Source organism: Dromiciops gliroides, chromosome 4, assembly GCF_019393635.1.
Source record: "Dromiciops gliroides isolate mDroGli1 chromosome 4, mDroGli1.pri, whole genome shotgun sequence".
Classification (NCBI taxonomy): domain Eukaryota; kingdom Metazoa; phylum Chordata; class Mammalia; order Microbiotheria; family Microbiotheriidae; genus Dromiciops; species Dromiciops gliroides.
Window position 1 is genome coordinate 168574342 of NC_057864.1, and position 120063 is coordinate 168694404.

Genomic DNA, 120063 nt, shown 5'->3' on the forward strand with positions numbered 1-120063 from the left:
CCATTTCCAAATATATCCTTTCCCAGCAAGCTATCTTTTATATCAAAGAATAAAAAAGAAAGAGAAGAAAAAAACAGTTCAGTAAAGCTAACCATCACATCAGAAGAGTCTGACAGTGCATGTGATATCTCACATCCATAGTTTCCATCAGCTCAGCTCTGCAAATAAGGGAGGCTAGTACATTTTCTTATCTGTTCTTTTGGGTCAGACTTGGTCATTATAATCGCACAGTGCTCTGTTATATGGTTTTGTTGTTGTTGATGATGATGTTGCCCCCGCCCGCCCCCCCCCCCGCCATTTTCATTACTGTAGTAATTTTTCGAACTCTTATTTTACAGCTGTGGAAACTGAGACACACAAGTGAAGTGACTTGCTTAGGGTCACAGTACAAAGTAGCAGAGTTGGAATTTGAGTTCAGGTCTTCTAACACCTTATCTCCTGCTCTTTCCATGAAGTCTGTCAAGGTAACTTGGAGCAGGGTGAGAGGTATTGAGAAAACAGAGGGAAGAAAAGCGAGAGAGAAGAGAAAGATGAGTAAAGCTGGAGCCTCCTTTCCTCCACAGAAGTGGTGGACTTAGTTATAACCCCTCTTCCTCCAAGCCTCCAGGTGCATGAAATCCTCTCAGGAAGCTGTGTGTAATTCTAACTGAACTCTCCAGAGTAGATTTGGAAAGACTCAGTGGTGTTGAAATTACCTTTAGTGAAGGCTGTTAGCCCAAGAGACAGATGGGCTAGCATCTGTGAGGGAGGAGAAAGGGAGGAGGATTGGGTCAGCCTGGTACTGGCTAATCTCAGATCTCTCAACTGAAGCAGGGCTGCTCTGGTGGAAAATGATGCTAGAAATCCCATTATTACCACCCAGAAGTCATGTTATCCTGGGGCGGGGTGGAGAGGGAGCCGGGGTGGGGAGGGTGGGGTGGGGTGGAAGAAGTTAACTCTTCAGTAAAAGGAACCCTGATTCAGGAGTCAGAGGACCTGGGTTCAGATCCCACATTTGATTCGCCACCCACGTAACCTTGGGAAAGTTACTGAAGCTCCCTGAGACTCAGTTTCCTCGCTGGTAAATTGAGAGTTGGATTATATGGCCTCTGAAATGCCTTCCGACTCCAGATCTAAGATCATATGATTGGGAAAATATATGTGGGAGAAAGGAATGGAATGAAGGAGCTAATAATTCTGTGCCTTAGGTCTCACAGATCTGGGTCAGTTTTCCAGGCTTTTCCCTTTTCATTGTTTTGTTTTCTTTTTGATTTTTTTGGAGTCTTAGTCTTCATCTGTCTCCCCCAGGTTGGAAGTGCAGCAGCGACCCATAGCCCTGAACCCACTGCTGATTGATTTGACCTGCTCCATTTCCAACCTGGGCCAGTTTGCTCTTCCTTAGGTAGCCTGGTAGACTCCTTCTCTCTATCCTGGGGCTCACTATATTTGTGACAGTTTAGTGCAGACACCTGTTCTGTTTAGCCTGATTGCAGCTCCTGAGCTCAGGTAGTCCACCAACCTCTGCCTCTTCATGCACCACCATGTCTAGCTTCATCATTTTCTTTTTCTTTCTTTTTTTAGGTACTATTATCATCCTTATTGTATTTTTGTCATTAGTCTTTTATTTTATCCAATTACATGTAAAGATAGTTTTCAACATTGATTTTCTATAAGATCTTGAGTTTCAAATTTCTTTCCTTTCTTCCCTCCCCTCACACCTCCCCAAGATGGCAGGCAATCTGGTATAGGGAAACATATAGCTTCATTATTTTCTAAACTTCATTGCTCCCAATTACTAATGATCTATTCCATGCTCTTGTGCCAGTGCTCTCATTACTAGATAAGCTTTGCTCTCTTCCTCTTGCCCATGATCCCCTGTGTTGACATGTTCTAAATGGAAGGAGTGAAATTGCAAATTCTAGAACTCTGGATTCTGTAAGTTTATTCCAATGAAGAGCAAGTTCTGCCAAGCTAGAAAAGTTTGGTGCTGGTAACAGACTGTAGTTGCAATGCAAAGAATGCCTCACTAAATAAAGTTCAGCAATCTTTAAGATTGTTGAGGAATATTTTCTGATTAATGAACTTTAACACACACACACACACACACACACACACACACACACACACACACACATATATATATATATAGAGAGAGAGTGCTTAGCATTAAGTTCAAAGTATAATTCTTAGAGAGGGAAGATGAGGGAATTCTCTCTTCATTCTTCCATGAAAGATGACCTTTAGGTGATTCATATTTTTGGCCATGTAACCTATGAAACAGATTCTTTTTTGGCCCAGACTTGCAATTCCACTGGCTTAGGGAGGTAGCTAGTTTCTTCACCAGATGAAATATGAACTTGGAATCAGGAAGATCTGAATTCCAATTCTGCTTCAGACACCTAGTAGCTATACGATCCTGGGCAAGTCACCTAAACTCTCTGTGCCTCAGTTTTCTCATCTGTCAAATGGGGATAAAAATAGCACCTACAAGGTTGTTTGGATCAAATGAGATAATATTTGTGAACCTTAAAGCACCATACAAAGACTTGCTATTGTTATTACATCTACCACTGTGGATTCATAAGAAAGGATATATTATAGTAGATGATTACACCTGCTCCAGCCTGACTTATTTAAAGAAACTATTGAAAAAAGTTTAGGAGATGAATAGAATTTTTATAGAAGTTAGAGATGATAGACTTCTGGAGAATATTGAATGGGAACAGAAAGGAGTGTGCCTATTACTCAGCTGTTATGACACCTTCACACAACTGACCACGTTTAAGAGCATAAACACCTTACAAACTAATGCAGAAAAGCAGAAATATTAAATGCATTTTTAATGACCACAATGTAAAAAGAATTATATTCAATAAAGGGAGCATAGATTAAAAATTATTTGGAAACTAACATTTCTAAAGAATCAATAGCTCAGGGGCAGCTAGGTGTCACCGTGGATAGAGCACTGGCCCTGGAGACAGGAGGACCTGAGTTCAAATCCAGCCTCAGACACTTGACACTTACTAGCTGTGTGACCCTGGGCAAGTCACTTAACCCTCATTGCCCCACAAAAAAAAAAGAATCAATAGGTCAAAGAACAAATCATGGGAACAATAATTTCATTAAAGAGAATGACAATGAGACAATATAGCAAAATTTGTAGACTGAAGCAAAATTTAAATCTATAAATGCTTACATCAATAAAAAAGCAGACCAATGAATTGAACGTGCAACTAAAAAAATAGAAAAACTACAGATTTTAAAAAATGAACACCAAAATAGATATATTGAAAATCAAAGGCGAGATTAATAACATTGAAAGTTTAAAAATTGAACTAATAAAACTAGGAACTGGTTTTATTAAAATGACAACAACAATAAATTAGACAGACCACTGGATAATTTGATAAAAAAAAGAAAAAGTAATCACCAGTATGAAAAATGAAAAGGGTAAACAACTAATCAATATGAAATAAAAGCTATCATTAGGAGTTATTTTGTCCCACCATATGCTGATAAAATTGGCATTCTAAGTGAAATGGATGAATATTTATAAAATATAAGTTGTCCACATTGATATAAGAAGAAATAGAATAGTTAAATAGCCCTATCTCAGAAAAAGAAAATGAAAAAAGCCATAAATTAGCTTTCTCAGAGAAAAAACCACCTAGGATCAGATAGATTTACAAGCAAATTCTACCAAACATTAAAAGAACAATTAATTCCAATACTTTACAAGCCATTGGAAAATAAAACTACAACCAGGTAAATAAGGAGACCCACCAAATTTCTTCTATGACACATTTTTGGTTTTGATACCTAGAGAGAGACAAAGTAGGGAAAGAAAACTACAGACCAATTTCCCTAATGAATATTGATAAAAACATATATTTTTTTTGGGTGGGGCAATGAGGGTTAAGTGACTTGCCCAGGGTCACACAGCTATTGTCAAGTGTCTGAGGCTGGATTTGAACTCAGGTCCTCCTGAATCTGAAGCCAGTGCTTTATCCACTGCATCACCTAGCTGCCCCCAATAAAAACATTTGAAATAAAATACTAGCAAGGAGATTGCAGCAACATATCAGAAAGATCATATACTATGACAAGGCTGGATTTAATGCAGGGATAGTTCAAAATTAGGAAAATTAAAAGGATAGTTGATCATATCAATAACAAAAACAAAAATCATATGATTATTTCATTAGATGCAGAAAAGGCCTTTGACAAAATATATCACCCATTCCTATTAAAATATTAGAAAACATAGGAATAAATGGAGCTTTTCTTAAAAGTAGTATAAAAACAGTATATATCTAAAAGAAAAAACAAGCATTATCTATATTTAGGACAAACTAGAAGCCTTTCTGATAAGATCAGAGGTGAAGCAAGGATGTCCATTACTGATTGAAGCTTTTTTTTTTTTTTGGTGAGGCAATCAGACTTAAGTGACTTGCCCAGGGTCACATAGCTAGGAAGTGTCAAGTATCTGAGGCTGGATTTGAATTCAGGTACTCCTGAATCCAGAGCCAGTACTCTATCCACTGAGCCACCTAGCTGCCCCTAAGGATGTCCATTATCATCATTAGTATTCAATATTGTCCTAGAAATGGTAGCTGTAGCAACAAGAGAAGAAAAAAATATTGAAGGAATGGGTTTAGGCAATGAGGAAACAAAACTATCACCTTTTGCTGATGTTATGATAGCTTACTTAGAGAACCCTAGAGAGTTAACTGAAAAACTCATTGAAACAATGAACAACTTCAGCAGTTACAGGATATAAGACAAACCCACATAAATCACCAGTATTTCTATATATTACCAATAAAATCCATCAGGAAGATATAGAAATGCCATTTAAAATAACTTCAGACAGTAAAAAAAAATACCTGGGAGTTTATCTGCCAAGACACACATGAGAACATGAACACCATCACAAATACTCTTCAAATAAAGACAGATCTAAATAACTGGTGAAAAAAAAATAATTGGTGAAGTAAGTATTCATTGCTCATAGGCCAAGCCAATATGATAAAAAATCAATGCTATCTAAATTAGCTTACTCCTTCAGTGCCGTACCAATCAAACTACCAAATAATTCTTTCATGCAGCTGGAAAAAAATAAAATTCATCTGGAGGAACAATAGGCCAAGAATATCAAGGAAGTCAAGGAAAAAATATGAAGAAAGAGGGCCTAACAGTACCAGATTTTAAACCATACCACGAAGTTGAAATTATCAAAACAATTTGGTATTGGATAAGAAATAGAGTGGTGGATCAATGGAACCAATTACACACACGATATACAGAAGCAAATGAGTGTGTGACCCAGTGTGTGATAAGCCCAAAGATCCCAGCTATTGGGACAAGAACTCAGTATTTGGACAAAAACTGCTGGGAAAACTGGAAAGTAGTTTGGTAGAAACTAGGTGACACCAAGCTCAGATCAAAATGGGTGTATGATTCAGACATTGAAGTGGATATCATAAGCAAAATAATGAAGCATGGAAGTAATTCCCTGTCAGGTCTATAAAGAGGGAAAGAATTTATAAGCAAATAAGAGACAGAGAGGTTCACCACAAGTGAATAAATTTGATTGCATAAAATTATAAAGTTTTTGCACAAAGCCAATGAAGTCAAAATTGGAAGAAAAGCAGGAAACTGGGGGAAAAAATCTTTGCTGCAAGTTTCTCTGATAAAAGTTTGATTTCTCAAATATAAGGGGAACTGAGCCAAATTTATAAGCATAAGAGCCATTCACTAAATAAAAGATCAAAGGATATATGAACAGTCAGTTTTCAGAAGAAGAAATCAAAGCTATCAATAGTCATGACATGCAAATTGAAACAACTCTGAGGTACCACCTCACACCCATCAGGTTGGCTAACATGACAGAAAAGGAAAATGACAAGTGCTGGGGGTGGGGTGAGGAGGAATGTGGGAAAATAGGTATGCTAATGCACTTTTGGTGGATCTGTGAGCTGGTTCATTCATTCTGGAGAACAATTTGAAACCATGCACAAGAGGCTATATCACTGTGCATACCCTTTGACCCACCAATACCATTAATAGGTCTATACCCCAAAGAGATAAAAAACAGGAAAAGGACCCATATGTACAAAATATGTATAGGAGCTCTTTTTGTGGTGACAAAGAATTGGTAACTGAGGGGACGTCTATCAATTGGGAAATGACTGGGGATGTTTTTCAATTGGGGAATCATTTGGGGATTTGATATATGAATATGATGGAATACTATTGTGCTATAAGAAATAATGAAGGGGGTGCCTTCAGAAAAAATCTAGGAAGACCTAGCTGAACTGATACTGGATAAGGTAAGCAGAACCAGGAGAACACTCTACATAGCAAGGAGCAATATTGCAGGGATAATTAACTGTGAAAGGCTTAGTAACTCTTATAATAATGACCAACCACACTTCCAATGGACTCATGATAAAATGAAATATACATCTAAAGATAGACAGCTGATGGACTCAGTACAGATGGAAACATATTTTTCGTTTTTCTTTCTTTTGTCCCCCACCCCCACCCCAGAACATGGCTAATGCAGAAATACATTTTGCATGACTTCAAATGTGTATTTCTTATCTTCTCAGTGGAGGGAAGGAGAAAATTTGTTACTGAAAATAAAACAAAATTGAATTAAAAAAGCTAACTATTGACACCAAGAAATGGATAAAGAAAGATATCACCATGGACAAACACCAATTCCTAGCATAGTTTAATACATGTAAAGCAATTGCTATAGTGAGGAGACCAAATCATGTCAGCCAGCAAATACTCGATCTCCTTCACAAATGGAGACACACAGCAATAACAATTTAGACTATAGACTAATTGCCAAAATACTATAGAACAGGATAGTAGATTTTGAGTAGTAACACCTCATTATAAAACACCACTGCTTGGTGTAAGACACAATTAAGCGAGGTAGTAGTACAGTGGATAGTGTCTTGGGCTTGGAGCCAGGAAGACAACTTCAAATCTGACCTCAGGCATTTAGAAACTGTGTGACCCTGGAAAAGTCCCTTAACCTCTGCCTGCTTCAGTTTCTTCATCCATAAAACAGGTACAATAATAGCACTGACCTCCCAGGGCTATTGTGGGGATAAAATGAGATAATATTTGTAAAGCATTTAGCATAGTGTCTGGAATATAGTAGGCACTTAATAAATGCTTATTAAATTTTTTAAAAATTGAGAAAGTACTCAACTATCATGTATGCTCTTCAGTGCCAGACTTGTCAGTGCAGAGTTCAAATTCAAAAGTAATTCTCTATAGATGGTGAAGTCCTCCAGGTGTTCCTGTTTGGGGATGATGTTATATTAGTTGCATCAAGCCCTAAACACTCTAGAATATTCTTTTTTTTCTTCAGGGCAATGAGTGACTTGCCCAGGGTCACACAGCTAGTAAGCTAGTAAGTGTCAAGTGTCTGAGGCCAGATTTGAACTCAGGTCCTCCTGAATCCAGAGTTGGTGTTTTATCCACTGCTCCACCTAGCTGCCCTCTAGAAAATTCTTTGAGATAAATGCCCACTCAAAGTTTGGCCCCTGATCTTCACACAAAAAACCAAGTAGATAAACAATGCCTATTATTCGTGTTTCCTGGATTCTTTCTTCATACTTAACATATACTCTCTTATATCATCATTTTAAAATTATACTTCTAAAATGATATTATGGATAAATTAGGTCTTATCCCTGTTGTTAGATTGTAAGCACCCTGAGGGCAAGAATTGTGTCATTATCGTCTTTGTATCTTCAGTGCTGTATATATTGATGCTTACCTGTTGAAGTGAAAAATTGAGAGTTGGAAGGAGCCATTTTAGAATTCCTTTTCATCTTGACTTAAGTCTGAGGTAAAGGTAGGACTAGAACACTTGATTCCTAGCCTGCTGTATCTCAGTCTGTTCATGGGGATGTTTTGGCATATCCTGAAGGCCTGCTGTGTACTATTCTGTGGGCCTTATTTTCTTTACTCCCTTTTCTCAGTTTTGTGACCAGACAAGTTGAGGCTAGTGGAGTAGCCATGGTGGGAGAGATGGGAGAGGAAAACAGGTGTGTGTGTGTGTGTGTGTTTGTGCTTATATCTCTGTATCATTTAATTGATGGAGGCAGGAGAAAAGATGGCTAGACCAGCAATTTGGGGAATACTGGGAAGGGTCAAGTTTCCTGTTCTTTCTAGGCCTGAGAGAGTTGGTGGGCCTCATTGCTCTAGCCACAGTACTATTTTCTGGCCTTCATATGGGCAGCTTTTCCCTATTCCTGCTTGGGCTAGGTTGTGATTCTTCTGCTCTCAAGGATCTCTAAGGGGAAAGATTCTCTTCCTGTTATTCCTTTTCTTCCTTTTCTGAGTCTCATTTCCTAAAGGAACTTCTTCCTTAACTCTAATTTAAATCCTTCCCCCTATAATTTAAAATCCACTGTTCTTGTTTCTGAGGGGCCACTCACAACATGTATTAGAATCGGAGTTCAGAAGAACTGGGTTTCTATTCTACCTTCACCTATAAGCTGTGTGATCTTGGTGAAGTCACTTATTTTTTCTGAGTCTCAGTTTCCTCCCCTGTAAAATGAAGGTCATGATACTTTGCGATCTGACAGGATTGTGGTGAGTGATGAAGGAGATAATGAATGTGACTATACTTTGTAAAGTATGAAGTGCTTCTGAATGAAAACTATTGCTTACTGATAACCACAATTAGCATTCATTACACTCGTGTCAGGTTCCTGAAAATCCCCTCTCATGTTGAGTGCCCTGCCCTGTCCCCGAAAGCTGGGTGAGAGGAGGAGAACTGGGTGCAGGAGAGAGGAAGTCCAGGGTAGTCCTTGAAACCCCCCAGGCCCCAGATCTCTTCCTGCGGTGCCTAACCGTCTCAGGTCAGGCTTCCTGCCTTATTAGCTCATATTGAAAGCTGGGACCTGCTTGGCCAGGCTAAGGCATGAAGGGGCAGCCCCCCACGCTGGGGGTCCAGTTCCTCTCCACTCCCTGCTGTCCTTAGGGTATGACTAATTAGATCAATCCTACCCTCACACATTTTTTTCAGGGGGGGGAGCAGAAGGTTGAAGTCCCCGCAAAAGAACTCAGGGAGAAGGTTTTACAAGCATTTGTTAAGCACTGAGGAGGCAGTGTGGTACCATGGAAAGAACTTTGGCTCTGAAATCAGAAGACTTGGGTTCAAAACTCAGTTCTGTCATTGACTACCTGTATGCACTGAGACAAGTCACTTAATTTCCCTGGGTCTCAGTTTCCTGAGGAGATTGGACTGGGCCTCTGAGGTCCCTTCCAGATTGAGCTCTATGGTCTTACTATGTGCTAGGCTCTGGGAATGTGAGGACAGTCTTTGCTCTCAGAGAGCTTACTACACTCTTGGGTATGGGGTGGGAGGTGGCAGGCAACATGTCCACAGATGGATAGATACAAAGCAAATTAGGGATGGTGCTAGCAACTGCGGAAACTCAGTGTAGACCTTGCATAAAAGATCGTGTTTGAACTGAGCTTTGAAGGAACCTAGATTCCACCAAGCAAAGGAAGGAAGGCATTCCAGTCATTCTAGCCTGCGCAAAGATCTGAAGGTAGGAGATAGAATGTGATGTGTAAGGATCAGCTGGAATGTAGGATATGAAGGGCAGTAATGGGCAATGAGCTGGGTTGTGATGGCTGTTTCCCTGCCTGGTGCTAAGAAAGACATAGGGCTTATACTGTCTGTAGAATCACCCCATCAATTCCCCTCCTCCCTGCCCCCCAACTCCAGGGTGCATGCTCTCTTTGAGTCTTTTCTTTCCCATTCAGAGCTAACTAGAGGCTCATTCTAATCTGATTCCAACCGTAGCAAAAGGTTGTGGGGAGACCCAGTGCCTCTGTCCCTCACCCCAAACTTCACAAGGCATAGTCCTATAAGGCAACCCCATGCAAAAGGGTTGGACAGCAACCTTGTGGGGAAGAGCTGAACAGATGGAAGTAAGGGTATTGGGGCCAATCCCCAAGAGACCTAAAGCCAGGTGACATCTCCATCATCCATCCTACACCATTCTTACCAGAGGGACCAGGAAGCCATTTCTCTTGGTCCACTTTGTCTACCTGAAGGGGAGAGATACCCCATCCTCCCACTCAAGCAGGAAGCTGTCATATATAGGTTCTGTTAGATGCTCCTAAAGTGGGTCCCCTCCTGGAATGGGGATGGAGGCGACTTATGGGGGCTAAGCTAGGGAAGAAGAACAGTTGCTTCAGTTTACAGATGAGGGAACTGAGTCCTCGAGAGGTTAAGAGACTTTTACCTGGGGGTGCCTGTGCATATGAGGTTGTGGGGTTAGGTTAAACTATGGACTTTGCAAGGAGCAGGGGGACACAATTCTGGATCCCTCCTTCCTCATATCAGTGCCCAACATTTCCTTTGAAAAGCAGAACAAGCTCTTGCCCTGGGTAATAGGGTAAAAGACCCCAGAGCTGTGAGGGACCTCTGAGGCCGTTGGTTTGATCTCTTTTTGTAGTTGAGGGAAAGTGAGGTCCAGGGCTATTAAATAGCTTACTCAAGGGGCAGCTAGGTGGCACAAGTGGATAGAGCAACAGCCCTGGAGTCAGGAGGACCTGAGTTCAAATCTGGCCTCAGACACTTAACACTTACTAGCTGTGTGACCCTGGGCAAGTCACTTAACCCCAATTGCCTCACCCCCCCCCCAAAACAAAAACAAAACAAAAAAATGGCTTACTCAAAGTCATACTGCTAGTAAATGTCAAGTGAGGTTTGAACCCAATTCCTCTGACTCTAGAGCCGCCTTTTCTACCCCATGCCATGCTTTTGGGGAGGGATCCCAGGGCGCAGAGTCTCATTCTACCCTCCCCTTTGGTCTCTGCCCATCATGTTTCTACCCTCCTCACCAGGATGATCTGCTGTCCTCTCCCCAACTAAAGGGAACTCCTGGAAGACGGCGGGCGGCCATCTTGGGAGTGGAAGCCACGGGGGAGGGGCGCTCCTTTGGCTAGAGTAGTTGGGCAATGGTGACAGCGGGAAAGTGGGAGCCCTGCCTGGCTATGGAGCTTTTCATGGCACCCGCATATCTGTTGATCTGTGCCCTCTCACAATCCTACCCATATTTCATGGCTTGAGAACTTGGGCATAGAAAGGAATGGTTTTAGGGTTATTCAGGGTTGAGGAGACTGAGATGAAGCAAAAAGAGGAAGGACTTGGAGGGAGCCAGGGCCAAGGGAGTCTATGGGATTGGTGTGAATGAGACTGGCCAGCTGTCATTGTTGTTTGTCCTTCATTCTTGAAGAGGACCATGACATCGGGGTGATGTCATGACTTGCACTAAATTGGATTTAAGTGAGGGAGGGCTATGCAAGGTCACCAACCTCACGCTCTCCTCCAGAGCCATCTAGGTCCAGTGGCAAGATATACATCAGAATGACTGGAGATGGCCCCGTGTGTTTAAGACAATTGGAATTAAGTGACTTGCCCAGGGTCACACAGCTAGTATGTGTCTGAGGTGAGAATTGAATTCAAGTCCTCCCTACTTCAAGGCCAGCTTCAAGGCTCTATCCACTGTGCCACCTAGCTGTCCCTGACCAGTAAGCAGTCTGGACAAGGATAGGCAGGTGGGTAGAGTCAAGGGAGTAGGAGGAAGGTAGGAAGGAGGGACAACATAGCCTACTTGGTATAGTGGGAATACCTTTAGATCTGGAGCCAAAGGCTGTGGGTTCAAATCCTCACTACCTATGTGACCATGGGCAAGTTACTTACTTCCTTTCTCTGAGACCCAGTTTCCTCATCTGTAAACTGAGGAGGTGGGTCAAGAAGGCCTCTCAATCATAGCACTAGCAGAGGACTTGTTTTCAGGGATGGAGCTTCTCCAGTCCTTAGTGGGATTCCTGGAAATCTTATCTTTGTCCTGCTAACAGGGAAGGGTTTAGGGACAAGAACCCCCTTGGTTGGTTGAGTGAGTGGCTGAGGTCGGAATTTTTTTATTGGGAGGTGGGGAGTCACCTTCAGGTGTCCGGGGGCCCATGTAAACTGAAGCAACCATATTATCTGTGCAAGGGGATCAGGGGGAACAAGGCTCAGTTCCCCCCTCCCCCAGACCCCCCATTCTTTCAACTACCAGGACTGGTAGCCTCTAGCTGGAAAGGGGGTTCCTAGGAGGTGTCTGAGGGAGAGTCAGGAATTCCTGACTGAGGGAGTGAGTTAGGAGAAGCGAGACGTGGAACAGAGATGGGCATGTGTAAGGATACCCTGCTCAGGAAGGGGGCATGGCAGGGGGTGGTGAGGAGCCACGCCAGACTCACAGCTCTCAGAAAACAAGAAAGGTGGAACTTACAGCTCCACCCCAAGAGGAGGAGCTACATCAGACCCCACCCAGCATCTCTATCCTCACCTATCTCCTGCCTGAGGACATAAAAGCCTCTCCCAGCCTCCTGAGGGTGGAAGAGGAGGAGAGCACAAGATGAGAGGTGAGTTCTCAGGCCCCTGATCTCATTAAGGACAGGCTGAAGGAAGAAGGTCCAGAGGCAACATGTTGTAGTGGATAATGCTCTGGCTTTGACATCGGGGATTCCCTAGCTTCAAATCATACCTTAGAAGCCTTCTAGATGTGTGCCCTTGGGCAAGTCACAAACTTGGAGCCTCGATCTGCTCATCTTCAAAATGGGGATAAGAGTAGCACCCACTTCATGAAACCGTATGAACATAAAAGAGATGCAAAGTGCTTTGCAAACCTTAAAGTGGTATGTGAAGATAGGCTAAAACATAGAAAGTTTCTACCCAGTGGACTAAGGGGGTGGGGGCAGAGGGCAGGGATCTGAGCAAGGTGCAATGATAGGAGTCCTGAGTTCTAGTCTTGATTATGCTACCAACCAGTTGGGGGAAATTGGTTGTCATTTCCCCTCCCTGGGCCTCATTTTCTGACTCTGTAAAGTGGGGCCAGTATTGCGGGTCAGGAGATGGACAGAGGGTCTCTCAGATGTCTTCTAGCTCTAAAGTCTTATGATAATTCCGTGGCAATGCTTCCTTAGCTCTACGTGAGGTTTCTAACCCAGCCTATGGCGGGGTGGGATGGGGCTGTCTCTTACAGAGATGAAGCTGTTCCTGCCCCTCACAGGGTTCCTGATTGCATTGCTCCTGCCCCCATTGTTGGTGGGCACCTCCCCTGGTAACTGACAACCGAGGGGGGGGAAGGATTCAGTTTGGAGGGAGAGGGGAAGGAGGTGCCAGGCAGAGGAATCTTAAGGAGGGATGGGGGCCGGTCAGAGACCTCAAGGACTTTCCCCTTCTTCAGGGCTTTCTAGGGTGGGGAGAGGGTGATGGGGCCCCAAGCAGGAGTAGACAGCCAGCTCCCCAGACTGAGGCAGAGGAGTGGGGCGGTGGCATTTCTTGGATGAGGCTAGATATGTGACCTGATTCCCTTTTCCCCCCTGGCTATCTGGGCAGACATCCCTGAGGTGGTGGATGACTCTGTGGTGCTGAACAGCATGGAAGAGGCCAAGAAACTAGTGGACAAAGCCTACAAGGACAGGCGAGAAAGGTGGGGACTATATCGCTGGGGAGAGTGTCTTAGAGGGAGGGCCTGCTGAGGGAGGGAAGGTTCCCAGGCCAGAGTCTAGTTATGGGTTTGTTTTCTGAGTCATGTCAAGTTGGGAGCAGGGGGTGCAGGTGCATGTTCAGGGTCTCTCTTGGGTTATCTAGCCCCTGATCCAGTCCAGAATGTCCCCTAGCCTAGTTGGATGAAGGTCCAATCTTGTTTGTTTGTTTTTTTTTTAATTTTAAAAAAATTTTTGGTGAGGCAATTGGGGTTAAGTGACTTGCCCAGGGTCACACAGCCAGTAAGTGTTAAGAGTCTGAGGCCGGATTTGAACTCAGGTCCTCCTGAATCCAGGGCTGGTGCTTTATCCACTGTGTCACCTAGCTGCCCCCCCAATCTTGTTTACAAAGATCTTTGAGGAGTGTCCACCTAATGATCAAAGGACTTATTTAGGGGGAAGCAATCAGGTGCAGTGAAAAGTGTCTAATTTGGAGTCACAGTTTCTGGATTCAAATCCTACCTTTGCCATTTACTACCTGTATATTTATAGGACCTTGTGCAAGTACCTTAATCTCTCTGGGTCTGGTTCCTCAAAAAAACCCAAGAGGTTGCACTGGATGAGCCCCAAAGTCCTATCTAGCACAAACTCTATGATCCTGTCACCCCCCCCCACAGGGAGCTGGGGGGGTTCGGGAGGCCCTTCCTCCCAGTTCTTTCCTCTCCTCACCCCAGGTTCTCCCTCTTTTCCTTCTCTACCTTGAGCAGAATTAAGGAGAAGATGAGGAGTGGGACAGCGAGTGCCAGGGACCTCATGTCCTATATCAAGCAGCCAATGGCAGGGACCCGGACAGCTGCTAGAGCTGCTGACTACCTGCATGTAGCTTTGAACCTACTGGAGAAGAAGTTTCAGCCATGGCACCGGCACCGGGGACCCTTCAACATCACAGGTACTCCCCATGACCCAGCCTGACTCACCTCAGACCTCTCAGGATTTTGCTGCCTTGGGTTCTGACCCCATTCCGACATCCCACCGAGTTTTGGGAGCTGTAGAGTAAGGGTACGGGCACAGGAACAGGGCTGGGGAAGGGAGACCAGTGTCCACCCACCCCCACCCCAGGCTTTTCTCACGTCTCTGTTCCCTCTCACTTCAGACCTGTTGACCCCTCCCCAACTGGAGCTACTGTCAAAAGCCAGTGGCTGTGCCTACCAGGATGTAGGGGTAAAGTGTAAGGACAAGGACAAGTACCGTACCATCACAGGAAAATGCAATAACAGGTGGGAGACCAGAGCTTGCCAGCCAAGACCTCATGCTGCAGTGACAACCTGTCCCTTCTCTGCTCCCCTCTCCTCACAGTTGTGATTACTTGCTCTTGAGTACCACATGTCCAACCCAATGATATATAACTGGGCTGTCCTAGATTTCTCCTTCCCTAACTCCCTAAGCTGCCTCTGTTCACATTCTAGGAGGAGGCCTACCCTAGGAGCATCTAACAGGGCCTTTGTACGCTGGTTGCCCGCTGAGTATGAGGATGGTGTCTCTCTCCCCTTTGGGTGGACAGCGGGGACAAACAGAAATGGTTTTCCTGTTCCTCTGGTAAGAATTGGCTGGGTAGGAGGATGGAGATGTCATCTGGCTCTGGGGCTTTTGCAGATTGGCCCCAGTAACCTCATTTCCATAGTCCCTGAGCCCCGACTCAGACAAGCCCAGGGCCCAGGCTCTCTCTCATCCTACAGAGGGGCCCCTGTTTATACTTAGGGGACCCCCAGATCCTGGGAATGGGGAGTCCTGAGGAGCTTCCAAAGGTCAAAGGTGAGATGACTTGCATCCTTCCATTGCTTCTTCTAATTCCAAGACTCCTTTACTCTCTCAATCCCCAAGTGTCCTGACCTTTTTCCCCCACCCTGTCCTCTGCACTAATACCTTTGCCCTTTCTCTCCTTTCCATAACACCCTTATCTTTTCTCTCCTTCCCCTTCCTCCCTTTTCCTTTCATCCTCAACTCTAGGCCCGAGAAGTCTCCAATCGAATTGTGCGTTTCCCCAATGAGAAGCTGACACAAGACCAGGAAAGGGCTCTCATGTTCATGCAGTGGGGCCAATTCATAGACCATGACCTGGATTTCACCCCTGAGCCTGTCCTGACTGAGAACTGTGAGCAAAGCTGTGCACAGCAGCCTTCTTGCTTCCCCCTCAAGGTACTGGCCTGGGAAATGGGTAGCTCATAGTGTGTGAAAGGATACTAGAGACCTTCTAGAATACAACTTCTTAACTCGGGCTTCATAGGAGCACAAGGGATCTATGAACTTGAATAGGAAGAAAATTTACATCTTTATGTTCACTAACTTCTAGCTGAAATTGAGCATTTCCTTCAATTATTTGAAAACATTTTTCTGAGGAGGGGTCCCTAAGCCTCACCAGGCTGCCAGAGAGGTCCATGACACACAAAAAGGTTCAGAACCTTTAATCTAGAACAAATCCTACATTTACAGGTGAGGAAACAGAGACTTGGAGAGTCTAAGTGATTGGCCCAAGGTCACATAAATGCCTGAATCAGAAGCCTGTTCTCTTTTTTGTTTTTTGTTTTTTTGGTGGGGCAGTGAGGGTTAAGTGACTTGCTCAGGGTCACACAGCTAGTAAGTGTCAAGTGTCTGAGGCTGGATTTGAACTCAGGTACTCCTGAATCCAGGGCCAGTGCTCTATCCACTGAGCCACCTAGCTGCCCCCAAGCCTGTTCTCTTGATTCCATCTTCTTTTTCCTGGGGCCACTCAATACCCCTTTCTGTATGTCTTTTCTTCCCTCTTGGAAACAGAGACTGCCCCCTTTTTTGTTTTTTGTTTTGTTTTGTTTTGCGGGGCAACCACCTTTCTTTTCATCAGATCCCACCTAATGACCCCCGGATCAGCAACAGGAGTGACTGCATCCCCTTCTTCCGTTCCTGCCCGGCCTGTACAGAGGGCAACATCACTATCCGCAACCAGATCAATGCACTAACTTCCTTCCTGGACGCCAGCATGGTGTATGGCAGTGAGGACCCCCTTGCTCACCGCCTCCGGAACACTTCCAGGCATCTAGGACTGTTGGCTGTGAACTCTCAGTTCAAAGATAATGGGAGGGCTCTCCTGCCCTTTGACAGCCTCCATGATGACCCTTGTCTGCTGACCAATCGTTCCGCTCGCATCCGATGTTTCTTGGCAGGTCAGGAGGGTTAGGGCAAGGGTGGAGAGGGAGAGGTTGAGGATTCACTTCCCAACCGCTGTTCCTGGGGTCATTTCCATAGGATGTGTTAATCTGTGGGAACATCGATTACACGGGTTTATTTGTGTTATAGTTAATCTGTGGTTTTCTGCATTATTTGTTGTGCTTCTCCTTCATTACAAAAGAGTTGCAATCAGAGATGCCAAAGGATGGTGTCAGTCACAAAGAGGCTTCTTCATTGAAAAGTGTTTATCGAGGTGTCTGGCCCACAGTGAGCACCATGAGGCTGAGGATGGTGATGCCAATTCCTTTTCTCCACCCCCCCTCCCCCGCCCCCTCCTCTTTCCTACTATGGCCAACCAAAGAGGACAGGGGGCCTACTATGGGTGATATTATGAAGCCAAAAGGAAGTACAACGGAGTAGAGCCTGAGCAGCCCACGTAAACTTATTCAGTAGAGTCAGGGTTGCCAAAGTCATTTTCATGATTTAGTTATGGGAGGGACCTGAGAGATCTTTGAGACCAGGGATCAGAAAACGTGACCCTGGCCCACATGGACAAGCAGCCTATTTTGAATGGCCCATGAGCTAAGAATGTTTGTTTTTGGTTTTGTTTTTTTACAGTTTTAAATAAAGTTTTGTTGTGTTTTAAAATGTAAAAAAACATTCTTAGCTCAGGCTTTACAAAAATGGGCAGTAGATTTGGTCCCTGGGCAGTGCTTTACTGATCTTCCCCCTCCTCCCACCTTGTTAAACCTCCTCATTTTAGAGAAACAGGGAAGGGAAGTGGGTTTTTTTCAAGGTTACACAGATGACAAAGACAGGGGTCAAAGTCATGTCTAATGAACTCTAAATCCAGTGTGTTTTCCATGCCACCACCCTGCCTCATCATTGGGGAAGAAAAGGGAATAAGCTTTTATATAGCACCTACTTTATGCCAGGCACTGTGCTAAGCACTTTACAAATATGATCTCATCTGGGCATTTGCCCATGTCTCCTCCAGGTTGTAGACATCTACAGGGAGTCTCGTTATGTAGAATTTCCTTTCCACCTCCCAAAGCCAGGAAGCTGGCATCTGGGGATCTGTCCTATCCCACTGGAACGTTGGGTGGGGAGTCACAGCAAAGGCTTCCTTTAATCTCTTGGGGATTGTAGCATTGGGCCTATTTAGCATGGACTTAAAATGAACTGGGGAAGGAAATGGCAAACTGCTCCAATATCTTTGCCAAGAAAATCCCAGGGGGGTCACGAAGAGTCAGACAGGACTGAAATAAGTGAACAACAGCAGCGTATTTTAATCTGGTTATGGTGGCACTTGCAGGGGTTGCTGGATGCATGCGGCCAGGTTTGACACCTCTGGTGTAAAGAATACTCAATATGGAATCAGAGGACCTGGGTTCAAAACTTTGCTCTGCCTCTTGACTACTTATGGGACCATGAGCAAGTCAATTAACTTTTCTTCATCTCAGTTTCCTGTTCTGTAAAATGAAAGGTTTGGACTAGTTGACCTCTGAAGTCCCTTTCAACTCTAAGTCTATGATATGGGGTCAGAGAGTTAGATATAGAAGAAACCAGGAGTCTTGCCCCCATCCAGCTTCTTACCATGATTCTCAAAGTAGGCTGATGAATCCGAATATGGTTGTATTAATTGCTGAAAGTTAATATGAAGAGCTAACACATATTGCAGTTTCAGGTTTATAAAGAGCTTTATAGTCATGATTCTATTTGATGCTCATAATTTCTCTGTGAGGCAGGCTCTAAAATATTGCCTTCCTTTTATAGATGAGGAAACTGAGGCTCAGAGACATTTCTTGACTTGCCCATGATCATACTGCTAGTTAAGGGTCAAGGGAAATGGTTGGATCCAGGTCTTCCCTGATTCCTAGTCCAGAGTCCTTTCCCCTATTCTACCCATCCATGGAGCACTTACTCAGGGAGAAGTACTCGGCTCAGTGTTATGGGAGACCTATGAGTGAGACTCTGCTTTGACCCTTAAGTCTAATTGTGGAGATAAGACATTAAGTCATGATCAGATCCCTGAGAGTGCAAGGCAGTGAAAGAATGCCAGAGGATGGCATAGACAATAGGTACCCAGGAGCCGTGTGTTGGGATGACATGGGAGAGGTGAGGCTTCATCTGTGGGGTCTCAGAGGATGTGTAGATTTGGTACAGGGTGAGGTGGGATACTGCATCCAGGTATGAGGCCTGAGAAGAGGGAGGAAAGTAAGGTGTCTAAGGAGAAATGGATTTCTCCTTAGTTGGTAGGACTAGAGAGATGGGCAGGATCAAAGGACTTCAAGATCATCTAGTCTAACCCCTCCATTTTCTAGATGAGAAAATTGAGGTCCAGAGGGGAGACTGACTGGTCTATGGTCAGGTGGCTAGCAGCTGGGGGAGTTGGGTCCTATTAAATCATAGAATCCTTGAATGTAAAAACTAGAAGAGACCTTAGAAATCATCTAATTTAATTTCCCCATTTTACAGAGGAAGAAACTAAGATCCATGTAGGAAAAGGGTCACACAGCTAATAAACAGTAGATTTCTAGTAGTAGAGCACTGATATCCTGACTTAAATCCAGTGCCTTTTTGGTTTCACCAGGAGACAGCAGGTCCAGTGAGATGCCTGAGCTGACATCTATGCATACACTCTTCCTTCGGGAGCACAATCGGTTGGCTACACTGCTGAGGCGTATGAACCCCCGATGGGATGGAGAAAAACTGTACCAGGAAGCACGGAAAATTGTTGGGGCTCTTGTCCAGGTAGGGATTTTCTGGGACCCTCCAGAACGTAGAACAACCTTGATTCAAGCTTGGACAAACCACTCCTTAAGGCTTTCTCATTTCACATTGGAAGCCATTCCTTGACAAATTAGATCTAATTCAACAAGCATTTATTTAAGCACCTACTGTGTGTAGAGATGTATGCTAGAGACCTGGAAGATGAAAGCCGAAGTACCTGACCTACCCTGTCCTCAAGGAACTTTCTTTAGTACAACCCAAATAAAAACTCATACATGATTGGTGCATTAGAAGAGGTAGCCAAAATACTGCTGGAGGCCGTCAGGGGAAGGGTCATTAGGGGGATCAGGGAATGTTCCTCAGGGATTGTGCTACAAACATTCTCCTGATTCCTTAAACTCAGATAGAAATCATTGAGGAAGGAACTTCTATCTTGCCAAGAATTCACTGAATCTCTGAGACGCCAGGGAAGACCGAAAGATAGGAGTTGCTAAAGAAAGAGAGGTGGCAGGGTAGGAAGGGACTAAGGGAACTCCTATATGTGTGTCCTTTAGATCATCACCTATCGAGATTACCTCCCCCTGGTGCTGGGGCCTGCAGCGCTGAGGAAGTACTTGCCTACTTACCGGGGCTACAATGACTCTGTGGATCCACGAATTTCCAATGTCTTCACCAATGCCTTCCGCTATGGCCACACCCTTATCCAGCCCTTCATGTTCCGTCTGGATGCTCAGTACCGCCCCACTGGGCCCAACCCTAGGGTCCCACTCAGTCAAGTTTTCTTTGCCAGTTGGAGGGTTGTGAAGGAAGGTAAGTAGGTTTCCAGGATCCTCCACTACGGAGGGGATGGTAAAAGACAATAGTATTATGAGATCATAGATTTAGATCTTGGACGAACCTTAGAAGCCTTCTGATCACTTCCTTTCATTTTATAGATGAGGAAAATGAGACCTAGAAAAGTAAGATACCCAAGGTGGGTCACATAGGAAGTAAGCAGCAAGAGCAGCATTTGAACTCTGGTCAGAGAAGGAACTGGCAAATCACTGATATCTTTACCAGGAAAACCCTAAATGAAGTCATGAAGAGTCAAACACAACTGAAACTGAACAGCACTCCACAGATTCCAAGTTTAGTGATTCCCATTGTTGTGCTCCCCTCCTTATAGAAAAGATACTCATTTTACAGTGTAGGAGAAAAAAGAGAAAAAGATTCGGGAGGAATGAGATTGGGCTATATATCACAGAATTACACACTCAGAATTAGATAGGACCTGACAGTCCCTCTGGTCCACCTCTTCATTTTTCAGTTGTTGTTCAGTAACTTTTCAGTTGTGTCCAACTCTTCGTGACCCCATTTAGGGGTTTCTTGGCAGAGACACTGGAGCGGTTTGCCATTTCCTTCTCTAGTTCATTTTACAGATGAGGAGACTGAGGCCAACAGGGTTAAGTGACTTGCCCAGGGTCACTTAGCTAGTAAATGTCTGAGGCTAGATTTGAATTCAGGAAGCTGAGTCTTCCCCACTCCAGGCCTGTCACTGTGGCGCCACCTAGCTGCCCTTGGAGGGCCTCTAAAGTCCCCTTCAAATCTATAATTCTAATGCTATTGTTTCCTAAGCTATGTTCCATAGAGTCCTAACTTTCCATTACAGTATTAAAGGAGTTCTGGGAGAACATTTGGATGATGCTTATATTTTCTCCTCTAATAGAATATAAACGGGAAGGATCTGGCCAATAAGGGCCCAGTTCTATAAGGAGCTTTCACAGTATGCTCTATCTCATGGAGTCACCCATGTGGATGTTTGGTAAGCCTGCTACTGCAAGCATGTGGGGCAGCTAGGTGGCACAGTGGATGGAACACTGGCTCTGAAGTTGGGAGGACCTGAGGTTAAATCTCACCTCAGATATTTACTAGCTGTGTGACCCTGGACAAGTCATTTCATCCCCACTTGATTGATTTAAACATCCAGGGCCATCTCCAGTTGTCCTGATGTGTATCTTCCCACTGGACCCAGAAGACTCTGGAGAAGAGGTTGCAGGATAGATTGGTGACCTTGCACCACCCTGCTTCACTGAAATGCAATTCACAGCAAATCCTGATATCACCCTCACATCTTAGTCTTCTATGAGAATGAAGGACAAATGACAACAACAACTGGAAGAGCAGGGATAACATGGAGTGGAGGGGCCTGCTTTACAACATACACCAGTATCCTGTGGCAGTTTCTTATCTGCTTATTGCATGGTGAAGACAAGCCTTCTGATTGGCTTTTGAGCAGAAACAGAGTCTATTCAAAAGGTTAAATTGTCTTCTCTCTGGCTACATCCCAGTGAGAAGGTCAAAATGCTGTGGGCCTGTGGGGAGGAAGAGAGGCCTGAGCCCTTTATCTCCCTGCCCAGGCCTCCTCTCCACCCAAAGACTAACATTTCATCCCCCTCACTGGAATGTAGACAGGGAGAAAGAATTACCTTGTCAATCTGCTTCCAATTCAGTGGCCAATCAGAAGGTTTTTCTTGACCACACAGTAAAGCAATTGGAAACAGTCACAGAATGCCTGTGTGTGACCTGAGGTTCCTCTATTTCATGTCATCAGAAACTTCTAGAAGCAAGTGTAGGATCCATATGGGTGATTGCATGAGGCAGAGGATGGAGTATGTACTCCTGAGAACTAGGCCCTTGTTGGCCAGAATCCCATAATGATATTGAATATGAACTCATGTGTGTGTCACAAAGAGTTAGGATAACTTATTTAGAAGGGATTTGGGGGATGATTCAGTCCAACTTCTTCCAGTAGAGTCCCATGAATTCCTGATTCTGAGGCCAACTCTCTAGCCACTGTACCATGCTGCTGCTGCTGCTGCTTCTTTTTTTAACCATGATTCTTATTACTTATGAAAATCAATGTGGGGCAGCTATGTGGCACAGTGGATAGAGCACTGGCCCTGGATTCAGGAGGACCTGAGTTCAAATCCGGCCTCAGACACTTGACACATTTACTAGCTGTGTGACCCTGGGCAAGTCACTCAACCCCAATTGCCTCACACACACACACCAAAAAAAAAAAAAAAAAAAGAAAAAAGAAAATCAGTGTAACTTTCTCTATTTTGCTCCAGGGTGTGATTAAACCCAATCTAATCCAATCCAACCAATACTTATTGAGCACCCACTAATATGTAAGACACTGTGCCGTGCACCAAGCATGCAAAGACAAAAGGAAATGGGTTTCTGTCCTTGAAGAGTTTATATTCTACTGGGGGGATACAAGTGACTAGAAATTAAATACAAGATAATTTGAAGAGAGGGAGTACACTAGATGAATAGATGAGTAAAATTAGTTGTTATTGCTGTTTTCAAATTAGCCTGACAAAAGCTTCACATAGGAGGCTGTACCAGAGCTGAGCAGTCCCTTTGACCATCAATGCATGTCTAGCCCAAAAGTATTCTCTGGATGAATGATCTTGGAAACACGGCTTATAGACCTTTTCCTTCTAAAATCTCAAGAGGGTTTTCATTCAAAAGGTAGCAATGGATCTGGAGACTCAGAGACTTGAGTCTGAATCCCTTCCTCTGCCCCTTACTAGCTGTGTGATGATCCTGAGGAAATCACTTAGTTTTTCTGGGCCTCAGTTTCCTCATCTCTAAAATTAAGGAATAGGACTAGAGCAGAAGTTCTTAAATTTTTTTGTGTGTTATGGACCCCTTTGGCAATCTGCTAAAGCCTATGAATTCCTTCTCAGAAAAAAATACTTTAAATGTATAAAATATAATACATAGGATTACAAAGGAAACCAATTACATTGAAATACTTTAATATTTATTTTGATAAGTATTTTTAAAAATAAGTTCAAAGAACCCCTATACTAGAGAGTCTCTAGGGTTCTTTCTGGCTCTGAATCTATGGTTCTATGATCTTCCAATAAGCAAATATTTATTAAGGATGTGCACACACTGTGTGTGTGTGTGTGTGTGTGTGTGTGTGTGTGTGTGTGTGTGTGTACTGGGGGTAGGGGAGAGGTAGAATGTGTAAAGAAGTGTGAAGTATGAGGCATGGTGCTGGTGTTTGGTCAAGGAGCTTACGATCTAGTTGCTGAGACACTACAGACCTTGGAAAAGATAGCTGGTCCTTGTTAAATCCTAGTGAAGTGGTGCAAACAATGAGGGAAAGTCAAGGAAGCAGCAGAGGGCATGGTCACTTTGGGTTTGAGGGGCTCATGCTAGGAAAAAGAAAAAAAACTGATTATATCCCCTTAGTAGCTTCAGTGAATCTGGGATGTGGGGGGCCGCTTAGTGGGGTGTTCTCTTACTACTAGGAATTAAGGTTATATCAATCTCTTGCAATTCCTAGGTGGCATTGATCCGATTCTCCGAGGGCTCATGGCCAACTCAGCCAAACTGAACCGACAGAATCAAATTGTGGTGGATGAAATCCGGGATAGGTTGTTTAAACAGGTCATGAGAATTGGCCTGGACTTACCTGCTCTCAACATGCAGCGTAGCCGGGACCATGGCCTTCCAGGTGAGAGGGCTTGCCCAATATCATCCCTACTTCCTCTTCCATCCCCATCCCTATCCCCAACTCTATCCTCATCCCCGTCCTCATTGTATTTTCTACTCCATCCTCAATCCCTTCTTATCCCCATTCCTGTCCCCATCCTATCTCCAAAGCCATCTCTTTTCCCAAACCCATCCTTAGTCTTATCTCCATTCAAATCCTCAACTCCAACTCTATCCCCATAATCATCCTTGCTACCAATGGCACCAGGAAAAATGTTAAGAAAGGCTATAAAATGGTTAATGTAAACTTCAGGGCCCTAGGCCCTCCTTTTCCTCTCTGTTGCACATCATTCCCCTCTGCTTTTCAGGTATCTTATGCTTTTTTCCTCTCTTTCCTTATTAAAACCTGCTCATAGGAAAGGATCTGATATCAGTCTATTATACCTAAGTCTGAATAAGTTTCTATTATTGGGGTATTGACCCTTTTATTCCCTTAAAAGAATTTCAGACCTTAATCAGATACTAGGAAGACATATTAAGGAGGCAGAAAAGGCTTTCCCTATTGCTCCAAAAATTCCCCCCCATAGGTGGTTCACGTGTAAAGCCAAGTCCAAAGGCCAAACAACACTGTCTGATAATAGCTAGCATAGCACTTTAAAGTGCTTTACAACCTTTATCTCATTTATCTTCACAGTAACCCTGGGAGACAAGGTACTATGATTATAGTTGAGGAGACTAAAGCAGACAGATATTGAATGATTTGCCCAGGGTCACACACAGCTGATATGTGTGTAATGAGGCTGATATGAAAGGCCAGATTTGAACTCAGGTTTTCCTGACTCCTGGTCCAACTCTCTATCCATGTGGCATCTAGTTACTTTAAAAAGAGTATTTTGGCACTTGTTCATTCTTGGGGCTTAAGGCACAGAAACAGTGATATATTGTTGTTTAGTTGTTTCAGTCATGTTCAACTCCATTTGGGTTTTCCTTGGCAGAGATACTGTAGTGGTTTGCCATTTATCCTTCTCCAGCTCATTTTACAGATGAGGAAACGGAGGCAAACAGGATTTAAGTGACTTACCCAGGGTCACACAGCTAGGAAGTGTCTGAGGCCAGATTTGAATTCAGGAAATGGAATCTTCCTGATTCCAGGTCCGGAGTTCTATCCACTAAGCCACCTAGCTGCCCAATGATATAGCTAGATCTGTAAAGGAAGGAAAGGAAAACCCTCAAATAGAGAGGCAGCAAGTCATTTGCAGTCACTCACATGTCATGTGAAAGTGTAGTTTAGGGTGTGAGGCTAGAGCAAGGGCAAGTGGTGCCTAAATCGCCCAGCCTTTCCCCTTTCAGAAAACCCAGGTGCCCCAAGGATCACAACTGACATGAGCAGATGTAGGGCCTGGATAAAGCAGACAGTGACTTTCTCCCTAAAAGAAAAAGAGTTTGCTTTGGATGAAAAGGATCACCAAAGTCAATCCTGAAGTACAGGAAGTCCCCAAAGGGCAGTCTGAGAGAAGAGAAAAGGGAAGTCCCTTCAATTTCACCTAGAATCACGGACTGGGTTTAAAGCTAGAAGGTTCTCCGAGGTCTTCTAGATCTACTACAATCCACAAAACCAGTGGCTTTTGTTGTCAGTTTTTACAAAATTCTCCACCTCTTCATTTTGCAAATGAGGAAACCGGGGCCCAAGTAGGTCAATTGACTTGTCTGAGGCCACACATATAGTCAATCACACAGTTACAGGATTTAATTCTATGTCATCTGACTCCATGTCCAACATTTGTCCAAGTGCACATATGTGAAACTCAAGAAGTCTGGCTCGCTTTCTTTCTTTCTTTCTTTCTTTCTTTCTTTCTTTCTTTCTTTCTTTCTTTCTTTCTTTCTTTCTTTCTTTCTTTCTTTCTTCCTTTCTTTCTTCCTGCCTTCCTTCCTTTCTTTTTCACCAGTTACTTGAAGCTACCTTCTTTTTTTCTGATTCTACTGCACTCCCCACTCCTGCATCCCCCACCTCTGCTTTTCTGAGTCACTGCTCTGCTGATTGGTTCTTTCCCCTTCCTCCAGAATATAGGTTGGGGGTGTATAAAGACATGCTGTTAGTAGAGAAGAGAGGCAGTAGTCATAACAAAACTCCAGATGCTTCTCTATAAAAAGGACTTTATTCACTAATAGGCCTGTGGCCCTCAAGATGGGTCAGGGGACCATTCTCTGACCTAACTTTCACCAATCCATCTTTAGCTCTTGAAATATCTGACCTCTTCCCCCCAGCCCCCAGCTCTGTTGACCTTCTAGGGAGTGAAAGCCCATTCTTCTTTAGTGGGCTAACAGGGTTAAAAACACACAGGTCTTTACTATGCATTTAAAGAGGAAATAATGAACATTAAAGCAAAAGCCACAAAGTATATTGGAAAGAAAATTTGGAGTCTGAGGATTTGGGTTAAAATACTGACCCTTGCCATTTACTTTTTTGCATGAATTTGGGTGTCATTTCTCTAAATCTCATTTTTGTTTTATCTAATGAGATGACTGAATTTGATTATCCAAGTTGCTTTCCAACTCTCAATCCTATGAGATGCCTTTCTGAGCATAGAAGATGCCTCTCCCCCCTGTATCTTCATGACAGGCAAGTGAGGTAGAGGGATAATAAGAACATAACATACCCTATGTGTTCTTTCCTGATAGGGATTAGGGGTTGGCCTACTTAGGGGCTGAGACAGGTTCTTCTCCCAAGAACCTTTCCTTTCTATACCTCAGGTAAGGCTCTCTATGAGGACTTTGGCTACATGGCTAGGTTGCTGTCCGTGGAGCAAGGGAGACCCAAGTTCCAATCCTGCCTCAGATACTTGTTAGCTGTGTGACTCTGGACAATTCACTTACTATGTCTGAACTTAAGTTTCCACATCTGAATTAAGACTAATAATACCTTTATTCCAACCAAAAGGTTTCACAAACCTTAAAGTGCTTTACAAATGTGAGCTATTATTATGTGCTCTTGCAAAGTAAAGCCTGCTACTCCATTGGCCACCTGTTTCATTATATTCTCTGCTCTATGCCACCCCCCCACAACAGGGTACAATGCCTGGAGAAGGTTTTGTGGGCTCCCTCAACCCAAAACAGAAGGTGAACTGACTACAGTGCTGAAGAACCGAGACCTAGCCAAGAAACTGATGACTCAGTACGGTTCTCCTGACAACATTGACATCTGGATGGGGGGTGTGGCAGAACCCCTGGAGCCCAATGGCAGGGTGGGGCCCCTCCTGGCATGTCTCATTGGGACCCAATTCAGAAAACTCCGAGATGGAGACAGGTGAGGAACCCATGATGATAAAATTAAGGGGTGAAAAAAAGGATTGTATTGGAAGAAGAGGAAAGGGGAGGCAGGAAGGGGTCAATTACATCACATGAAGAGGTACAAAAGACCTATTACAGTAGAGGGAAAGAAGGGAGGGGGTGAGTATGATTTGACTCTTACTCTCATTGGATTTGGCTCAAAGAAGGAATATTAACATACACACTAATTTGAGTAAAGACATTTACCTGACCATATAGGAAAGTGGAATGGCAAGGGGGGGTACTGATAGAAGGGAGGGCGAAAGTAGGAGGGGGAAGGGGAAAGAAAAGGGAAGGGGGATTTGATAGAAGGGAAAGCTGATTGAGGGAAGTGGTAGTCAGAAGCAAAACACTGGTGAGGAGGGACAGGGTAAAAAGAAAGAGAAAAGTCTAAACAAGGGGGAAAATAGGAAAGAGGGAAATACATGGTTAGTAATCATAACTGTGAATGTGAATGGAATTAACTCTCCCATAAAATGGAAGTGGATAGCAGAGTGGATTAAAAAACAGAATCCTAGAATATGTTGCTTACAAGAAACACATCTGAAGCAGGGAGATACACATATTTGAAGATACAGATACAGAGAGCTTTGAAGCAGAGAGTAAAGCAAAAGGCTGAAGCAGAATATGTTATGCTTCAGCTGAAGTAAAAAAAGTAGTAGTAGCAATACTTATCTCAGATAAAACAAAAGCAAAAATAGATCTAATTAAAAGAGATAAAGATGGAAATTACATCTTGCTAAAAGGTATCACAGACAATAAAGTAATGTCAATACCAAACATATATACACCAAGTGGTATAGCATCCAAATTCTTAGAGGAGAAATTAATTGAGTTATAGGAGGAAATAATCAACAAAACTATATTAGTGGGGGACCTCATCCTCTGTCTCTCAGAACTAGATGGATCTAGTCACAAAATAGACAAGAAAGAAGTGAAGGAGGTTAATAGAATTTTAGGAAATTTAGATATGATAGACCTCTGGAGAAAATTGAATGGGGATAGGCACTTACACAAAAATTGATAATGTGTTAAGGCATAAAAATCTCACAGCCAAATGCAGAAAAGCAGAAGTAGTAAATGCATCCTTTTCAGATCATGATGCAATAAAAATTATGTGTAATAAAGATAGAATACAAATTAATTAGAAACCAAATAATCTCATTCTAAAGAATGAATGGGTCAAGCAACAAATCATTGAAACAATCAATAACTTCATGCAAGAGAATGACAATGAGACAACATACCAAAATTTATGGGATGCAGCCAAAGCAGTTCTTAGAGGAAACTTTATATTTTTAAATGCTTACATGAATAAAATATAGAAAGAGGATATCAATGAATTGGGCATACAACTAAAAAGCTAGAAAAAGAACAAATTGAGTCAGCTAGGTGGCATAGGGTATAAAACACAGGCCCTGGATTCAGGAGGACCTGAGTTCAAATCAGATCTCAGACACTTGGCACTTACTAGCTGTGTGGCCTTGGGCAAGTCACTTAACCCTCATTTCCCTGCCCCCCAAAAGAACAAATTAAAAATCCTTAATTAAATACCAAATTAGAAATTCTGAAAATCAAAGCAGAGATTGATAAAATTGAAAGTAAGAAAACTATTGAATTAATAAATAAAACTAAGAGCTGGTTTTATGAAAAAAAATACAATAAAATAGATGTCTTTGGTTAATTTGATTAAAAAAACAAGAAGAAAACAAAATTACCAGTATCAAATATGAAAAGGGTGAATTAACCACCAATGAAGAAGAAATTAAAACAATAATCAAGAGCTATTTTGCCCAACTGTGTCAATAAATTTGACAATCCAAATGAAATGGATGAGTATTTACAAAAATATAAATTGCCCAGATTGACAGAAGAGGAAATAAAATACTTGAATAACCCCATTTTAGAAAAAGAAATTGAACAAGCCATCAATGAATTCCCTAAGAAAAAACAATTTCCAGGACCAGATGGATTTACAAGTGAATTCTACAAAACATTTAAAGAGCAATTAATTCAACACTTTATAAACCATTTGGAAAAATAGGCAAAGAAGGAGTTCTACCAAATTCCTTTTGTAACACGAATATGGTGCTGATACTTAAACCAGGAAGAGCCAAAACAGAGGGAAAAAATTGTAGACCAATTTCCCTAATGAGTATTGATTTGAAAAATTAAATATATTAGCAAAGAGATTATAGCAATTTATCACAAGAATCAAACACTATGACCAGGTGGGATTTATAGCAGGAATGCAGGACTGGTTCAATTTTAGGAAAACTTATCAACATAATAAAACTCATGAAGGTGCTGAGGCAAAATGGAGATAAAAGACCTGGGCTTAAATCTGGGCTTAAGTGCTATGTGATTGTGTCCAAGTCACTGAATCACTCTGATCCTCAGTAATCCTTTATCTGCAAGATAGGGAAAGTCATCCTATCTCTAATTACTCAGCCTGGTGTTGAGGTTGGTAACTTCACAAGGAGGGAAAAGTTGAGCTCCTCATAAATCAACGATTCTTTATTCCTGACTTTTAAAGTCAGATTTTGGTGTGGAACAGAGTGAAGTACTTGAAAACAGACTGAGGTAGTGAATAAGATTCCTCCTTAAGAGTCAGAAAGACCTGGGTTCAAATTCTGCCTCAGGATTTGATACTTACTAGCTGTGTAACCCTGTGCTAGTCACTTCACCTCTGTCTGTTTCCTCATCTATAAAATGAGGGGATTGGACTTACTGGCTTTCCACTCCAACTCTAAATATATGATCTGATGACTTGTATGTGGGGATGCTATAGAGATGGGAATGAGGGAAGCTACTTTCACTTCTGATAAGAGGTGAGAGACTCTTCTGGGCAGCATGTCAGGCCCTGGCATAGATAGTGTTTTATAGATCCAGGCTCTCACATATTTTTGGTTCAACTCTTGTCTACTGTGACTCAGAGCTCAAGCTTGCTCTGATTTGTCAGCTAGGTACCCCTAGACCAGGAATGGAGGGCTGAGATAGGGTGAGCCTCTTGCTTGGGGTAGAGTAGGGTAGGGTAGAATGAAGGCTCTGGTTAGAGTTCCAGGATCCTCTGGTACAATGGTGCTTTCATCTTATTCTGGTACAGGTTTTATTGGGAGAGTGCTAATGAATTTAGCCGACAGCAGCGAAGAGCATTGGCCGGTATTAGCTTATCCCGTATCATCTGTGACAACACGGGCATCACCTTGGTGCCTAGGAATATCTTCAAGGCCAACAAATTTCCCAAAGATTTTGTCAACTGCAGCACAATACCTCAGATGGACCTGTCAGCATGGAGAAACAAGATTGAGTGATTGGGTAGGTAGATGTCTTTGTATTCGACTGATCTGGGAGGAAGGGAGAGTTTGGGCTTGGAGGAAATGCTTTCAGCACTCACCCCATGATCACCCTTTCCTCTCAGGTACAAACCTGCTCTGGCAGTATTGAACTGCTCATAGTGTTCACATGGGATTTGTGTGTATGTACACATGGGGTCTTATTATATTCTGCAATTAAATATAAATTGTTTTTGCATATACCCAATTCACCTCTGCCCTTTCCAATTGGGTGGTGTAATTATGGGCTTGAAAAACATAACCAGGGCAGCTAGGTGGTGCAGTGGATAAAGCACCAGCCCTGGATTCAGGAGGACCTGAGTTCAAATCCAGCCTCAGACACTTCACACTTACCAGCTGTGTGACCCTGGGCAAGTCACTTAACACTCATTGCCCCACAAAAAAAAGAAAAGAAAAAGAAAAACATTGTGCACAAACCAAGAGTAAACAGGCTATGAGGGAAAGTTTGAGGGCCTTGCCTCTAAGCAAAGTGCTTGATCTTTAAAGTACATGAGTTTTGCGACATCTATTTTAGCAATTCAGACATAGGTTGTGGTTTTTGGTTTTTGCTTCTAGTCTACTTAGGCATGGTAGATTCAGGGATGTACTCTGACAAGATACGGTGAATAACTTTCTGAGTGGAGTTGGTTGGATAGGCCCAGGTTTCTAGGCTCACTGGCTGCTTTCTCACCCGATTATTTTAAAAATTTTATTTTTTAAAATATGAACCGAACAATTGTCAACAAACACAAACATCTCAATGTATAAAGAACAACAACAACAACAAAAAGAGGACTGTATATGAAACCATGTGCTTCTGTTCAGTTGAGGTTTTTTTTTTTTTTAAGTTGTAAGACTTTACCCAGGTCTGATATTTGTTTTTTTTTTTCCATAGAAATCTGTCCTGAGCCCTACTCCCCTTAGGGACCAAGGAAATGTAAGAGGGGAGTCTCCATCCTTACCTGAAATTGTCAGACATCTGCTCCCAATCAGGCTAAGGCCCCAGGATCTCAGGCCAGAGAAGGCTTTGGCAGTGGTTTCCCTGGACATTGGGAAGGGAAGGTTGTTCTCCTGTCACCTCGAATGGCCAGGCCGAATTGTCCCAGGCCTGCAGTTGCCCAGGGGGTAATTCCTTTTCTTGGACCAGGAAACAAGGGTCCCTGTCAGGGAGGGGAACCTGGGCCAGCATGACTGAGAGACACCATCTGCTTCTGCTGTCAATAAAGTATTACTGAGAGCAAGGCTGGGTTGTCCTTATCTGTTAGAAGGGCTACTGGAGATAGGGCTGGAGTCTCTGAAAGCAAAGGCTTCTGACTTTAGGAAAACCACAATCGGCTCTTCACAATCTCTGAAGCATCCGAATGAGAGAGGAGCATCAATAGGCCCTAGCTGGGGGAAATTCCAAGAGGAAGAAAGGTTGACTTGGCAGCCTACATGAAACTTGTTTGTAGAAGTCCTGGAGCCAATTCAGGTAAAGATGAACTTCTCTGTCACATCTCATCATTACCAAGTAGCATGGTACAGTAAAGAACACCGGACTAGGGACAAGAAAACCCAGCTTCCATTCCTGCCTCTGACACTTTACTTCTTTATGGCCCACTTTACTCACCAAATACCAAATTCTATTATAAAGCAGAAATCAGCAAGCCTATCTGGCACTGGTTAGAAAAGTAGATCGGAGCAGCTAGGTGGAGCAGTGGATAGAGCACCAGCCCTGGATTCAGGAGGACCTGAGTTCAAATCTGGCCTCAGACACTTGACACTTACTAGCTGTGTGACTCTGAGCAAGTCACTTAACCCCCATTGCCCTGCCAAAAAAAAAAAAGAAAGAAAAGTAGATCAATGGGATAAACTAGGGAACCAGATGCAGAAACAATCAAACCCAGATCTGATAAACTTCAGAGCACAAATCACTGGGAGAAGTACCTGCTGGGAAAAATCATTTGTAAAAACTAGATGTAGACTAGCATTTTATAGCACTCACAGCATTAAGTTCCAAATGGATATGTGGTCTAAATCAATTAACAAATAAACATTTATTAAACATTGTGATGGGGGCACCGACCCCCTAACTGCTTCAATACTTCCCATAATATTTGGGCTCTAGTTCAATAGCTTATATGTATAAGTATATGGTTTTGGTTTTTAGAATTTTATAACTGCAAGGGCTACCCTTCCTCACTCTGAAGAATGTAAATGAATCAACATTGCTTGATAGAAATGGCATATATGCACGTACATATTTAGGTATAGCAATATTCCTAGGTTAGGATCTTTTTGTATACAAGCTTATTCCTCCTCCCCTATGGAATCTGAGTCAGCATTTCATATTTAGAATCTCAAGAGTGCAGGGAAAAAGCATAAGGACCCCCATAAGGCCTTTGATTCCTCACTTGAGAGAATAACCTGAGGCCATGCTCTTAGCACTTATTAGATAATTGGATAATGTATCCTGTGTTATTTATTCTTTGCTTTTTGCTTTCACCCCTATACCTAGCCAAGAAAGTTTCTCCTATTCTTTTCAATAACTTTATAGATAAAGTGTCTACCTTGGCCCAATTGGTCATCATTTCACTCTTCAATTCTCATCCCTGTCAACTAGTTACTATATTTAAAAATCCCAAATCTTAGATCTGGAAGTCGAGATTACAGATAACACTCTGTTCCACCCATCACCATCTTGAAATTCCTGAAAAGGAGGGAGCATATCTTACAGACATCAGTATGAGACTTTGCCTATTTACAAATAGAAATCTCTGGAGGCATCATTGGAAATGCCATACCACCAGCTCAATTTGAATATGAATTTGGAGGACTGTGGCATCTTACTCCCATTTCCACTCCTCCTCTGGACCCTAGTTGGACACGGAATCATGTTTAGTAAATTCTTTTAGACATAAATCTTGTGTGGGGTTATTTTACCCCTTCCCTATTATAAATGCTGGGCTACTCATTTGAGGCCTCTGTCATCAGAGGAAGGAATTCAGATGGGTAAGAAAAATTGATCAAGCCTCATCTTCATTTTTAAGCTCATTGAACACAAGAAGCCATCCTTCCAATTGCTAAAGTGAGAGTTCCTAGTTTAAATGCCTATGGTATGACAAACACTGTATTATGTTCTAGGGATACACAGACAAAAGTAAAACCACTCCTCTCATTAAAGTACTTACAATCTAGCTTCGGTGGAAAATAGGTACATAACTGGTATTTACAAAAGAGATATAAGATTACCTGGGTGTGTGTGTGTGAAGGGGAAGGCACTAGTGGCTGGGGATAAGGAAAGGCTTTGTGTAGAAGGAGACTTTTGAATTGAGTGTCGAAGGAAATCTTAGACATCCTGAGGTAAGGAGGGAGTGTCATTCTAGATATAGAGGCTGGCCATCACAAAGTCATAGAGACGGGAGGTGAGGTGTTGTGCATTAGGAAAAGAAAGAAGAAAAGTTTGGTTGGACCATAGTGTCTGTGAAGGGAAGTAATGTATAATAAAATCTGGAAAGATAGGTTGGGTCCGTGATGTGAAGGAGTTTAAATGCCAGGCAGGAGTTTACATTTGATCCTAGAGGCAATAGTAAGCCACCAGAGATAATCGAGTAAGTGAATAATATAATTAGGGCAGCCTGGGTGGTGCAGTTGATAGTCTTCCTGGAGTCAGGATCTTCCTGAGTTCAAATCTGACTTACTAGCTGTGTGCTCCTGAGCAACTCACTTAATCCTGTTTACCTCAGTTTCCTCATTTGTAAAATGAGCTGGAGAAGGAAATGGCACACCACTCCAGTATCTCTGCCAAGAAAACCCCAAATGGGGTCACAAAGAGTCAGACACTATTGAAAAATGACTAAACAAAAAGAATATGGAGAGGTGGAAAAATAGGTTATGATAGGATGAAAGAATTTCACAATTCTTGATCAGAGAATTGGAACAATTGTGGGTGACAGCAAGAGTAAGAGTGATTTTCCCTTGTATGCAGCTAGGGGAGGAGGAGGAGGTCGTGGGAGTTTAGGGGATTAAAGAACTGTAAAGTTAAGGTATTTGAGGAAACATCAACACCTAAATATAAAAGGTCACATCATAAAAAACTAGAAGAACACAGAAGGAGCTACCTTTCATATCTATGGTTAGGTGAAGAATTCTTAACTAAGCAAGGAAAGAGCAGATCATATAAAACAAAACAGATGATTTAAATTACATAAAAAGACTTGGGGAGCACTCAATAACAAAATCAATGCAGCTAGATCAAGAAGAGTAACTGGCAATTGGCAAAAATATTTGCTTCAAATATCTCTGATAAAAGTCCAAGATATCCTCGGATCTATACGAAAAGAGAATGAAATATAGGTATATATGTATATACAGATAATGAAATATAAGACATATATGAATATATATGTATATTATTATAGATCTGAAGGTATATATGTATATATATCCCTTTTCTTGGTAGATTTCAGGAAGTGGGATGCTATAGGCATAGGATATTGCATATTCAGTTTTGCTTGTTTTTCTTTGTTTCAAGAGAAGGTTCAGTGGTAGGGGGAATATTTTGGGAAATGACTATTTTGTAAAAAAGAAAAGTATCTTTTAAAAAATAGTATTTTATTTTTTCCCAACTATATGTAAAGACATTTTTTAGCATTCATTTTTACAAGATTTTGAGTTCCAAATTTTTCTCCCTCCCTCCCTCCCCTCCTTTCTTCCTAAAATGGTAAGCAATTTGTTATTGGTTATATATGTGCAATCATGTAAGACATATTTCCATATTGGTCACAGTGGTGAAAGAAGAAACAGACCAAAAGGGAAAACAAACACACACACACACACACACACACACACACACACACACACACACACACACACACACACACACACAAAGGAAGTGGAAAAATTTCGCTTTGATCTGTATTCAAAGTCCACCAGTTCTTTATCTGAATGCGGATGACATTTCCCATCCCGAGTCCTTTGTAATTGTCTCAGACCATTGTATTGCTGAGAAGAGCTAAGTCATTCATAGTTGATCATCATACAATATTGCTGTTAATATGTACGACGTTTTCCTGGTTCTGCTCATTTCACTTTGCATCAATTCATACAAGTCAGAAAAGTATCTTTTTTTTTTTTTTTTTTGCTGGGCAATGGGGGTTAAGTGACTTGCCCAGGGTCACACAGCTAGTAAGTGTCAAGTGTCTGAGGCCGGATTTGAACTCAGGTACTCCTGAATCCAAGGCCGATGCTTTATCCACTGTGCCACCTAGCTGCCCCTCCCACCTAGCTGCCCCTCAGAAAAGTATCTTTTAATGGAGAAAGAAAAAAAAAAAACCAAAAGTACCCAGTCTGGCACAGAGTAAGTAAGTGCTTAATAAAAGCTCATTGACTGATTGATTTAGAGTCAAAAGACATGGATTTAATTTCTGCCTCTTAATAGTAAATAGCTACATGACCTTGAGAAAGTCACCTTGATTTTGTTCCTCAGTTTCCTTGCCTTTAAAATGAGTAATAACACAACGTTGAGAAAAGCACAGGGCATATTCAGAGTTGCCTTCCCTAAAGCACGTTCATGGTGACAGGGCAGAATGTGGACTGGACACAGGATAGGTCCCCAGGCTTTGGGAAAATGTCTAATTCCTGTGTTAGATCAGCCTTCTGGAGCTGTTCAGAGCATTTCCATGGAAGCAAAAAGCAAAAACCTCCAGCCACCAGTGAGCTGGAGTAGGTGGTGTCAGCCTCTAGCCACTGAGAGGCCTTGTAGAAGGATAGGATTGGTTAGGGATGTGACAGACCAAAGCATAAGTTTTATCTTGCTGATTCTCCCAAAGTTTGATTTCTTTCAGTCCCAGCTTTGCTTTCTAAGGCCTGGGTCTAGGCTCTAGCTTTATTTGTCTGGCTACTGGATTCCCTCCCTTGCCTTCACCTACATGAACTTCTTGGAAGGGAAATTCAGCTTCCAAAGCACCGTAGTTTTCATTTATGTAAGTATTAAATAAAGCATTTATTAAATAAGCTTTAGAGGTCTTTGGGAGAGGTAGTATAGTCCCCCATACAGGGTGAATCTAATGATCCTACCTTCCTCAAGTTCCCTCCAAAGGTTCTCACAGCCTAAGAAGGAATAATAGTTCAGACTTACCCAATTTGGTTGTTTTCCCTCTCTATTCAGTGGCATATGCTAAATGGGAAGGGAGAAAGGGGAAGCAGATGGCATTTTGGGCTGTGGAGTTGAGTTTGAACTAGGAAGGGGATTCATTCTGGCATTACAGTAGGGGTTCTTAACCTGTGGTCTACAGGTTCCCCCTACCCACATTCATAGGTCTATGAATAGATTTCAAGGGGTCTGTGAATCATAAAAAAAGTTACTTTCACTAACATTTGGTTTCTTTGGTAATCCTTCTGTCTTTCAGTCATTTCAGTCATGTCTGACTCTTTGTGATCCCATTTGAGGCTTCTTTGGCAAAAATACTGGAGTGATTTATTATTTCCTTCTCCAGCTCACTTTACAGCTGAGGAAACTGAGGCAAACAAAGTTTGACTTGCCAAGAGTCACATAGCTGTATCCACCATTTTTGTATCCTGTGTATTTTATTTTATACATAAAAACTTTATTCTGAGAAGTGGTCCATAGGCTTCACCAGATTGCGAAACAAGTCAGTCTATGATATCCCAGAGCTTAGAGCCTCTGCTCTAAGGACATCCAAAACAATTTATCTCCTAAAGAATTTCTGTACCCATTTCCCGCTACCCTAACTCCTCTCTGCTGGTAGGTAGAGCTCTGGACTTGGAATTGGGAAGGCCTGAATTCAAATTCTATCTCAAACATTTATTAGCTGGGTAGCTATGGGCAAGTCATTATCTCTCAGCCTCAGTTTCTTCATTTATAAAATTAGGAAACTAATTTTATCTTGTAGGGTTGTTGTGAGGATCCAATGAAATAATACATGCAAAGCACATTGTGAAACTCAAAGCGGTATATAAACACCAGCTGAGATTATTCCCTCTGTACCTGGGTTCTTCTTTTAAAAATAACCTTACTTAATGCCTTTTGTCTGAACACTACTGTTATTTCTTCATAACCTTATCCCTTTCCCAAGCTCCCTGAACTAAACTTTCCCTGGTTAATGGGAAAAAGAATGAGCAAAAAAAAAGTCAACCCAATGACCATTTTGGACAATGTATGTATGCAGCATCCTTTCTTGGGTTCTTCTGAACACAAAATATTCCTTGTCTGTGAGGATTTCACTCTTTATTAAGTTTATTCCAGAGACCTTTGCATCTGGTCTGTGATGCATAATTGCACTGTTGAAGTCACAGCTTCAACAAATCTATCAATCAAGAAATATTTATGGAGTGACTACTATACTAGGATGAATTTGACCCTTTTCCCTGCCCTAGAAGAGTGCCTGGTCTTTCCAGGGAGATGAGAAAAGTACAGATAGAAAGCTGCCTGAGCAAGCAAAGGAAAAGATGACTAGAGAGAGGCTTTGATCAGTGGAGGGTACAGACCATGAGTAGTGCCAGGGAGAGCTTCATGAGGAAATAGACTTGGGTTGGACTTTGAAGGACAAGCAGGATTTTTGATAGGCAGCAAAGATAGGAGGAGGCATGATGAGTACAGGCTTGGGGACGGGAAGTATTAGGCACATTCCATAAACAGGGTCAACCAGTTTAGCTGGATCAGAGGCACCATTTTGGGAATGCTGGAAAAAAAGATTGGAAAGGTAGTTTAGGACCAGACTCTGCAGGGCTTCAAATGCCACTTGAAAGAGTCAGGTTTAACTTCCCTGAAATGGTGCCCATGGACAGGGCGGGGCACCTTCTTAATGACAATTGATGAACAGGAGAAGGTTGATGTCTCATTATTGGTGATGCCTTAATCCCTCATAGAGACCCAGGGGGAAAGGTCCAGCTTCTCAATGTCTGAGCATTTCACAAAGTCCCGAGGGTATCTGTTGGCCTTGAATGCATTGATGGGGACTTCTGTGATGTGAGTGTTATCGCAGACCACAAGAGGAAAAGAGACTTTCTTCAGGGCCGCTTGCTGTTGTGGGGTGAATACTCCAGGTTTCTTCCAAAAGAACCTACAGTAGAGGAAAGAATGTTTTCAAATGGCAGTCCTCCTGATCCCTAGGACCAAGAAGAACCCACAGAGCCTCTGACCAGCCAGGGGCCTTATGGGTAGCCTAGCCCACCTAGCTCATTCCTGAACAGGAAGCCTCTCTACCATACAACTAACCAGAAGCTTTGAAGACCTTCAGAGGGGATGAACCCACTTCTTGTCAAGGGAGCCCATTTCCCTTTGAGATGTTGAACATCAAATCAATATTTATCTCTTTGTAACTTCTACCCATTTTCCCTGGTTCTCTCTTTTGGGATAAACAAAAGCAGGGTAATCTCTCTTCTTCATGACAGTCCTTCAAAGACTTGAAAGTCTTTGGCTGTCAAGATTGCCTGTTGTATATACTTATGGATAATAATTCACTCAATGTCAGAAACACCCACTTGACAGTGGACCCATGTACTTGGGTGAATGCTAGTTTGAGGGCCAGAAGGCTGTTACATAGAGGTGAGATGTTAATAATGGGCCTTAAGTGAAAGACTATGACAGACTCTTCCTTGAGAGGGGGTGATGTGTGTGTGTGTTTGTGTGTATCTTGAGGGTGGGGTAGAAAGGGACAGAGACAGCCCTTAATTTAGAAACTAGTCTGAGAGTATCTTTCCCCCCTTACTAGGTTTTCTCCTTTCTTCATCCTATGGGGTGTGAGTCTGTCACCAAGGACAATAAAAATGAATGGGAGGGAAGGACTTTTATCGCTAATCCTAGTGAGGACAAAAAAGTTCCACCCTTATTTCAAGATAGTCATAAAGTGTTGAAGCTGGAAGAAGCCTCAGAATTCAAACCCTAGAATTTACAGAAGAGGAAATTGAGACTCAGAGGAGGGAAGAGACTTATCTAAGGTGAGAGCTGGTTAGTGGAAGATCTAGAACCCAGGTCTTAAGACTTTTAGTCCTGTTTTCTTTCTGCTATTCCATGATGTCCATTGATATTGTCAGTATCCCTCCTTCTATTCCTTCCATCTCATCTTTTTAGCTTGAGGGCACTCACCGGTCTCCATCTCTGATCTTTCTAAATTGCTTCCCCAGGAGACAGGCTAGGAGAGGCCCAACTCTGCCTCCTGGCACTAAGGGCTCAGCAATGGCTCCGATCCACAGGTCAATGTTTTCTGGGGTCCCATACAGATCCATGAATTTTTTAGCCAGATTCTCATTGTTCCCCAACACGACACTCAATTCTTCTGTTGTCTTAGGCTGTGAGAGGCCACAGAAGCGCCGCCAGGAGTTGTACCCTGTGGAATCGGGTTAGGGGGAAGTTAGAGCTAGTTAATCGATCAACAAGCATTTATTAGGTTCTTACTATGGGCCAAGCACTGTGTTACACACTGGGGTTAGAAGGGCAAAAACATAATCCTGGACCTCAAAGGAGCTTACATTACAATTGGGGACACAGCATATGAACAATTATGTACATACAAGATGGAGAAAAAGTTGATGGGAGGCAATTTCAGAGGCAAGGCACGAACAGTGAGAAAGATTATGAAAAACCTCCTGCAGAAAACAGAAAGTGAGATTTGCCTTTAGTCTTGAAGGAAGCCAGCAGGCAGAAATAAGATGGGAGAGCCTTCTAGACAGGGGAAAAGGCAGTGAAAATGCCTGGATTTGGGTGATGGAGTGTCGTGCTCAAGGGACAGTAAGAAGGCAGGGATTGCTAGATCACAGGGTATGTGGAGGAAAGTACAGTGTAAGAAGATCGCAGAAGTAAGAAGGGGCCAGGTTGTGGAGGGCTTTAAGAATCCAAAATAAAAAGCACTTTATATTTGACCTTGGAGGTAAAATAGGGAGCCAGTGGAGTTGATAGAGCAGACTAGTAACTTACTTTATTTTATTTTATTTTTTAAAGTAATAAACATTTTTATTTATAGTTTTGGGTTCCAATTTTCATCCCTCCTTCCCTCCCTCCCTTCCCCCTCCCTGAGGCAGTAAGCAATCAGATATAGGTTATACATGTACGATTATGGAAAACATTACCATGTTAGTCATTTTGTATATGAAAACTTGAATAAAAGAAAAAATGATGGAAAGTGAAAAACAGCATACTTCAGTCTGTGTTTCATCAATATCAGTTCTTTCTTTGGAGGTGGATAGTATGTTTCATCATTAGTCCTTTGGGATTGTCTTGGATCATTGTATTGTTGAGAATAGTAGTAACTTACTTTCACTAATTATTTTTCTTAATTAGGCACTAAGCCCTGTTGTTTCTAGTGGCTAACAGAGGGCTATACCAGTCCCTCAGGCTCAGAGTCAGACTAGGAATCATCCTGGATTCCTCACTATTTCTCATCCACCTATATCCTATCTATTGATAAGGTCTGTTGATTTTACCTTTGTAGAATCTCTTATAAATGCCCCCTTCTCACACTTCCGACGCTGCCACCACTCTAGTGCAAGCCCTCATCATCTCACACCTGGATTACTACAATAGCCTGCTGGTAGGTGCCCAGCACAAAGTAGGTGCTTAATAAATGATTATTGATTGATTGCAAGGGCTGTCAGCTCTCTAACTTTGATACCCTGGGGGCAGAGTCTTAGTTGCCCACCCTTGTTATGGCTCTGAACACATATACTTGATTAAGGTGCTGTCCAAGAATAAGAGTGCCTTTTTGTTGTACAGTAGTTTCAGATATGTCCAATTCTTCATGACCCCATTTGCAATTTTCTTGGCAGAGATGCTGGAGTGTTTGCCATTTCCTTCTCCACCTCATTTTACAGATAAGAAACTGAGGTAGAGTTAAGTGACTTGCCCAGGGTCATACAGCTAGTAAGTACCAAGTGTTTGAGGCTGGATTTGAACCCAGGTCCTCCTGAATCCAGGGCCAGTGATTTATCCACTGTGCCACCTAGCTGCCCCCCCCCCATTCTTCTTAATCACTTTAATCACTTTTAGTTTAGTTTCTTCTTGGTACTCCCAGACAATGTTACTGTTTTTCTGTTCTTTATGGTTTTGGGTTTTTTTGTTTGTTTGTTTTTTTGTTTTTTTGCAGGGCATTGGGGGTTAAGTGACTTGCCCAGGGTCACACAGCTAGTAAGTGTCAAGTGTCTGAGTCAACTTACTAAACTCTCACATGAGGAAATTCCCTTTACCAATGCTGGTTGCACTTTCTTTGCAATTTAGAAAGTTGATTAAAACACTGGGGTGTTAAATCCTTTGAGGTCTTGATGGATCCCTGATTAGAGCTAGACACTTAAAAAAATTTATCAGTGCCCCAGAGAGGGGTGGAAGATCACAGGATCTTAGAGCTTGGAGAAAACATAGTCATCTAATCCATTCTGGCCAGCAATATTGTTTTAAGAATGACTTTGAGAGAATAAGTCATTCTGACTATTATAAATATCCAAATAATCTATAAAGGACCTATGAAGGAAGATACTATTTGCATCCAGAGAAAACTAATAAATAGAAGTATGTATAGGATAATTTTACATATGTACACAAACATACATTTCTATACATACATACATACATATATATACATATACCTATTTGTGTGAAATGATAACCATCTCTGAGGAAGAGGGGAGGGAAGAAAAAAAAGGGAAAAAAGAAAATTTCCATGATACCTTTGTTGTGTATTTAAAAGGAATATAATGAACTTGAGGTTTCATGTGCAGTCATCTTTTTTATTGTACTATGTTGTGGAAATGCTTATTTTATTCCATAAATTAAAAAAAAAACCCACAATCCAGTCTTATTTCATATATGAGGAAACTGAGATCCAGACTGATGAATGGAATTGCCCAAGATCCTCCACTTGTGAAATGGGGAAAGTGAATTTCAAGAACCAATGCTGGGGGCAGCTAGGTGGTGCAGTGGATAGAGCACCGACCCTGGAGTCAGGAGGACCTGAGTTCAAATCCGACCTTAGACACTTAACACTTACTAACTGTGTGACCCTGGGCAAGTCACTTAACCCCAATTGCCTCACTTAAAAAAAAAAGAACCAATACTGGCTGTACTCTGCAATTTTAGGACGGCCTGAATTCCCAGTGCTGAACTTGGTATAAGGAACCCATATAAAAATGAAGGGTTGCCTGGTTATAGGCTCTACGTCTCAGCCTCTCTTACCTGGCAGCCCATGGTCCCGTCCTCTCTGCATGTTGATAGAGGCCAAGTCAAATCCATGGATCTTCTGAGTTGGCTGGAAAAGCTTGTCTCGCAACTCACTGCTCATTATTTTATTCTGCTTCAACATCTTGGAGGGCTTGGCCAGCATACCACGGACAAAGGGGTCAATTCCTCCTGTAATGATGTAGCCAGAGACATGACACTCCCTGAACCCCTGAGACAGTGAAGACTCAGAGGGAAAACAAGCAGCAAAAAGGCAATCTGAGCAGGGAGAAGGGAAGTTCCTCACTTTGTCTTGGCCATATTATATTATGATCGAACATGTGTATTTTGACGTCTGTTCATTTTGACCACAGACAGTCTAAGTGCCCTCTTTCTCCATTACTAGCTGCCTTAACTGACTGCCTAGTGATTAATAATATGAGGGGAGGGAGGAGAACAATTAACTATGGTCCTGGAGAAACCTTTTGAACCCTAGGGGTGATTCTAGATTTACTACCAGAGGTAGAGTGGCCTAGTAGAGAGCATGCTAGCCTTGGAAATGGGAAGGCCTTGGTTCAAAACCTGCCCCTGATACTTATTAGCTGTGGGATAGTGAGTAAATCACTCTTTGAGCCTCAGTTACCTTATCTGTAAAATGATAGGTTTGGTTCAGAGGACCTTTAAGGTCCCTTGTTACTCTACATCTATGATCCCATGATCCCATGTCTTCATCCTGGCAATAAGGGAAGAGAGATAGCTACAGGTGGGCTGACTCTCTGTAACTGAACGACAGACACCCAGAACTCCATTCCATGCCCTCTTAAAGGTATTTCCAAATCTTAGGGTCATTATCACAGAATCATGGAATGTGAGATCCAAGATGGACCTTTTTGTTGTTGTTGTTCAGTTATTTTGGTCGTGTCTGACTCTGGTTTTTTGTGTGTGTGTTTGTGGTTTACCATTTTTTTCTCCAGCTCATTTTACAAACGAGCAAACTGAGGCAAACAGGGTTAAGTGACATGCCCGGGGTCATACAGCTAGTAAATGTCTGAGGCCAGATTTAAACTCAGGAAGATGGGTCTTCCTGGCTCTGGGACTGGCACTGTATCTACTGTGCCTCCCAGATGCCTCCATGAGGGACCTTAGTGATCCTCTAATTCAATGCCTTCATTTTACAGAAGAGGAACTTGAGAGGGAAAGTTCCTTTAAAAAGAATAAGGCAAATGACTGATTCAGTATTTCCTTAAGGTGATTTGGCCATAGAAATCTTTAGGGATTCCAATGAATGAAACCATAAGTGCTGGTCTGAGGCTAGGAGAAAGGAAGATTAGGGGAAATGGGAAGCAAAATGAATAATATTATCTTGTACAGTGCTTTAATGTTTGCACAGCACTTTATATACCTGATCACATTTGATTCCTCATCACAACCCTGCAAAAGATCTACTTTATTTGTTTTGTTTTTTGGGGTTTTTTGCAGGACAATGGGGGTTATGTGACTTGCTCAGGTCACACAGCTAGTCAGTGTCAAGTGTCTGGGGCTGGATTTGAACTCAGGTCCTCCTGAATCCAGGGCTGGTGCTTTATCCACTGTGCCACCTAGTTGCCCCCCAAAAGATCTACTTTAGATATTATTGTCCCTATTCTACAGAAGAGAAAACTGAGACTCACAACAGTAAAAGGAATTGTCTACTGATACACAGCTTGGAAATGTCAGAGGCAGTATTTCAGTCTCCAAGTTCAGTCCTCAAAACACTATACAAAGCAAACCTGATTACATACTGAAAATGTCTCAAAATTCATTCTTGCATGTGTAAATAACTTCACATTTAATACCTCAGTGGGGAAAAGCATCACTAACACTGCATTTTTATCATGGAAAGGTGTTATAGCATTTGGATTTTGTGGCATATAGTTTGTGAAGCACTGAACGAAGTCATTGCCCATGGAATTTTCCTGTATTGCTCAGGGACATGTAAATAAGGGAACAATCAAGTCGGATACCCTTTAGACCCTTCAGGCTGGGAGTGAGTGGCCAGTCTGGTGAAGGCTAGAGTAATTAGGTGAGGGAAGCAGTAGAGGTGAGGGGAATGATGGGAACAGTCATCCTGGTAGAAACTTACCATCTTTTACCACTCTCCAGGTATTGAAGAAGAGAGTGTTGAGGCGAAGCTCTGGCTCTGAGCCCCAGGGCTCATAATGTTCATCCAGTCGGTGGATAGTAGATGGAACTTCAGCATGACCGAATCTAAAGGCCAAGGTGAAGACATTGGCAATTCGGGGATCCACTGATTCATTGTAGCCTTGGTACTCAGGAATCTGCTTCTCTAGCTCCTCTCCCAGAACTAAAGGCAGGTAATGTTCAAAGGTGATGACCTGGGAGAAAAGGGCCAAGGAGAACAGTTGACAGAAGGCTGAGACTTTTAGGTTGAGGGAGGAAATCTTTGACCAAGCTGATTAATCAGTCTGTCTCTGAACAGAGATTGTGCTGTTGGTGATGGTGAATAGAGATGATCTGAGTGAGAGAGGGTAGCCACTTTCTCTTTCTATAGAAGACAAGACAAAAAGGCTGGATTTTCCATAGGATGATAGAGAGACAGCATGATGGAAGGGATAGAGAGTCAGCCTCAAAGCCAAGAAGACCATGGTTCAGGCCCTGCCTCTGACACATACTAGTTGTGTGCCCCTGAGAAACTCACTTAACCCTTTATTGCTCCAGGCAAAACTCTGAGACTATAAGTTGTAGGGAAGGTACAGGCCTGTATTGTTAGAGGGAATTTCTTAAACCAATGAAATCAGTAGCTCAGTCTCTAACTATGCCATAGTTGAAGAATATTTGAGCTGGATGAGACCTCAGATAGCAATCCAATCTGCCAAGTTGGAGAACAGCCCCTGCTCTCCCATTTGATAGGGAGGGGCAGTGGTAGTGGTGAATATACATATAAACACATAAGTACATGCACAAAAATAATTCGAGGAGGGAAAGAACCCTAATAACTAGTCCTTTCAGGAAGATTTAAGAACTCTGACCAATGCAATCGCCACCTATGATTCCAGAGAACCAGTAATGAGCCATACTACCTATCTCCTAATAACCAAGGCTTTCAGGAACAGCTTCTAGTTCAAGATGGCCTGTGAACTAGGGATATTTGTAGTACAAATATTAACACATCCATTTTGTAGAAGACAAAGCAGGTCCAGAGAGGTTAAGGGTCTTACAACTGATAAGTAGCAGAGCTGGGAAAAACTTGAGTGATAGAAGCACATGCATGATTCTGGGATGCTACAAATCCAGTGTTTTATTTGGGGCTAGAAAGCTGAATGATGAAAGAGGAGATAAAACAGAAGCAAAAGACGAAATAAAAGAAATTGGAATAAGGAAAAGTCTACAGTAGTAGATGGCACCTGAGCTATGCTTTGAGGGAAAGATAGAAAAGGAAAATGGAGGTAAAGAAAAGAGGAGAAAGGGATATGGTATTGAACTGAGAAGAGAAGTACTTGGCTAGGAAGACTAGAGCAAAGGGGAAAAGAAACACACTAATGCGTTGCTGATGGAGTTGAGGATTGATCCAGTCATTCTGAAAAGCAATTGGGAACAATGACTGAAAAGTCAACAAATCATGCATACCCAGTGATATCATTGCTAGGCCTGTACTTCAAAGAGCTCAAAAAAAGACAAAAAAGGACTGATGTATGCAAAATTATTTATAGTAACTCTTTTTTGTAATGGTGAAGAACTAGAAACTAAGGGGATGTCTATCAACTGGAAAAGGAGATGTAATTGCTATTGTGCTCTAAGAACTGACAAAAAGGATGGTTTAAGAGAGACTTTGGAAGGTTTGCAGGAACTGCTGCAGAGTAAAGTGAACAGAACCAAGAGAAAAATAGACACAATAACAATATTGTAAAGACAAACAACTTTGAAAGATTTAAGAACTGATCATCGAAATCACCAACTGTGATTCCAGAGGACCAGTAATGAACCATGCTACCCACCTCCTGACAGAGAGGCGGTGGATTCAAGATTCAGAATAAGAAGTATATCTTAAAGACATGGCCAATATAGAAACTGACTATAAATATTTGTTCCAAGGGCTTTTCTCTTCCTTCCTTCCTTCCCTCCCTCCCTCCTTCCCTTCTTTCTTTCTTTTTTTACCAATAGGGGAGCAAAATAAGAGGGAGAGAAAATAAATGTTTGTTAATTGAAAAGAAAGTTAAATTAAAATTACATTAAAAAGACTATAGGTGAGCAGATGTGAACATGAAGTCTCCTTTCCTACCTGTGTGATTGCACCCACAATTTTCCGGGTTTCCTGGTAGATTTTTTCTCCATCCCAATGGGGGTTGAGCCTCTTCAGCTCTGTAGCCAACCGGTTGTGCTCCCGTAAGAAAAGGGTGTGAAAGATTGCCAGCAAAGCATGTTCATTGGCCCGGGAGTCACCTGGGGAAACCAAAGAAGCTTTTGGATATCCCAGAGCATTCACAGGGCCCAGGGAGAAGAGAGAGGAGGCAGGAGAAACAAAGGGAATCACCTTAGGATCTAGGTTCCTTATCACAAGTGACTTGCTTTAGGTCATTCAGATTCAAATCTGTTAGATTTGTTTAATGGACTAAGTGTGCATGGCAGTGGGGAATGTGAAAACAAAAATAAAACAGCTCCGGTCTTCAAGGAAATTTCATTCTACTGGGGGTGGGGTGGGTGGATATACAACATGCATGCAACAACATGCATGCAGAAAAGTAATTAGAGAGAGAGAGAGAGAGAGAGAGAGAGAGAGAGAGAGAGAGAGAGAGAGAGAGAAACAGCAAATGACTATTGGAATAAGGAAAAGTCTGTAGTAGTAGGTGGCACCTGAGCTATGCTTTGAAGGAAGGAAGTATGCATTTATTAAATGTCTATTATGTGCCAGGCATTATTACATTTAGTTAAATTAATTGTTTAATCCTCACAACATTTCACAGTTGAGGAAACTGAGGCAGACAGTCATTAAGCAATTTGCCTGGGCTCACACAGTTAGTAAGTGTCTGAGGCCTGATTTGAACTCAGGTCTCTCTGACTCAAGGCCCGGTGCTCTCTCCTCTGGGCCACCTAGATGCCTCTAGGCAGCCTGGCATTCTAAGAGGCAGAAGTGAAGAGGGTAACCATTCTAGGTATGGGCAGCACCTATACAGATGTAATTTCCTGTATGCCTGGTGGCTAATAGGCCAATGTGAGTGGAAAGGAGAGTGCATGGGAGAGAATGCTATAAAATATGACTGACTATATTGTTGGGAGCCAGATGATGCAGGACTTGACACATCACACCAAGGAATTTGTAGTTTATTCTGGAGGAAATAGGGAGCCACCAAACATTTTTGAGCCGGGGAGTGATATGGTGATATCTACGTTTTATAAATATTACTTGGGCAGCTGTGAGAAGGGTAGATTGGAAAGGGGAGAAACTAGAAGCTTGGAGATCATTTAGAAGGCTTTTTACAATACTGTAGGTGAGGGGTGATGAAGATCTGAACTAATTTTCTTCTTGTTTTATCTTCTTCCTGTCTAAGCCCATGATCACTTGTACAGTGAGTATTCCAGACGTCCTAGTGGCTGATTAACAGGAAATCTCTCAGCCTGCCTCAGTCAGGCAATTTTCTCTAGGCCTGTCATGGACACTTCAAAACATACCTCTACTTTCTTCAGCTCTCTTCCTCCAGAGATCCCTATTTTTCCAGACTCCTTCAATGTGATTCTTCCCCAGTCTTTATCTGGACTCTGGGGCTCTTTAGGTAATTGTTGACATCTATCACCTGCTGACAGCACTGAGAGGCAGCATGGTACAGACAGGTAGGGTGGTATAATAGTTAGGGCACTGGACTTAGAATCAGTAAGACCTGCTTTGGACACTTACTCACTATGAGACCTTGGGCAAATCACTTAATTTCACTATACCTCTGTTTTCTCACCTGCAAACAAGGGCTTGGATTTGATAGACTTCCAGTTTCCTCTGAAGATCTGGTTCATGGGATTGACCTTAAGTTCCCTTCTTGCTCTGGTTCTAGTATCCTGTCATTACCCAAAAGGCCAATTGGGCATTTGGCCAGTGCCTGTGGGGTAATCTGCTCTGTTTCTATTTTCACTGGATATAGGTGAGAAGGTAACAGTAGGGGTTTTGCTCCTCTGAGAGACTGCTTTGTGGCATCATGGGAATTTTCTTGGTCTGTTTTATGGATGGCAGACTGCCCCATTTCTTGTCCTTGCACGATCCCTTCCAATGTCCTCCCCCTCCTTTCTCTTGGCCCTCATTCTGTGCTTTTCAGTAGGTGTAGCAGACCATATGTCCCAGATTTTCCAGGACAGTCCCAATTTCAAGAAAAATTATACTTTTAGTGGAGTTTTGCAAAAGGAGTATCTATCTTTTATCAGGTGATGGGCTCCAGTTTTTGGTTTGGAAAATATGGGCACTATGCCAAAAAGACTTACCAGCCAAGAAGCAGGGGACCCCAGCAGTGGCATTGATGAATTTACAGGGACTGGGTTGCTTGTTGTCAAAGGGTGGGAAGGCCAATCCATTGTCGGAGAACTCCTCATTGACCGCCATCAGGCCCAGGGGGCTACTTGTGTTCCGGAGTTTGTTGGCCAGGAGTGGTTCAGGCCCATAAACCATGCTAGCATCCAGGAAGGAAGTCAAGGCATTGATTTGCTCTCGGGTCAGCGAATTGAAGGGGTGTGTAGGGCAGACAAAGCCAGCACGGAAAAAGGGCATGCAGAGTCCTTGTTTATTCAACTTGGGGTCTCCAGGTGGGAACTAATAGAGATAACAGGAATGACCTCAGCAGGTTTGGCAAGACTGGGCCCTCCCATCCTGCCAGTAACCCTCATATCCAGGGATAGACATGATAAAGCATGTGGGTTTTGTATATATTTATCTCTGTACATGTTGTATGTGTTGCCTGAGAAAGCTCCTTGAGGGGGGTAGCTGAGTGGTGCAGTGGATAGAGCACCAGCCCTGGATTCAGGAGGACATGAGTTCAAATCTGGCCTCAGACACTTGACACTTATTAACTGTGACCCTGGACAAGTCACTTAACCCTCATTGCCATACACCCCCCCAAAAAAACCAAAGCTCCTTGAGCTTACATTTCAGTCTTGTCTTGGTATTCACAGTGCCTAGCATAGTGCCTGGCACATAGTAGGGACTGATTTATTGATTGATTTAGTTCATTTAGGAACTTCATTCTTAAGACCATGTTTACTAAACCCTGATGCCCACAAGTTACATTAGTGATCCCACGTATACGATGGGGAATTTGGTTGATGTGTTAGTTTTTTCTGAACTCTTTTCTCTATTTGTTCTTTATTTTAAAGGGTAACTTTAAAGGGAAGGGGCAGGGTGAGCTGTTAAAAAGTGAAGGTGATGTAAAAACAAAAAATGTCAGCAAAATATTCAAAAATTACAGAGGTGTTCCAGAACTCAAGTACTTGAATGGAGGGAGAGCTGATGATTCCTGTGCCACAGGGGTCACCAATTTTTTTTTTTTAACGTGGAAGTGTGAGTACAATGGAAAGAACTTTGGTTTTCAAGGCAAAAGACTCCAGAATTAAAATATTAGCTCTGCCACTTACTGGCTTGTGACGTTGGCCAAATTACCTTTCCTCTCTTGGTCCCAGGCTCCTTACCTATGAGTGAGGTTACACATGGTCACACAGCCCTTAAAATAATCTATAACATGAGATTGAACTAGATGAGTGAATGTCAAGGTATCATCCATCTCTAAGATACTGTGATTTCTGTCTCTGAACCTTTGTGATCACAATGGGAGGGAGAGAGAAGGACAGAGGATTTGGGCTGAAAGGGAAGTCCCTGAGAAGGATGGGAAAATCTGGCAGAAACGAGGAAAGGGACATTGTTCTCAGCTAGAATACTTTCTGTGCCAGGAATCCTAGCGAATTTCAGAGAGGTGGGGAAGTGGCAAGGTAGGTGGTGTGACATCAGCACACAGCTTGAAGAATAATGCAATCACAGAATTTCAGAGTTGAAAGGGAATTCAGTAACTCTTTGGTTCAATTGATACTTCCAAAGGAATTTCCATTACAACATCCTAGAGAAGGGGGTCATTCAATTTTTCTTGAAGATCTCTAATGGGGACTGGGGGGTGGGGGAACCTGTCACCTCCCAAAGAAGCCCCTACCCCTTTAGGCAGCAGCTTTAATTGTTACTACTTCTATCCATCGAGCCAAATTTTGCTTGATTTGGGACAGCTACGTGGTTCAATGGGTAGAGCACTAGGCAGTGAGTCAAGAAGACCCGAGTTCAAAGCTGGCTAGCCGTGTGACCTTGGGTAAGTCCTGTTTGCCTCAGTTTGCTTCATGTGTAAAATGAGTTGGAGAAGGAAATGACAAACCACTCCAATATCAGACATAACTGAATAACAATAACAACAATTTTGCTTCTTTCCAACTTCTGCCCACTGTTATACTATCCAAGTAGAACAAAGTTCTTCTTCCATATGACAGCCCTTCAAATAATAAGAGGTAGCATTTAGAAAACACTCTAAAGCTTGCAAAGTACTTTATGAATATGAACTCATGTGACCCTTAGAAGAGCCCTAGGAGCTGGATGTTATTATTATCCCCATCTTAAAGATGGGGAAACTGAGACTTAGAGAGGTTAAATGACTTGCCCAAGGTCCCACATGTCAGTGTCTGAGGCACAATTTGAACTCAGGCCTCCCTATTGCTACCTAGCTGCCTCGAAGACATGAAGGGGAAAGGAAAAAAAAAATTGATTGAGCTCCTACTATACACTGGGTACTATAAAATGCTAAGCACTTTTTTACAAATATGATCTCATTTGATCCTCACAACAACCTTGGGAGGTAGGTGCTATGATTATCCCCATCTTACAGTTGAGGAACCTGGGGCAGACAGAGATGAAGCGACTTGCCTAGGGTCACACAGCTAGCAATTGTCTGACACCGGATTTCAGCTCAGGTCTTCTAGACTCTAGGCCTACAATTCTTCCCCATAAAGACGACCCTCAGGTCTCTTTTGAGTCTTCTCTTCCAAAGTTCCTTTAGCATGGACCCAAGGCCCTTTTCTACTCTGCTTGCCCAACTCTTGGCACCCTGCAGATGATCAGAGGGTGTGTGCCATAATGGTTAGAATGCTGGACTCAGAATCAGGAAGACCTAGCTAGACTCAAGCCCTGCCTTAGATACTATCTGTATGACCAGGAACAAGTCACGTGGCTTCTCTGACTCTCCATTTCCTCACTTATAAGATGAGGATAATAACAGCACCTGCTTCACTGAAGTGTTGAAGCTCAAAAGAGACAATACAGGTAGAGTCTTTTGTAAGTCACAAAGGGTGATATAAATGCAAGCCACTGTTATTATTGTTATTATATCATCACCATCATGGTCCTTCCTATACTATGGTGCCCAGGACTCCAGATGGGGTATATGGTGAATTACAGCATGACCACCATTCCTTATTCTTGGCAGAGCTGGAAAATCTTGTTACTTTGATTGCATGGCTGTTTCTTCCTTTTTTTTCCTAATTTATTATCTGTTTGTTTATTCATTCATTTATTTGTTTGTTTGCTCATTCATTCATTCATTCATTTGGTTGCTTATTTATTTGTGTTGTTCAGCCAAAGGAAAGGAAACTGTTTTTGCAACCTCTGTTTCAAAAAGCCAATGTTGGTGATGGAAGCAGGGCTCTACAGCACTCTTCTTGGAAATGTACAGTGCTCTTTATATATCTATGACCATCTTGCAATAATGGCCTTCCTTTCTCCTCCATCAGGCCAAGGCAGGCCTGACTTGCCCACTTCTTCCTTCCTCTGCCTTGTGCTCAGCACTCCAATAAGCCAGCCCAGCCTGGCAGATACAGGCCCTGATACATCTTCACCCACAAGGTGCTGGCCTCCACTTTATCTCCCTCATGATTGTTTCAATGGATCCTCTCCCTGCACCTGCTCTTCGATTGATGAAGCCCACTAGGAAAAACTAAATATCTCCTGGGAGGTCCCAATCTACTCTTTATCCATGTCCTGCTAAATTGCTGTTCCATGCTCTAGTTTTGCAAGGTCCGAGGCCATATTATCAAAGGTCATTCCCCCGCAATGAAGGAAAGCATTTAAAGACAAAGCATAGACCATGAGGGAGGGTAACCCCACAAAGAGCCTACCATGATGGGGAAACAGTTGTCTTCTTGGATGCAGTGTTCATCACATTGCTCTTTGGTGTACTCGCTAACCATCAGCTCAGTATCTGGAGCAAAGTCAAGATCATGGTCCACCCACTGTCCCCACTGCATGAGGACCAGTGACCAGGATGGGTCGAACTCATCATCCTCATTCAGATAGCTGGCTATCTTATTAGACACATCTCGTACCTAGGGGAAGAAGAAGATGAGAGGGCATGACAGAAGGGAAGTGAGTGATCTGGTGTTTGGAGGGCAGAAAGGATAGTGGAGCTAGGCTGCTCTGGAAACACGCCCGTGATCCTTGGAGTGCTAAAGATACGCTGGGCTCTGGGTGAGGGGGGAAGGCTGTGCCTGAGGGGCTGCCAACTCCTCAGACAAGGTAGATAGACAGAACCTCTAGGAAAACAACGTACAATGAACTCAAGGTACAGGACCAGGATGGGAGTGATCAGGATGGGAGAGAGAGAGGCAACCTGCCAAGTGGAACACAGGGCATTCTAACTGTACGCAGCTGGGCTGCTGCCACTACCTGGCTTAGCTTAAATGGTCTTTGCTTCCCTCTACTGGAACTTTAGGAAAACTTCCCAAGAATTAAGTTTAAATGGCAGTTTACTCAATCCCAGCATCCTTTTACAGCTCTTACTCACTATTCAGTTCTCATTTTCTTTTTCTTATCTTATTTCTCCCTCTATGAAAGTGAATACTCCTCCTTACCAGCGGAAGATAGAAGCCGTTCTTCTTCTCCCCAGGAGTCCATCCATAGGGCTGAGAAATCCCATCTTCATACTCTGCAGGCAGCCATCGGGCCAATGCTCTGTTTGATGAGCCCAGTGTTGGGTCCTTTCTGAGGGGGAAGAAAGAACAGAGCTCTACCTTCATCCAGGCCCTAATAACCTTAGATTGGTCTGTCATGTAGTAGAGGAAAGGGGATGGGGGATGGAATTAGGGGGTGTTCTAAGTACAGGATCCTATGAGAAACAGCAATTCTCAGAGGTGTATGTGGAACTTTTTGTGCCCGAGGGAAATGGTGGTGATGGTGACTGTGGGGAAGGGGTGAGGAGGAAGTTGTGTAAGCTTTCCAGATGTCTGGCCACTACTGTGGAGGGAGGAGGCTGGAATGATATGGGGTAGCTATTAGGAGGAAGAAATGCTTCAGGAAGAGGTCACTGGCCCTGCTGGGGGGCAGAGTGTGGGCCAGGCCGGGAAGAGTTGGGGCCAAGAGTCATGGACCATAAACTAAAAGGAGGGAAGGGACTTTTGGGTCCATCTAGTTTGAACTCCTCATTTTATAGTTCCAGAGAAGTCAAGTAGATTGCTCAAGATCATACAAGTGGTAAGTGGCAGAGCCAAGATTCAAGCCCAGGTTCTTTGACTCCAGATCCAAATCTTTCCATTACACCATGCTGCCTGCACCTTCCAATTTTCTTAGCTATAGGAGGAGAAAGTGATCCCTGAATTGTGAGCCCAAAGGGTGAATCAGGCAAAGCAGAAAGAATGGGTCCATGGATAGTTCTATGTGTTTCTTCTAAATTTTCTGCCCTGGGACACAGCCCTGATGGCCCTACCTTAGTTATGTTTTGGCAATAAGAACTCTAGCTGGGGCAGCTAGGTGGCACAGTGGATAAAGCACTGGCCCTGGATTCAGGAGGACCTGAGTTCAAATCCAGCCTCAGACACTTGACACTTACTAGCTGTGTGATCCTGAGCAAGTCACTTAACCCCCATTGCCCTGCAAAAAAACAAAAAACAAAACAAAAAGAACTCTAGCTTCAGGGAATTGTTAACTGTGAGGATTATCCAGAGTTCAAGTACTGATTCTACTGTTTACTAGCTGTGTGATCTGGGCCACATTTACCTGGAGGGGAATGCATCTTAATAGTCTAGCACAAAATATATAATATTACCTAATACAATAACATCTCACTTGGGAGGAAGTGACATAGTACAGAAAAAAAAAAAAAGAATGCTGAGCATGAAGTTACAGGACCTGAGTTTGAATCCCTGACTCTGCCACTTATAGAATTACCTGTAGCTAGGTGGCGCAGTGGATAAAACAGCGGCCCTGGATTCAGGAGGACCTGAGTTCAAATCTGGCCTCAGACACTTGACACTTACTAGCTGTGTGACCCTGGGCAAGTCACTTAACCCTCATTGCCCCGAGCAAAAAAAAAAAAAAAGAATTACCTGTGTAACCTTGGGCAAATTGATTAACCTATCAGGGTCTTTGCTTTCTCATCTGTCAAGCGAGGAGTTGGACTTGATCTCTAAGGTATCTGCCAACCTTAGATATAAGAGACTATGGTTGGCAACAGGTGATGAAATTTTTTTGCAGTCAATGGAATACACGCTGAGCTTCTACAGAGATGTAGAGGGATTGCACCCAGCTAGTAAGTGTCCGAGATCAAATTTGAACTTAGATCCTTCTGACTCCAGGGATGTTGCTCTATCCACAGCACCACCTAACTGCCTTCTTTCTTTCTTTCTTCCTTCCTTCCTTCATTTTTTCCTTCCTTCTGCAACTGAGGTTAAGTGACTTGCCCAGGATCACATAGCTAGTAAGCATCTGATGTCAGATTTTAACTCAGTAGGGATCTTAATAAATACTTATTAACTGAATTCAAAGAAGTCAGAAATAAGCATCATGTCATCTATGCCATCTCATCCAACAATGAGATACAGTGGAAGGATCTCTAGAGCTGGTGTCCATAGATCTGAATTTGGAACCTGGGCTTTAGCTCTCTCAGCCTCAGTTTCTCCATCTGTATATGGAGATACTAATGCCTGCATATACCCTGGCATAATGGATAGAATACTGGCCTGGAAACCAGGATGATCTGGGTTCAAGTCCTGCCTCTGATACATATTGCTTCTGTCAGTCCGGCCCAGGAGATGGACCTCTCAGTGCCCCGGGCAACTTTCTAAACCCTAAATTCTGTGAGTTTAGGGATCATGTGACCTGCGTTGGTAGAGGGAGCTCCCTAGAACAATGAACTCATAGCACTGGCACTAGATGGAACCTTGAGCATCTTTTGCATTTAAGCAGGGGTCCATTTTTTAAATGGGTTTTGGGATCCCCTTGCCTTTGTGGAGATGCCTTAAATAATGCAATTTTGTTGTTGTTTAATTCTGAATGACTCTCCTTGACCCCATTTGGGACTTTCTTGGCAAAGATACTGGAATGGTTTGCCATTTCCTTCTCCAGCTCATTTTATAGATGAGGAAACCGAGGCAAATGGGGTCAAGTGACTTGCTCAGGATCACAAAACTATGTGTCTGAGGTTGGATTTGAACTCAGGTCTTTCCTGACTCCAGGCCCAGCACACTATCCATTGCACCACCCAGCTCCTGGAATAATGCAATAGTGGCCACTACATGTTCCCTACCATAGCAACTCTGAATGAGAAAGGGGAAGAGGTCTGGAGTGCTTCCCTTAAGTCCTAATATCCACAAGGTCTGGTCCCTAGGTGGAAGGTGGAAAAGTGGAGGGTAAGTGGGTTATGATAAAGGGAAGCCTCAATATCTCTCTGTTGTGGGGAGGAGCACCTTTCCCCTGGGTCCCCATTCACCTGTTGTTGCATTCTCCAGTAATGGTCCTGTAAGTGCTGTTCCAATCACACTTCACTGGTCGGTTCACCGCATTACAGCCCACCTCCCTAGAAAGCATCACCAAATCCAGGCTGGGGACTGTAAATGAAAAAGGCCCTTTCAGAAGCTCCAAGGTTCTGCTCCTCTTTCCATTCTGAGGTTGGGCTGTTGTACTGTTAGACTATTGCCTACAATTCCCTCAAACCAGCAACAATCTAGCCTGCACAGTGTGGTATATTGGTAAATGTTGGCTCTCTGGGGAAAAAAGTGTATCTGACACACTTCTAAGTTTAATCTGTGTTATGAACATTTCTCCATCATTTTCTTAATAGTAGATAATCAATAAAACAATCAAGCCCTGATTTGTAACAATCAACTCTCGGGGGCAGCTAGATGGTGCCGTGGATAGAGCACAGGCCCTGGATTCAGGAGTATCTGAGTTCAAATCCGGTCTCAGACACTTGATACTTACTAGCTGTGTGACCCTGGGTAAGTCACTTAACCCCAATTGCCTCACTAAAAACAAACAAAAACAAAAACAACAACAACAACAACAAATCGACTCTCAAGTTGGTTTGAACTGGCTCCATCACACCTTCCTGGAAAGGAGGTATTCCTGGGCACTGCTGATTTCCTGGCAGGTCTAATACAGTCTCAAGTGCACTGGCTTCCCCATCTGCTTACACACACACACACACACACACACACACACACACACACACACACACACACACACAAAGGCAATGGGAGAAACGTGATTTAAGGAGGGCAGAGTTGGTAGTTCCAGATATCTGTCCCATGCTGACTATAATTTTTCCCTTTGTTACAAGCCCTGAAGGTCCATTGACTCTAGATTTATTTGAGTTACCAAGCCACTCTTCCAGATCACCAATATATCTGGGAAGTCAAGCAAAATCTCAGTGTAAATCAAATCATTTCCTTCCTAACACCTACCTGGGGTTGGCTGTACAAGTTATGAGAGGCTGATTCTTTGGGGGATGGGAGGGTGGCTAGCTGGACGATTTCAGAACATGGGGAAGGGAGATCTTGGGTCAATGGCTTTGTAGAGTCAAAGTGTCAAAGACACATGAAGAGTCTGGGCAAGAAGCCCAGGAGGCAAGTGCCCCTTTCTTTCTGATATTGCCCAATTCTTTCTCTGGCATTAACAACAAAGGAGGGCAAGGGCAGTTAGTCACATGGGGGAATAAATGTAATACAGTAGAAGGAGCAGGATCTGGAGTCAGAAGACTTAAGTTCAAGTCTATCTCTGATGCTTGCTATGTATAACCTTAGACAATTCACTCAAGCTTGCTCCATTTCCTCAGCTAGGTCCCACCATGAATAGAGGGCTAGTTTCAGGCAGTCCTGAGTTCAAACCTGGCCTCTGACACTTAGTAGCTGTGTGACTCTGGGCAAGTCACTTAACTGCTGTCTGCCTCAGTTTCCACAACTGTAAAATGGGGAAAATAATAGCACCTATTACACAGGGTTGTTGAGAATATAAAATAAGAGAATATTTGTAAAATGCTTACTTAGCACAGTGCCTGGAACATAGTAGGCTTTTTTTTTTTTTTTTTTGGTGAGGCAATTGGGGTTAAGTGACTTGCCTAGGGTCACACAGCTAGTAAGAGTAGGCTTTTAATAAATCTTTGTTCTATCCACCCTCATCTTCCCTATCTGTAAAATGAAAGTTGGATTAGTTGGCCTCTGAGGTCCTTTCTAGCTCAAGAACTAAGAGCCTGATCTTATGAAGTTGAATCTCTATGAAAATGGCCAAAAAAAAAAAAAAAAAGAAAAAGAAAAGAAAAAAAGAAAGTGAGCAGCCTGGGTTTTACCCTTGCATCCCCTGCTTCTTAAAGAACCCCCCCTCCCCCCCCCCGCCTACCAATCCTTCCTCTTTCAGAATTGTTTGGAGATGTTTATTTTTTTTGGAAACAAAACCCAAAATGTGTGCTGGGGTGGGGGTAGGAGGAGATGTTGAGTGACAGGCTGTCATCATCTACTGGGTATTTCCCTTAACCTTTTCAATTTAATCAAAAAGCTAAAAAAAAATAAACAAAGCAAAACTAAAAACTAAAAAAATAAACCCTCTCTTCCCTCTCCCCTCCAAATTGACTTTTAAAAAAATTAAACATACATTAAAAACAAAGTTTAGGGGGCATCTAGGTGGCACAGTGGATAAAGCAGTGGCCCTGGATTCAGGAGTACCTGAGTTCAAATCCGGCCTTAGACCTTGACACTTACTAGCTCTGTGTGACCCTGGGCAAGTCACTTAACACTCATTGCCCTGCCAAAAAAAAAACCAAACCAACAACAAAGTTTATATATTTAATAGATAAAGATCTTGGGGAGGGTGGGGAGATTAAATCTAATCAGAGCCATGGATTTCTTAACTATTTAAGGTGCCTATAGTGGGAAAAAATACCATATATTACAGTACAAATCTGTAATCGATGCTACCAGCACAGCCTATAGTATTAGAGATCCCAGAGTTTTCTTGTAGATTAATATATCCTATTTGAAGTTGACTTCTTCAGAAAAATTAAATGATTTCTACATTTAGCTCCCCCATTCTCCTTCCTCATTCAAAAGACTAGAGAAGACAGAAAATGGGGAAAGGGAAGAAAGTACCAACTGTTATTTCCAGGCATTCAACTCCCCACAGTTAAAGCAAAGAAATCCCCTCCTAGCATTTTTATGACATTTTGGAGGGTACTTTTCCCTGGCTGAATCATCCTCTCAGATCCCCATTTGTCTGGAAAAAATAAATTTCACTCTTCAGCGTAAGGACTAGGCCTGTGATTTCATTGGCTTAGGGAACTCCCAGGTGAGAACACTCCTTCTACCAACACAGGGTAGCACCTTCCCTGTTATCTGATGTCTCAGAAAGTAGTCTGGGACACTTCAATATGAAATGATTTGGCCAGGTTCACACAAGTAGTATGTTTCAGAGATAGAATGTGAACCTAGACCTTCCTGACTGTGACGTCAATTCTCTACCCAAGCTGCCTCTCACCTCCAACAAAACCATCTTAATTAATCTCTAATAGGCTGAAATGTTCTCCACTCTGGACCTTCCTGTGCTCAGCACACATATGGCCTTGAAGGAATCATTTCCTCCCACTGGGCCTCAGTTGTCTTCTTCTCAGAGGTCAAATTAGATAATCCCTGAGGTCCACTCCAGCTGGAACCCCAGTGATTCTAAGGGTCCATCTGACTTTAACCTACAGTTCTAAGAAGGTGAAAGTGAAATGTAGTCTACTTCTATTAATTCACTAGGTGAACATTAATTGAGTGGGTATTATAGAAAGAATGCTTTTTTTGTGGGGGAGTGGGTATCAATATCAAGTTATTGTTTCTACAAGAAGAGCCCTCCTACCTTCTTCCCTCCCCACCCCCAGGGAAAACTGTGACTTGAGGGGGGCGGGGAGGCTGTACCTGTGACATTGTTACTGGTCACCAAGTTCATGTGCTCCTTCTGTCCTAGAATCTTGATGCATTCCTCCCATACTTGGGCCTTGCGCAAGACTTCCCGAGTCTGGCCTGTGGCCTGTTTGAAGATTTTGGACAACTGGAGAGGGGTGGGAGTGCTCTCCATGACTGTCTTCGCCCTACAAGGAGACGAGATGATTGGTCATTGGTTAGGAAGAGAAGCCGGAAGGAGCTAGGATTTCCCTCTTCATCACTGATGAGGTTACAGGCTATTGTGTGGGACCTTGCTAAACAAGAGGGTTTGGTTCCCCGAAATCTTGGATCTCCTTTGGGAACTCCACCCCTTTCCTCCTCAGCTCTCAGTAGAACCATGATGAAATCCATTAGCTTGCATTTTAGTTTATTTAAATAAGCATAAGCTTCAGGTATCTCTCAGGACAGACTGTTCTATGTAGCCTTAGGCGAGGGAGCATTACTCTCCAAGCTTTTGTTTCTTTATCTATAATATGGCGCAATGTAAAATTTCTTTGCCTAAAGGGATATTGTGACATCCAGAGGGCACACACAAAGTGCTGTGGAAAAGGTACTTGGGTGGTCCATCCCACTTACATCTTTGATTCTAGCACTGGGGAAAAAACTAACACTTTATCTTGGGGAGGATGTATTTTTGAGCATATGACCTCTAAATAGATACTTGGCTTTTAAAGCCCTAGACAGTCTGGCCACCCACCTGTCTTTCCAGCCTCGTTGGATATTATTCCCCCTCCCTCACTCTGCAGTTCAGTTTATCTGGCCTTTTCTCTGTACCTCATGCAGGACATCTCACTTCTCTTTTCCGTGCCTTCTTCTCGTCTGTTCCTCATGCCTGGAATGCCCTCCCTTCTCCCTACCTCACAGAGTCCTTCTCTTCCTTTAAGGCTCAGATCAAGCACCTTCTGCCTGAAGACCTTCTTGATCTCCTCCATCTGCTAGTTCCTTGCTTTCCAAGCTACTGTGTATCTAATTACTTGGTAGATATTTGTATTCATTCACTTTCTATTTATGCTGTTTACATTTATATATGTACTGCTGAGGGGCAGCTAGGTGGCACAGTGGATAGAGCACTGGCCCTGGAGTCAGGAGGACCTGAGTTCAAATCTGGCCTCAGACACTTAACACTTACTAGCTGTGTGACCCTGGGCAAAGTTACTTAACCCCAATTGCCTCACTAAAAAAAAAAAAAAAATATATATATATATATATACTGCTGTGTCTTTCCTATTAGGATATCAGCTCCTTGTCAGTAGGGATTGTTTTATTCTTTGTACTTTGTACAAGGGGAAGCTAGGCGGTGCAGTGGATGGAGCACTAGCCCAGGAGTCAAGAGGATCTGAGTTCAAATCCAGCCTCAGACACTTGACACTTATTAGCTGTGTGACCCTGGGCAAATCACTTAACCCTAAATGCCTCACCAAAAACAAACAAACAAACAAACCCCACAAATGTACTTTGTACAAGCATAGTGTCTGCCAAATATCTGACTTAGGCGGGGGGGGGGGGGGGGGGGGGGGGGGGGGGGGGGGGGCGTTTTTTCAGTCATGTCTGACTCTTTGTAACCCCTTTGGGGACTTTCTTGGCAAAGATACTGGAGTGGTTTGCTATTTCCTTCTCCAGCTCATTTTACAGATGAGGAAACTGAGGTCAACAAGGATAAGTGATTTGCTCCAGTCACACAGCTAGTAAGTGTATGAGGCTGGATTTGAACTCAGGTCTTCCTGACTCTAGGCCTGGTGTTCAATTTACTGTATCCCAACTCCAAAATACATAATCCCACTGACTTCCTTCAACACTTAGTCCCTTTTTGCAGGATGCTTTTTGTAGTACCAGCATCTTCCCTCTGGGATTACCTTCCATCTCCTTTGTATATATTTATATGTACATAATTGGTGGCATATTGACGCCCCCATTATATTGTGAGCTCCTTGACAGCATGGACTATGTTGTTGCCTTTTTAAAAAATTAATTCATTTAGAGGCAGCTAGGTGGTGCAGTGGATAGAGCACTACTGGCCCTGGATTCAGGAGGACCTGAGTTCAAATCCAGACTCAGACACTTGACACTTACTAGCTGTGTGACCCTGGGCAAGTCACTTAACCCTCATTGCCCCGCAAAAAAAAAAAAAATTCATTTTTTAAAAATGAAGGTCGGGGGCAGCTAGGTGGCACAGTGGATAAAGCACTGGCACTGGATTCAGGAGCACCTGAGTTCAAATCCAGCCTCAGGCACTGGACAACTTATTAGCTGTGTGACCCTGGGCAAGTCACTTAACCCTCATTGCCCCGAAAAAAAAAAAAAAGAAGAAAAAAAAAATGAAGGTCCTCCTCTCCCTTTCCCTTCTAACCCTTACTTCATAAGCAAAACAAACTGCTACAAACATGTATAGCCCAGAAAAACAAATCCCCACGTGGTCAAGTCCAAAAACATGTCTTAATCTGCACTCAGAGTCTATCAGTATATCTCTTTCAGGAGATGGGGAACTTGTTCCATCATGAGTCCTGGAATTGTGGTTGATCATTATATTGATTAGAGTTCCTAAGACTTTCAAAATTGATTGTCTTTACAATACTGTTGCATTAGTTATTCTTTTTTTGTTATGTTTTGTTTTTGTTTTTTGTTTTTGTTTTGCAGGGCAATGAGGGTTAAGTGACTTGCCCAGGGTCACACAGCTAGTTAAGTGTCAAGTGTCTGAGGCTAGATTTGAACTCAGGTCCTCCTGAATCCAAGGCCAGTGCTTTATCCACTGCGCCAAGTAGCTACCCCCTGCATTAGTTATTCTTCTGGTTCTTCTCACTTTACAATCCATACAAGTCTTCCTAGGTTTCTCTGAAATTATTTCCCCTTCCTTTGTATGTGCTTAGAGCAGAGCCTAGAACATATTAAGTGCTTAATAACTGCTGATTGACTTAATTAACTTTATGACAGGGTTAAGGACAAAGACTCATTTTGTCTCTTGATTGTCTTTTTTTTTTTTTTTTGGTCTTGTCCTACGTGAGGAAGGTAAGTCTGAAGCATAATGACTTGGGGTGAGAGGTACAACCTCTGCTCCTAACCCCTCTCATACTTCTGAAGTAGGGGGCCCCTTTCTGAAAACTGATGTTTTCCTTATGCTATTTCTTATATTTTCTTTTTCCTTTCATTTTCCCAGATCACATACACCACCTTGTGTTCATCTTTATTCATATGCTTGGGACAGTTGATAATGAAGACTTTGGCTTACTTGAATTAGGGATAAGCTTAAAAATTGGGAGTTCTTAAGTGTGGTATCAGTCTAAATTGTGATTGGGAAATATTTAACAAAATAAACAAAAATGTAATAAAACAGAAAACATTGTGTTAAAGAACTAAGTCAATATTTGGCCCACAGGGATCTTTATGTATGGTTCAGTAGCCCTAGTTCTATTTGAGTTTGACATCACTGACTGGATGACCTCTCAAGGAACCTGGAAGAGCTGGCAATGTTTGCGATTCTATTTTTTGACAGCCATACACCCTACTTAAAGTCTTTATCACCTCTTCTACACTATGACCACAGTCTTCCAGTTGGTCTGCCTGTTTTAATCTCACCCCCTCTAATCCATTCTTCCCACATCCGCCAATGATTTTCTCTAACTATTGTCTTCTTCCTGCCTAGGGCAAACACACTTGTGGTATTTCAGAATTCTGAGCTGAAGTCTGATCATGTTACTCCCCTACTCGATATGTTCTGGTGACTCCCTACTACCTCCAGTGACTCCCTATTACCTCCTGCATTTAAAGCCCCAATCTACCCTTCCAGCCTCATTACACGTTGCTCACTTTCATATGGTCCTATCAAACTGGCCTTCTTACACACTGGCTCACACAACATCACATCTCCCATGTCTGTATCAATGAATTGGCTATCCCTTCTCCTCACACCTGGAATTCCCTCCTTCCTCTCTGCTTTTGGAAATCTCTAGGTTTCTTCAAGACTCAGCTCAAGCTATACTACCTATCTCAAGCCTTTCCAGATGACTAGTGCCTCCCCCAATTATTTTTTTAACGTTGTGAATATCTATGTGCATGTCATGTCTCCTAACAGAGCATTAGCCCTTTGAGGGAAGGATCTATTTCACTTTTGGTTTTGTACTCCTAGCTGGGCACATGGTAGGTATTCAATAGAGTTACCACATAGTGAGTACCTGCTGTCCCCTCCCCCATCCCCACTCACTTACTTGGTCCTGCCAGCCAAGAAGGCTCTATTAACTTGGTCCTTGGCTTCACTCACAGCTTCATGGATGACTTCTGCGCTGGTGCTATTTTCTTAGAGGGCATGGTAGGGGAAAGAGAGAGCAGAAGATTAATCGTGGTCCTGCATGGTCACTGAAGCACCTAACTCTACTTTTTTTTTAATCCACCGCTACAATTCAGAGTTCAATTTGATTGACTGGGAGGTTGTGGGTTTGAAAAGAATAGAGGGGGGCAGCTAGGTGGCACAGTGGGTAGAGCACCAGCCCTGGAGTCAGGAGTACCTGAGTTCAAATCCGGCCTCAGACACCTAACACTTACTAGCTGTGTGACCTTGGGCACTTAACCCCAATTGCCTATCTAAAAAAAAAAAAAGAAAAGAAAAGAATAGAGGAACTGGGTGAGATGGCATACACCTATAATCCCCAACATTGAGGAATCTGAGAATGGTGATCCCTTAGGACTTCTGAGCTTCAGTCAAGCTAAAGCTGCTTGGGTTCCACACTAAGCCAAATATGGTTACCTCCTTCTTTCCCTAGCCCACGATTGCTTAAAGAGGGGTAAGCCATCCCAGGAGCAGGTTAAAGCTTTCTTGAAGATTGGTAGTACCATTGGTCCCATGAGTGATTGGGGACTGTTTAGTTTTTATCTTCATATTTTCAAACATCAAGCACAATGCCTGCTACATTGAAGGAATTTAATAAATGTTAGTTGAATTGAACTGGATTGAATTAAACCAGAAAGCTGAAGGTCAGGGAAAGGATGAGAACAATGGAATTTAGGCTAGGATTTTCCTGCTTTCTCTCTGAGATGGTCCCAGTGCCTCATCCCCATAAACAGGTCTCACAGAGAAATGTTAGCCTGGTCAGAGAACTTCCAGCACTGGGGAATAGATTGATAGTATACCTATGAACTATCATAGTGAGACCTAGTGCCAGGCCAGCCAGGCCAGGGGGCTTGTATATTCTCAATGAAAGGAAGTATTTACCATTCGCTACAGTCTCAGTAGGCTGGATCAAGGTCTGTGGAGATGTAGTAGATTGGACCCAGGTCAGTGATGCCAGGAGCCCGGCAAAGGAGAGAAACAGCTTCATCCCTGAAATAAACACCCCACAATTCAACAAGGGTTACCATTGCCAACCCTACCCAAGTGCTTAAGAGAGGCTCTGAATACAGCAACACCAGAACATGGCCATGGAAAAAGGGAAAGGCCCACAGAAGCATAAATATAATCACTCCACTTTGCATCTTCTGCCCTGCCTGGGTTCAGCTCCATGGAACAAGATGGCCCTAGGCCAGATACCTCCCAGTGTCCTATCCTCCTCCCCACCCTTGCTTTCATGCCTCCTTTTGTGTATTGTCTTCCCATTTAGATTATAAGCTCTTTGAGAGCAGGGATGGTATTTCTTTTTATTAATTATACCCCTTATACCTAGCACAGTGCCTTGCACATAGTAGGTGCTTAATAGATGCTTATTGGTTTGGATTGATATTGATAATGATACTAGCTAGCATTTATGCACAGTGTCTCAAAAGTCTTAGTGCCCTAAGGCTTAAGACAGACTTCATAGGGGCAGCTAGGTGGCGCAGTGGATAAAGCACCAGCCCAGGATTCAGGAGGACCTGAGTTCAAATCCGGCTCAGACACTTAACACTTACTAGCTGTGTGACCCTGGGCAAGTCACTTAACCCCAATTGCCTTACCAAAAAAAAAAAAAATCAACCAAAAAGACAGACTTCATAGAGGTTTTTTGGTGGGGCAATGAGGGCTAAGTGACTTGCTCAGAGTCACACAGGTAGTAAGTGTCAAGTGTCTGAGACCGGCTTTGAACTTAGGTCCTCCTGAATCCAGGGCCAGTGCTTTATCCACTTTGCCACCTAGCTGCCCCCTGTATAGAGTTTTAAGGTTTGCAAAGCACTTTAGCAATATCATCTCATCTTATTCTCATAACAACCATGGGAGATAGGTGCTATCTTCATTTTAAAGATGAGAAAATTTAGACAAATAGAACTTAAGTGACTTACCCAGTATTATACAACAAGTAAGTATCTGAGGCTAAGATTTGAACTTAAGTTTTCTTGACTGCTAAATCTATTACTCTGGCCACTGTACCCACCCAGCTCTCTAATGTAGAGTAGATTTAGAGCTGGGTTATTTATACCAATCCCCTCATTTTTACACATGAGGAAACTGAGATTCATGGAGGTAAAAAAACTTGTTTAAGGTACATAGCTAGTTTGTGGCAGAGTGGAGATTTGAACCCAGGTTATCTGACTTCAAATCCACCATTCTTTACACTATAAGGAAGGAGTAGTATTTAGACACAGTTCAAACTTAGATCCACAATCAATAACACTCATCATCTTCATTGTCTTCACCACCACACCAGCTGGCATTTGTATAGTACTTTAAGTTTCACAAAGTGACTTACAGACATTTTGGGGGGGGGGCAATGAGGGTTAAGTGACTTGCCCAGGGTCACACGGCTAGTAAGTGTCAAGTGTCTGAAGCCATATTTGAAATCAGGTCCTCCTAAATCCAGGGTTAGTGTTTTATCCACTGTGCCACCTAGCTGCCCCCATGGACTTAAAAAAATTTTAATCCTCACAACAACCCTGTGAATTAAGTCTTTGGGGATTATTATCCTCGTTTGATAAATGGGGAAACTAAGACTGGGAGAGGTTAAGTGATGTGCTCAGTGTTACCAAACTAACAAATTTCCAAGGTAGAATTAGAACCCAGGTTTTTCTGACTTCAAGTCTATTGCTCTAATGATGACACCACATTTTCTCTCAATGAGTCCCCTTGTGTATTTGAATTAACATCAGCAAAGGGGCAGCTAGGTGGTGTAGTGGATAAAGCACCAGTCCTGAATTCAGGAGGACCTGAGTTCATATCTGGCCTCAGACACTTGACACTAGCTATGTGACCCTGGACAAGTCACTTAACCCTCATTGCCCCAACCAAAATAGAAAATTAACATCAGCTATGTGCTAGGTAACTATAGTGAGGGACTCAAAGGAAGTAAGAGACAGTCCTTGTTCTTTGAGAAGCTTGTCCTCCAGCTGTGAGACAGGACAGATGGACAGAAAGGGGTAACCAACAATACCAAACAGTGCATGGCAAATGCCAAATGGGTCCAGACAACAGGTATTCAGAGGAGGGGGTTGTCTGTGATCCACAGTTCAGCTGCCAGATGCCATTTCCATGGGACATGCATCAGCCTGCCCATCCTCCCTACTCTCTCATATGACTCCCATCAATATCTCTTAATGTCATTCCCCATAAGGTCTTCCCCCGTTGCCTCCTTACCATTGCCCTGGATTTCTTGGTGTTACAGAATGTCATATTGTCTCCCATCTGCCTAGGGCACACACCCCTATAGACTTCCAGAGGTCTTTACTAGCAAGGCGAAGGCAGCGCCAGTAAGGTCATTGCTTTCCCCAGCCACCTTCCTTATTCCTATATGATACTTTAACTTTCCATTATGTAACTGTTCTCAAAGAAAGGAAATGTTGATAATGACTCTATCTTTGATCCAGCTCTTTTCTCCTCCATATGCTCCCAAACCCATTATGGCTTCCTACCAATGGGTCTTTGGGGGAGGGGATTCAAGCGCTCCAAAGACTTCACTCCCTATTGATCAAGAGTTTCTATTTCTGGGAAGGTTCTGGAAGAGCTTGGTGTCTTGGGACAAGGGCTGGTGTTGGAGTCAGAGGACCATGGTCTGATTTCCATCCCTACCCCTTGATTACTTGTGTGATCTCGGGCAAAGCACTATTTCTCCGCTTTCAGTTTCCTCTTTTGTGAAATTGGATTGGTGGGGGGGCAGCTAGGTGGCGCAGTGGATAAAGCACCGGCCCTGGATTCAGGAGGAGCTGAGTTCAAATCAGGCCTCAGACACTTGACACTTACTAGCGGACAGCCTGCTCTAGTGTTACTACTCATGGGTGGGCAAAAAAGCCATCTAATGGTGGCACAGTGGAAAGAGCACAGGGTTCACTCAAAACCTAGTCCTGCTCTACCACTTACTACTTTCATGACTCTGGGCAAATCACTTTCCTCTGGATCTCAGTTTTCTCATCTGTAAAATGAAGCACTTGGACTAGATCAAAGCTTCTCTGTCTCTCTGTCTCTCTCTCTCTCACAGGGCAATGAAGGTTAAGTGACTTGCCCAGGGTCACATAGCTAGTAAGTGATAAGTGTTTGAGGCTGGATTTGAATTCAGGTCCTCCTGAATCCAGGGCCGGTACTCTATCTACTATGCCACCCAGATGCCCCCTAGATCAAAGCTTCTTAAACTGTGGGTCATGACCCCATATGGGGTTGAATAACTGAATGTGGGGGATGTGAAAAATTTGGCAACAGTAAAAGGTTATGTATACCTATTTTATATACCTATATATCCAGGGTCATGGGAAAATTTCTTGGTTGAAAAGGGATGATGAGTGGAAAAAGTTTAAGATGTCCTAGACTAGAACTCTGAAGTTCTGACCTTCAGAACTTTTCAAGTGTGGGGGCCCCTCTTCAGGGTCCAACTATTTCATGGACTTCCATCTTATATCTGTACTGTTCATATCTATTGATAGAAGAAATACAAAATGGCGAAGAGTTGCCAGGGAATCTTTTTTTTTTTCTTTTTTGGACTGGTTCTGCGACTTAATGGGTATATCCAAATGTCTGGAACTCCCAGTATGGAAAATCCCTTTACCATCACAGATCAACACTGATCTGCAACTTGCTATCTTAGAGAGTTATCTGAACATCGAGAGGTAAAATAATTTACCCAGTGTCAAACACAACCAGTATGTATTAGAGGGAGGTCTGGGATCAAACCGGAGTCTGATTAATGCTCTCTATCAGCAAACTTTAGAACATGAGTTTGGACATTTCTTCTCTGATCCTCTCCCTTAGGGAAGCAAAACTTACTCCATCTTCTGCCTTTTGCGCAGGTTACCTCCTTCCCACATATCTAAAATATCTGCCCTCTTTGCCTCCAATTTTGTATATACGTATTAGGTAGGTGGCTCACCAAACCTGGAGTCTGGAAGATCTGAGTTCAAACAGTCTCTTACTAGCTGTGAGTCTCTGGGCAAATCACTTAATGTCTGCCTGTCTCAGTTTTTTCATTTGTAAAAGGGGGAGAATAATAGCAAAAACTCCTCCCATCATTTTCCCCTCTCTTGAGGATTCCAGAGGCTCTCCACTGAGCCTATTGCATCAGAGGAAAATTTGGTTTTTTTCAGGAACAAAATCAAGCATCTTCAGGTTATAGGGTAGAGAGAAGACCAACTGGACCCAAGGATATAAGTCTATAAATTGATGAAGACTCTGGGCAGGAAATGAAATTTAGAGACTCAAGGGCTAAGAACATGAGCCAAAGGCCTTTATTATCCTTTCAGTTTGAAGGAGTCTTTTCAAGTCGTTGTTCAGTCATGTCTGATTCTTTGTGGCCCCATTTGGGGTTTTCTTGACAAAGATACTTGGAGAGGTTTGCCATTTCCTTCTCCAGCTCAACAGATGGGGAAACTGAGGCCAACAAGGCTACATGACTGGTCCAGGGTCACACAACTAGTAAGTGTGTGAGGCTAGATTTGAACTCAGATCTTCCTGACTCTAGGCCCAGAGTTCTATCCACTGTGCCACCTAGCTGCCCCAAGTAACAAGTATTTTAAAAATTAATCTGTCCCTCTCCTAATTGAACAAATTAAAAACAAACAAACAAGAAGACAGAAAAATAAATACCTTAATACATAGTTACATAACTGGGTAAAACAAATTCCTACTTGCTAGTTGTGTGACCCTGGGTAAGTCATATAAGCTCACCTAGCCTTACTTTCTTTACCTTCAAAATGGTGATAACTATGTGAGCTGCTATCTCACAGGGTTGTTGTGAGGAACAAATGAGATAGCATCTGTAATTTTTTGTTGCTGAGTTGTTTCAGTTGTGTCTGACTCTCCATGACCCCATTTGGGGGTTTTCTTGGCAAAGATACTGGAGTGATTTGCCATTTCCTTCTTTATCTCATTTTACAGATGAGGAAACTGAGGCCAACAGGGTTAAGTAACTTGCCCAGGGTCACACAGCTAGTGAGTGTCTGAGACTAGATTTGAACTCAGGTCTTCCTAACTCCTGGCCCAGTACTCTATCTGTTGAGCTACCTAGTTTCGTTATCATATGTAAATCACTTTGTAAACTTTAAAGCATCATATAAATGTCAGCTATTGTTATTATTATGGGGCATCTAGGTGGCACAGTGGATAGAATGCTGGGTCTGGAGTCAAGAAGACTCCTCTTCTTGAGTTCAAATCCAGCCTCAGACACTTAATAGCTGTGTGACCCTGGACGAGTCATGTAGCCTTATTGCCCTCAGTTACCCCATCTGTAAAATGAGCTGGAGAAGGAAATGGCAAACTACTCCAGTACCTGTTCTGAGAAAACCCCAAATGGAGTCACAATGAGTTGGACACAAGTAAAACAACACAGCAACAACAATTACCTGACTCTACATCCAGTGACCTTTTCTTTTTTTGGGCAGGGCAATGAGGGTTAAGTGACTTGCCCAGGCTCACACAGCTAGTAAGTGTCAAGTGTCTGAGGTCGAATTTGAACTCAGGTCCTCCTGAATCCAGGGCTGGTGCTTGATCCACTGTCCCACCTAGCTGCTTTTGGACAATCCCTGGGCTCCCTTTCAGTTTTAAATCCTAAGATATCAGGACTATTGTGGTCAGCATTGCATCATAGTGCAGGGGAAAGAATATGGACTTTGGAGTCATAGGATTTGGCTTTAGATCCCAGTTTTGCCACTTCCTACTTGTACGATTATGGATAAGTCTCTGGAACTCAGTTTCCTTGTCTATACAATGAGGGAATTGGATTGGATGACATCTGAGGTCCCTTCCAGCTCTACGTCTATGATTATATGAGTATTTGCTAAACCATTTGGGATGCTTCAGCAGCAAAATATATGATTCAGGGGGCAGCTAGATGGCGCAGTGGTTAAAGCGCTGGCCCTGGATTCAGGAGTACCTGAGTTCAAATCCAGCCTCAGACACTTAACACTTACTAGCTGTGTGACCCTGGGCAAGTCACTTAACCCCCATTGCCCCGTAAAAAAAAAAAAAAATGTGATTCAGAGGTTGGCCTGGGGGATCAGATCATAGCCGGGTCCTGAAGCTTCCACACCAACATAAACAGCAAAAGACTTGAGAGCAGAAAAGAGAAAGGTAAGTTACCCATTCTCAGGCCATGCCTCGGGATTCAGATGGTCAATTAAAGGGTGCAGGCTACCAGACTTGCCTAAGCAGTGACTCAGTGGGAAGGAAATCTGATAAGAAACCACAAATGGCTAGAGAAAGGTTAAACTGGAGAGATCCAGCAGGATCCTTCCCTGATCCCAAACTGAAAGACTTTGCCCAAGAGTACTGGAATAGGCTGCAAGAAAATCCAAACTTAGATCCCCATGAATTGGTCTGTTATGATGGAAGGAAACACATCCTCTACTGGGAAAGGAATTCAAGACCAGAAAAACTAACGAGAAAGGAAAGTGTTCACCTAGCCCTTCTAATGCTAGAAATTATTCTTAGTCTTAATCACAGGGTCTGGGGCTTCTAATGGTTTATTAAATACACAATATGATTCAGTAGTGCTGAATAAGCCGAACTGATAGGACCCAATTTGGGACTCAGAAGTGGCTGATCGAATGATCCATGGAGACCAGTTGTGAGCAGAAGGAAAGATTCAGAGATAAGTCCTGACACAGGGCCTGGGAGCATTCCCTGAGGACAGTCAGTTCTGGCTTGCACAGCTAGGAAGTCAGGTAACTTCTACCCTACTACTGACAAGCCATCCACTTGGGAAAAGAGGGAGAAATCCTGACAGCCCTGAATTCAAACCACCATGGTCCAAATAAAACAGACATTTCCTCATATCAGACCAAGCTCTCAAACCCTATTCTTGGTATCAGGAGAACTCAGGCTCTCGTCCCCTGCTCTGTCACTAACCAGCTGTGTGGCCTTGGGACTCAATTTCCTTTATCTATGAAATGAAAAGTTTAAATTAGATTGTCTCTAATGTCCCTTTTAGCTCTAAAGCATTCTGTGGATCAAGGCACAGGTTCAGGGAGCTCTCCATCACTACTTCTGACCAAAGTGAAAAGGAGTTCTTGTGATGTCCAGAAAACCTCACCCGAGAAAATGCCAGACCAGGGCAACTCCATCACCTCCCGAAGAAACCCTGGGGAGATGTCATTCCCACCACTGGAGAAACTAGAAGAACTTAACATCTGATAGACTTACCTGCCAGCTGCTGTGGACTCCTCAAGCCACCAGGGTGGTTGCTGTGCTCAGGGAAGCCAGACTTTTATACCTTCTGGCAACAGGTACTTTCTTGGAAAAAGCCCAGAAGGAAAGATATAGGGGATAGGGGCGGGGGGAGCTAGTCTGGCTTGGAGGAGCTGCTCAGGTTCAACAGGAAACACCCAGTGACTCTGGGCAGATGCATGAGGAAATGTGCCAAACTGTTAGTGATTGGTTAATGCAATATTATTGACTCCGACTGAAGTAACTCATCATGCTAGCATGTTCAAGGTTAAACACACATACATCCCTATCCCTACTTGAGGAAGGAGTGGCTAAGCTCTGAGCCCACACTATGCCATTTCTCCCTTTTCCCAAAAAGGTGAATTGCTTTTCCAGTTAGTAACTGTTTATTCTCTGGTGACCACTGTTATTATTTGATCCTCTTCCCTTTCACCTTTCCCTTATCTCTCATTGACTTTGCTCAACCCATTGCTCAACCTAGTAGATTATCCTTCTGCCCTGGGAAAACTGGAAATGCTGAATGCCCATAGGAAGAACCCTACACTGTAAGTCAGGACTCCTGGGTCAGATAGTCATCCCTCTTCAGCCACTGACTTGGGCAAATCACTTCCTTATTTGGGGCTTGAGTTTCTTCCTTTGCCAAATGAAAGAGTTTAATACGGTATCATAGCTCAATTGTTGGAAACAATCTAAGCCAACCCTTTTATTTTACCAGATGAGGAAACTGAGGCCCAGAGAGGTAAAGTCATTTTCATTATGTAACACAGGTAAGGATCAGAAGTGGGATTAGAAAACTCAGGCCCTCTGACTCCAGAACCTGTGGTTTTTCCATTCTGTTGTGGGGTCTGGCTCAGCTCTAACAACCTATGACTTCTATAAACTGGCCCACTTCAAAGATGGGTTTCTTGGATAACAAATATGGAGGCCAGGGGTATGCTGTACACAGCATCCCAAGCACAGTCCTAACCTTATACGCCAGCCGGCATGGCTTAAACACCTCTGTTTTAAAACTGCTATCTTTCCTTTTACTTGAAGTCTCTCCATAACCTTGCTCTCTCCCCATTCTTTATGTAAAAGGTATGCTCCTTTCACCAGGAAGATGCTATCCAGGAGTTAAAGCCAAGCTAAAATAAAGAACCCTTACATAATCCTTGAGTTCATGCTCTTACCTCAGTTTGTGTTTTATGGCAGGATAAATCAATCTAGACACCATGTAAACATCTGGACCTTCTACATATTCTTTTTTTTTTTTTTTTAGAATAAGATGGTAGTTTATTTAGGGGCAAGGGAAGGGAGGGGAAGGGAAGCCATGAAAGAAATCCTTGGACTTCTCATGGGGAGAGAGGTATGGCACAAAGCACGTGGCTCTGAGGTACCAATCTCCCCTTCTACATATTCTGACCCCTCTCCAATGTAATGTGTTTCATTTTGGTTTGGGATTTTTTTCCCCCTGTTCACTGATGCATATAAGACACTTCAATTCTTTCAGGGAGGGAGCCCCTTCTTAAGGAAGTATTATTTCCTAACCTGGCCAGCTATTTTTGAAAAAAAGATAGAATATTTGAGCATTCTTGCCTGAGATACAAAGTTTTGGGTTTTTTTTTCCTCCCATAACACCTATGATTTTTAAAATTTAAGATGTGAGATTGCATTACGAAGAACAATAAGAAGATTCTCTCTAGGAATAAAAGTTTGCAAAGCTGCATCTTCACAAAAATGTTCAAGATATAAACTGGGGTGGGGGGCAGTAGATAAAGCACCGGTCCTGGATTCAGGAGGGCCTGAGTCCAATCAGGCCTCAGACACTTGACACTTACTAGCTGTGTGACCCTGGACAAGTCACTTAACCCTCATTGTCCACCCCCACACAAAAAAGATATAAACTTGTGCATAAGAAACTCACCCACAAGCCTTGCATCTCACTGTATACCTTCAAGAATCAAGGTCTTCTTAAGAAGGTAGGGACTGAAGCAAAGGGAGAGGAGGAATTTCAACATTTTCTCCTCTTCCTCAGTATGAATTTCAGCTCCATAGGCTTCTGAATGTGGCTACATGTCCTGCTATAGTTCCTTAGCCATGGGTTTTTATAAGTTTATAAGTTTTGGAGCTAATCCTCTGTGGTCTATCCTTAGACAGAATAGAGTTGGGCTAAACCATCCATTGGAGTCTATGCCTTGTCTCACATGGCTGAGACCTGTGATAAGACTGTGGAAGACACCTAAGTTACAGGACAGAGGCTGAGAATGAAACTCTATTCTGATCACAAGAGTCCAGTTAGTTCCAAGATAGTTTGGACACGTTTATCTTTGGGTTTGACCTTTTCTTAACGAGCTGGGGAGAGGGGTAGGGAGTAGGATTACCTGCCAATGGATGTTCTTGTCTTTTTTGTTTTGAATACATACATAGTACATACCTGGAGGCTGTTGTAATGAAGATGTGGATAGACTACTACTGATATTAAGAATATCCTGAGCCTTTAAATCTATTTGCTGACATAGTGTCATTATCTGTTTATCATGGGATCAGAGGATCGGAGAGAGAGAACTGAAGGGATCTTAGAGATTGTCTGTTCAACAAAGAGGAAAACTAAAGCCTAGAGAAGTGAAGAAGTCATATGATCATAGATTTTAGAGGCCGAGTCAGACCCCTTTATTTTATATAGGAGGAAACTGAGGCACAGAATGGTCAAGTGATTTGCACAGGATTACAAAGCTAGTTAGTGGGGACAGCTAAGTGGTGCAGTGGATAAAACACTGGCCTTGGATTCAGGAGGACCTGAGTTCAAATTCAGTCTCAGACACTTGACACTAGCTGTGTGACCCTGGGCAAGTCACTTAACCCTCTTTGCCCTGCAAAACAAAAAAATCCCCAAAACAAACAAAGCTAGTTAGTGTCTGAGGTGAGGTTATGAATCTGAGTCTACCAGATTCCAAGTTCAGTGCTCTAACCACCATGATATTATGCTTCTAGTAATTTATCTAAGATGGGTATTGTACCATAGACCTCTTTGGCACTCAGGTGAAGCCTATGGACCCTTCTTCAGAATAAATTTTTTTTCACAATTAAAGGAAATACTAAATTGAAGTTAGAGGTTAGTGAAAATAAAGATAAATTTTTTCCCACCCAAATCCACAGACCCTCTAAAATCTGTCCCAAGACCCGTAGAGGTCCATGTACCCAAGGTCTGAGAACCCCTGGTCTAAGATTACAAATCATCTGCTCCTGTCCTTCAGCCAGTCACAAGTATTTCAGTCAGATTTGCTTAGTATTGATAAATCCTTTTTGTAATAAAGTGGTGTCTGATGTGCCCTAGGAATAGATTTTGTTTGTCATAATACATATCTTGAGTGAACAACTTGAAGGGGACACTTCCTTAAAGGGACCAAGGAAAAGGCCACTTGGAGATGGCCTGTATTGACAAGATAGCATGTGTCACTTCTCATAACCTTACCATGGCCTTTGGTTAGGTAGACCAGAAGAGGGGCAGAGCCAGTGACTGGCACAGAGTCCTGAGAGGAAGAAGGCATTGAGGGGTTTAAGGCAAGGAAAGAAATAGATGAAGGTCATGGATTGCCCCACCAAATATGGGAAGCCAGAGACTCTTCTTCCAGTCTGTAGAAGTTGGAGTTGAGGAGCAGGACTTAGGTACTAGTTTAAGGTAGAAAGATTTATACACAGCAGTGGGACTGATCCATTCTTCTGTGTATCTCTCTCTGTCTCTCTGTCTCTGTCTCTGTCTCTGTCTCCACACACAAACACATATATACATACACACATATAGATATACATATATATATAGATATACTTACACATATATATATCTTTTTTTTGCATTTATACATAGCTTTAAGTTTTTTTTTAATGTATAAGGTATTTTATTTTTTCCGTTACATGTAAAGATAGTTCTGAACTTTTGTTTATACAAGCTTTACAATTTCAGATTTTTCTCCCTCCTTCCCCTCCCTCCCCCCTCCCCTAGACAGCAGGTAATCTGATATAGATATAGATAAATACATATATATATATATACACATAATAACATTAATCCTATTTCTGCATTAATCCTGTTACAAGAGAAAAAATCAGAGCAGTGATGCAAAACCTCAAAATAGAAAAAAAACTCAACAGCACCCAAAACAAAAGAAATAATATGGTTCAATCAGCATCTATACTCCACAGTTCTTTCTTTCTTTTTTTTTTTTCTTGGATTTGGAGATCCTCTTCTATCATGAGTTCCCTGGAACTCTTCTGTACCATTGCATTGGTGAGAAGAATATAGTCCATCACAGTAGGTCAACACTCAATGTTGATGATACTGTGTACAATGTTCTTCTGGTTCTGCTCATCTCACTCATCATCAGCTCACGTAAGACCCTCCAGGTTTCTCTGAACTCTTCCTGCTCATCATTTCTTACAGCACAATAGTATTCCATTGTATTCATATACCACAACTTGTCCAGCCATTCCCCAATTGATGGGCACCCCCTCAACTTCCAATTCCTTGCTACCACGTAAAGAGCAGCTATAAATATTTTTGTACTTGTGGGTCCCTTTCCCCCTTCCATGATTTCTTTGGGCAAAAGACCTAAAAGTGGAATTGCTGGGTCAAAGGGTATGCACAGCTTTATTGCCCTTTGGGCATAATTCCAAATTGCTCTCCAGAATGGTTGGATCAGCTCACAGCTCCACCAACAATGCATTAGTGTTCCAATTTTCCCACAGCCTCTCCAACATTTATTATCTTCCTTTTTTGTCATTTTAGCCAATCTGATAGGTGTCAGGTGGTACCTCAGAGTTGTTTTAATTTGCATCTCTCTAATCATTAGAGATTTAGAGCATTTTTTCATATGGGAATAGATAGCTTTGGTTTCTTCATCAGAAAACTGCCTGTTCATATCCTTTGACCATTTCTCAATTGGGGAATGACTTGGACTCTTATAAATTTGATTTAATTCCCTATATATTTTAGAGATGAGGCCTTTATCAGAAGCACTGGCCTCAAAAATTGTTTCCCAGTTTTCTGCCTCCCTTCCAATTTTGGATGCATTGCTTCTGTTTGTACAAAAATTTTTTAATTTAATATAATCAAAATCATCCATTTTGCATTTCATAATATACTCTATCTCTTGTTTGGTCAAAAACTGTTCTCCTTTCTAAAGATCTGATAGGTACACTATTCCTTTCTCTCCTAATTTACCTATGGTATCACCTCTTATGTCTAAATCATGTATCCATTTTGACCTTATTTCACATATATATATCTTAAACTCTACTTTCCTATAATAAATTCTTGTTAAATCTATGGTTGAATCATTTGCCAAATTTTATCATTTCTACATCTAAAACATCTTACTTTTATCCCTTTTTTTTTCCATTCACCTTTGCTTAGTCTCTTATCTCCTCCTACTTGGACTGTTGCAATGGCTTCCTAATTGGTCTACCTGACTCAAGTCTCTTCCCATTTCATTCTTTCTCCACACAACTGCCTTAAGTTCAGATCTGACTATGTCGTTTCCCTACTCAATAAACTTCAGTGGCTCCCTCTTTCCTCTGGAAGCATTACCCCTTGCTAGCCTGGACCTCTCTCTCTGTTCTTTAAACATGCTCTCAGCTTCCCTATTCCCTGTTCCATTGTTCACAGTTCCCTATATGAAGATTAGATGGTCTCTAAAGTCCTTTCTAGCTTTAGTGATTTATAATTCTATGAATGGAATACCTTCTCCCTTCTTTGCCCATTATCTATCTATTCTGTAAGGTCCAACCCAACCCTTCTCCAGGAAACCTTCTCTGATCCATTTTGTCAGTAACAATCTTTTCTCTTAGGCTTCATATTACACTTTAATATTAGCTTCAATAGCCTCTCCTACAGAGACTACAGGTATTTTACTTAGGCATCTTAAAATAAGCACAAAAGCATCTCACTTAAAGTAAAATACTATAGGCATCTTAAAAAGGCAACTGCTTTATACACAGTATGTAGTCAATTGATGTTCATTGAGTTGAATGTCTTTAACTGAATCACTGATAGGAAGATGATTCATTGTTGTGATTCTTCTACTACTTTGATGGCTCTGTGAGCCCAGTGATATGGGTACTACCTCAAATAAAGAACATTGCTTATTCTTTTGGGGGAGGGCGGCAATGAGGGTTAAGTGACTTGCCCAGGATCACACAGCTAGTAAGTGTCAAGTATCTGAGGCTGGATTTGAATTCAGGTCCTCCTGAATCCAGTGCTGGTGCTTTATCCACTGTACTACCTAGCTGCCCCCAAGAACATCACTTATTCATTCATATCTGGCTATCACCTATGGCCCATGTCTGTGTCTTTTTGCAGATGCCACTACAATTGGTGGAAAATTGTAGAATCTCTTTCTCTTTTACTGTACTCACTCCTTGTCTCCAGACCACAAAGAAGGGAAGGAAATAAGCATTTACTAAGCACCTACTATGTGCCAGGTCCTGTGCTAAGTGCTTTAGAAATATTATCTAATTTGATTCTTATAACTCTGAGAGGGAGGTGATATTGTTATCCCCATTTTACAGGTGCAGAACCTGAAGCAGACAGAAGTAAAGTGACTTTCCCAAGATCACACAACTAGTAAGTGTCTGAGGCCAGATTTTTTAACTCAGGTCTTCTTGACTACAGGTCCAGTGGTCTTTCCACTGTTAAACCAAGCTGCCTTACAAATACAAAATAGTAAATTATTCTAGGGTTTATTTACAAGGATAAAGAAAACATACAATTTCATATATAATCCACCAGGGTAAGATAATTAGAAATTAGAGTAGAAAACCCCCCCCAACAACCTGATGAGATAACTGCTTGAATTAAGACCCAGTTTTCATGGCACTAAAACTTCCCAAGATAGTTTTTCTACATACAATTCCCTAGGCTTCGCTTGACCCATCATCCTCTCTTGGCCAGGTGAATCATGACACAACATCCTGGTTGCTTGTGGTCCCAGAGAAGAATCCCTTCTTCTTAGTTTAGAACATTTCCAGGCTGATTTGAGAGTCACTTACCTGGGTGCTCTGGCTCAAAATCCTTGGTCCATTCTACCTACTATCCTTACCTAACTCCCAGTACAAACTCAACTCTCTCTCCAACTTCTGTATACCCCAGAGGTCAGGAAAGCATTATCTAATGCTAACAGTTTAAGTCTTTATTCTGGTTGTTTTCATCCCACTGTTAAAGGCAAGTGATTAGTGCCCTCTCTTCATTTAACTGATTAGCATTGATTAGCTTTTACCAAGGGATGTTTACTTCAAAGCTATAGCAACAACAGAAGTGCAAATATTTCCCTAGCTAACAACTGAGAGCACACTCTCCCTTATGCCACCTCCATCCCCGTTAAGAGTGTACTCAAAGTTAATAAAGTTTCTTCACGGAATTCACCCAACAGATTGATTTCCAAATGTGGTACAACTGATAGAGGAGTCTTCATCTCAGCCACCACTGGGCTGGGTCCCTGGGGGCATTCACCAGGGCCTCATTGTTGGTTGTAACACCAGGCACGAACCCTAGCTTTCGGATCTTTGCCAGCTTGCCAGAGTGACATTTGGAAACTCCCAAGATCAAAGCTGTCTCCATTAGCCCTTCACCAAAACATAGGATGGTACAAATGTAAAGAGACAAAGAACAGAGGCCTCCATTCACCAGCAGTGAGATATTGGTCTTGGAAGGGCAGGGCCCAGGGCTTTCCCACTCTCTGTCATCAGAACCCAGCCAAGAAGGAACAGAAGCAGACAAAGAGGAAGACTGGCTTTGGCAGCTTGGTGCCTTCTGAATTCTCCTACTTCTGGCCATGCAGCAGTCTGTCTCTTCATCAATTGCTTAGCAATCTGGAGTGGGTTACAGAATGTCTGTGTATACTCCGAATCAGGGAGCAGAGCATTTGCATCATATGTCATCAGGCCTCTCCAAAAGTAGGTTCCCCAGCCCCTTTGATGTGGGGGCTTGCTTTGGTTAAGCATGCTGTATTTCAGCATCACATACTATCCCCTCCAACCCCTAATTACATCTAGCTTGTTCTTATCCAACCAATAATCCTCCTGATAGCAAGACAGGCCTTGTAGTTCATTCATCCACATTCCTATTTAATCACTGACAATGTCACTTCTCTCTCCTCCCCTCCCCTCTCCTCTCCTCCCCATTTCTTACCCCCCCCCCAACCTAACTAAGGTAAAATCAAGGAAATAGAGAAGAGCTAGAGACAGGCCATCCTCTCCTTTTTCAGGTACCTTGATGATCAATCCTTCAATGCTCTCAAAAACATGTTGCTTCCAGCATAAACCCCCTCAGTGTTTCCTTGGTCTAATAATAATTAATATTTATATAGTACTTACTATGTGCCGGGTGCGGAGCTAAGCACTTTTCAATATTACCTCATTTGATTGTCATAACAACCCTGGTAGGTATGGTTTTTTTACCCCCATTTTACAGATGAGGAAACTAAAGTTAAGTGACTTGCCCAGGGTCACACAGCTAGTAAGTGTTCAAGGTGAGACTTGAACTCAAGTCTTTCTGATTCCAGGTCCAGCATTCTAGCCACTTTGTGATCTAGCTACCTCTAGGCTAATCCAGCTGTTCTTTCCATCTTCATATTCTTTGGTGCTCCCTCCATTTCTTCATGGAATATAACAGAAGTTTTGATGTTAGAATCCAAATGTGGTAACTCCATTGACACTGATGGAAATGAGTTTGTTGTAATAACCTTTACTGATCTTTTCCTTTTTTTGTCTGTTGTCCATCCATTTCCATCCTTATTTTATTTATTTTGCGGGCAATGAGGGTTAAATGACTTGCCCAGGGTCACACAGGTAGTAAGTGTCAAGTGTCTGAATCCAGATTTGAACTCAGGTCCTCCTGAATCCAGACCGGTGCTATTTCCACTGTTCCACCCAGTTACCCCCATTTCCATCCTTAAATGAACTTAGGGCGTATAGCAAAGAAACACTAGATTTGAACTCAGAGGACCCAGGTTCAAATACTGGGTCTGCCACTTACTAATTGTGTGACCTTGGCCAATTTACACAATGTTTCTGTGCCTTTTCACATACTGCCCAATGTATCCCTTCCCCATGTTCTGCACTCCTTTATTACCTCTGTCACTTAGAATCCTTAGTTTCATTCAAAGCTCAGTTCAAGTACCACCTCCTCCATGAGGCCTTTCTTAGACCTATCAACTGCCAGTATTCCATCCTACAAATTACCTTGTATTTATTTCTTTATTTGCGGGGCAGTGAGGGTTAAGTGACTTGCCCAGGGTCACACAGCTAGTAAGTGTCAAGTGTCTGAGGCTGGATTTGAACTCAGGTCCTCCTGAATCCAGGGCTGGTGCTTTATCCACTGTGCCACCTAGCTGCCCTCACTCCATTGCTTTTAACTTTGAATAATCTTCTACCATCCTCCTCTGTAAGATTTTACAAATAAGTTGACATTCTAAATTAATATTGTTCTTGGCTATCATATCTCTTCACTTGGTTTTATTATAATCAATAATATATAATATAAAGGCAAAGTGGTTTTTGAGGAATGTTAAGTTTATGAAGAGGGATGATGAGAGAATTTAACCAGGTCTGAGAGGTTTGTTTGTTTGTTTTCACAAGAAACACCCTTGAAAGAAAGATGCAGACAGAACCTTCACCTGGTTAAAAAAATATAGTGGTACCGAAAGCATGTTTTTTATTGGTTAATTCGGTTAATAAATTATTAGAGCTAATTTTAATTTTGACACTTAGACTGGGAAATGGTATCCAATTCTTTTTGTTCTTTTTCAGGCATAGGAAAGGTATTTTAATTTTCATTTCAGAGTGAGGCCTTCTTTACTAGTCCTTTCTCAGGCTCAACGAGCTCATTCCACTTGACCTGGTTTTCCTTGCCTGCTTAGAGCTCATTTCTTCAGGAGAATCACTTGGACTGCTAAACAAATTAATCTTTTGTCCAAAGGATGTGGGTCTGTGACAATATTTACCCCTCTTTCAACTTTGATTAAATTCTTGTGATTCTATGGTGTTTTGTTTGGAGTTTGAGGAAGTACCAGGATGTTCTACTTTAATAAACTTCAGACCTATGGACTCTGGCAGGGTGTGGACCCCAGGAAATTGATAGAAAGGTGTCAGTGTGCAAAAGTGTCCCAGAAGTCAAGAATATGCTAAATTTTCCTTTCAGAGCAAGGAAGATTTGTGGGAGAAAAAAGAAAATGCTTGGGATGGTCTAAAGGTGGTCCCATCATGTTCCAGTTGAATAGGAGACAGTGAGGTACAGTGACTCTGCAATGAAAAAAACGTGAATTCAAATCCTAATTCTGACACTACCTGTGTGACTGTGGCCAAGTCATTTACCCTCCTTGGCCCTTAGTTTCCTCATCTTTAAATTGAAAGAATTTGGAACTCAAAATTTAAAAAATAAATAAAATAAATGATAACGACAACAACAAAATTGAATAAAATAAATAATGATTTTTTGAAAAAAAGAAAAATCAATGAGACCTTACATGTGAAAAAAATTTATAACAGCTATTTTTGTGGTGCTAAAGAATTGGAAACTGAGGGAATGTCCATCAATTGGAGGATGACAGGACAAATTATGTTATATGAATGTAATTGAATGCTATTGTGCTTTAAGAAATGATGAAGGTAAAGAAAAAGAAATTATAAAGGTAATCATTTCAGAAAAACCTGGAAAGACTTGTATGAACTGATGTGAAGTGAATTGAACAGAACCAGAACAATTTATATAATAACAGCAATATTGTAAAGATAATCAGTTTTTAAAAATAGTACCTGATTAACACAATAATTTGCCACAATTCTGATGGACTCATGATGAAACATGCTATCTACCTTCAGAGAGAAAAAGCTGATGGACTCAAAGTACAGAATGAAGCATTTTTTTTCTCATTCTTACTTTTTCTTGCTTTTTGGGGGAGGTGGGGAAGGGAGGTCTAATGTGGAAATTTGTTTTGAATGACTATACATATTTGTAATGGGTTTTATTTTTTCTTGCTTTCTCATTAGGTGGGGGAGCAGGAGAGGGAGAGAGATGGAAGAAATTTGAAATTTAAAATAAAGCTGAATTTTAAAAAATAATGAGAACCATTGCCCCAAGAGCTTTTGTTTTTGTGGGGTTTATCAAAATTTACCATATTTGAAATTTAAAATGTCTTAATATTATTATGAAAATAGTTTTAATTTCAAGGACACCCTGAATAGGATTTAAGGACCTTTAGGGGTCCCCAGACCACACATTGAGAACTGCTGACCTAAGGCATGCACAAAGAGAGAATAATTTCACCACTGGATACACCTTCCAATCCTAAAACACAAAGAAAATGAAAGGTAATTAAGATTGATCAGTGGCAAAAATGAATCCTTGTGCAAAAGATCTAGGATGGAACACTCTCTCTCTGTCACTCTGTCTCTCTCTGTCTCTGTCTCTCCTTTTTCTTCCTTCTTTTTTCCCTCTTTCATTGCTTATTACCTATTTTCCTCTTTTTTTCTGTTTCTAATGTCTTATTAACTTTTTTCTTCCCCCTGTATCTTTCTTTTTTCTCCAGCTCATTCAAATCTGTAGTGATTGCCAAGTATTTCCTCCCTCCTACAAACAAACAAACAATGCAAAGATATCTGCCATTTCCTTTCTTGGGGTGGGGGAGGTGAGTGGGGTGTGGCAAGGCTGAGGAATGGACCAAATCTCCAAACACAGGTATTTTTGACAGACGCGGAGACTGGGTTAGAGAGTCGGCCAACCAGGGAGATGAAAGCCAAATATAATTATATGTCATAGTAACAACAGCATTTAAATTAAACCCTTTGGAGTTATTGCTGTTATTATTACATTCTGAATCCTGCCTGGAGAGGCTGGAGGTAAAGGCTTGGGTCAAGTTAGAGCTAATAGGGATAGAGAACTGGGGGATAAGGAGAGGGGGGACTCCGGGGGTCTTGTCCTTAGTGCTTGAGGTGAAATGAGAGCTCCTTTCCAGACTCTACCCTTCTTTTGGAAAGACTATAGAGGAGAAAGAAAGGAATTCTGGGCCCCTGATAACTAGGTCCCAGCTGTTTTCCAAACTTGACATTCCATCTCCTCCCTTCTTATATATGCATGGGCTGTGTCTGCCCCGCTGCCTCCAAAGCTTGCAGTGTGCGCTCTTTCTTCATACCTACCTTTCAAGACCCTAATCTACCCTGAGTCTCAGCTGAGTGGCATATCTTCCGGGAGCCCTCCTCCCTCCCTCCTTAATAATAGCTAGCATTTATATAGTGCTTTAAGGTTTACAAAGCACTTTATTTTAATAAATTTTTTGTGAGGAAATGAGGGTTAAGCGACTTGCCCAGGGTCACACAGCTAGTAATTGTCAAGTGTCTGAGGCCAGATTTGAACTCAGGTCCTCCTGAATTCAGGGCTGGTGCTTTATCCACTGCACCACCTAGCTTCCCCCTCCAAAGCACTTTAGAAATGGAATCTCATATACTCACCACAACCCTGGGAGGTCCTAATTTTATAGATGAGGAAACCGAGGCACAGATTAAGTGACTTGCCCAGGGTCACACAACTAGTAAGTATCTGAGATCAGATTTGAACTCAGGTCTTCCTGATTCTAGGTCCAAGGCTCTATCCACCTGTTGAGAGTGTTTTCCCCCTCATCTAATTTTCCTAGGACATTTTGTCTGAATCTCTGCTTTATCCCATCTTCTCTTATATTCATCTATACATAGGTTGTATTTCTTCCCAACCCCCCTAAATTCAACTCTTCATCCTATTATAGAATGCAAGCTTGAGGGCAGGGTCTGTGCCATTTTTTTTTTTTTATCTTTGAATTTCTGATGCCTCACAAAGCGGCCTGCACATAGTAGGAACTACTATATGCATGCCTACCATGTTGGTTGCATAAATGTTGTTAGATTTTATTTGATTTGTGTGTTTTGAGAGGAATTCATGGAGAAGACACATGGGACTCCCAGCTTTGGTTTATGTCCACACATATATATAACAATGACACATGACCAATGCTGAGCCCCTGGGGGTGAGGCACTCACTCTCTCCCTCTGCACTAAGGGTCCACATATCTGAGCTTGGTTCTCCTGGAGAGGAGTCAGTCTCTCTCTGTCTCTGTCTCTCTGTCTCTGTCTCTGTCTCTCAGGGCAATGAGGGTTAAGTGACTTGCCCAGAGTCACACAACTAGTAATTGTCAAGTGTCTGAGGTCAAATTTGAACTCAGGTCCTCCTGAATCCAGGGCCAGTGCTTTATCCACAACGCCATCTAGCTGCCCCTGTCAGTCTTTTTTTGTCATACTTTTTGACATTTTACACGTGTGCCCCAGAGTCCCAGAGGAAATTATGGCAAGTTTCGATTTGGCTCGTGTCCCAGGTGTCCCCAAAAGGGATAGTGAAAGGGTATTCAATGCACAGGGTAGAGGAGATCTATAGGGCATCTATTTATTTCCTCAACACAAAAGAAACGCTACAGTACAAGATTCCAAAGCAGTCATTGCCAAAGATTTAAAACATGAGACAGCAAACCACAGCTCCTATTTTGTTCTTTTAGGAGATTCATACTTAAATCCTAGAACATAAACAAGATGAAAAGTAACTAAAACCAATTAGTGACAAAAAGTTAGCCTTGAGCTATTGGGGATCCAAGGTGGAATGTTCTCTTCCTCCTCTCCCTGCCTCCTACTTTATCCTGTCCCATCCTCCACCCACCCCCACCCCCAGTCTAGGCAGCCCATTTACCGCTTATTTTCCATTGGTGCTCAGTACTTGCTTCTTGTTTTTTCTTGTTTTTTCTCCATTTCTAATCTCTCACTAACCATTTTTCTTTTTCTTTCATTTTCTTTTCTTTTGGGGGGGGGGCAGGGCAATGAGAGTTAAGTGACTTGTCCAGTGTCACACAGATAGTGTCAAGTGTCTGAGGCCAGATTTGAACTCAGGTCCTCCTGAATCCAGGGCCGGTGCTTTATCCACTGCGCCACCTACCTGCCCCTCACTAACCATTTTTCTTCCCAATATATTTTCACTTTTCATTCTGTTCATGCAAATCTAAAACATAAAATCAAAAAACATGATTTAAAATCTCAAATCATAAAATCTCAAAGCATGAACAGTTGTTTTAAATTGAGTATTAAAATTTTTTTTTCTGTTACAAAGTCTTCCCCTCCCTCAGCCATTGAGAAAACAAGAAAAACAGTTACAGATATGTATAGTCAAGCAAAACAAATTCCCACATTAACCATGCTTAAGAGAAAAAGTATGCTTCGGTCAACTCTTTCTGGAGATGGAAAACATGTATGAATCATTTCATAACATTACCTAGCAAACATTTCAAATTCATTTTTGCTCCACGAGGTCAAACAACTCCTTCAACGGTCATGTCTTAGAAAGGACTTAGGTTTGTCCTTCTCTTCTGAGAAGTGCTGTAGCAGATGTAGTGGGGTACATCATGTGGCGGACCTGGCACCAAGTGAGGGACCAGGAGCCTCTAACTACTCAAACTCTCATGGCTATCTCTAAGATTGAAAATGTCCATCTCAGGGCTGTTGCTTGGTCACTTGTGTCCAAGAAAGAAGCACAAAGCAGGAGAGGCAGTAAGGTCTTTGAGATTTCATCTCGAGCTCAACATGGTCAGCAGGCAGCTGTGTGTGAACCGTTTTCCATATCTGCCCAAGTTGGGGCAAGGGAGCCCATCTTTCTCCAACCCTTCATATTGTAAAATTTGAGGGAAAACAGAGAGAGAGAGACAGAGACAGAGAGATAAAGAGAGAGACAGAGATAGACAGAGACAGAGACAGAAAGAAAAAGAGAGACAGAAACAGGGGAAGAGGCAGAGAGAGAGAGACAGAGAGAGAGAGAGAGAGAGAGACAGAGACAGAGAGACAGAGAGACAGAGAGACAGAGAGACAGAGACAGAGAGAGAGAGAGAGACAGAGAGAGAGAGAGAGAGACAGAGAGAGAGAGAGAGAGAGAGAGAGACTAACAGAGAGACAGAGACCAACAGAAAGATAGAGAGAGACATACACACAGAAAGACGGAGATACAGAGAGATAGACAGAAGTAAAGAGAGAGAAAGAGAGATTGACAGGCAAAGTCAGAGAGACAGAAGAGAGACTGACAGACCAACAGAGAAAGACAGAGACAAAGAGAAAGAAGCTGAGGAGAAGGAAGAGAACAACTATTGAGTGGACAGATCTTCCTGGTTTAGTGCTCTATCCTCTTAATGCAGACATTTTTTGCTGTCATCACAGGACTGAGAGACTAAAGAAGGAAATTGTTTCCTCATCTCAAAACACCCAGGTTCTTCAGCATCAAGACACATGTGGTAGTCTGGGAGCAGCCAGAACAGCCAAGCACATGTTCTTTGGGATGTCCCTTACAGTTACATTTCCATATATGTTCACACTATAGGCATTTGACTATAATATGTGCTATAAATTGGTGTACTCCAATCCAACTATATAAATATGTATGTCTATAAATATGTGTATACACACACATATACACATACACATACACAGTAATTTTATATATGAATTCTAAATTTTTATATACATACACATCTATACATATATAGGTATATGGTTATATGTGTGTATAGTAGTATATATGGTACATATATGTGTGTAGATAGATAGTTGGATAGATAGATAGTAGGGTAGTGGTAAGTAGCATAGTATAGTGGTAAGAGCACTATGTTAGAAGCCAGGAGATTGTTTCTAGTTCTGGTTCTGTCATTTATTAGTTGTGTGAAAGTAAATAAATTATTCTTTTTCTTTAATAGAAAATGAGGATGTGAATAGAATGAAAACTACCTATTGGAGGAAGTGCTGAAGTGGAGGCAATGCTAGTCTTTCTCTATTCAGAAAAAAAAGAGAACAGGCTAAGGTGTTCTCATCAACTTTTTGTTGGAGAAGTAGAAGACTATGGGTGTGGAATGTTGCAAAAACTATCAAACTCGTCCACTGTGTTAGTGGTTTTTGTTTACCTGGCTCATTGGGTGAGTGGGTGGAGAAAAGAAATGGTTGTGATAAAAAATCAAGAGGCATCTTATCTATCTTTCTGCCTATCTATCTATCATCTTCCTTCCTTCCTTCCGTTCTTCTTTCCTTCTTTTTTCCTTCTTTCCTTCCTACCTTTTTAATGAAAGTGTTCTTTAGGAAGAGAAGGAAGAAAATTTCTGTTCTACTATCATTCTTCTTGTCACATAGACTCAAAACCTCAGAGTCAATCTTGATTCTTCTCTTTCCTCCACATTTTTCTGGTCATCAAGCTCTGTTGTTTCTTTCTTCATATGTCTTGCATCTCCTTCTTTCATTCAATTCCCACTGCCATCTCCAAAGCTTATGCTTTCATCACTATGAGCTCGCACAATAGCAATACTGTTTAACTAGTCTCCCTTTTCCTATTTTCTGTCCCTTCTAGTCCATCCTACACACCATAGAAATTTTTCTAAACACCACTTTGCACAAATTATCGCCTCCATCCCTCTATTCTTTGTCAAAATTCTTCACTGGCTCCATTTTTTTTTTGCAGGGCAATGAGGGTTAAGTGACTTGCCCAGGGTCACACAGCTAGTAAGTGTCAAGTGTCTGAGGCCAGATTTGAACTCAGATCTTCCTGAATCCAGGGCTGGTGCTTTATCCACTGTCACCTAGCTGCCCCTATTCAGTATCTTTCACAAAAACCCCTCTCCCATTTCCTTTCATCACTTTTCACAGCCAGTCCTTTTCTACACTTTCCTCTCAGGCCTCTGTTTCAACTGATCAGGTCTACCCATTGTTCCCTGAGTCCCCCACGCCCATTCTTGCTTCCATGATTTTATTTGGCCATTCCCCACCCCCAACCTAGTTCTGGCTGAAATGCCATCCCTCTTCACTAGCTCAAGACCCACATTGTTCTTCAAGGCTCATTTCCTCCAGGAAGATTTCCTCAACTGTCCCAGATATTTGCAATTACTACTTCCTCTAAATTCCCCTATCATCTATCATCTGTCCTATTTTTTGGCACTTAGCACGTTACATTGTACATTTATTTAATATCTTTTTTCTGTCTCTCCAAGTATACTGAAAGCTCCTCAAGACGAGAGATCATGTTTTATGCCACTTTGAATCATCAGTGCATACTGCACAGTTGTTGATTGATGTTTGTTGTTGCTGCTGCTGGTAGTAGAAGAGGAGGAAGAGGGAAAAGAGGGGGAGGAGAACGAGGACAAGAACAAAAAAGAGAAGAAGAAAGAGGAGGAGGGGGAGGGACACCTAGGTGGTACAGTGAATAAAGCACCAGCCCTGGATTCATGGAGGATCTGAGTTCAAATCCAACCTCAGACACTTGATACTCACTAGCTGTGTGACCCTGGGCAAGTTACTTAACCTTCATTCCCCTGCCAAAAAAAAAAAGAAGAGGAGGAGGAGCAAGAATGGAGGATTTAGGGAACAATGAGTGGCCCTGAGAAGTTGAAACAAAGGACCGAGAGGGGAGAAAAAGGAGGAGGAAGAAGAGAAAGAGGAGGAAGAGGGAGAGGGAAAGAAAGCCCCTTGAAGATACTCTTGGAAGCCATTTTATAAATTAAGATGCTGTGGCTATACAAAAAACAAAACAAACCAAAAAAACCCCCTTCATTTCTGTGAGGGCCAATAGGTCTTTTTTTTTTTTCATTCTTTGACGGTGTATGCCCAGCACTTGGCCCATAGTTGGTATTTAATAAGTGCTTATTGATTAATTGATCAGAAACTCCATTAGGTCGCAGGTTGGGAGACACTGCATTAGACATTTCTGAGTGGCCCTTTTGGAGCCCTGAGGTGACAGGATGATAAATATTTCCTGGATGACCCCAAAACTCTGCTGGCTGAGTGCCTATCATTTCCCTCTTAATCTTGGACAGTCACATTCTTTGCCCTTTACATCAGAACAAAGTCCTAGTTCCTAACCATGGCCTGGGGAAGGCATTAGAGGAAGCCATTTCCCTGTTGACCAACCTCCACATTACAGTTAGTGTTGAGTCCAGGATGTGTTCTAAACTCGAACTTACTGTAAATGTTTGAAGTATCATTTCTTTCTGGCTGAATCCCAAGGGCCCCACCCTACTCATCTTTGTGCCACTAGCCAAACTGATGTTTCATGAACTTCTTGGAATGGGGTGAGGCACTAATGTGCTTCCGCCTCCCTCCACTCACCTCCACACACCAAGGAGTCAAAGAATGGTAGAAATGGAAGGGACCTTGAAGAGACTCATAGATTGGGAGCTAGAAGGTATCTTAGAGACCACTTTCTCCAGCTTCATTATTTTACAGATGAGAAAACTGAGGCCCATCAAAGTAAAATTGCTTGCCCAAGGTCACATAGGTAGGAGGGGTCAGATTGGGATTTGACCCCAGGGCAAGTTTTCTTTCCACTACACCACATTGTCTCCTGTCTTCTAGTCCAGTCCTTAGCACGGGTGTGATGAGTAGTAACTCCACAGGGAGGGAAGAGGTTTGGGGGAACCAGTAGTGAGGAAAAAAATGTCATGGCCACGCTGATCTCTTTTTCCCATTCTATCCTTGCATAGGAGCATGAGCAGCCTTTGCAATATATTCTTCATCTTGAGGTATAGGAACTTACCCTGGAAATCCATCAAGTTCCTCATTCTACATTCAGTTTCATTCCTAGGTTTCTTGGGTAACCTCAGTACATTCTTGGTAGACATGTGATGACGGCTCCTGAAGGAGGTCCTAATGACAGTTGCTTCACAGACATTGTCTTATTTGAACCTCATAGCAACTCTGGCATATGGCTATCACCATTCCCATTTTGTAGATGAGGAAACCAACCTTTTGTCAAATGAAATGACTTGGCCAAGGACACACGAAGAGTAACCAGCAGTGCCAAGGCCTGAATCCATATTTTCCAACGTTAACTTGAATGGTTTCTTAACTTTAACTCTGACTGTCTGGGAAAGCTGATTTTCCCCATCAGCTCAGAACTTGATTCCAAGAATGGAAAGTTTCTTGAAACCACTAACCTTGACTAACTTGAGATATTTATACAAAAAATATTTATACCAGACTATACTATATTTATAAATTTATACTAGACTATACTATATAAATATTTATACTAGAAATAGATTATATTTGTGTGATGGTCTATACAAGTTATAATTATTATTTATATTTTAGATATAGCTCATATGCTCAGGCAGCTAGGTGGCACAGTGGATACAGCACTGGACCTAGTGTCAGGCAGGCTCATCTTCCAGAGTTCAAATCTGGCCTCAGATACTTACTATATGACCCCAGGCAAGTCACTTAACCTTGTTTGCCTCAGTTTCCTCATCTGTAAAATGAGCTGAAGAAGGAAAGGGCAAACCACTCCAGTATCTTTGCCAAGAAGACCCCAGGGGCAGCTAGATGGCTCAGTGGATAAAGTACAGGCCCTGGATTCAGGAGTATCTGAGTTCAAATCCGGCCTCAGACACTTAACACTTACTAGCTGTGTGACCCTGGGCAAGTCACTTAACCCCAATTGCCTCACCAAAAAAATAAAGAAAGAAAGAAAACCCCAAATGGGGTCATGGAGAATCAGACACAACTGAAAAATGATCGAATGACAACAATATATACTTGTATACTTCCACAGTCTGTTAGTATGGGCACTGAAGCAGGTTGCAGCTCCTCCACTTCAGCAAATGGTTTTAGAGAGGACATTTTTTTTATACAGTGTCAAACTCCTTCTAATAATAAAGATCGGCACCCCCTCTGTACTTCATATACTTCAAGAATTGCAACATTGAGAGGTACTTTTCTGAAAGCTACCATGGCCTAAGTAACCATTCATAGCCAACCTGGTACTATAAGATTCTTTCTCAAAATTTAGCTTGTCTGGTCCTCATTGCTCACTGGACCATAATCAAAGCTTCTTATTCTTTTTTTTTTTTTTAAGTGAGGCAATTGGGGTTAAGTGATTTGCCCAGGGTCACACAGCTAGTAAGTGTTAAGTGTCTGAGGCCGGATGTGAACTCAGGTCCTCCTAAATCCAGGGCCAGTGCTCTATCCACTGTGCCACCTAGCTTCTTATTCTTGTTCTTATTCTTATTCTTATTCTTATTCTTATTCTTATTCTTATTCTTATTCTTGGCTCCATTAGCACAACCTTTGAGAACCCAGAGTCACCTTCATGGCACTAAGAATCACCAGAGGAGGATATTAGTGGGAGACATATATGTGTTTGTATATATAACTATAACTATAAATATAGATATATATACACACACAAATATATCAGGACAATATATGTATGAATGTGTGTGTATATATATTTACATATATATATGCTTGTGCATACCTATATATAAGGAAAACCCATCATTTGAGGAAGACTTTAGTGGAAGACAAATCTGTGTATTCCATATGTATATGTGAGTATCACATGTGTATATATGAGGATTGCCCATCAAACTAGACATATAAATATAAAAATGTGTATACTATATGCATATATGTATACATATATACATATACACACACATACATACATATACACACAGACACACACACAGAAAAATTTCATGCCAATACAAGTTGTAAATTATAGTCTTAGATTGCTGCCTGGAACATTGAGAGGTTAAGTGACTTGCCAGGGTCACATGGTGCATCAGAGGTGCTATTTGAATCCAGTCTTTCTCACTCTGAGGTTGACTCACTATCCACTATGACACACTGCCTCTCAAATATGGGTGTCCCAAAAGTCTTAGCACTTTTATACTATTAAAGGTTGAAAACGGCATTGAGACTTTTGGGATACTAATATAGACTATGACTTTATCATATAGTAATAATTCCATCATATACTTTCTCACAATCATCTGAGATAAGTAGAAAAAAGGCAGCTAGGTGGCTTAGTGGATAGAACACTGGGCCTAGAATCAGGAAGACTCCACTTCCTGAGTTCAAATCTGGCTTCAGACCCTTATTGACCATGTGACCGTGGGCAAGTCACTTAACCCTGTTTGCCTCAATTTCCTTATCTGTAAAAAATGAGCTAGAGAAGGAAATATCAAACCACTACAGTGTCTTTGCCAAGAAAATTCCGAGTGGGGGTCACAAAGAGTTGGACATGACTGAATAGTTGAAGGCAGTACAAACATTATTAGGATGAGAAGGAAAATGGAAGCCTTCCCTTTCCATTAGCCAAATCCCTATCTCCATGACTAAAAGACATAATATCTTTGGGTGTATGCATAAGCATGGAGTCAGTGGGTGGGGTGGTAAATTGTCTCATCAGAAAGAGAGGAAGGAGAAAGGGATGAATTCAAAATGTATCTGGTCCCCAACGATGGAGTCAACTCATACTTAACTTCCTGGTTGTAAAGGGACAGTCCTCCACTATCTGATTAAATCATCCAATACAATAAGGAAATTCTCAGCTCTTCAAGGGGATTAAGACTAGAAGGAATCAGAACCCCACTTCTCACTTTAGGGGGAAGCAATGGAAAGGAATGAAATTTGCTGTAAGTCATGCTCTCAACAATCCCAGGAGCTCAAGACTCAGTGACCCCAGCCTCTGGTGTTATTGATGGCTTGGATTGCCTTTGTTTTTCTGGGGATGGGGGTGAAGGACTCTGTCTGTGATTTCATCAATGTAAAGAACTCTTGATAAGGGAATTTCCTTCCCACTGTCTACTTATCATTAACATACAGTCTCTTGGAGTTGATTAGGGCATTGAGAAGTGAACATACATGACTATGGGCTCACACAACTAGCAGGTGTGGGTCTTTCTATTCCAAGGCCTACCCACTTATCATCCTGGATTATGCTACATTGACCTTTGGGCTGACTTCATAGAACCATAAAATCCCAGAGTTGGAAAGGACCTCAGAGGCCATCCCATACCTGAATAAGAATACCCTTTAAAACTTCCCCAACACAAAGACATCAACTCTTTGCTCAAAAACTTCTGATGAGGCCAGTCCTTCTTGATATAGTACATTCTATTTTGGTACTACTCTGGTAGGAAGTTTGTTCTAACTTTCATCTGAAATAGAAAAATGCAATTTCTACCCATTGTTCCCACTGAGGCAGAGAGGTGGCTCCTGTCTAGAGCACTGGACCCCAGAGTCAGGAAGACCTGAATTCAAATCCACCTTCAGACACTTACTAGTTATGTGACCTTCGGCAAGTCACTTAACCTCTGCCTCAGTTTCCTCAATGATAAAATATGGTTAATAATATCTAGTTCTTAGGGTTTTTGTGAGGATCAAATGAGATAATATTTCTAAAGTGCTTGGCACATACATAGTTGGTACTTAATAAATTCATTCTACTTTCCTCCTTTCCCTGGTTCTACCCCTGAGGCCAACTAGGACAAATCTAATACCTACCCCACATGACAGCCCTTCAAATGCTTGAAGACAGCTATTATGATAGAAGCATGGTTAGACCTGGAGCCCTGAGTGTCCTCTTTCCCAGGTCCTTCCAAATGCTCTTCTAATGACATCTTGAGACATTTCACCACTCTGCTTGCCCTCCTCTGTATCACTAGTATCTTCTCTAATTTATCTTTGTTCTTCTTAAGATATGGTTTCTGGAACTGAACATAATCCTTCCACCATGCTTACTCAGCTGATAGATCAGGCAATTTCCATAAATATAGTTTACCTCAATTTTATTTTTTTACAGGCTCTAGAAAGAACAACTAACTCATTGTAATTTAATGAACAAAATTCAAATTAATCTCTGCACATACACACACACACACACACACACACACACACACACACCACCCCCAAGAGAGAAAGAAGAAAGGGAAAATGAAACCCTTGTAATAAACACATATAGTTACACAAAACAAATCCCCTTATTGACCATATCAAAGAAAACAAAACTATGCCTCATTCTGCACCCTGAGTCCATCACCTCTTTATCAGGAGGTGGGTAGCATATTTCATCATGTTCCTCTGAAATCATGTTTATTTATTAGTTTTTTTTGGGGGGGGGGCAGGGCAATGAGGGTTAAGTGACTTGCCCAGGGTCACACAGCTAGTAAGTGTCAAGTGTCTGCGGCCAGATTTGAACTCAGACCCTCCATGAATCCAGGATAGATAGATAGATATGATGGATGGATGGATGGATAAATAGATAGATGGATGATTGATAGATAGCACATTTATTAAAAACTATGTGACAGGCACTGTGATAAGCACTGAAGATACAAATTAAATCAAGCAAGTCCCCAACCTCAAGGAACTTCCATTCTAAGAGAGAAGAAAACACAAAGGGGAGCTGGGAAACTAGAAAGCAGGTGAGAGGGTTCTGGTGATGTGGCTGGAGAGGTCCTGGAAGCACGTTGATGTTTGGGAAGGCCTGATAGGCAAAGCAACCCTGTCAGAGCTCAGAGTTGCCCCAGAGGTGAAGCCCCATTCTCATGTGGGAAAGGAGTGGAGAGGATGGCTTGGTGCTCCAAGCACCAAGAGTATAGACAGCATAGCTTCATGATTTGCTCTTAACTTGGAAGGGGATCTTTAGGGTTGTGCCCCAGAAATCTGTGCCTGGCATTATAGTATTCAACATTTTTATCAGGGACTTGGATAAAGACATAGATATTGTACTTATCAGATCTGTCCATGTCTGAGACAAAGCTAAGGGGGGCGGGGCAGCTAGGTGGCACAGTGGATAGAGCACCGGCCCTGGAGTCAGGAGGACCTGAGTTCAAATCTGGCCTCAGACACTTAACACTTACTGGCTGTGTGACCCTGGGCAAGTCACTTAACCCCAATTGCCTCACAAAAAACAAACAAACAAACAAACAAAAACAAAGCTAAGGGGGATGGCTAGGGAGCTGGACAGCAGTCAGGCTGTAAAAGATGAAGCTGGAACTAGTGGGAGGCTCTGGTAGTTTTCCTTGGGGAACTGACATGATAGAAGGAGAAGATAATTCCTCTCCTTGGCAGTTTTCCAGTTCCAGTCCCATCTCTTATATTACAGTCCTCCACTGGCCTTTATTCATCATAGCATTTCCCTAAATCATTGCCTTGACATCTGTCTATTCCTCCCCCACCACCCTTGCCTCCTTCCAGAGGTTTAGGGATAGGTAGTCAGCAGTGCCTTGGGGACATGGGCCAGATTCTGGGTCTGTCCAGAAAAGGCTGTTCTTCTCTCTCTGTATGACTATACTTGTTAGGAAACCCTGTCCTGAGAATCCATGCTACACCTTTCCCAAGGGACTCCAAAGACATTAATTCTCACAGATAAGAAGCCTGGGATCTCTTTATTACACTACTGTCACAACAGGATAGTGACTCAGGTTCTGTCTCTAACATGGAGTGTTATTTTGGGGATTTCCCCCTCAAGCAGACTGTGAGTCAAATGGTTAATGATAATTGGCATGTGGGACAGCTAGGTGGCACAGTGGATAAAGCACAGGCCCTGTATTCAGGAGGACCTGAGTTCAAATCCGGCCTCTGACACTTGACACTTACTAGCCATGTGACCCTGGGCAGGTCACTTAACCCTCATTGCCCCACCAAAAAAAAAAAATAAAGAAAGGAAGAAAGAAAGAAAGGAAGGAAGAAAGAAAGAAAGAAAGAAAGAAAGAAAGAAAGAAAGAAAGAAAGAAAGAAAGAAAGAAAGAAAGAAAGAAAGAAAGAAAGAAAGAAAGAAAGAAAATTGGTGTGTAAGAAAAAGTAGAAAAACAAAGAATCAAAAAAGGGTAATAAATGGGAAGATTTTATTTTTAAATTTTACATTTCCTTGACAAAATAAATGCTGGTGGGAATATGTAGTTCTAGCTGTCTTCAAAACTTATTCAGATCTGTTCATGATTTACATCGAAAGACTGAGAGTCATGGGGTTTGGGTTCTTTTTTTTAAAGTAATAAACATTTTTATTCATAGTTTTGGGTTCCAATTTGTATCCCTCCTTCCCTCCCTCCTCTCCTCCCATGGGGTTTGGGTTCTAATTTGATCTCTGTCACTGAACACTTGATTGATTTGGGGCAAATCGTTTTACCACTCTATCCAGATGGCTTCTCTAGCTTCAAAATAGGTGCTCGGTGGGGGCAGCTAGATGGCGCAGTGGATAGAGCACTGGCCTTGGAGTCAGGAGTACCTGAGTTCAAATCCAGCCTCAGACACTTAACACACTTACTAGCTGTGTGACCTTGGGCAAGTCACTTAACCCCAATTGCCTCACTAAAATAAAAAAAGAAAAGAAAAGGTGCTTGGTGTGGGTGTGGGTGGTTTAGGCTAAAATTCAGATGTTCTTAACTTGGGGAATCTGATTAATTTAATCTAATTGTTTTCCTTTGAAATTCCATGTATTTTATTTGTTTTTAAATAGTATTTTATTTTTTTAAAGTACATGTAAAGATGAATTTTAATACTCATTTGAAAATGTTGAGTTCCAAATTTTCTCCCTCCCTAAGATGACAAGCAATTTGACATAGGTTATATATGTGCAATCATGTAAAACATATTACCATAAAAGTAGAAACATATAAAAAAAACCCACAAAAAATAAAGAAAATGAAAATAGCATGTCCTCAATCTGCATTCAGACCCCATCAGTTCTTTCTCTGGATGTGAATAGCAATTTCCTTGTGAGACCTCCAGAATTGTCTTGGATCGTTGTATTGCTGGGAATAGCTAAGTCATTCATATCTGATCATTGTACAATGTTGCTTTTACTGTGCACAATGTTCTCCTGGTTCTGCTCACTTCATTTTGCATTGGTTCATGTAAATCTTTCCAGATTTTTCTGAAATCCACCTGCTTGCTTGTCATTTCTTATAGCACAATAGTATTCCATTACATTAAGTATGCCACAACTTGTTCAGCTATTCCCCAACATCCCCTCAATTTCCAATGTTTTGCCACCACAGAGAGCTGCTATAAATATTTTTGTACAAATAGGTCCTCCCCACCTTTTTATATCTCTTTGGGATACAGACGTGGTAGTGATCTATATATTTTATTTGATACATTTAAAACATTATTCTGAAGAGTCTATAAAATTTCCCATATTATCAAAAGAGCCCACAATGCAAAAAAAAAAAAAAAAAGTTAAGAATCCCTAGACTAGGGCAGCTAGGTGGCACAGTGGATAAAGCACTGGCCTTGGATTCAGGAGGACCTGAGTTCAAATCTGCCCTCAGATACTTGACAGTTCTAGCTGTGTGACCCTGGGCAAGTCACTTAACCTTCATTGCCCTGCAAAAAAGAAAGAAAGAAAGAAACAAAAAATGCTATTAAAAAAAAAAAGAATCCCTGGACTAGATGGTTTCTAAGAGCCCTCTCTGCTCTGAGTCTATGACTTGTGAAACCCAATTCATTCCTATGTATACAACTACACCCTGAGTAAGTGACTGTTCCTTGAACAAATTAAGTATATTATTTCCTGGTATGGGGTTTTTTTTGGGTCTATCACTCAGCTCTAGATTTCCTTGTTATTTTTATCCCATAAATTTTTTTTCAAGAAAACCTGAAGAGAAAAAAAAATCTGGAGAGGAGACACCCATTTAGTAATCTAATGTTGGATTATAATGAGTTGAAGGAAATAAAAAGATCATTCAGGAATGAAATCTGCATTGCCCCATGCCTGGAACACACTCCCTTCTTATGGCGACATTTTAAAAATCCTTGGACTCCTTTGAAGCTGGGCTCAGACGTTTGTTTCCTCCTTCCACTAAATATTTGACAACAGGTTGGTCAACAGGCAGTAGGATACCTTCAAGTTTAATCTGCTTTATTACAATTTTCTCCATCACTTCCTTAAGTGTAGGCATGCAACAAAATAATAAATCAAGCCCTCACTTGTAGTTTGCTAATTTCTGAGGCATAAATGCTCACACTGAAAATTTAACCATCAGCTCTCTAGAGCCAAGTGTAAGTGACTCCAGCATACCCCTGCCTCCTTCCCTGTTTCCTCTAGCATTATCATTTTTCTCCTTAAACATCCCTAGAGCTAGCTCTTTGTCTGATCTCTCCTCTGCCCCTTCACTTATATGTGATTCAGTGGATAGAGCACTGGACCTGAAGCTTAGAGGACCTGAGCTCAAATCTCACTTCAGACACTTGCTAGCTGTGTGACCTTGGGCAAGTCACTTAACCCCAATTACTTTAAACATCTGGGGCCAATTCCAGTCATCTTGATGTATATCTTGCCATTGGACCCAGGTGGCTCTGGAGGAGAGAGTGAGGTTCCTGACCTTGCACAGTCCTCCCTCACTTAAATCCAATTCAGTGCAAGTCATGATATCACTCAGAAGTCATGGTCCTCTTTGAGAACGAAGGACAAACAACATCAACCCTATCCTGTATCAGATTTTCTGATGTGTTCAGCTCCCTCCCTGCCATCCAACCTCCAAGTATAATGTAAACTCCTTTAGAACAGGGACTATGTTATTTCTGTCTTTATCCCTCTCAGCAATAAGCCAAGTAACTTGTCCATAGTAGGGGGCTGAATAAATATTTGCAGAATTGTTAAATCCTAGAAGTGTAATGTACATTTTATCTTCAAGTACAGGAAAGGCTGAAGTTTTTTAAAAGAAAATTTATATCTTTAAAAAAAAATTTAAAATTTACATCTTATTTTATCACCAACACATTTTCTATCTCTTTTTATTTGGGGGAGGGAGGCGAAGCAATTGGGTTAAGTGACTTGCCAGGGTTACACAGCTAGTAAGTGGATTTGAACTCAGGTCCTCTAGACTCCAGAGCTAGTGAGTGCTCTATCCACTGTGCCACTTAGCTGCTCCCCACATTTTCTATCTCTTAAAAACACATTTTTATGGATATCTTTTGTTTTTATATCACATTCATTTCTGAATATATCTCTCCCCATTTGTCTACCCAGTGATCCATTCTTGAGAACAAGGTTACCAAAAAAGAGGGGGAAAAATTCAGCAAAACAAATCAACTCCTTGTATATGCAACATTCTATATTCACAGCCCTTCACCCCTACAATCAAGGGAGGAATGTATTTTCTCTTCTCCAGAGCCCAGCTTGCATTCTGTTTCAGGTTTTGCTCTTTCTGTTTACATTATGTTGTCTCTGGGCCTAGGGTTTTCCTGATTCTTCTTACTCCACTTGGTGTCATTCCCTACATCTGAATTCTTTATATTAGTCATTCCTTATAGCACAGTAACATTATATACATGAGCTACCACTTATTCATCTATTTGCTACTTATTAGACATCTACTTTGTTTAGGGTTCAAGGCTACATTCTTCCCAGATTTCTTTCTGATGACTAAAAAAGGAGTTAGGAAATATCTGAAGGAAATTTTGACATCATATGATGATATTTGGATTATGGAAATGGTGAAAGAACCTGCTTGCAGTCCTTAGCCCTCTTTTTTCAAGCTTCCTCCAACATATATTCAAAGAATCATCTATTCTTAGAGATAGGAAAAAAATCATCTAATCCAACCTCCTCTCCAATGCAAGGATCTCCTTCATAGCATCTTTTTGAGGCAACCTGTTCCATTGTTCTAATTCGTTTTAAATTTAAATTTTTAATTTATGGAATAAGACAAACATCTCTATAACATATTATAATAAAAAAGATGATTGCACATGAAACTGCAAATTTGCTATGCAAGACTTGCTATTCCTTTCAAATATACAACAAAATTATCATGTAAATTTCCTTTTTTTCTTCCTCCCCCCAGAGATGGTTACCATAGACACAAATAGGCATATACATATATATGTATGTATATACACATATGTATACATATATATGTATGTATGTATACACACATATAATTATTCTATACGTAATTCTATTTATCAGTTCTTTTTCTGGATGCAGATAGCATCTTTCTTCATGTGTCATTTTTAGTTAATTTGGGTTAATTTCTTAATAATAATAATAGCATTTATAGAGCTCTCTAGATTTTCTTTTTTTTTTTCTTTTTTTTAGTGAGGCAATTGGGGTTAAGTGACTTGCCCAGGGTCACACAGCTAGTAAGTGTTAAGTGTCTGAGGCCGGATTTGAACCCAGGTACTCCTGACTCCAGGGCCGGTGCTCTATCTACTGCGCCACCTAGCTGCCCCAAGCTCTCTAGATTTTGAAAAAGACTGTACATGTGGGATCTCATTTGATGGCCTCACAACAACCCTAGGAAGTAGGTTTTATTTATTTATTATTCCCATTTTACATATAAGGAAACTGAGTCTGAGAGAGTCTAAGTGACTTGCTCAGGATCACACAACTATATAAATCCTTGAGGTGGGGATTTGAACTCTGTTCTTCCTGACCAGCACCCTTAACCACTGCTTCACCTTGCTGCCTAAAAAGTTTTTCCTTATGTTGAGCCAAAATGCACTTCCCTTTGACTTCTGTCTCATGGGTGCTACAGTAGTTTCCTCTGTGGAACAACATATAACAAACCTACCCCTATTTCAATGAAACAGCCCTTCAAATATTTGAAGATAGCCATCAATTCTCTTAAACTCTTACATCTCTTCCCCAAAGTCCTCTTTGCTTGCTCTTACTTCTGACTCTGAAAATGTTTTCTGTTTCCTCTCTATTGCCTCCAGATTCAGTACTCTTTGTACTATAACCACTGTGGTTACTTCAAATTATCTCAAGGAGTTCTCTCTTGAGTGGTACTCTTGACTAATATTAGCCAAAATTAGTCCCTGCTAGTAAAACATTAACCATTCCCTTCTCCCTCCTGCCACGGAGAACCATTTGGTTTAGTTGGTTGGTCTCCAGGGTGTGACAGGGTGGGTTTATTTTCCTAGGCTGCGAACATACCTCCCAGCTTTCTCCCCCTTGACCTTGACCATGAACCTAGAGATGCAGATTATTCAGCCTTTGAGAGATGTTGTAAATCACAGAGAGAGACATTCAGAGGGACTGAGGACTTTGGGATGGACATAAACAGTCTGTAGCATATTATTACCAATATAACCTGAACAAAAGAATGGGTGTAAAATATATCACTCAGGAAAAACACAACTGGAAAAGGAGGTGGGCCAGTTATATAGCAAGTCCAAGAGATCACTGCTGGACATTTTTTACTCCCTTCCACAATCATGGATTATTATTAGAGCTGAAAGGGACCTCTGGAAACCGCCTTGCTCTAGGGGACGTGGTCAGTAGAACCTGTCTTTAGAGCATGCACATTGTACTCTGCCTGCTGCCACCCCATCTGGGAGGTGCCAGGGTGAGGAAGCCTGCTTCTGGAAGGGTGTAACGGTGTGTAATGGAAGGGATCTGCTCCCCAATTCTAAGCTGGCACAAGCATTCTGTAGCTGGTTCCAATCTGCTGACCATGTGGTGGAGAAATGGATTTTTGATTGGTTGAGACAGAACTGGGATATGTTATAAAAAAAAAAAAAAAGTCGGACGACAACAAAAGTGAGTCTTTGCTTTGCCCTACCTGGAATGCATTTGGGTGAGAGAAAGATAGTGGGTGTCCCCAAAGTCTGAATGCTTTAAACTTTGGCAGCTTAAAGCCTCTGCATGGGGAGAGAGGCCTTGCCCCCTCCCCATCTGGGGCCAACATGTAGTTTGTGAATATAGGCTCCTATCCTTTGCCTCCTATTGTTTATGCCTTGTTTCTTTTAAGAGGAGTATTGAAGACAGCTATGTCCTTGTGCTAGGTGGCACAGTGGTTAGAGTGCTGGGTCTGGAATCAGGAAAGACCCAAGTTCAAATATGACCTCAGACACTAGCTATGTGACCCTGGGTAAGTCACTCAACCTCTCCTCTGTTTGCCTTAATCCACTGGAGAAGGAAGTAGCAAACCACTCCAGTATATTTGCCAAGAAAATTCCATGGACAGCATTAGCATTCTATGGTCCATGGGGTCACAAAGAGTCGGACATCACTGAACAACAACAACAGCAAATGAATTTATGAGCTTTCAAAAGTCAGAATAGAGAGCCAGCAGGAATCAGGGAGCTAGAATCAATGCCAGATTTTGTGACCAGCCAAGAGTGGGAAGGTATACATTGAAGGCAACCATTAGGGACAATATTGGTTCTTCTAATAGCTTTGTCATATTATTAAATGAACTTGGTAGGGCAAATGACTTAAGTGTGATCTCACTCTGCCCAGGAAATGGAAGTGATAGAGGGAAAGAGTATGTGGAACCCACTTCCCCTAGCTGGGGTGACACATGGGGGGAGAATACTTTGTAATATCCCCTTGTGAAAGCTAATTGATGTTAATTGCTTAAAGGATATTGGGAAGCTAATCACTGTCAGAACACACTGGTAAGGGGACTCGAGCAGATAGCATTGGAAAGAGATGCCTCAATCCCTCATGGGGGTATCCCTAGCAGCCTGATGCTGAGATGTAGCTTTGCTGTGGGTACTTGAGTCATCAATGGGAATGGAGATTGGGATAGGATCCCCAGAGCTGATAAAGATTACATTGTAAAATCCCATTATTTTACATATCAGTAAACCAAGACCACTAGAAGGAAAATAATTTGGCCAAGGATACATAGTCAATTAGTGGATGAGTTAGAACTGGAACTAAGGACCCTGACACCTGGTCCACCACACTGTATTACTTCCTCCTGTGCCTCAGAAACATCCATTCATCCATTCACTGTTTTCTGGATATTTCAAATTGTATGTCCCCTAAGCATCTTTTTTTTTTAATTGTTTTTGGTTTTTTTGGTGAGGCAAATGGGGTTAAGTGACTTGTCTAGGGTCACACAGCTAGTAAGTGTTAAGTGTCTGAGGCTGGATTTGAACTCAGGTCCTCCTGACTCTAGGGGTCTCAGATCCCCTCCTCCCCCTTAGGCTAACAAAATCACATGGTTCAAGGAGCCCTGGTCTCAATAAGGTCTGCTCTGGAGTTGTGTCCATATAAGGAAGTATAAGGTCCACTCCTGAGTTATGCCCATACAAGTAAGAGGGGTGGGAATACTGCATTCCAATTAGCTAGTTTTTGCGAGTAGATTGTAACCCTTGAGTAATTGGACCAATGATGAAAAAGGGGAGGGTCCATTCACGTTAGGGACTAGGGTATAGAACAGGGCCTGTGAGCCCCCTTTCTTGTCACACACTAGCTGCACACTAGGGTGCCTCCTTCTCCTTTTTTTTTTTTTGGTGAGGCAATTGGGGTCAAGTGACTTGCCCAGGGTCACACAGCTAGTAAGTGTCAAGTGTCTGAGGCCAGATTTGAACTCAAGTCCTCCTGACTCCAGGGCTAGTGCTCTATCTACTGCATCACCTAGCTGCCCCAGGGTGCCTCCTTCTCAGGAGACATCGCTGCTGAGTTTCTGAGAATTATTGAGAAGAGGATTGATTTTCCCTCACAATGTGCATATGTGTGTATGTGTATGTTTAGTGATAGGGACTGTGCCTAATATTTCATTGGTATCAAGAAATCCTAGGGGAGGAAAGCCTCTTTTTCAGAGAAGGTTGGTGGTGCTTTCTCTGCAACTTAGAATTTTAGAGAATTTCCTCAATCATTGAGAGGTTAGGTGAGGTACCCAAGGTCACACAGTCAGTATGTGAGAGGCAGAACTCATCTGTAAAACCAGGTTTTCCTGGCTTCAAGGCTAGCTCTATCTCTGTTCTGACAATTTGCCTTTCATCTATCAAACACTGTTGCAAGAGATGTTGTGAAGATAAGACTGACAAAATGTGACAACTGGGTGGATATGTATGGTGACTGAGTGTAAGGAATAGAGGATAACCTCAACTAACTTCAGGTAGAATTTCTATTTGTTCAGGCAGCGTCAAAGAGAAACAAGACTGGCCCTGGGCAAAGCTGTGAAGTGAACATAGAAGGCTGTCACCTCCCTCCACTTTTCTCTCTGCACGCTTTCCTCCCCTGCTCCTCTGATGTGAAGCTGATAGTAAAAAGCAATCTGGAATTGTCCTTTTTCCACCTCCGGGATTTCAGGGATAGAAGATTTGCAATCTTTAGGAAAGAAAAGTGATGATACTTTTGGAAAAAATAGGGAAATTCAAAAGAGGGGATGACTTGGGAGCAAAGATAAAGAAGTTGATGTTGAGTTTGGCACATCTATGGGACGTACAGTTTGAATTGTCCTGCACCTGTTGGTGATGCAACTAAGAGATGTCTCTAAGAGAGAGACAAAGACTGGAATAGAGATCTGGGAGTCATCACCATAGAGAAGATAAATGATTTCATGTGAGCAGATGAATTTATCAAGAGAGTGAATATATAGGGAGAAAATGGTCCAGGACAGAGCCTTGGAACACATCTATGATTGTAGGCGGTGTCCTGGAGAACAGTATTACAAAGGAGATTAAGGAGGAATGGTTAGAGGTAGAGGAGAGCTAATAAATTAGCATCACAAACATCATAAGAGGACAGAGTATCCAGAAGGAGAAGGTGGTCAGTGGTGTCAAGTGGCATGGACAGTTCCAAAAAAGGACGAAAACTGAGGAATAGCTGTAAGATTGGGCAATTTAGATGACTTCAGTGACTGAAAATGGTGGTTTCAGTTGAATTATGAAGTGGGAAACCAGATTATGGAGATTTTCAAAGAATTTTTAAGTTAAAAATTTAAGTTAAGGTTAAGTGACTTGCCCGGGGTCACACAGCTAGTAAGTGTCAAGTGTCTGAGGCCAGATTTGAACTCAGGTCCTCCTGAATCCAGGGCCAGTGCTTTATCCACTATGCCCCCACCCTACCCTTTTTCTTTTTCTTTTTTTCCTTTTTTTTTTTAAGTGAGGCAATTGGGGTTAAATGACTTGCCCAGGGTCACACACCTAGTAAGTGTTAAGTGTCTGAGGCCGGATTTGAACTCAGGTACTCCTGACTCCAGATCTGGTGCTCTATCCACTGCACCACCTAGGTGCCCCACCCCCCTACCCTTTTTTATCTGCACCCTTTCCTCTCCCTTTCCTCTGAGGTGAAGGTAATAGTAAAAAGGTATCTGGAATTGTGTTTTTCCACCTGCCAGGTCACAGGGACATAGAATTTTAGAACTGGAAGGGATCTTATACAGAGAACCCCAGTTCAAATTCTACCTTTATTGGCACGACCTTGGACAAGTCTTAAATTCTCTGAATCTGTTTTTGTAAAATTAAAGTGATGATTTCCAGGTCTAAATCAGAGCCTTCTGAGCTCATATTGGTCTGATCAGGCACAGTTGGACACATATACCTTGACTCCAACCTAGTGATGTCATTTTGGTCCTCTTTAAGAAGGAAGGACAACAACCAACCAAACTGGGGATCCTTGTCCAACGACTTAATTTTATTTTATTAATGAGTTCTTTGAATCTAGAGCTGGAAGGGAACTCAGAGACCATCTAGTCCAATGCCCTCATCTTACAGATGAGGAATATGAGATCCTAGGAAGTTAAATGATTTGTCCAAGGTCACTCAAGCAGTAAATATCAGAGGGTAGATTAGTAACGTAGTCTTCCAACCTAGACCTAACTTTACTTCATTGCTTCTTTTTCTTTGTCTTTTATTTTTACATCACAGTCACTTCAGGCTGTACCCCCGGCTCTCTCCCTTATACTAATTAGATCTTCCTCATAACATAGAAATGCAAAAACAACTGATGCAGTTGCTACTAGGGGTTATCTGTGTATGTAACACTTCAAAGAGGGAGGAAGCATGTTCCAGGGAGGGGGAATAACTGCTACAACCTTTACCATGACCTCCCTTCAGACCCTAGTGGAGATAGGATCTTATATCCAAGAGCTCTGGAAATAACTGTGTCCCCTCCCCGCCCCACCCCCCACCCCCGCCCCCAGGTCACTCACCCTGCTTCCAGTCTGATTGGAAGCCAAAGGTACAAAAGGGGCCCACCACCATCACCACCACCAACAACCGTGGACATACTGCTACTGGGCAGGTAAACCTAATCCTACAGCAGTACCCCCTCCCCAACGCCCTTCCCTCAGACTACTAGTTTTTCTTTCAGCCCTGTTTCCAGGATGGTTACATCATTTTAAAATGCTCCTTAATTTTTGTGGTTCATTGATGTGTCCAACCAATTGTGGACAACAGCTTTGCCTGCAACAATGCTATTAATCTGATAGTTTCTTTGTTGAATTCTTTTTTTTTTTTTAGTGAGGCAATTTGGGGTTAAGTGACTTGCCCAGGGTCCCACAGCTAGTAAGTGTTATGTGTCTGAGGCTGGATTTGAACTCAGGTACTCCTGACTCCAGGGCCGGTGCTGTATCTACTGCGCCACCTAGCTGCCCCCTTCTTTGTTGAATTCTAAAGGATGTTTTAGGGTCTTTTTTGCCTGTTTCCAATTATGGATAGCTTATCATTGGGTTGAGTAGCCTTCTTTCTCTCATTAGTTGCTGAGCCAGAAAAGTTGATGATTTAGGGTGACTTCTGGACATTTGGTCTCTTGGAGACTGCTGGCATGATGTGTCTAGTCCAGGGCTGGGACTTTGGCCTCTGCTTCCCAAGAGGCATGTGTATTCAACTAGCCAGGTTTATACTGGAGGGACTTGACTCCCTTTCCTGTCCTTTCATACTTCCTTTCCTCAAGCAGAGAACTTAGGAAACAGTGGATGGGGCACTGAACCTGGAGTATGGAAGACCTTGGTCAAAATATTACCTCAGATACTTAGCTGTGTGACTTTGAGTAAATCATTTAACCTCTCTGTGCCTCAGTTGTTTCAACTGCATGTAATCCTGAGTTCAAGCCTGAAATATGTGCCTAAGACTCTCCTCATTGGTGAAGAGGACAATGACCCCATACTGAGTGCCTGAGTGGAGTTGGCATGAGAGGAGGGATCCTCTTTCTTACTTCAAGAGAGGATACATCGTTCAAAACCCTCTTTAGGGTGAGACCTAAGGAGAGAGAGAAAAAACTTTGGAAAGCAGCAGATATACTAAAGAACTGGTACTTCAACATGTTCCTGGTTTCCAACCTGCCTCCCTAGAGACTTTGTGAAATTTTCCCTTGGGTGAGATTGGTTGAGTTTAAGATATCTTGCTCCCAATGAAGGAGCTCATTTCCTCTGAATTATCTGGTGTACTCTAATTTGTATAACTTCTTTTCATTTGTTTGCCAGCTACTTAGATAAAAGAATTTACTTACTAGTCACTATTTGTGATGATTTTTGTGTAACTAGCATTTATTGGGAAGAGGTCAAGCTTTCATCTATAAGCTCGGGGCATCCCTTCTTTTTATGGTATATTGGTCAGGAGAGGGGCTTGAGCCTAAAAATAATTTCCTTTGACTAGCAATGTTTAGGGGGCATATATATATATATATATATATATATATATATATATACACACACACACACACACACACACACACACATATATATGGATGGATATATGTATATGAGTATATATGTATGTATGTGTGGGTATGTGTATGTGTATATGTATATGTATACACACACATATATATACAAGTATAATTATAGTCTGTTTTTTATTGTTTAGTCATTTTTCAGGGGTGTCTGACTCTTCATGACCCCATTTGGGATAATCTTGGCAGACATAATGGAGTAGTTTGCCATTTTCTTCTCTGGCTCATTTTACAGATGAGGAACTGAGGCAAATAGGGTTAAGTGACTTGCCCAGGGTCACACAGGTAGTAAGTATCTGAGGACAGATTTCAACTCAGGAAGATGAGTTTTCTAGACTCCAGGCACAGCACTCTATCTACTGCACCACATAGCTGCCCCCCTTTTTTTATTTTGAATAAAAGTATTTTATTATTTTCCAGTTACATGTAGAGATAGTTTTCAACATTTGTTTCCATAAGATTTCCAATTTCAAATTTTTCTCCCTCCCTCCCCTCCCTCCCCCTCCCCTAGACAACAAGTGATCTGATAGATAGATATAGATATAGATATAGATATAGATATAGATATAGATATAGATATAGATATAGATATAATAACATCAAACATATTTCTGCATTAGTCATGTTATAAGAGAAGAATCAGAGCAAAAAGGAAAAACCTCAAAAAAGAAAAACAACAGCACCAAAACCAAAAGAAATAGTATGGTTCAATCAGCATCCATACTCCACAGTTTGTTTTTTTTTCCCTGGATTTGGATATCCTTTTCCTTTATGAGTCCTTTGGAACTTTCTTATACCATTGTATTGGTGAGAAGAATCTAGTCTATCACAGTTGATCAACACATAATGTTGATGATACTGTGTACATGTTTTTCTGGCTCAGCTCCTCTCAGTCAGGATTAGTTCATGTAAGTCCTTCCAGGTTTTTCTGAACTCCTTCTGCTCATCGTTTCTTTCTTTCTTTCTTTTTTTTACAGGGCAATGGGGGTTAAGTGACTTGCCCAGGGTCACACAGCTAATAAGTGTCATGTGTCTGAGGCTGGATTTGAACTCAGGTCCTCCTGACTCCAGGGCTGGTGCTCTATCCACTGCACCATCTAGCTGCCCCAGCTTCCCCTTTTTTAAGGAGAGCAAAGTGTCCAGCTTCATGGCCCCTTCTAATCTGCTTTAGTCAGGAATTAAAGTCTCCTTGAAGAGGAGCAAGCAAAATCTCCAAGATATCTACAAAAACCTTTTCTCAAACCAAATTTAGATAAACCCATGTGGACCTAAACACATAAACTATATGAGTAATATACATGTCTTATATGTAAGTGAATATGTTCAAGTCAATGGCCTCAAAGGTCTCTTCTACCTCTAAGTCTATTATCTTATGTCCTCTTGAATCTCATAAACATCAAAAGGACAATGAAGGGGGCAGCTAGGTGGCGCAGTGGATAGAGCACCAGCCCTGGAGTCAGGAGGACCTGAGTTCAAATCCGGCCTCAGACACTTACCACTTACTAGCTGTGTGACCCTGGGCAAGTCACTTAACCCCAATTGCCTCACTAAAAAAAAAAAAAAAGGACAATGAAGGCTTTCCCATGCTAGAGACAAGAGCAACATCTAGCATAGTGGTTCAGGTAACAGCAGTAGGATCAGGTTTGTGACAAGGAAGAAGCCCCCAGATATTAAGATCATACATGAATCACGCTTGGCATTTAATTGGGCTATACTCAATAAAGGTCTGATGTTTTTTATTTATTTAATTTTTTTTTTTTAGTGAGGCAATTGTGGTTAAGTGACTTGCCCAGGGTCACACAGCTAGTAAGTGGTAAGTGTCTGAGGCCAGACTGCCCCAAAAGTCTAATGTTAATGGGAAAATTAGCAGTCTTGCAAAAACCAAATGAGCTGTTTATGTCCTGGTGAGACTTATTAGCCTTCTAATGATATGTTACTATTAGTGATAAGTTACTGAATTCTGTCCTATTCATTCTGATTCTTTATTGCTTAACATTCCCTTTTCTCTATGGAAATAAGTTACCTTTTTCACACTTTATCATGTCTATATGCTGGATACTTTTTTTTTAAACTTCCCAACTTGCTTGGAAAAAAACCCTAAACTTTGAGCCCATAACCATTCACTAATTAGCAATTCTGTTAGTAAAATCTTTTTACTGAAGTAATCATGGTGAGAGTGGAGAACCAAATGAATGTGATTATTAGGGGATCTTACTTCTTCTCTTGATAAGTCAAGGAAATTGTGATGGAAAGTAAAGATGAGGAATTGGCACAGGTGAAAAGTCTCTGTGGCCTTGGCTGGATAGTGTCAAGCTACCTACCATGTCAGATTTGTAAAACAAAGATTTGTCATCTGTAAGTTTATGAAAAATATCAGCTTCTCTTGAATAGTTCTATCTTCTTGATTTTGTCTTTCTAGGTATTCAAGACATGCTAACTTTTGACAACTTAGGGTATATTTCACAGTTTTTATAGTTTCCTTGAAAAGCCTTCATTGAACAATAAATCTGGGCTCCTTACTTTCTATAATTTCTAGGAGTAATGATCTGATCTTTTATCCCTAAAATGAACTTCTCTGTTTAAGTACACATCTGCCAGATTCAGCTGCTTGCTCAATGTTTCTTTGATGACATATTATTCAATGGATTTCACCTTGGGGAAATTTTTTATTGCATTTTGGATCTTTGCCATCTCATAGGTTCAAATAAGTTACATTCCATAAATTCAATGGCATATGTCTATTATCAGCTTTTATTATTGCTCTGTAAAGTGGCATCTATTTGTTCAGGAAGTATTTCTACAAATTTTTAACATATTTATCATGCAGCCTAAAAATATTGAGGACCTTCCTCCTTTTTGATGAGGAAATATTCATCTTTCTATAGCTGCCTGTGTATGGTAGACCATATACTTTAAAAAATATCGCACAAGTTTTTTGTTTAAATATTTTCTGTATCATTGTTGTCCACTTCTCCCAAGATATTCATTAAGATCAGTATTTCAAAGGTATTAATTGCTCTAAATCTGTTGCCCTATTGAACTTTGGCTTTTGAGCTTGTGACTTTCTTGATATGCAGAGCCATAACTCTCTCCTTGATAATTTTGTGCTCACTGTGTCTTGCTTGGAGGTGACCCATTTTTTTATGTGTCACATTCATATATTGGTTCTATTTTATTATTACTATTGTTATTTCTTTATTTTCATCTTTTTTGTTAGAGTTTGGATAGAAATGATCCTGGGACAAGTTGCTATCTTGCTGTTATTATTTTATATTTGATGTTTTGTGGACTATCGTGTAGGGGGATAAAAATCACTGCTTTTTGTAATCAATAAGAGTAAATTTATTTTTTGTAGATTTACTGAAAGCCTCTTAGGGACAACTCCAGTAGAAGACAGGATGATAGGGATTGTTGCCAAGTTGTTATTATTCTAAATACAAGCATTTCTAGCTTAGAAAGAAAACTGTCTAAACTGACATAGTCTCTCCCCAAACCCACCCCCATTCTCCCAGACAAATCTCTACCCCAGGACAATTTGAGGTAACCTTTTAAAAATAGTATTTTATTTTATTCCAATTATATATAAAGATAGTTTCCAACATTCATTTTTATAAGATTTGGGTTCCGAATTTTTCTCCTTCTCTCCCTTCCCTCTGCCCTCTTGAAGCCAGCAAGCAATCCAATATAGGTTATACATTACGATCATATTAACATTTATTTTGTGGGGCAATGAGGGTTAAGTGATTTGTCCAGGGTCACACGGCTAGTAAATGTCAAGTGTCTGAGTCCAGATTTGAACTCAGGTCTTCCTGAATCCAGGGCCAGTGCTTTATCCATTGTGCCACCTAGCTGCCCCAACATATTTCCACATTAGTCATGTTGTGAGAGAAGAATCTGAACAAAAGAGAAAAACTACAAGAAAGAAGAAACAACAACAACAACAAAAACAATAAAAGTGAAAATAGTATGCTTCGATGTGCATTCAGACTTCATAGTTCTTTTTTCTGAATGTGGAGAGCATTTTCCATCATAAGTCTTTTGGAATTGTCTTGGATCATTGTATTTCTGAGAAGATCATCACACAATGTTGCTGTTACTGTGTACAATGTTTTCCTAGTTCTGTTCACTTCACTCATCATCAGCCCACTTAAGTCTTTCCAGGTTTTTCTGAAATCTGCCTGCTCATCATTTCTTATAGCACAATAATATCCCATTATATTCATATACCACAACTTGCTCAACTCCCCAGTTGATGAGTAACTCTTCAATTTCCAATTCTTTGCCACCACAAAGAGAGCTGCTACAAATATTTTTGTACATGTGCATTCTTTTCTCTCTTTTATGATCTCTTTGGGATATAGACTTAGTAGTGGTATTTCTAGGTCAAAAGGTATCTACAGTTTTATAGCCTTTTGGGCATAGTTCCAAATTGTTGAGGTAACCTTTATAGGAATCTTGAAGAAAAAAAAGTCACACATATTAAAAAAAATACAGTTTTTTTGTGTAAACATTCCAGAACAATACTCACTAATAAGAGTAGCTTAATCTTTAACTGGGTCTACTCCATTCCTTCCTTAACCACACCCTCAAAGACTGAAAGGGCTTTCTCCCAATGATCAATATGTTAATCCTTTAGTAGGTCAAAACACCATCATTTCAGGAGATAGGGAAAGTAATGATCTTAACTAGAAAAGGTATTTCCACTTCAAATTTTTAAATTTATTTTTCTATTTTAATTTATTTTTACACATATTTATAAACTCTCCCTACTTCCTCCCCTCACCCAAAAACAAGAAAAAGAAAGCCCTGATCACAAAAGTGCCCATATTATCTGTTTGAAAACATTCGTCTTTCTTTTTCTCTGCATTTTAAATTCCTTACTCTCTGGCATGATATGAGTGGATGTTTCAGCTTCAGGATTCTGGACTCATAGTTTGTCACTGCATTGATCAGAGTTTTAAAGCCTTTCAAAGCTGTTTTTCTCTATTATGTTATTGTCAATATAGAAATTGTTCTCCTAGTTCTGCTTACTTTGATCTGCATCAATTCATATATTCCCAAAACTGCTTCTTCAGTCAATAAGCCAGTATTGAATGCTTACTATGTTCTGGGCACTGTCCTAATCAGGAAATACAGAGAAAAACAAAAAGACAGTCTCTGCATTCAAGGAACTCATATTCTAATGATGTATGTGTATGTGTTCAAGACTCATTTGTCCATTTCAGATAAGAATGAGATTAATTTAATGCCTGCATTGTCCTTGATTTCCTCCATACTACATACTCTTTTCTTTTGCCTTTTTTTTTTTTTGCGGGGCAGTGAGGGTTAAGTGACTTGCCCAGGGTCACATAGCTAGTGTCAAGTGTCTGAGGCTGGATTTGAACTCAGGTCCTCCTGAATCCAAGGCCAGTGCTTTATCCACTGTGCCACCTAGCTGCCCTATCTTGCCCAGGATGGAAATGCAATAGATACTCCTGAGCAAGGTTTTACCACTTTTTGGCATGGGAGTTTTGATCTGTGTGTGACCTAGATTGGTTCACTGCTCCCTATTCAACCTCATCCTTACCCCCAGGTGTTCACCACTCAAGCCAGGCTTAGCAGGATAATCCACTGCCACTCAGAATTCCTGAGTCCAGGAGATCTGCCATCCTCAGCCTTCCAAGTAGCAGAGATTATAAGTTTGTACAGGTTTGTTCCACCATGTGCATATCATGTTCTTCAAGTACTCCAACTGTGAGAAATATCAAGTTCCATGCCCTTCTTCCTCTTTTTATGTTCCTTCTTTTACCTTCTCTTTTCTTTTCTTCTTTAAAACCCTAATAGTAAACCTAATCCACTCCTAGGATCTTTGGGGTTTGTTTTTGTTTTTAGGTAACCTCCTAAATACCTTTTTAAAAAAAATTTTTTTTAATTAAAATTTTTTTTTTATTTTTTCAGGGCAATGAGGGTTAAGTGACTTTGAAGACATCAAAGTTCTGAAGGGACATTTGCTATTCTCTTAAAATGTTAACATTAGATAATTATGCAGCTTCTGCCAATTGCTCAAATTAAACTCACCTTTCTCTGAATTCTTGAATTTGTATTTTAAAGTTCCTACTCAATTCCAGTTGTCTTTTCATCAGAATTTCTTGAAAGTCCTCTATTCCATTAAAGATCAATTTTCCCCCTTATAAGATTATACTTATCATTGCAGGGCAAGCCATTCTTGGTTGGAAGAATGTATTTCTTGTAGTTCTTTTGCCTTTTTAATATTGTATTCCAAGATCTCCCCTCATTTAAAGTAGAAGCTGACAGGTCCTGTGTGATCCTGACTAGTTTCTTTGGTCCTTGAACTGCTTCTTTCTGGGTGCTTGTAGTATTTTTTCTTTAATATGGAAGCTTTGGGGGCAGCTAGGTGGTGCAGTGGATAGAGCACTGGCCCTGGAGTCAGGAGGACCTGAGTTCAAATCCGGCCTCAGACACTTAACACTTACTAGCTGTGTGACCCTGGACAAGTCACTTAACCCCAATTGCTTCACCAAAAAAAAAAAAATATGGAAGCTTTGGATTTGGCTATGACATTCTTAGGCCTTTTCTTTTGGGAGTTCATTTCAGAAAGTGATTGGTGGAATTTTTCTATCTTCCTCTAATTTAATCCATCTGGGCATTTTCATTTACAATTCCTTGAACATAGTTCCCAGGCTTTTTTTTTTAAAAAAAATTCTTTCAGGGAGTCCAATGATTATGAAATTATCTCTCCCTGACCTTTTGCCAAGTCATTAAAAAATATTACATCACTTAAATTTTGCAATCTTTTGATTTTCTTATAATATGTTTTGCTTTCTCGTGGAGTCACTGATTTCTATTTGGTTTATCCTAGTTTTCAGGGAGTTCATTTCTTGAGTAAGGTTTACCACTTTTGCTTCTAAGCTATTTATTTTCCTTCCAATTATTTCCTTTTTTTTCCCTCAGGGCAATGAGGGTTAAGTGACTTGCCCAGGGTCACACAGCTAGCAAGTGTCAAGCATCTGAGGCCGGATTTGAACTCAGGTCCTCCTGAATCCAAGGCCAGTGTTTTATCCACTGCACCACCTAGCTGCCCCCCAACACTTTCCTACAGAGATTTTATTTCATTTCTATTTTTTGCTTCCTTTCTTCTAGTTATTCATGTAGTTTTGGTGGAGAATACATTTTTTTCTCTTTAAGTATTTGCTTGAAGTTTTTATGGAGCCATTCTCATCTTTTTGAAGGTCATTAGACTTGCAATAATTTTTATACAGCTTAGTGGTTTTTTTTTAAAGTCTACTCACTGGAGGCAGCTAGGTGGTACAGTGGATAAAACATCAGCCCTGGATTCAGGAGAACCTGAGTTCAAATCCTACCTCAGACACTTGACACTTACTAGCTGTGTGACCCTGGGCAAGTCATTTAACCCTCATTGCCCCCCCCCCTAAAAAAAAAGAGCTAAAGTCTACTCACGTCTCCCCCTTTAGTTCCTAAATTGGTGCTTTGTGACAGGGCCAACACTTTTGGGTAGGGTGGTTGACCAAGCTTAGTCTGGTCCTGAATTACTTGGGTTCCTTCACTAAGCTCTGCCTCCTGGAGTTAGGCATGCCTGGATCTATGCAGGTTCAGAGTACTGGATTTTTAGGGCCCTCTCTAGCATACCAAGGCTGAGTGTTAAGGGACCTTAGCATGCCTGGGTCTATGTCTGATCACTGGGGCATCGTGCTTGTCACTGGCTGTTACTATTCTTGCTCCTCAAGCTTTCCAAGGTCCAGATCTTTTTGGTTTTGACTTACTCTGAGGCTTTCTTGGGAGAGCTTTCTGCTCTTACCTCCTTCAGACACATAGTTTTTCAGGCTATACATGTCCCTGGCCTATCTTTGGTGGTGCTGGGAACATGCCCTGTGTTGGTACTGACTGTTGATAGTCCCCTTTCTTATTGTCTTTAGGTTTTTGGCTTGTGAAGCAGGCTTTTTCTGCTATAACAGTTATAAAGCAAGATGTCAATGTAGATGAGTGGTTTTAGATGAATTATTAGTAGCAATATCATCACATATTGAGAAACTTTATGCCAAAAAATGAGTCCACATTAATAATAAATAATTTAAGTTATAAACAATGTCTTAAAAATAATGTTAAGGAAGTTCTTTTAAAGCTATAATTATGAAGCACAAATAAATTCATCAATAAACATCTGTTCACTATTTTCATGGTTTCTATTGTTTTATAATTATAATTTTATTTGAATAAAATTGAGTAATGATTATTTGCATAGATTATTTTATGAAAATGGGGGCACAACCATTTTTTAAAAGGAGGTTGTCACTACATAAATATGAGAACCCACTGGTTTAGACCAGGGACTTCTCAGAATGGGAGAAACACAGGAAAGTATAAAATAGAAAATGTAGAAGGAATAATAGGGGACATCAGCCTTGGAAAATTGATGATAATGAATGAATAAATGAAAAAAATCCTTTATTAAGCACTTACTATGTGCCAAACACTATAATGAATGCTGGGAGATACAAATAGAAAAAAAGAAACACGCCTTGCTCTCAATGAGATCTTGTTGTTGTTGTTTGTCCTTTGTTCTCTACAAGGATCATGATATCATGACTTGCACTGAATTGGGTTTAAGTGAAGGAGGGCTATGTAAATTCAGCCTCACTCTCCTCCAGAGCCATCTGGGTTCAGTGGCAAGATATACATCAGGACAACTGGATATGGTTCCCAGATGTTTGAGGCAACTGGGGTTAAGTGACTTGCCCAGGGTCACACAGCAAGTAAGTGTCAAGTATCTGAGGTCAAATTTGAACTCAGGTCCTACTGACTCCAGGGCCACTGTATCACCTAGCAGCCCAATTAGATCATATTCTAAGTGGGAAAGACAACATATAGAGAAGGGTTCTACTATATGGCAGATGGAAGGGCTTGTTGTTCCAAAAGGTATAGCTGAAGGACAATGGCAAAGTCCAGGGGTCCCTAGTGTACTTTGGCTAGTCAGACTGCAAGGACTTAGAGCATGGAAGGCATAGTAGCCTTGCAGATGTTAAGGCCATTTTGCTCTCTTGGATGAACACAGGCTCCTCTACTTCCTTCTCTGTACTGAACTGGCTGCACCAGATTGGGAAGAAGGTTGGGGAAGAAGGCAGCCTTATGATTCCTCCTTCCCACTGGGTACCCAACATCTGGATTAGACAACAAAAATGAATGACAGTATCAGGGGACCTACTTCTCTTTGGGACCACTATGTGGAGATCAGGGATCTGGGGGGAGCAGTGCAAAGAGAACCTAGGCTGCTAGGGAGTAACTATATTTGGCTAAAATGTGAATGTTAATGTATTTGAGGGGGATTAAACTATCTAGCATACAGGGAGAGTGACAACACTGATACTATTTAGAGATACTGTAGAACTAACCAAAAAGGAAAAAATACACACACACATACACACACACACAAACATATGTATATATTTTTGACTATAAAAGTAATATTAATTATAGTCATTTTATGTGAGATATTTATGCCTAATTACCATATAACACAATTATATTATGTGACCCATTTAAAAAAAATTCTACCAAAAGGCTTGGTTTTGGAGTAAAAGAAGACTGGACTTGACCTGTGGTTTGCCATCCAGGATGCATTTGATTCTGACCTTGGGAAAGAAAAGCAGAAACCAAGCTTGGGAAGTATGGTATTGAGAAAGAGGTAAGTGCTTTTAAAAGGACAAGCCTAACACTCATCAAAATTGGCTCAAAGACCTCAATCTCATTAGAATTGGCTCAAGGAGGAAATAATGTACACACTCAATTGGGTGGAGTAATCTCTCTAACCCTGCAGGAAAATAGAAGGGGAAGGGGATAAAAAGAGAGGGGCAAAAGAAGGAAGGGCAGAGTGGGGGAGGGGACAGACAGAAGCAAATCCCTTTTGAAGAGTGATAGGATGAAAGAAGATGGATAATAGAGTAAATATCATGGGGAAGGGAATAGGATGGAAGGGAAACAGTTAACAATAGTAATCATGAAAAAGAGAAAAGGGGGAAAAATTGTACAAAAAATATTTATAGCAATTCTTGGTGGAGGCTAAGAATTGAGAATCAAGGGAATGTCCATTAATTGAGGAATGATGAATGTGTTATATGATTGTAGTGGAATGGCCTTGTGCTACAGGAAATGACAAACAGGATGATCCCTGAAAAACCTTGAAAGACTAATGAACATCGGTGTATAGTGAAGTGAGCAGAACTGGGAAGAAATTGTGCATAGTGACAGCAGTATTGTTCAATAAGCAATTGTGAATGACTTAATTAACTACTCTCAGCAGTGCAATGATTCAAGACAATCCCAAGGAACTAATGAGGAAGCTTACTATGCACCCCTATAGAAAGAACTGATAAAAAAGAACACTTGTGGATTGTACATATATAATCTGATTGCGATCTTGTGGAGGGGGGAGGAAAGGGAGGGAGGGAAGGAGAAAAATTTGGAACTCTAAATCTTATGAAAATGAATGTTAAAAACTACCCTTACATGTAAATGGAAAGTGAGATAAATGTTTGTTGCTGAAAAAAAAAAAGAACAAATGATCACAAAACAAACAAACAAAAAAAGGACAAGGCAGGGAAAAGAAAGGAAAATATGCATCAATGAAATGTGTTTTAAACGCAGAAGAGAATAAAAGGAATTTTTGAAGGGAATGCAGACAAACAAAGCAGTGTTGGTACCAATGTGTAAAACTTAATGTATACTTTAGAAAAACAAACTCTATGTAATAGAAGTTCATGGGTTCCTATACAATCCTCTCCTTTTTGTTGTTTGTATAAGGAAATGTCCATGTTTGTTGATGTTTGTCAAGTTTAGCATTTTTTTAAGTAAAAAAAAAAATGAGGACAGGCATGTTTTCACTGCCTGAATGGGATGTGCAATGTGCCAGAGATGTGCTCAACCCGCAGGATTCATCTCACTAACTTCCATCTGTTCCCAAAAGAATCTAAGAAGATTCTTTGAGCTGTGATAGAATACCTCAAAAAACCATTGTGAAGTTTTATTGGTCAATGACATTGTGGGAAGGGAAGGGGGTCCATCCTCACTCCAATTAATCTCAGAAGGCACAGACATCTCAATTGAATAAACAAATCAAAAGTAAACTGGGGATGAATTAGTCTTTAATTGATTCGAAAGGATCACAGGAACTTGGACCATTGGATATAAGCTAATGCTGCCACATAAAGTTCTCTTGTGATTGGTTGAAGAGAATCAGTCACTATCCACTGTGAATGGAATTCTGGAAAGGAGACTTGAGTATGGAGTTTGAGTGAGAGCAATGGTTTTAGCCCAAAGCTCTACC

General features: G+C 41.7%; 2 protein-coding genes and 1 long non-coding RNA gene across 3 annotated transcripts; 2 read left to right on the top strand and 1 right to left on the bottom strand.

Annotated features, from left to right (window-relative positions):
- The first annotated feature begins 12366 nt into the window (after positions 1-12366).
- On the top strand, positions 12367-31626 carry LOC122726313 (myeloperoxidase-like). Its single transcript, XM_043963966.1, has 14 exons — positions 12367-12441; positions 13062-13139; positions 13418-13511; positions 14274-14455; positions 14660-14783; positions 14973-15102; positions 15514-15702; positions 16385-16703; positions 19301-19461; positions 19995-20250; positions 23783-23953; positions 26998-27235; positions 30365-30576; positions 31489-31626. Exons 1-13 carry the CDS (start codon positions 12435-12437, stop codon positions 30570-30572), a joined length of 2157 nt encoding a protein of 718 aa, XP_043819901.1. The 5' UTR covers positions 12367-12434; the 3' UTR covers positions 30573-30576; positions 31489-31626.
- A 6178-nt stretch (positions 31627-37804) lies between these two features.
- Positions 37805-72679, bottom strand: LPO (lactoperoxidase). Its single transcript, XM_043962508.1, has 13 exons — positions 72491-72679; positions 65180-65287; positions 64179-64266; positions 59953-60125; positions 56496-56613; positions 53644-53773; positions 52912-53118; positions 49201-49525; positions 47018-47178; positions 44861-45113; positions 42757-42930; positions 39682-39922; positions 37805-38656 (listed from the first exon to the last, which is right to left on the bottom strand). Exons 2-13 carry the CDS (start codon positions 65283-65285, stop codon positions 38449-38451), a joined length of 2184 nt encoding a protein of 727 aa, XP_043818443.1. The 5' UTR covers positions 65286-65287; positions 72491-72679; the 3' UTR covers positions 37805-38448.
- Positions 71277-82723, top strand: LOC122725408. Its single transcript, XR_006352734.1, has 3 exons — positions 71277-71419; positions 72279-72573; positions 82686-82723. It is a non-coding gene; the product is annotated as an uncharacterized LOC122725408 (long non-coding RNA).
- Positions 82724-120063: the final 37340 nt, after the last annotated feature.

Bases quoted from the DNA above. Each gene is read 5' to 3' on its own strand.
- LPO (XM_043962508.1), bottom strand. From the start codon at position 65,285: ATGAAGCTGTTTCTCTCCTTTGCCGGGCTCCTGGCATCACTGACCTGG. The intron at 53,119-53,643 runs GTAAGGAGGAGT...TTCTTCCCCTAG, and splicing joins ACGGCTTCTATCTTCCGCTG to GTACGAGATGTGTCTAATAA. The intron at 38,657-39,681 runs GTGAGTGCCCTC...CCTCTACTGTAG, and splicing joins AAGATCAGAGATGGAGACCG to GTTCTTTTGGAAGAAACCTG.
- LOC122726313 (XM_043963966.1), top strand. The intron at 13,512-14,273 runs GTGGGGACTATA...TACCTTGAGCAG, and splicing joins TACAAGGACAGGCGAGAAAG to AATTAAGGAGAAGATGAGGA. The intron at 15,103-15,513 runs GTAAGAATTGGC...CCTCAACTCTAG, and splicing joins ATGGTTTTCCTGTTCCTCTG to GCCCGAGAAGTCTCCAATCG.